This window comes from Trachypithecus francoisi, unplaced genomic scaffold, assembly GCF_009764315.1.
Source record: "Trachypithecus francoisi isolate TF-2019V2 unplaced genomic scaffold, Tfra_2.0 Lachesis_group6, whole genome shotgun sequence".
Taxonomy (NCBI): Eukaryota; Metazoa; Chordata; class Mammalia; order Primates; family Cercopithecidae; genus Trachypithecus; species Trachypithecus francoisi.
The window spans coordinates 86,772,102-86,913,055 of record NW_022681471.1 but is presented as its reverse complement, the minus strand read 5'-3'; the positions used below and the strand labels follow the sequence as shown (position 1 = coordinate 86,913,055).

The following is a 140,954-nucleotide window of genomic DNA, read 5'->3' as shown; positions in this document are numbered from 1 at the left end:
TTTTTTTGTTTTGTCTCAAAAACAAAAGCAATATTAAAAAAATAAAGTTAGATTGTGGTGATGTTCATACAACTCTGCGAATATATTAAAAACTGCTGAACTGTATACTTCAAATGTGTGGGTTTTATTGTATGTGAATTGCATCTCAGTAAAGCTGTTTTTTAAAAATAGATCACAGATTTAAATGTCTAACATAAAATTTTAAAACTTTAAAAATAAAACACAGGAGAACGTCTTTGGGAGCTAGGGCTTGTGAAGAGTTCTTAGACACAGCAACAAAAGCAGGATCCAAAAAAATGTTTTTAAATCAATAAACTAGACTTCAAAATTAAACGTGTTTGCTCTAACAAAGACCTTGTTAAGAGGAAAAAAAGACAAACTGCAGCCTGGGAGGAAATATTTGCAAACCACATATCTGACAAAGAACTCATACCCAGAGAATGTAAGGAACTCTCAAAACTCAAGTTTTTTTTGTTTTTTTGTTTTGTTTTGTTTTGTTTTTTAAGCAATCCATTTGAAAAATGAGCAAAGAATGTGAAGAGACATTTCACCATAAAGGACATGTAGATGACAAATAAGCACATGGCAAGATGTTCTACATCATTAGCTATCAGGAAATGCAGCCTCCCCTGGGCCTTAGTCATTTCTTGCTCTTCTTGGGAAAAGGCAAAGACAGAGACCTATGAGTCAGAGCTGGGGGCAGGAAGTTGGATGGAAAGGAGAGAAGATGTAAATGCAGACATAAGAGACACAGTCCATCTCACATCTTGGAGCTGGAAACAGGCTGACTATGTCTCTCCTATCTCCCAGAAGCACCAGCCTGAAAATGCACACCCATAAGCCAGGTTAAGAGGTTGCCAGCGGAAGCCAGGGAGACCCACCTGGTTAGAGCCCCAACCTCTATATTGGTGACATTGTACAGAGCAGGGGTTGGCAAACCTTTTCTGTAAAAGGCCAGATAGTAAATACTTTAGGATGTCCATACCATGTGGTCTCTTTGGCAACTACTCAACTCTGCCCTTATAGCATGAAAGCAGTAACAGACAATATGTAAATGATGAGTAAGACTTGTGTCCCAAGAAAATTTTATTAATGGACACTAAAATGCAAATTTCATATAATTTTGATGTGTCACAAAATATTCTCTTTTTACTTTTCTCAAGTCCTTTAAAGATGTAAATAGTATTCTTAGTTTGCAGGCTATAGGAAGCTGTAAAGGGTCAGCAAACAAGGGGCTATAATTTGCTGACCCCTGATGTAGAGCTTAGATGAGGAGGTTCACTATTATGCATACCACTGTCACCCAACACTTGATTTAGAATGCAGTGACCTCCCTTAAATCCATAAATTCAGCCAGGTGAGGTGGCTCATGCCTGTAATCCCAGCATCCTAGAAGGCCAAGGTGGGCAGATCACTTGAGGTCACGAGTTCGAGACCAGCCTGGCCAACATGGTGAACTCCTGTGTCTATTAAAAATACAAAAATTAGCTGGGCGGCGTGGTAGTGTGTGCCCATAGTCCCAGCTACTCCAGAGGCTGAAGCAGAAGAATTACTTGAACCTGGGAGGCGGAGGTTGCCGTGAGCAGAGATCACACCACTGCACTCCAGCCTGGGCAACAAAGTGAGACTCTGTCTCAAAAAGAAAAAAAAAAAAAAAATCTATAAATTCTACGTCTAGGAATTTATCACAAGGAAATAATCATGGCTCTGCACAAAAATTTGACAGCAAAGACTGTTATCCCATCCTGGTTATAACAATGAAAATATCTGGACACATTCAAACATCCAGTGACAGAGGAGTGGCTCAAAAATCTGAGGCCATCCAAAGAATGGAATGCTATGCAGCCATGTCAACAATTATCCTGCGGTCTGGAAAGAAAGCCAATGTGATCAAATATTAAGGAGTAAATCCAGGCTGAGTGCGGTGGCTCACACCTGCAATCCCAGCACCCTGGGAGGCCAAGTTGGGTGAACTGAGTGAGCTCAGGAGTTCGAGACAGCCTGGGCAACATGGTGAAACCCCATTTCTACAAAAAATTAGCTGGTCACGGTGGCTCACGCCTGTAGTCCCAGCTATTCAGGAAGCTTAGGCGGGAGGATCGCTTGAGCCCAGTGGCGGAGGTTGCAGTGAGCCAAGATCACACCACTGCACTCTAGACTAGGCAAGAGAGCAAGACTCTGCCTCTAAACAAATTTTAAAAATTCAAAATAAAACAATTGGCGAACCTAAGTGCAAGGTATATGAGTGTTCACTGTCAACTTTTCTGTAGGTTTGAAATGTAAAAATAAAGTTGGAAATATATTTTTAAGTAAAAAATGCTTTTTTGTGAAATGTAAGTTAATAAACTTACATAGACTCATCTCCAGCCCATCAGAACTGTGTTCTCTGTTAAATAAATATAAGTGTCTTCTTTTCTCTCTTTTCACAGGAAAGTGGTAGGTATAGATTAACTAGATAATATTTGTCTACCTAATATCTATTCCAATCACACTCAATGTAATTTAAACTATATGTAACATGAGATTTACAGACAAAAAAAATTAGTCTCAATGTTTTCATTTTACAATTATCTCATTCTAAGGGCAAAGAAAAGCTTAACTTTGCCAAGTGTGCTGACTCATGCCTATAATCCTGGCATTTTGGGAGGCCGAGGCGGGCAAATCACTCAAGCCTAGGAGTTTCAGACCAGCCTGGGCAACATAGTGAGACTTTGTCTCTACAAAAATTTTTTAAAAACTTAGATGGGCATGGTGGTGTATGCCAGTAGTCCCAGCTACTTGGGAGGCTGAGGTGGGAGGATCACTTGAGCCTGGGAGGTTGAGGCTGCAGTGAGTCATGGTCATACCACTGCACTCCAGCCTAGGGGACAAAGACTCTGTCAAAAAAAAAAAAAGAAGAAGAAAGAAAAGGAAGGAAGGAAAAGAAAAAAGAAAAGAAAGAAAGAAAGAAAGAAGAGAGAGAAAGAAAGAAAAGAAAAAGAAAGAAAGAAAGAAGAAAGAAAGGAAAGAAAGAAAGGGAAAGAGAAAGAAAAGAAAAGAAAAGAAAGGCTTAACTTGCTTGGGTTTTCAGCATTTGAAAAAAAAACTTGCTTTTACATATGAAACACAAATTATCTGGGAAGACTTCCTTGGTAGGGGTGGGTGCTCTAAGCTCTATAGATTGAAATAGCATTTGGGGATTCATCCCATGGTCTGGATTCTTCTCCAGGCAAAGGCCCATTCTTGCTGGGTTATAAGTTCTTGTTTGAAAATCTAACCTGAATTTAAGGCATTTCAGTGACAGACTGGATTAGAAAATGTGGCACATATACACCATGGAATAACTATGCAGCCATAAAAAAGGATGAGTTCGTGTCCTTTGTAGGGACATGGATGCAGCTGGAAACCATCATTTTCAGCAAACTATCACAAGAACAGAAAACCAAACACTGCATGTTCTCACTCATAGGTGGGAACTGAACAATGAGATCACTTGGACACAGGAAGGGTAACATCACACATCGGGCCTATTGTTGGGAGGGGGGAGGGGGGAGGGATAGCATTAGGAGATATACCTAATGAGTTAATGGTGCAGCACACCAACATGGCACATGTATACATATGTAACAAACCTGCACGTTGTGCGCATGTACCCTAGAACTTAAAGTATAATTAAAAAAAAAAAATCTAACCTGAAAAACAAATTCACTCAGTCACTCTAGTGCATAAGAATAAATTCACAAAAACCTTACCATTTAAATAAAAACATGGGAACTATGCCTAACTACAAGATGGCCAATATTCTGCAGAGGACTTCAGCCACCCTCTCCATTTGCCTATCAACGAGGTGATTAGATATAGTGCGTTGTCAATTTCCGCTTGAGCCTCAGTTATAGGTTGCGGATACACAGCTGGAGTTATCAAAGATGAATTTTAGAAAATCTGTCTCTGTTTAAAACCTTTTAAGTGCTCATACTCAGTCCCATTGCCAGGAGTGAAACCCAAAGCTCCCGTATGACAAATCAATACCCAAGCCGACAGATCACACGGGATCTTCCTTATAGACCAGAACCATAGTCAATTCTTAGGTCCTTTTAAATATTAAACTCTTCACTTCCTCTCCTCTTCCTTCACTACCCCCACCTGTGCGTCGCGCCTAACTTAGAACCGCCAAATCCCATTAAATCCCACCCTCACCAGCGACGCACGGTCTCCATAGGCTCCACGCGCCGCTTTTGCAGTCCCCCATTGGCCGGTTTAGTGCCAGATGGCCTGCTCCCACGCCCTAGTCATCTTTGATCTCCTCGGATTCCGTGAAGCCCCGCCCTTCTCTTCTCCCCTTTGGCCCGTCTTCTTCCACTCAGGCCCGCCCCTCCCCAGCTGGCTATTTGGTTGGCCAGCGCGCTTGCCACTTACGTCATTCACCCGCGCCACCCGGAAGCCGCGGTTCCTACCAACCGTTCTTACTGCTGGCGGCCCTGAGGTAAAGGCCGCGCTTGGGTGTCCCTGGGTGGCCGGGTCCCCGAGTTGGGAGGGGCGGAAGGCTGAACCCCCAGCTTGAGCCGGACAAGTCGATTCCCAGCGTTGAGAGGGTAGAGATGAACTGTGTGTGAGGCCAAACTGGAGCGGTCAACATGGTCTTCCCCCTCCCCACTCCCCAGGAGCCCATCATGGCGACGCCCCCTAAGCGGCGGGCGGTGGAGGCCACCGGGGAGAAAGTACTGCGCTACGAGACCTTCATCAGTGACGTGCTGCAGCGTGACTTGCGGTGAGTGACAGTGCGGGGGGCGGGGCGTTTGGAACATTCCACGTGGTGGGTGGGGCGTTCAGAGTTAGGGCCAACCTTTGGATTGGTGGGCGAGGCGTTCAGAGTCCGGCCCCGCGCTCCTTGGAGCGTGAAGTGGGGATGATATCCCGGGTGCAGTTTGGCTGGGACGTGGCATTCATAGCAGGGGGCGTGTCAGCGCATGCGCGGCCGCCGATGTTTGACGGATTAGGGCTTGTTTTCTGGAACCACAGTTCTTAGGTTCGAATCCTGGCTCGGCCATTCTTCATCCTTGTGAATACGTCATACCTCGCCTTTCTGTGCCCTATAAACTTTTCTGTGAAATGGGGAGTTTTCCGGAACCTTCCCCATGCAGTGGTTTTGAGTTTTTCATATGTCCCATCTTTGTAAATAATTTAGTAGCATGGATGCCTGAAACATAGTAGAGGTTCAATAAGTATGAAGAAATATTATTGCAATTTTTGTTAATCTAAGCAAGAAGTAAGGTGTTCAGAACTAGGACTATGAGCGTCCTAAAAGGGATGGAGGATTTTTCTAGGGTGAGGATGGGACATTATGATTGGAGTTCAGTATTGGGAGTGTAGTAATAGTAATAATAGCTGATACGTATATAGAGAGTTTACCATTTGGTAGGCATTATTCTAGATGCTTTGAGTAAATGCTCATTTAATCCTAACGACTCTACAAGGTAATACTGTCATCTGTATTTTATAAATGGGGAAACCGAGTCCCAAACAGGTTACTTACTTGCCAAAGTCACACATCTATAAAGGACAGAGCCCAGATCCAAACCCAGGCAGTCTGACCCAGAGCCCAAAATTAACTTGTACACTAAAAAGCCTTTTCAGCTTTTTAGTCTCAGAGGGTCATGATATGAGGTATACTAGGAGGAATGGGGCTGCCTATTGGTCACCATTGTACTTTCATCCCATCAGAAAGGTGCTGGACCATCGAGATAAGGTATATGAGCAGCTGGCCAAATACCTTCAACTGAGAAATGTCATTGAGCGACTCCAGGTAAAGACTATGGGGTTGGGCATCATTTTTTTGGTGTGTGTGGGCAAGGGAGGGAAATGGGAAGAGAGACTCCAGAGCCAAACCTGTCACCTGACCTAAGAGTTCACCACTGACCCCTACCTCTTTTTCCCTGGCCCCACAGGAAGCTAAGCACTCGGAGTTATATATGCAGGTGGATTTGGGCTGTAACTTCTTCGTTGACACAGTGGTGTGAGTATCTACCCGCCCCTCTGAGCCCACAGGGTTCAGCTTACCCCTTCCCTCATGCAACATATTTTTTTTGAGTATCTTCTATGTACCAGGCACTATACAAGGTTTTATATCCCAGTAGGATATAAGCTAGGTGCTGGGGATGTGACAGTGAATAAAATAGGACAAAATCCCTGCCTTCCCAGAGCCTCATTTGGGGAAGGGTGGGGAGCAAAACATAAACTCTGCTAAACAGTGATAAGGACTTCCCCCGCACTTCCTCTAACCTCTCTTTTCTCAGCCCAGATACTTCACGCATCTATGTGGCCCTGGGATATGGTTTTTTCCTGGAGTTGACACTGGCAGAAGCTCTCAAGTTCATTGATCGTAAGAGCTCTCTCCTCACAGAGTAAGTCCATTCCATGAGGATAGTGTGTAAAAACACCACCATTTCCAACACTCTTCTCCCTTTCCCCATGGCTGCCTAGAATGATACTTAAGGACTCATCTCCCTTCCTCCTCAGAGCTGGGGCTGAAGAAATGTGGTTGCAAAGCCCATGTATAGCATATAATAAGCATTCAAAAAATGATCTTTGTATCGTTCATTCATGCAGACATTTATTGGGAATCTTCTGTATGCCAGGCACTGTGCTTAGCAGTGGAATGCAGCAGTGAACAAGACAGAAAAGTTCCTTGAAGGCTTACAATCTAGAAGGACTATACTGTTATACATAAATACAATTATGACCAGATCCATGAGGTCTCAGCCTGTTAGAATTGGTAACAAGAAAACTAGTTACCTGTGATTTCACTTCCTGCTAATTTTACTATTCATTCACTGTGTTCCTGCCACACTGACCTTCACATGCTTCTTTCAGCACCCCAAGAATGATCCCACCCCAGGGCAATTGCCGTAGCTGTTCTCTCTGCCTGCACTGCCCTTTTCCCCAGTACCTACATGGCTTCCTTTCTCCTCACTCATCTCGCTTAAATGTCACTTCCTCGATGAGGCCCTCTGTAACCTAACTTTAAAATCATAGCCCCTGGCATGCTTGATTCTCCTCCGTCTACTTTTTTTCCCTAACACTTATCACCCCCTAATATTTACTATGTAATTTCTTGCTTTCTCATATTGTCTCCTCCAATTAGAATGTAAGTTTTACAAAGGGGGAGATTTGGTTTATACCCCAGGTGACTAGAGTAGTACAAACATATAGTAGACACTCTGTTTTTGTTTTTAAGAGATGGTGTCTCGCTGTGTTGCCCAGGCTGGAAAGCAGTGACTGTTTACAGCTGCGATCATAGCATACTACGTCCTCAAACTCCTGGGCTCAAGCAATCCCCTTGCTTCAGCCTGCCAAGTAACTGGGACTATAGGCGCACCGCTCTGCCTGGCTTTATGTTTGTTGAAATAATTTGAAAGGGTATGCTGGATGCAAATTAAAGTGGTTATTGAAGCAGATATGTGTTGGTGGTGATGGGGAGAGAAAGTGTGGGCTCCAGTTGAGTTTAAGGCAGGAGTGTCCAATCTTTTGGCTTCCGTGGGCCACATTGGGAGAAGATTTGTCTTGGGCCATACATAAAATACACTAATGCTAATGATAGCTGATGAGCTAAAAAAAAAAAAAAAGTTGCAAAAAAATCACATAGTGTTTTAAGAAGTTTATGAATTTGTGTTGGGCTGCATTCACAGCCATCCTGGACCGCATGTGGCCCACTGGTTGAGGGTTGGACAAGCTTGATTTATGGTTTTGTGCAGGGAAGGGCAGTTAGGAGCATAGATGAGAGATTTGAAATGTAGCTAGGGAAGGCCTCCCAGAGGAAGGGACATTTGAATCATTTGACTGAGTGAAGAAGCCATGGGGCTATCTGGGGAAGAGCATTCCTGGCAAGAGGAATAGTGTGCCTGGCATGCTAGAGAAACTACCAAGAGAGGTGACCTTGGTTTCAATGGAATGAGCATGGGGGCACTGAGAAATACACTTAGATTAACAACATCTCACAAGTGTGAATACAATTGATCTAAACTTCTTTGTTGGTTACATTTATGTCTTCCTACATTCATTTTTTCCAGAGTTGCCTCCCTTAGGGTTTCAGTAATTTTTTCTTTTCAAACCTTTCCAGTCATGGGAAGGACTAGCAGGTGTTAGTGGACCCAAAGAACCTCAGACCTGCTGAGATTTCTGATTCTTGGTGTTCAGACAAATTAGCATATAGTTTAATTAAATGGCCTGCTTTCATGGTCAACACAATTCTGAACTGATGGTCATTTAGACCAAGTCCAGTTTGTTTGTTTTTGAGAAGGAATTTTGCTCTTGTCGCCCAGGCTGGAGTGCAATGGTGCGATCTTGGCTCACTGCAACCTCTGCCTCCTGGGCTTAAGGGATTCTCCTGCCTCAGCCTCCCAACTTGCTGGGACTACAGGCACCCACCACCACTCCCGGCTAATTTTTGTATTTTTAGTAGAGACAGGGTTTTGCCTTGTTGGCCAGGCTGGTCTCAAACTCCGACCTCAGGTGATCCGCCCACCTCAGTCTCCCAAAGTGCTGGGATTGCAGGTGTGAGCTACCATGCCCAGCTAAAGTCCAGTTTGTATAAGAAGGCTTTCCTTGTTATGTCACAGGATTTCTGAGCCTATCAAATAGATTTTAATTTTTTTGAGACTCCACGTACTTCCCCAAAATGAAGTATTTAAATTGTCAGTGCCTGCCTCCCTTGCCTGGTCTTTTTGATATACTGACCTGGTCTATTAGTGTGATGAAAAATATGGTTGACTCTTACTGCTTTATTGTAATTAGTAGGACTGTCTAGAAGTTTGATTTTTCTAAGAGGTGAAGATTTGAGTCTATGTAGCTGGCTCTCCTCTTTAAAATATTTGGTTACATGGGATATACTTTGAACTAACTTTCTGGTCATTCCATGTGATCAAAAGTGTCAGTTCTTCCTGTTCTTAGTATATTTCTTTGTTTGGGAAGTAGAAAGGATGAAATCTCTGTATATTCTTTCCTGGTGACACAGAAAGGAGTACACATCCATATCTCATGAATAGACATGTAATTATAGAAGAAACAGCATAAAGGCTGGGCACGGTGGCTCACGCCTATAATCCCAGCACTTTGGGAGGCTGAGGCGGGCGGATCACGAGGTCAGGAGTTCAAGACCAGCCTGACCAAGGTGGTGAAACCCTGTCCCTACTAAAATACAAAAAATTAGCCAGGAGCGATGGCAGATGCGTGTAATCCTAGCTACTCGGGAGGCTGAGGTAGGAGAATCACTTGAACTCAGAGGGTGGAGGTTGCAGTGAGCTGAGATCACGCCAGTGCACTCCAGCCTGGGCGACAGAGTGAGACTCCGTCTCAAAAAAATAAAAGAAGAAGAAACAGCATAACTATATGACTATTCACAGTGCCTTACATACTAAATCAGTAGTAATTTGCTTCTCCACATAGCAAATAAAAATCAGTAGTGATAAACATCCGTTTTGTGTTACAGCTAGCATTTGGTGAACTCTATTTTTCTCCCTTTTAAAGTGTTGAACTCATAGGTTTTCATAAGCTAAGCTGATACCATTAACTAATTTTGTTCTCTTTTTTGATGTTCAAAGTGTCCCTTAGGAGCTGATCAGGTTCATTCTTCCGTTCTTTAAGCATTACCCCCAGAATATTCTTGAAAGTATTCTTGCTCTCTGGCAACAACACCCATACTTCATGTATTTCCTGTCCCTAAACATACACTCAACCAACTTCAGGTTCCTTTGAATGGAGTAATCACTTATTAATTCAGCATACGTTGGGTGCCTGCTCTGTGCCCCCACATTGTTCTGGTCCCTGGGGATAGAGCAGGAAACAAAAAAGACCAAAATCTGCCCTCATACGGCTGACATTCTAGTCAGGGGAGACAAACAATAAATGAATGATGTAGAATGTCAGATGTTGACAGTGCTATGGAGAAAGCATATCATGGAGATCAGAAGCATTACCTGCAATGGAACAGTCGTGATTTTAAGAAGAATGGCTGACTGGATGTGAAGTGTGAGAGAGAGAGGAGTCCAGATTTTTGGCTGAGCAGCTGGAAGGATGGAATTGCCATTATCTGAGATGGAGAAGATAGGGGAGGAGTAGATTTGGAGGGGAAGGTCAGGAGTTTAGTCTGGAACCTGTTAAGTATGAGGTACTTATTAAACACTGAAGTGGAGTTTTAGAAGATGTCATTAAAACTCCTAGTCAAGTTAAAGAGAGTTCTGGGCTAGAAATAAAAACGTGGGAGATATTGGTATATACATGGGTTCATACTACTTGTTTTTCCAATTTAACATCCTGTCTTATTGCTCTCTACTTTTCCAACAGTATTTAGTTTCATTTACCCCTCAAACTGACTCCTACATTGACAGCACAATAAAATCCACATTCCTTATCATTATATCAACACCCTGCCTGATCTAATCTCCTCCTACACCTCTTGGACCTTGTCTTACGCCACTTTCCCTCACCACTCACTTAATTTCTAACGCTCTGACCTCACTGCCTCTCAACAAACCTCTTTGTTGCCTCTTGGCCTTTTTGTGGAAAAGACTTTCCTACTGCTTAACCATTAGGCATTCTTCGGTTCCTTCTCATTCTTCATTCTTCAGAAAGGCCTTCCTTGACCCTTTATATCATTTAGGATTCTTTTGGGTGAGATCTGATCCAAACTGGCTTAGAGAAAAGGAGTCAACTGACTGGTTCATGTAATTCAACCTCCTTCCTCTGCCACAACCTTCCCTTGGCTCCCATCTCACTTAAGGTCAAAGCCAGGGTCCTTACCATGGCCTTGTAAGCTTCACACAGTCTGCCTCCCTCATTACCTCTCTGACCTCACCTCTTACGTTCCCCCTTCACTTATTCTCCTTCAGCCAGAGTGGCCTCTTGGCTACACCTCAAACATGCCAGGCACACACCCACCTCAGTGCCTTTGTGTTTGCTGCCCCTTGTGTGTGGAACACATCCTCCATATAGCCACCCTACTCAAAATTCACTGTCTTTAAGTCTCTTTACTCAAGTGCTTCTCAGTGAAGCCATCCCTGAGCCCTTTATTTAAAATTGCAGCCCCCCAATCCCGTACTCCTTATTCTCTTATTTTAAAATTTTTTTATTGTAGTTAGAACCATCTGACACATCTTTTATTCCATCAGTTTTTTTGTCTGTCTCTCTTTACAAGAATTTGAAGTCCATCAGGCCAGGAGTTTTGTTTGTTGTGTTTGCTGCTATCTCCCCAGTGCCTAAAATCGCCTGGCATACAGTAGGCATTTAATAATCTTTGAATCAGTGAAAACCAGATGGTGGCTTGGCACTTCTGCATAGGAGTGAGCCAGGTGGAAATCATCCGAGATATAAGTAGATCTTGAAGTGATAAGGAAGGGTCCTCCTCATACTCATAAGTGGGGCCCATTTTGCCCTTTGTTTCTTTTCTCTAGGCTCAGCAACAGCCTCACCAAGGACTCCATGAATATCAAAGCCCATATCCACATGTTGCTAGAGGTGAGAGCAGCTCACCCCACTACCAGACTCTGTGTTTAGGGTGGTGACCTGAAGAAGGGAGAGAGCGAAAGAAGAGAAGGACCATCTTTCCCTTTAAAGTGGAGTCAAGGGAGGGAGGTCAGAGCAAGCCTGGGGGCGTAACCCAGACTCAATCTTTGTTCAGTCTCTTCTGTCCTCTTTTTCAGGGGCTTAGAGAACTACAAGGCCTGCAGAATTTCCCAGAGAAGCCTCACCATTGACTTCTTCCCCCCATCCTCAGACATTAAAGAGCCTGAATGCCTTTGAGTCACATGGCCCTTCTTTTTCCCCATAAACCCTGCTGGTTGCCACGGGGGCCTGTTCCTAGGGCACAAAGTTACTGAGAGACCCAGAGATCCAGTCTCTCTGTGGAACCTCTAAGATGCCCCAACAGTCCTGCCTCCAGCCTGTTGCCTGGCAGCATTTGCCAGTTGACTTTGTGCACTGCCCTCTCTCCTGTCATTTTGGCAACCTGGGCCCCCACCTCACCCTTCCATTCCTTTTCCTTGACACCACCCTTTGAATTGCCATAGAGAATGGGCCAATTCATGGTGGAGGTTTGTTCGTTCCAAAAGGGAATGAGGGCCCTAAGGTTTATCCTTTCACACACCCAGTCGTTACCCTAAATCCGTCTCAGCCCTACCTTCCTAGCCCCTGCTATTGTAAGTGGTTCCAGCTTCCAATAGGCACGGAGCTGGATCCCGCTCTCCCTAGTCCGGCCCCTATTCTAGGTTGAGTCCAGCCTCCGCCAATCAACGCAGAGCCAGGTTCCTCCCCTTTTTAACTCTGGCCACAGTTCAACCCTGCCCCCTGAAGGCATTTCGCTTCTGCCACTCAATGCTCCTTCGTGTGCCTGACAGCCATCCTGCCCTACCTCCGCTGTGTTCTAAATTCGTCTTCTACCCAGCTCTATGGTCTTCTCTAACCATAGAATTGCCCTGCCCGCCTACGCGGAGCCCAGCCCGACCCACTCCCGCCGGCTGCTACGCCCATTTCTATACAAGTCCTGCTTCCGCTGAGCAGCGTGGCGTGCGGCACCACCCCCTTGGTGTTTTGGCAGGGGTCTAGGAGTCCGTCATCCGCCAATCAGAGAAAAACAGGGCTACCCACCCCCGTCCTTGGAGGCTGTCTTCCATCAATCCCATGTAAGCCAATCAGTGTGAGGCAGCCCCCCGCCCCCTACACACACGCCCCGAACCTCGGCAGTTGCTCACAGTCCGTCAGTCCTTGAGCCAATCGGCATAGAGCACCGGGAAGGCCGAACGCGCCTCCTCGGGACTCCAGGGACCGTGAGCGTTCCATAATTTCCCCTTAGGCCAATCACGGCACAGCTCTGTGGGGAAGGGCCCGTCCCCCAACCCCCCGAGGCCTTGCGGCCGATTAATAGCGCTTTGGCCAATCAGCGAGCGGCGGGACACTGGGCTCCTCCTCCCCGGGCCCACGTGAGCTGTAGGGAAACGCAGGGGCGGCTTCTAGGTGCTGCCGCCGCCGCCACCGCCACCGCCACCGCCACCGCCGCCTCGGAACCCAGGCCTGGGGGGCGGTGGGGCCGCGTATGGAGCCCCCGCCCCCCGGAGCTGCTAACATTGCCAACGCCACCGCCACGCTACACACAGGTGAGCTCTGGGCCTGGAGGGTGGAGGGCCCGGTCCGTGACCCCACGTATCCTTCCCGCCCCCGCGCAAAGGATGTGGCTTGGCCGGTGGCCTGCTGGTGTTCGACTCCCCACCGCCACCACCACGGCTGGTGGACCTGCGTGTGGCATTGCTCAAGCCCTTCGTCCCTTGTAGTGGATCTGACCGTGGCCTAACCTCCCCCTCCCGTTGTGTAATGGATCGGTCTGCGTGCTTATGTTTTTCCCCACGCCAACTTAGGGTGGACTCGTCCATAGGCTTTCCCCCTACCCCCACCCGCCCCCCACCCACCCCCACTTATAGGGAGCCAGCCTGTGACAGTGTTCAGCCCCCTTAATAGTAGGTGTATCTGAGTGTTTGGATTTCTCCTAGCCTCAACTTTCAGAAGACCCGTCCGTGGCCTTGTTTATTCCACCCCTCCTGTACATTGTAGCGAAATCAATCCGTGGCGCCGCACCCCTCCGCATCCCTCTTTAACAGTGAGTCTACCTGAGTTTGTATTCCTGCCTCCTCCATTCCCCCAATGCATCAGTCCATGGCTTTTTTCAGAACCACCTCCCCCCGCCCCCACCACCACCACCATTTTATAGTGGATCAGTCTTCATGTTTGGATTCACGTCCCTGTAGCTATCAGTCCATTGCCCTATCTGCCCTCTCTTTTTCGTAGATTGTCACTCTAGCCCTTGGGGTTCTCTCTTATTTTTAATAGTGGGTCAGTTTAGTGCTTTATATCTCCCTATTTTCAGTAGCTCAGTCCATAGCCTTTTCCCTCTCTGCTTTGAATCAGTCTGTGTGATGGCTTTTCTCTCCCTTCACTGTGGTGCAGGAGTCTGTAAGGTTTTCTGCTCCCCTTCCCCTCAGGTGATGAGCCTCATCACCCCTCCCTTTGCAGTGGATCTGTTGATTGGCCTTCCTTCCCCACACCCCTGTATGCTTGCACAGTCCCCCGCATACCCTCCCGTGAGTCCAGGGCTTTGTAATTGGGGGAAGGTCGGCCGTGTACTTTCAATTTCCTTCTTTTTTTTCCCCTTCCCAGAAGAGAACGTGCTGATCCTCTTTTCCTTGTGTAGCAGTGTATGGCCTTGCCTGTCCCTCACCTCTTAATAGTGGGTCAGCCTGATCACACTAGTAACCACAAAGACGTTCTGCCTCACTACAATAAGTGAATACATTAGCACCAGTGATGATAGTAATGCCAGTAGGAGCTAGCGTTTATTGAGCACCTGCTGTGTATCAGGCAGAGTGTTTCATATGAATGAGTTCCTTTAATCCTCACCACAACCCCATGAGATAGGTAGTGAGCGAGCTGGGCCATAGGGAGGTTAAATTCCTTACTCAAAGGTGGCCCAGGAAGTACTCAGGACACAGGATAATTTTTGAGGCTCCCCTCTTAGACCCCATCCCACCCCACGTGAGGCCTCAGTCCTTAAAAACCAAATTAGTTCCCACCTCCAAGCTTTTGTTCTTGCTGTTCCCTCTGCCTGCAGAGTGGTCTTCATTCCCCACCTTCTCTCAGCACCCACCCACCCCCCAATCCCAGCAGCTGTGTGACCTTCGATGTGTGATTTAACCACTTCCTCTCTGTGCCTTTTTCTTCATTTGTGAAATGGGGGATCAGAACTAGAATCCCCTCCAGTGTAAATAAATATTACCTGTGAATTAAAGGTGAAACAAGTAACCTTTCTAGCATTACCGCCTATACCTTCCCACCCCCTTACTGTGCTCCAACCACACTGGCTCCACCACACAGCTCCTCAAACATAGCAGGCATGGGCCAGCCTCAGGGCCTTTGCATTGGCTGTTCTTTGTGCCTTGAACACCACCCCCAGATCTCTGCATGGTTCCTTTCAGCACTCTGTTCAAATACCAACCCCCAAAGGATGTTTACCACACTGTGGTGTGTGGAATGCAGTATAAAAAGATACATGTATCAAAGATGTTTCTAAGAATGCCAGTTTATATATGAGTAAGGATTTTCCTCCTTTTCAAAAGGATGTGTTCACAAGACTGAGGTATGTAATATGCTCTGCAAAGTTACACGTATAAAAGCTGTTTCTAAGAGTGCTAGTTGTATATGTGAATAAGGACTGTGTTGTTGCATTGAAAGAATGTGTTCACAAAACTGTGGTGTGTACTGGGCACGGGTGTGCACCTATAGTCCCAACTACTCTGGAGGCCGAGGTGGGAGGATCGCTTGAGCCCAGGAGTTCCAGGCCAGCCTGGGCAATATAGCGAGATCCCTGTCTCTGAATAAAAACCAAAAAATAACCACTGTGGTGTGTGTAATACACTCTTCTAAAGGCACAGGCATAAAAGATTTTTCTAAGAGTGATTTGATTTTGTTGTACCTGGGTAGTGTTATTTCAGTAAAGATTGATTGTCACACCATGGTGCTTGGAATATACTATACGAAGGCACATGTATAAAGAAGAAGTTCCTAACATGCTACTTGTAAAAACAAAAAAAGTCAACCCCTCCCTGGCCATCTGAAGCTGCACACCCAGCAGGGCTCAAGCCAGGTCCCTGCTTTGTCTCGTTGCCCTTTATCACTGTCTGACACACTGTGTGGGTTGTTGTCTCTCTCCACATTAGAATGTGAGTCCCATGAGGACTCAGTTTTTGTCTCCTCATTCACTACTCTGTCTCCAGCAACTGAAAATGAACCAGGTAAACAGCAGATGCTCACTAAGAATTTATCCCATGAATAAATGGGAAAAAGATAATTTCAGACACCAGCATAGGGGTCAGATGGGGAAGAAGAAGGGATATGAGAGCTAGTTAGTTGGGACTGTTCATGCAACCAACCTTTACTGAGCCCCTCGTGAGTACCAGGCACTCTTCTAGGTGCTGGAATATGGCAAGGAACGAAACAGGCCGAAATATCTGTGCTTGTGGAGCAGACATTTATTAAAGTTGGGGAGGCCGGGTGCAGTGGTTCACGCCTGTAATCCTAGCACTTTGGGAGGCCGAGGTGGGCGGATTGCCTGGGCTCAGGAGTTCGAGACCAGCCTGGGCATCACGGTGAAACCCCGTCTCTACTAAAATACAAAAAATTAGCTGGGCATGGTGGCGTGTGCCTGTTATCCCAGTTACTTGGGAGGCTGAGGCAGGAGAATTGCTTGAACCCAGGAGGCAGAGGTTGCAGTGAGCCAAGATTGCACCACTGCACTCCAGCCTGGGTGACAGAGTGAGACTCTGTCTCAAAAAAAAAAAAAAAAAAAACAAAGTTGGGGAGACAGACTATGTGAACAAAATAAATAAGTTAATTAGCATAGTAGACAAATGCTGAGAAGAAATAATGAAATAGGGCAGGTAGGAATCGAGTATTGGGGAGTGGTTGAAATCTTAGGCACAGGGAAGATGACTCTTGAATTAGGGCCTCACGGTGAAGAGGGAGGGAGCCTTAATGTCTAGGGGAAGAGCATAGCAGGCAGAAGGAAGTGCCAGTGCAAAGGCCCTGAGGTGCGATGGTGCCTGCCATGTTCAAGGAACATCAAGGTGGCCAATGTGGCTGGAGCAGAGTGCGGGGAGGGGCAGAAGGTGAGGTCACACAGGTGACTGGAGCCAGATAGTGCAGGTCGAGGTGATACATAAGATAGGATTGCAGGGGCAGGGGGAGAAGGATGACACACTAGCTAATAGCTAATAGCTGTGGAGTATCTACCACACATCAGAGGCACTTTTTTGTTCAAACACCAACCCCCAAAGGATGTTTACCACACAGTGGTGCCTGGAATGCAGTACAAAAAGATACATGTATCAAAGACGTTTCTAAGAATGCCAGTTTACATATGAATAAGGATTTTCCTCCTTTTCAAAAGGATGTGTTCACAAGACTGAGGTATGTAATATGCTCTGTGAAGGCACAGGTATGAAAGCTGTTTCTAAGAGTGCTAGTTGTATATGTGAATAAGGACTGTATTGTTGCATTGAAAGAATGTGTTCACAAAACTGTGGTGTGTAACTGGGCACAGAGGCTGAGGTGGGAGGATTACTTGAGCCCAGGAGTTCCAGGCCAGCCTGGGCAACATAGTGAGATCCCTGTCTCTGAAAAAAATAAATAAATAAAAATAACCACTGTGGTGTGTATAATACACTCTCCTAAAGGCACAGGCGTAAAAGATGTTTCTAAGAGTGATTTGATTTTGTTGTACCTGGGTAGTGTTATTTCAGTAAAGATTCATTGTTACACTATGGTGCTTGGAATATGCTATACAAAGGCACATGTATAAAAAAGAAGTCCTAACAATGGTACTTGTAAAAAAAAAAAAAAAAAAAGTCAATCCCTCCTTAAGTCTTTTACAGAAGTATTTTACAGAATTGACACATTTAATCCTCACAGAAGCCTTGGAGGGTACGTGTACTTTTGAGAATATTTGACTTTGAGAGTAAAATATCCATCCCCATTTTACAGATGAGGAAACAGGCACAGAGAGGCTGAGTAACTTGCCCAAGGTAACCTTGAGCCAGAATGGCCAGAACAGGGGCAGAGGAACATAAGGCTGAAGACCCAGAAAGAACAGATTTGCAAGAGCAGGCAGGTTATTTGGCACCTTTGATCACGCAGAGGAAGAATGAATTCTTCCTGGAACGCGATGATTGTGTCATTGAGTCCATGAAGTGAGGGAAGAGCTCCCCTGAGGGGAGAGCAGCCCGTGCTTACCCTCAGAGGTTGGAACTGTCTCGGAACGGTAGATAGTTCAGGGTGGCTACCTCAGAGCCTTTGTACACGCCGTTCACTCCGCCTGGAGGCCCTCCCCCACAGAGGGCAGCCTGGCTTGCTACCTCCCCTCCTTCAGGCCAGGTGTCCCTTCCTTGGGGAGGAACTCCTTGCACACCCTGTGTAAAACAGCATTCCTGTCACTCTCTAGGATCTTACCCTTCTTTGTTTCTCTTCATGGAGAACTGGTGGTGTAAGGTGGCTAGGATTGCTCACTAGAGCCATACCACTTATGTTTTGAATTCCGGCTCTGCCGACTTCCAGCTGTGTGACTTGGGCAGGTTACTTCTCTGTACCTCCATTGCCTCATGTGGAAAATGGAGGAAATGATAATCCCCACCCTTTAATGGTGGTTTGAGGATTCAGTGAGTTAAATGATTCAAAGAGTGTGCAGCACATGGTAAGCATCGTATGCCTGGCTTGCATTTTCAAATTATTAAAATGTATTCATAGCATACCCGTAGGTGTCTGACAGGCCTCTGAAACTGACTATCTCCAAAACTGGCGTGACCCCCCTCAAAACTTACTCTCTTGCCAGGCTCCCACCTCAGCTGACCACAATGCTGTCCTTGTGGGTAATTAGGCCACAAACCTAGACTCACCCTGGACCCTTCTCTCACCTCCCCCAGGCATGCTATCTGTCAGCAAGTCCTATTCTGTGTTCAGGCTTTCTCCAGAACCCAGCCACCTCTCGCCAGCCCCACTGCTACCACCATCGTCTACCGCAGTGGCCTCTTCAGCCCCGATAGTCTATTCTCCTCACAACCGCCAGGGGGATCCTGTTAAAATCTCAGTCACAGCCTGTCATCCCTCTGTTCACAACCCTCTCGTGGCTCCTGTCTCACTCAACGTCCTGACAACGCCCGAAAAAGCCTGGCTCAGTCTGGCCCCCGTCACTCTGTTCACCTCTCCCGCTGCCTCCCTGCTCTCCCCCCAACCCATGCCGGCCTCCTCTCCCCATGTCACCTACCAGTCTCCAGCCTTGGGCCCTTCACACTGGCTGCCGCTTCCACCTGGCTCGCTGCTCTCAGATACTCACGAGCCCAGTTCCTTCACTCCTTCAGGTCTCTGCCCAGTTGTCCCCTCCTTGGTGACTACTCTCCCCTGACTCTCCATGTGAAAGTAACAACTCTCCCCTGCCTGATTTCTTTTCCCATAACCCTTCCCACCATTCAACGCACTCTTGTACATGTTTGCCTTGTTTCTCACCTGCCTTCCCTGCTAAGATGTGAGCTCCTCTGGAGCAGGGATTGTTGTCTGTTTCGTTCTCGGCTGTATCCGCAGCACCTGGCCCACTCACCAAAAGCTTGCTAAGTGAAGGAAATGGAAAGAAGTAAACATATCCAAGCAAGGCAGATTGCTAGAACTCTTATGAGGGGTCAAATGGGAGAAATGACAAAATACAAAGCCGTATGTGCTATTGAATCTGGAAGCCCACCGTGACCTTTCACTCAGCTGATAGGTTCTGTTGCAGCTGAAAGAGGAACTGGTAAAATTGCCTGTCTTTGCCACCAGGAGTCACTCTGAACTCTTTGGGCTTTTGAAACAAGCCTGCCTGCAAAACAAATTCAGTGAGGTCTCTGGTGACAGGACTCTCTAATCGGACACTTCATGGCTTTGTGACTTGTATAATTGAACAGGAAGCTCATGTTTATTTCCAGTTTGCTCTCAGGAAAGAAAGCACTAATGGGGTGACAGGGAGGATCCTGTTCTTTAAGGGACATGCTAAGAGGGAGCAGTTGGTGTGAGGGGCCATTTAGTCTAATGGTGAAATGCTTAGCCAACTGGAACCTGACTGCCTGGCTCCAAATGCTGGCTCTGCCACTTGTGGACTGTGGAAGGTACGTAGACATTTGTGCCTCCACTGCTTCATTTATAAATTAATGACAGTAAGACTACCTGCTTCTCAGAGGCGTAATAAGGGATAAATGAGTCAAAGCCCATAAAAAAAATATAACAGTACAGGTGTATATGCCCTTACCCAAAACCCCTGGTGCCAGAGGCGTTTCAGAATTTCTATTTCTTCAGATTTCAGAAAGGTAACATGATGCATATACGATGTTACATAACACCCCTTAGTAAGCTCTGCAATCGGCTGTGTTCATATTTATGCAGCAAAATGTATGAACACTCTCACACTAAGTGAGAATCAATAAAGACCAGAAAGGGCCTTGTTTCATTTCAAATCAGGTTTTGCTGCCAAAAGAGGTATAAGAAGCTTTCTGCTTTTAGAGCATTTTGGATTTTGGAATAGCAGATAAGGACTATGAACAAATCAGAAACTAATATTTAGAGCTTATCATATACCTCAGGCATATAATATTTAATCTATACAATATCTCTATGAACTAGGTATTGTTATCCCCATTTTAGCAATGGGCATATCATTATCCCTGTTTTACATATGAAAAATTGAGGTACAAAGAGGTTAAAGAATATCAGCCAAGCGTGTGCCTCATGCCTATAATCCTAGCACTTTAGGAGGCCAGGGAGAGAGGATTGCTTGAGCCTGGGAGTTCAAGAACAGCCTGGGCAATGTAGTGAGACCCCATTTCTAAAAAAAAGAAAAAGAATATGCACAGAGTCACACAGCTAATAAGTGGCAGAACCAGGATTCAAACACTGGCAGTCTGGCCCTAGTGCCCGGGCAGTTGTCCAGCAGGTCATATTGCCTCTGCTTAGAACAGTGCCTGATGTGTATTAAGCTCTCAATAGATGTTAATTATTGCTGTCATCGAGAAAGAGAACATTCAGGGCCGAACGTGGTGTCTCGCGCCTGTAATCCCAGCACTTTGGAAGGCCAAGGTGGGAGGTGGGTGGATCACTTGAGGTCAGGAGTTCAAGACCAGCCTGGCCAACATGGTGAAACCATGTCTCTACTAAAAATACAATAATTAGCCGGGCGTGGTGGTGGGTACCTGTAATCCCAGCTATGCGGGAAGCTGAGGCACGAGAATCACTTGAACCTGGGAGGCAGAGGTTGCAGTGAGTCAAGATTGTGCCACTACGCTGCACTCCAGCCTGGGCAACAGAGAGAGACTCCATCTCAAAAAAAAAAAAAAAAGAACAAGAGAACATTCAGGGATAGTAACAGGACAGAGAGATCAGGCGTTCAGTTTTAGGACGGCTTCATAAAGGAAAGGACCTTCAAGGTGGACTTGAAAGATGAGAAGACTGCTAGGCAGAAGAAGAAGCCCCACGTGGAGTGAGCAGCCTTTGCAAGGCTCTGGCAAAAAAAACCTGAAAAACTTAACATTTATATGGTAGAAGATACAGATAATGCTCAAATAGGGGGATGGAACTAATTTTCTATTCTTGCTGTAATAAGTTATCACAAATTTAGCTGCTTAAAACACATATTTGTGGCTGGGTGCAGTGGCTCACGCCTGTAATCCCAGCACTTTGGGAGGCCAAGGCGGGTGGATCACAAGGTTGGGAGTTCGAGACCATCCTGCCTAACACGGTGAAACCCCGTCTCTACTAAAAATACAAAAAAATTAGCCAGGCGTGATGACGGGCGCCTGTAGTCCCAGCTACTCGGGAGGCTGAGGCAGGAGAATGGCGTGAACCTGGGAGGCGGAGCTTGCAGTGAGCCGAAATGGCATCACTGCACTCCAGCCTGGGCGACAGAGCGAGACTCTGTCTCAAAAAAAAAAAAAAAAAATTTTTTTTTTAAATAATGAGTTATATTTATACCTGTTATACCTGTTGACCTGAGGAGAATTTTGAGAGTCCACAGAAAAAAAAAATTGTTATAGGTCAGAAGTCCCACACTGGTCTCAGTGGGCTGAAATCAAGGTATTGACAGGGTTGTGTTCCTTCTGGAGGCTCTAGGGGAAAATCCATTTCCTGCTCATTCAAGTTGTTGGCAGAATCCAATTCCTTGAGGTCGTAGGACTGAAGTCCCTGTTTCTTTAGTGTCTGTCAGCTGATGGCCATTCCCAGCTTTAAGAGGCTGCCCACAATCCTTGGCTCTGAGCCCCCTTCCTTCATCTTCAAAGCCAACAATGGCAGGTTGAGTCCCTCTCACATTTTGAATCTCCCCTGCCTCTTCTGTCATCACATCTCTGAGGTACATTTCTTTCTTCATCATCTGCTTTTCAGAGCTCATATGATTAGATTGAATTTAATCAAATAATCCAGAAATAATCTCCCTGTCTTAAGGTTTGTAACCTTAATTTCATCTGCAAAGTTCTTTTCTGCTATGTAGTATAAATAACATACAGGTTCCAAGGATTAGGATGTGGAGCAGGGGTGGCATCATTTGGCCTACCACAGTCTGCCCTCTGATCGCCACAGATTCACATTTGTCCCACATGCAAAATACATTCACACCATCCTAAGATACCCACGAGTTGTATCCCATCACAGGGAGCATCCCAAGCTAGACTGGAGAGCTAGAAGTTAGTCTGGGAATGTTTAGGGAATGATGGTAGGGTTTGAGGACAGAGATGGAGAAAAGATGACAAAAAAAGGAATCCTCCTCCCGTTGACCTCTGCCCCTCCTATGTCCACGGCCTCTCAACTCAGCTGTTTGCTCTCCAGGTACCCCTGGATGGCGTGAGCACTCCCCCAGCGATGGACCCATCTGTGACGCTGTGGCAGTTTCTGCTGCAGCTGCTGAGAGAGCAAGGCAATGGCCACATCATCTCCTGGACTTCACGGGATGGTGGTGAATTCAAGCTGGTGGATGCAGAGGAGGTGGCCCGGCTGTGGGGGCTACGCAAGAACAAGACCAACATGAATTACGACAAGCTCAGCCGGGCCTTGCGGTACTACTATGACAAGGTACAGTCTCTCAGACCAGGGCTGGGACCCCCCCTAACATTTATATCAGAGATTTTATTTTGTTTTAATTGCCATAGCTATGACTTTGAAAACAATGTTAAAATTTATCAGTTTTTAACCCATCCATTGGCACCGTCAGGCCAGTATTGGGCCCCTAAGCACTATCTCACCTACTTTCTTGTCTTACTGCTTTGGCAAAAACCATCATTGCATTATTGATACTGACTCCTACTCCCACTCTGAGATTCCCCAAAGTGATTCTGCCCTGCCATGCATATTTCATTTTCGTGTCATATTCGTATAGCCAACATTTTGAAAACATGGTTAATAATGGCTGGTCCTCATTCTGTCCTCTGGAAGCCCTAGACCAGTGCTGGGCTTCCCTAGTTATTTCATAGTCTTCTCTTATTCCAGAATATTTCATATTCCTAGAATCAAAACCTCCCTGACGGTATTATACCAACTTTTGCTTACTTTGTCCTCTGGGACCCCAACATTTTTAACCAATTATTTTCTTCTCTTATTCCTTAAGCTAAAACCTCTGCAACTACATGTTTAGTACCAACTTCCACACCCTATCTTCTTAAATTCCCAGAGCAGCACTGGTCTACCCCAATACCCCAATATTTATATCAATTGTTTTCATTATCTTATTCCTACAGCTAAAATTTAAAATTTCCCCCATTCTGCCCTCTCAGACCCCCAGGCCACTGCTGGGTTTCCCCTCCCCCCAATATTTATACAAGTTATTTCATTTTCTTTTTTTTTTTTTTTTTTTTTGAGACGGAGTCTTGCTCTGTCGCCCAGGCTGGAGTGCAGTGGCCAGATCTCAGCTCACTGCAAGCTCCGCCTCCCGGGTTTACTCCATTCTCCCGCCTCAGCCTCCCGAGCAGCTGAGACTACAGGCACCCACCACCTCGCCCGGCTAGTTTTTTGTATTTTTTAGTAGATACGGGGTTTCACCGTGTTCGCCAGGATGGTCTCGATCTCCTGACCTCATGATCCGCCCGTCTCGGCCTCCCAAAGTGCTGGGATTACAGGCTTGAGCCACCGCACCCGGCTAAGTTATTTCATTTTCTTATTCCTTCTGCTGAAACTTCCCAAACAATATTCATGAATATCCCTTTTTGTTCCTCTTTTGAGAAACACAGGCCCACCCTGTGACATATCTGACCAGCACTAAGACTTCCACAGAATGCCCTAGTGCTCCCACACTCCTCTTGCCCGTGCCCTCCAGAACAGCCCTGGACCTATGCTGCACACCCTTCATAGTTTATGGCATTTATTCCATTTTCATATTTTATTCCTTGAGCTCAACCCTCCAGAACAATATTAGTAATGAGGCTCCCTCACTCTGCCCTCTGGGAACACTAGGTCATCTCTGAGACCCACCAGACCTGAAAAACCCCAAACATGCTCTGTGACCCACCAAGCCAGCCTTGATATAGGCCCTCTCCCAATATTTATACCAGTATTTTTAATATTCTTGTCTAATTGCTGTTAGTTACTTCATTTTCTTACCGCTTTAGCTTCAACCTCCACAGTGGTATTAATAATGAGGCCTCCTCACCCTCTCCTCTGCAGTGACCTTGCCCTGTTCCACTTCTGTGTCATTAGCTTCAAATAATCCTCTGTATTAATAATTCATCACCCCATCCATCTATATTAATTTACTTTCTTCCAACATTTATACCAGTTACTTCATTTTCTTGTCTTATTGCATTTGCTAGTCTCCAAAACTGTCCTGACAGTCACCCATAAGGCCTGGCCCTGTGAACCCCTGCTTCTTGGAGCCAAGAAGACTTGCTCCCACACCTACTACCTTCCCTTCACGGGCCCCATTGTGAAGAGGAGCCACAGTGTGGAGGGGGTGGGAAAATCAGATAGATGGACCTGGAGAGTGACAGAGGGAGGCTTGGAAAGGGGTGGATGGGAAGGGGCTTAAAGAAAGAATTGTTGTGGAGAGAAGAGAGAAAGGGGAGGAACTGGGGAGGGATATAGATAAGGGGAATCTAGGGGGAGAGCAAATGGGCTGATAGGCTGAGAGGGGAACTTACAGAGGAGAGACAGGAAAGCCAGAGAGGGGCAAGTGGGAAGAGGGCCACTAGGATAAGAGAAACACCACTCCACCCCCACATACACACACCCTGCCTCCAGCCTGCCCCTTTCCTCTAAGGCCCTCTGTTCCTCTCCTCCCTTTCTAGAACATCATCCGCAAGGTGAGCGGCCAGAAGTTCGTCTACAAGTTTGTGTCCTATCCTGAGGTCGCAGGGTGCTCCACTGAGGACTGCCCGCCCCAGCCAGAGGTGTCTGTTACCTCCGCCATGCCAAATGTGGCCCCTGCTGCTGTACATGCCACCCCAGGGGACACTGCCTCTGGAAAGCCAGGCACACCCAAGGGTGCAGGAATGGCAGGCCCGGGTGGTTTGGCACGCAGCAGCCGGAACGAGTACATGCGCTCGGGCCTCTATTCCACCTTCACCATCCAGTCTCTGCAGCCACAGCCACCCCCTCATCCTCGGCCTGCTGTGGTGCTCCCCAATGCAGCTCCTGCAGGAGCAGCAGCACCCCCCTCGGGGAGCAGGAGCACCAGTCCAAGCCCCTTGGAGGCCTGCCTGGAGGCTGAGGAGGCTGGCTTGCCTCTGCAGGTAAGGACTGGAATATAGAAATTCAGTAAGAGGAGGCAGTAAAGAGGAGGGATGTGTAATCCCCGGATGATGAGGGAGGCTGGTAGAAGAGACATAGTGCTCCTGTTAAAGGAGATAATGGTGGAAGGAAGAACCAGACATCCTCTTAGAAGGAGGGGTGGGGCAGAGAGCTACACAAATCCTGAGACAGAAAGGGGAGAATACTGTGCTACAGTTAGTAGCTGCCGAACATGTAGGTGCCTGAAATATATTTGTTTAATGCACTAGTTCTCACACTCTAGCGCTCATCAGAATCACCTGTAGGGCTTGTTAAACCACAGATTGCCGGGCACACCCCCAGAGTTTCTGAATATGTGGGGCTGGGGAGGAGCCCAATAATTTGTATTTTTAACTTGTTACCAAATGAGGCAGATGTTGCTGGTTCAGAGGAAGGTAAGTTTTTGAGAACTAATGTTTTAATGAATGAGGATGGTATCCCTCAGATTCCTACCTGCTTCAGGTTGTCTTACCCCAAGTCGCCTGTCCCGTAGGAGGACTTGCCCCAGAGGAAGCCCTACTTCCTTGATGAAGTCCTATGTCCTGTTGGAGAACCTGCTCTGATGTGTAGTCTTGCCCCCAGTACCGAGTGCCACTTTCCCGGGGAAATCACTTGGTACTGGGGGTACCCACAGGAGAATCCTTTGGCCCCAACAATCCTTACCCTCTTTGTACCTGCTCCTCTCCCAGGTCATCCTGACCCCGCCCGAGGCCCCAAACCTGAAATCGGAAGAGCTGAATGTGGAGCCAGGTTTGGGCCGGGCTTTGCCCCCAGAAGTGAAAGTGGAAGGGCCCAAGGAAGAGTTGGAAGTTGCCGGGGAGAGAGGGTTTGTGCCGGAAACTACCAAGGCCGAGCCAGAAGTCCCTCCACAGGAGGGCGTGCCAGCCCGGCTGCCCGCGGTTGTTATGGACACCGCAGGGCAGGCAGGCGGCCACGCGGCTTCCAGCCCTGAGATCTCCCAGCCGCAGAAGGGCCGGAAGCCCCGGGACCTAGAGCTTCCACTCAGCCCGAGCCTGCTAGGTGGGCCAGGACCCGAACGGACCCCAGGATCGGGAACTGGCTCCGGCCTCCAGGCACCTGGGCCGGCGCTAACTCCGTCCCTACTTCCTACGCATACATTGGTGAGTGCCTGCGGAGGGGTGGGATGGGTGGATGCCAACCCCAATGGGACTGGCATGTGGCGGGTGACTAACAGGAATCAGAGGAGGGCGAATGTGGTTGTCCCTGAAGAGGGTGGAGCCTTCGAGTGTGATTGACTGGGCTGACGCTGGACTGGAGGGATAGGGTTTGATTAGTGAAGGGCAGGACTGGGGACTTTTGTGGGTGGGACCGAGGGGCTTTCTGTGGTACTGTTTCTGGGTTGGGGTGTGGCTTAAGGAACCTGAGCAGGGCTTTTTGGTCTGGGGTTTGCATATGGGATTTCACGGGTGGGACATGAGTTAGAAGTTGACCCTGAGCTGCTGGGATGGTGACTTGAGAGGTTTGAGAGCAGCATTTGGATAGGGTCTTGTGGGTGGTCTTGACCAATGAGGTCTCAGTAACTGAGGGTGGGCTCTCGGGAATAGGGAGTGGGGGGTGTCTATGGAGTTTGAGAGATGGTAGGCGTAGCCTCCATAGTTACCATCTAGGTGTGTGCACTTTGGGGAGTGACCTTGGGAGTGTGAGTGGGAAATCTTTGGTGGGGCTAGGCCCAAGTCCCTTCCAGCATCCCACATCTACTCTCTACTCACTTGAGCTCCGACCACCCTCTCCCCACAGACCCCGGTGCTGCTGACACCCAGCTCGCTGCCTCCCAGCATTCACTTCTGGAGCACCCTGAGTCCCATTGCGCCCCGTAGCCCGGCCAAGCTCTCCTTCCAGGTAGGATCCTCTTTCCCCATTTTGGACAGGGTGAGAGACCCAAGAATGGCCCCCATCTGTGACCTCTCCCTCTTTTTACCCCCAGTTTCCGTCCAGTGGCAGCGCCCAGGTGCACATCCCTTCCATCAGCGTGGATGGCCTCTCGACCCCCGTGGTGCTCTCCCCAGGGCCCCAGAAGCCATGACTACTACCACCACCACCACTACCACCACCACCACCACCCCTTTTGGGGTCACTCCATCCATGCTGTCTCCAGCCAGCCATCTCAAGGAGAAACATAGTTCAACTGAAAGACTCATGCTCTGATTGTGGTGGGGTGGGGATCCTTGGGAAGAATTACTCCCAAGAGTAATTCTCATTATCTCCTCCACAGAAAACACACAGCTTCCACAACGTCTCTGTTTTCTGTCAGTCCCCCAGTGGCCGCCATTACACGTCTCCTACATCAATGGTAGGGGCGGTTTATTTATTTATTTTTTGAAGGCCACTGGGAGGAGCCTGACCTAACCTTTTAGGGTGGTTAGGACATCTCTCCCACCTCCCCACTTTTTTCCCCAAGACAAGACAATCGGGGTCTGGCTTGAGAACGACCTTTCTTTCTTTATTTCTCAGCCTGCCCTTGGGGAGATGAGGGAGCCCTGTCTCCATTTTCAAATGTGAGTAGAAGAGTTAGTTTGTTTTGTTTTATTATTCCTGGCCATACTCAGGGGTCCAGGAAGAATTTGTACCATTTAATGGGTTGGGAGTCTTGGCCAAGGAAGAATCACACCCTTGGAATAGAAATTTCCACCTCCCCAGCCTTTCTCTCAGACAGCTTATCCTTTTTCAACCAACTTTGGCCAGGGAGGAATGTCCCTTTTGTTCTTCTTCCCCCTGAAAAGCCATTCCTTTATCTGCCAACCTCCCTGGGGTCCTGCCTGTTTCCTCCCAATGGAGGGTTTTTTTGGGGGGTGGTCCCCGTCTGGGGGGCCCCTCCAGCCAGTTCTCCAGGTCTCCCTGTCTCTCCCCCGCTGCCATTTTGATAGTATAATCTATTTTTAAATGGGGCTTTTCAATAGGGGAGAGGGAGTCATCTCTTCCTATATTTGGTGGGGTGGGTGGGAAGGAAGGGATTTGGGGGGGAATCTTCCTGCCGCCTCCCCCCTCCAAGTGTTTATTTTTGATACCAAACGTGTATTTTCAGTTCCCTCCCTCCCAGCCCCCCAATTTCCTGCGGGCGGGTACAAAGGACCCTTTCAATGTCCCTGGAGTTGGGAGGGAGGAATGGGGGACATAAAGCCTGTCCTGTCTCTATTCTAGGCAAAAGAGAGTGGGTTCAAAAGACTCCTGGGCTCACGTGTTAGCGCTGGCCCAGCCCAGGCCTCGGGACCTGGGGGTTGGTGATTTGGGGGACGGTGCTACACTCGTCTCCACTGTTTGTTTTACTTCCCCAAAATGGACCTTTTTTTTTTCTAAAGAGTCCCAGAGAATGGGGAATTGTTCCTGTAAATATATATTTTTCAAAGTGATGCTGGAGGCTGCTGGCACTTTTTCTCTGATGTAAGGACTAGCTGAGTGTGACAAGCATGACTGTGTGGAGGGTGTGAGGCAGAGGTTGATCGTGAGAGAAATGGTGTGATGGCGTGTGTGAGAAACAGTAGTAGGGACTGCATATTGGTAACTATGTGTGTGTCAGAGATGTGGAAAGCTGTGATTGTGTGTGAGAGAGTACAGAAGTTGTGACCACAGACTTTTGATGGTGTGTCTGTGGGAAATCGCGGCCGTGTTTCAGAAAATAACTGATCCTGGACGAGTAGTCAAGGTACTGTACAAGAACCTGTGATGGTATGCACAAAATAATATCTACGAGAAGAGAGTGGAGACTGCAGCCCCATCAGTATTTGATGGTGAGCAAGACAGACTGAGTGACCAAAACCACATGTGAGAGACTACGTGGGCATGAAACTACAGTAAAGGTTGTCAGGGATTGTGGCAAAGATTGTGTAGGTGACAAACCTCATTATAGGCGACTCAACGTTTGAGAAATAGACAATGTACAAAACTACTTGAGGCTGTAGTGTCAGCTAAAGCCATAAGACTGTATGGGTGCGAACTTGATTGTACGAGAGAGAATGGCTATGAGACCAAACCAGCGACTGAGACCAAAGATACAAGAAGGTGCAACTGTGTGTACGAAAGCAGGCGTGAGAGACTGTAGCAAAGACTGAGAAACAAAATGAATGGCTGTGACTGGGAGAGTGTGACAGGCCGTGAGTGTGTGTGTGTACACCTGAAACTAGTGGCAAATCGATTTACCGTTACTGCCACATTCTGTCCCACAGGTTCAGGAACTGTGAGGAAGTGGGAGAGAAAATGACAGTGAGCCGGACGGAGCCACTGACATGGTGTGAGAGACCGCGTCACTGGGCGTGCCAGGAAGAGGGGCAAGGCTGTTGATGAGAGACTTGCAGTAGCGGTAACTGGGAGTCAGCAACTGTGGGAGAGGAACTTGACAACTGAGTGATGTCAGAGCATCAGGGGGTTTGTGAAACAGTTCATAAGCAACCATAAATCCGGGGCCATGCAAAAGAGCTGAGCAAATGAGACACGGCGAGTGACCACGTGGCGGTGTGAGAAACTTGTAAAGCTGTGCACGTGTGTCCATGTTGAGCTTCCCATATGAAGAAAATGACGGTGTGCACGACCGAGACAGGGCATGGGTGACTGTGGGTGACTTATCAAGGGCCTAGTGGTGACTGTGAAATAGTGACTGAGTATATCAGAAGCTGACTGAGGGACAGTGATGACTCAGACAGTGGCTGAGAAACTGATTATACCATTGGTAAAACCCTTTGCAAGAGACTATGAAAGGCTGTAAATCAAGGACTGAGGGTGCTGGAAGCTGACTGAGAAGAAACGTGAGACTAGGTGACGATGGTGTCTGAGATACTGTGTGATTGTGTATGCGTGTGAATGTCTTCGTGGGAGAGGCTGTAATCGGGGATCGTGGGTGTGTGAAAAAGTGGCTTGAGTGAGAAAGGGGTAGGAGAGGTGGTGATTTTTGTGCATGTGTGGGAAACTTCTTGAGATACTAGTTAGTGGTGACTATAAATCAGTGACTATTTGTGTATGTGAGAAAGTAACAGGCCAAATGAGTGGCTAAACATTTTATGAGATTGTGTGACTGTGCATGCGTATGTAAGGAACTGACTGGTGAGAGAAAATATTGGCAATATTGACTGAATGAGACAGGCTGTTAAACATGATTGTGTGTGTGAAACTTAGTAGGAGACTGTAGTAAGGCTGGAATCCATGACACAGAAAATGACTGTATGAGTGACAGAATGTCTGAGAGGCTGTGTGATTAAGAGAATATAGTAGAGGTTGTAAATCCAGGCTGGGTGTGGTGGCTCACGCTTGTAATTCCAGCACTTTGGGAGGCCGAGGTGGGAGGATCACTTGAGACCAGGAGCTTGAAACCAGCCTGGGCCACATGATGAGACCCCATCTCTACTAAAACCTTAAAAAATTAGCATAACATAGTATTGTGCACCTGTAATCCCAGCTACGTGGGAGGCTGACGTGGGAGGACCACTTGAGGCTAGGAGTTTGAGTTTGAGACCAACCTGGGCAACATAGCAGGACCCTGCCGCTACTAAAATGAAAAACAGAAATTACCCAGGTATAGTGGTGCACGCCTGTAGTCCCAGCTACTGAGGACACTGAGGTGGGAGGATCACTTGAGCCCAGGACTTTGAGTTCGAGACCAGCCTGGACAATGTGGCAAAACTCTGTCTCTCCAAATAATTTTAAAAATTAGCCAGGTGTGGCGTGTGCCTGTAGTCCCAGCTACTCGGGAGGCTAAGGTGGAAGGATGGCTTGAGCCCAGGAGGTTGAGGCTGCAGTCTGCGATGACGCCACTGCACTCCAGCCTGGGTAACAGAACCAGACCCTGTCTCAAAAAGAAAAGAAAAGAAAAAAACAGAACTGTGTAGATAGGTTTAAAAAAGAGAGAGAGAAAATAACAGACCAAATGAGACTGTGTGAGAGGCCACAGGTCAAATGTTCCAGGCCCTGGAGAAAAATCCCTCTTCTGTTTTTCCTCTTCCTCCACAGGCCCCTCCTGCTCAGTCCCCTGGGCCGGCTTCTCCTACTTCTCAAAAACTTGAAATACTGGGGTTCCCCAGGGCAAAGCCCTGGGACTCCTTTCTCTCTTCTCATATATCCCCTCTAGGTCATCTTATCCCGGTCTTCTTATCCTGGGATCCCCATCTTCTCCCACTTGAAATACAACTTACCCTCCATGGAATGCCCACATTTTTACCTCCAAGTCAGACTGTCCTTCTGGCACTTACCAGAATCTCTAAAGTTTTGTTTATTTCATTGATTGATTCATTTAGCAGATGTTTATTGAGCATCTACTGTTTGCTGGTACCTATCTAATGTCCTGCAGACCCAGCAGTTAACAAGCCAGACAAAAATCCCTGCCCTTGTGGAACTGATATTTAGGGAGTGAGAATAACAAGAAGCAGGCAAATACATAGTAGCAGGTAGGGATGTAATAATTAAATAAGACAAGACTCTCACTCTTTGTTTAAGAAATCTGCAGTCATTTTATTGCCTAAACGTGTGGGAGAAGATAGAGTGCCGACAGTCCTCTTCCACAGGGAGTCCTATGAGTATTTATACAGTTTAAAAACAAAGGAAATATTGATAATATTATCACCAGGGCAACAGGTGGTTAAATAAAGCAGCCAGCCAGAATTTCAGATTTCTTTTCTTTTCTTTTTTTTTTTTTTTTTTGAGACAGAGACTCACTCTGTCGCCCAGGCTGGAGTGCTGTGGCACAATCTCAGCTCACTGCAGCCTCCGCCTCCTGGGAGGCTTGAGAATCACTTGAGTTCAAGTGATTCTCCTGCCTCAGTCTCCCAAGTAGCTGAGATTACAGGCGGCCGCCACCACGCCTGGCTAATTTTTGTATTTTTAGTAGAGACGGGGTTTTACCGTGTTGGCCAGGCTGGTCTCGAACTCCTGACATCAGGTGATCCACCTGCCTTGATCTCCCAAAATGTTGGGATTACAGGCATGAGCCACCACGCCCAGCCAATTTCAGCTTTCTTGGAGAGTTTGTTTTCACAGGATAACACAGCAATGATTGTCTTGAAGTCTTAGAATCTTAACAAGACTCCTTTGTTCAAAGCACATTTTCAAGGATAGGCTTATGTTATCAGAGAACAGAGTACATCTGTAATGGATACAGATATTAACACATACCTTACTGCCCATAAAACAAGTGTTCCTGAAGAACTTCTGTTTTAACAGCTGACCAAATTATTACATTTGAATTTGCAGAATGGTATCTCTCCCTGCCTCCCTGAGAGCAGAGGAAATTAGGCATTGCCTTCCTATCTTTCTTATGCTTCTTTTTGTTAATTAAAAGCAAAATAAAATTTTAAAACAGGCCCTGGAGTTTCATTAGGGTTATAAAAAAAAAAAAAAGAAGAAGAAGAAGGGCTGGTGTGATGGCTCATGCCTATAATCCCAGCACTTTGGGAGGCTGAGGGTTGGGAGAAAATCTTGAAGCCAGGCATTTGAGACCAGCCTGGGCAACACAACGAGATCCCATCTATACAGAAAATAAAAACATTAGTTGTGTACTGGTGTGTGCCTGTAGTCCCCGCTACTTGGGGACACTAAGGTAGGAAAATCACTTGAGACCACTGTACTCTAGCCCAGGTGACAGCAAGACTCTTGTCTCTTTAAAAAAAAAAAAAAAAGTTTGAAAGCTACTGGGCTAGAGAGTGACAGGGATGCCAGACAAGGGTATGGGGAAGGCCTCTGTGAGGAGGAGGAACATTTATTATCCATCTTCTCGAGGGCCAGGATTTTTGTCCTGTTCTCTGCTCTAATGCTGAGAACCGCATCTGGCATCCAGTAGGTGCTCAATAAATGTTGAATGAATTTATCAAACACAGAGCACCTACTATATGCCAGGCACTGTTCTAAGGACTTTCCAAAAGCTTAACTCCTGACCAGGCACTGTGACTCATGCCTGTAATCCTAGCACTTTGGGAGGCCGAGGCAGGTGGATAACCTGAGGTCAGGAGTTCGAGACCAGCCTGGCCAACATGGTGAAACCCTGTCTCCACTAAAAATACAAAAATCAGCTGGACGTGGTGGTGAACGCCTGTAATCCCAGCTACTTAGGAGGCTGAGGCAGGAGAATTGGTTGAAATTGGGAGGCAGAGGTTGCAGTGAGCCGAGATCATGACACTGCACACCAGCCTGGGCGACAGAGTGAGACTCCATCTTGAAAAAACAAACAAAAGCTTAACTCACAATCTCTGCGACACACCCTACCTATGTTGTAGGTGCTGTCTGTGAGCACATTTTACAGAGGAGAAACAGGCTCCAGAAGGAGGGTGTTTTCTGCCCGAGAGTTCTCTGATGGAACATGGCCCCGCTTGCTCCCTCCTAATCACCCCAGACCCTGGTGCTGTCCCCAGCTGGGCCCATGGGGCAATGGATAGCCCCTATTCCCTCCTGAATCCCTCCCCAGGCTCCTGCCACTTCCCTTTCTCACTTCCCTTGTGCTGACCACCCCCACCACAAGCTGACCACAGGGAACCTCTCAGGAAACGAGGGCCGAGGTTAAGGCTGGAGGTTAAGGCAGGGTGGAAGATGGAGCAATTGCCTCGATGCCTCCTCCACCCCCATGAGCGGGGACACACTGAGCATGGCACACTCAGTTCACCCTGGTTCAACACCCCCACGAGGTTGACCCTGTCATTAGGTTAGAGATTATGCATTTTCCACATAGGGAAACTGAGGCTCAGGGATGTTAAGTGACTCACCCAAGGTCACACGGCTAGGAAGTTGCTGCACGCTCTATGTCCTAGGAGCTTCCGTTGAACACTGAGAGGTTGCTGGGAGGAGCGTGAGGTGCTGGGGATACAGCAACAAGCAAAACAAGACCAAGAGTAAGACAGGAAATGGGGAGGGGAGAGTAGAGGAGGAGGCAGAGGGGACAGGGTGGGGTCAAAGCACGATGCCCTCCCAGTTCCTCCTGCCTCTAGGTTCCTCTTTCCTTGCTGACTCCAGGAGCAGATCAACCCAGATAAAGCGTGACCTCCTCTCTGGTAGAGGTGCAGGGGGCAGTACTCAACATGATCACAGAGGGAGCGCAGGCCCCTTGCTTGCTGCTGCCGCCGCTGCTGCTGCTGCTCACCCTGCCAGCCACAGGTGAGGGGGTGAGGGCCCAGCTGGCCCCAGGGGTGTCCAGGTCCACCACATCCCTGACTGAGCCCCACCCACCCATCCCCTGGCCCTGTTACAGGCTCAGACCCCGTGCTCTGCTTCACCCAGTATGAAGAATCCTCCAGCAAGTGCAAGGGCCTCCTGGGGGGTGGTGTCAGCGTGAAAGACTGCTGTCTCAACACTGCCTATGCCTACCAGGAACGTAATGGCGGGCTCTGTCAGCCTTGCAGGTTAGGGGGAGTTTGGGGCGGGGAATGCAGGGAGGGAAGGACTGTCTGTGGGGGTCACCCAAAACGGGGTACTTTCTTTCTCTAGGACTTCCAAGGGTGGCCCTGAGGCCCTGATCGTGACCATACCTCAGGGTTTCTCAACCTTGTTACTATTGACATTTGGGGCTGGAAATTCTTGGTTGGGGGAGGGGATTGCTTACCTGCATATCGTGGGATGTTTTGTAACATCCTTAGCCTTCCACTAGATGCCAGTAGCAATTCTCCCCACCAGCTGTGACAACCAAACATGTCAGCAGACATTGCCAAATGTCCCCTGGGGGTCAAAATCACCCCTAATTGAGAACCACTGATACAGCTCACACATACTGAGCACCTCCTGCACACTGGAAGCATTGCAGGGGGCGTGCAGCTTGGTATTTTCCTTTGATGACAGCTCATGTTTATTGAGTGCTTACTGTATACCGACACACTGTGGGGGCAGGAGAGTTTGGGGAATTCTGAGGGCAGCTCTAGGCCCCTAATGATGATGACAGATCACATTCATTGAGCACTTCCTGTATACCAGCTGCATGGCAGGGTTGGGAGATGAGCTTGAGGATTTCTGAGGGTAGCTCTAGTCTCCTGATCATGATTTCCAGCTTGCATGGATGGAGCCCTTACTGTATGCCAGACCTGTTTTCTACTTGCTTACTATATATCCCAGATACACCGTGGGAATGGGAGCTTGGGGATTTTTGAGGGCAGTTCTGGGCCCCAAGTCATGTCAACAGTTCACATCTATTTGGCATGAACAGCATACCTAGGGCTACGAAGTGGGTTGGGGATAGATCTAGGGTATTTCTGAGGAGGCCTCTGAGGCCATAGGGATGATGGCTCAGATTTATTAAGCACTCTCTATTTATCTGCTACTGTGTAGTGTGGTCACCTGGTGGGTTTCTGACATCTGCCCTTGGTTCCTAGTCCTTACCTTTGCTTACTGCAGGCCTAGTGTTGGCCTTGCCGGCCTTCCAGTGGTAACTCCAGATGCCTGATTTTGAAGGTAAATGACATTATCAAGCACTTACTGTATATCCACTGCTTCCCATTCAGTATCCCAATATCCCTAAAAGGTAGGGACTTATCAATCCATCGCACACACACTTGCCTAGCAACCCCTCATGCCTGCCCACACTCTGGAGTCCCACATGCCATCCTTGTCAGCTCATGCCAGGATGGGATATGTGTGCTCTTCTCCACAGGTCCCCACGATGGTCCCTGTGGTCCACATGGGCCCCCTGTTCGGTGACATGCTCTGAGGGCTCCCAGCTGCGGTACCGGCGCTGTGTGGGCTGGAACGGGCAGTGCTCTGAGAAGGTAGCACTTGGGACCCTGGAGTGGCAGCTCCAGGCCTGTGAGGACCAGCAGTGCTGTCCTGGTGAGGAGAATGCGCAAGGCGGGCACTCCCTGTCACCCAGCACTGGTGGGAACGATCAGTACAGAGGTCCTCAGAGTGGGCCCATCCCCGGTGTTTGTAAGGACCTAAGGAGGAGAGTGGCAGGAGGTGAGGTCGGAGAGGTGAGGAGGGCCCGTTGCCTGGGGGCCATGGAGAGGACGTTGGCTTTTCGTCTGAGTGATTCAGACTGTGGGCAAGGGAGGAACGTGATCTGACTGGGCTTGGGAGGAGAACAGACTGTGCATGGTGGGGGTGAGAGGGGAAGCAGAGAGACCCATATAAAGGCTTCTGCGGCAGGCCTCGTGAGCGGGGACGGTGGGCCCAGTGTGGTGGCAGAGGATATAAGGACAGGATTAGCTCATGTGGGGCACTCGAGGAAGCAAAGAGCCCTGAATCACACCCCACCTCCATCCCATTACCCTCTCTTCTCTCCCACAGAGATGGGAGGCTGGTCTGACTGGGGGCCCTGGGAGCCTTGCTCTGTCACCTGCTCCAAAGGGATGCGGACCCGCAGACGAGCCTGTGATCACCCTGCCCCCAAGTGTGGGGGCCACTGCCCGGGAGAGGCACAGGAATCAGAGGCCTGTGACACCCAGCAGGTCTGCCCCAGTGAGTGAGGGAAGCCACAGGATGCTGATGGGTGCGCCCAGTGTGGGTCTGCAGGGTTACAGCAGGGAACTGCCAGGGTGAGAGGACTTTAGCACGCATGACCACACCTGCATCCCTCCACCTCCCACCCCACCACAGCACATGGGGCCTGGGCCGCCTGGGGTCCCTGGACCCCCTGCTCAGGATCCTGCCACGGTGGACCCCACGAACCTAAGGAGACACGAAGCCGCACGTGTTCTGCACCTAAGCCTTCCCAGAAGCCTCCTGGGAAGCCCTGCGCGGGGCTAGCCTATGAGCAGCGGAGGTGCACCGGCCTGCCGCCTTGCCCAGGTACGCCAGGATGAGGCCGCTGATGTGGTTGGCGGGGCTCTTGATTGAGGGCATAGATGCTCTGCCATTTCTAGAGTTCCTAGGACATGTGACCACGCAGCCCTTCATTTGGGGACAGTCTGCTTCAAGGGTCTAGGAGCTGAGAGGAAGGATTGAGGAGGCCTTTTTCCTCACTCCCTTTCCTCCTCCAACAGTGGCTGGGGGCTGGGGGCCTTGGGGCCCTGTGAGCCCCTGCCCTGTGACCTGTGGCCTGGGCCAGACCATGGAACGACGGACGTGCGATCACCCTGTGCCCCAGCATGGAGGCCCCTCCTGTGCTGGTGATGCCACCCGGACCCACATCTGCAACACGGCCGTGCCCTGCCCTGGTCAGTATCTCAGGGTTCACGATTTGCATGCCTAAGCCCCCCATGCCCTTCTCTGCTGCCCAGTTCCTGCTGCTGAGGCCTTGTTCCTGTCTCTGATTCCTCCTTTCCTGGCCCTGATACCTTATTTCCACCCCGATCCCCCGTTCGCACATCTGATCACCTCTACTCCCTCCTACCGCCCTCATTTCTTCCTCTGAACCCCTTGCTGATTCCCTGCTTTGTTCCAATCTCCTGTTGCCCTGTCTCTGCAGTGGATGGAGAGTGGGACTTGTGGGGGCAGTGGAGCACGTGTGTCCGCCGGAACATGAAGTCCATCAGCTGTGAAGAAATCCCGGGCCAGCAGTCACGCTGGAGGACCTGCAGGGGCCGCAAGTTTGACGGACATCGATGTGTCGGGCACCAACAGGATATTCGGCACTGCTACAGCATCCAGCACTGCCCCTGTGAGTGTCCCCCAGACTGTGCTCTGACGGTGGGGTGGCCCATGCAGGATAAGGGGTTTCCAGCTCTCTGCTGTGGACCTCACGTCTCTGCAGCCTCCCTCTCACCTTCCACCAAGACCTCCAGTTCTGACTCTGTGACCCCTACCCCTCATTGCAGTGAAAGGATCATGGTCAGAGTGGAGTACTTGGGGACTGTGCATGCCCCCCTGTGGACCTAATCCTACCCGTGCCCGCCAGCGCCTCTGCACACCCTTGCTCCCCAAGTACCCGTGAGTGAGAGGGCAAAGTATGCCTGGGAGGGGGTCATGATATTACAGGCGGGAGAGTCAGCTACCCCTGGAAACCAGGGCTTCCACTGCTGAATCTAAGGTATCTGCCTTGCCGAGTGCCACCTCCCAGCTGCAGGAAGTGGGGAGAAACTAAAGAAGATGAGAAAGAAGCTCTTGGGGAAGAATTCATAGCCTCTGTGCCCCTCAGTCACTCATTCAGTCACTCATCCACTCTCCCATTCACTTAGTCCTTCATGTGTCATTGACTCCGACCTTCAGTTACTCATGCTTTTAGCTGCCGCCACTCAGGCCTCCATTCACTACCTGGCTCCCACAGTCACTCATGCATCCATCCACTTTGTCAGCATCTCACTGCCCTAAGGCACTCCAAGGCTTTTTCAGCAACAGTTGCAGATACACACAGCCCAGATCCTGTGGATCCTCCAAGGGACCCAGCTGAGCAGGCCCCTGACAGGAGGCATATGAGGAACAGCTGGTGCATGCAACAGGGGCTGCCACCTCAACCTAGGTCCAGGAAGCTGATTGGGCCTCCCAGGGCAGGTAGTGGTTGAGAAAGGCGTTCCTGGCATCAAGACTGTGAACGGAGTCTTGGAGCTAGGTGATTAGCTGCCATAAGTGTTTCCAGGTGCCAGAAGGGCCCAGGTGTTAAATGTTCATCCATTTAACATCCAGGTGCCAGAGGGTTAAAATGTTCATTCCATTTCTTCCTTCCACATACATCAAGCTACTAGATTAAGTGGACTATTCCCAGCTCATGGAAGGCTGCCATCTGGGAAGAGATCTCCCAGCTGGGGGTTTAGAGTGGGGCCTGAAGATAAATTAGAGGTGTTGAATGGAGGCACAAAGGACTTGAGTGAGTGAGAGACTGAGAGGAGGAAGAAGCAATTGAGAAAACGGATGGGAGCGAATGGAGGGCTTGCCTAGTGGGAGAAACAACCCAGGTAAAGACCTTTCTGGACATGGACTGAGCTTGAATAAAGTGGAGGAGAAAGACAGAGAGAGATTAGCTTGGGGCAGGGATTTGGGCCCAACGATAAGGCCTTGAATGTCAGGACAAGGCATTGGGTTTTTTCCTGGAGGCAGTGGAAAGAGATAATAAAGGGTATATATTTTGGAGGTAAGAGAAAGTAGCTCATGCCAACAAGTAACATTCACCAGCATTTATTGAGCACTTGCTGTGTGCAAGGCACTGCTCTGAGCACTTTACCTGAATTAACTCATTTATCCTCACTCGGCCCCGTGAGGTGAGTATTAATATTACTATTCCTACCATTCTCATTTGCAGATGAGGGAAACTGAGGCACAGGGAAGCTAAAGAAATTGCCTAATATCCCGTAGCTAAAAAGTAATGTTGGGAGGCCAGGCACAGTGGCTCACGCCTATAATCCCAGCAACACTTTGGGAGGCTGAGGCAAAAGCATCACTTGAGCCCAGGAGATTGAGGCTGCAGTGAGCTATGATTGTGCCACTGCACTGCAGCCTGGGCAACAGAGTGAGACCCTGTCTCAAAAAAAAAAGAAAACAGAAAAAACAAAAGGTAGCGTTCGGCACATAGCAGGCACTCAATAAGACTTGAATGCATTCTTGCCTTCCCTGAGCTTCTCCCTTCCATTCCTGTCCACCCCTAATGCCTCAGCCCACCGTTTCCATGGTCGAAGGTCAGGGCGAGAAGAACGTGACCTTCTGGGGGAGACCACTGCCACGGTGTGAGGAGCTACAGGGGCAGAAGCTGGTGGTGGAGGAGAAACGACCATGTCTACACGTGCCTGCTTGCAAAGACCCTGAGGAAGAGAAACTCTAACACCTCTCTCCTCCACTCTGAGCACCCTGACCTTCCAAACCTCAATAAACTAACCTCTTCGAGCTCGTCTACGATTCCTTAAAGGAGGAAAAACAACCCATCCCCTTCCCCAAAAGTAGGGTGATAGCATCCCACAGGGCAAAGGGCACAGTACGGGCCAAGACACAGCAGCCTGTTGCGGAAAACAGTATCTTCCACTGTGGTCGCAGGTTGGCAGGAGTGAAAACGAGTGTGCAGCCCCAGCCTCTCCCCGCCGCTGCCATAACCCCAGTGTCTGGGCCCTGCGCAGCCCCCCTTAGTGCTCCAGGGCCGCCGGGCACGTTCCTCTGCAGAGCGCCGCGTTACGGGTTCCCTGATTGGCTACTTGTCTTGGCAGGCACTTCTTGATTGGCAGGCGTGCTTGTTCGTTGTCTCCCCGCCTCCTGGACCTCGCTAGATTCCCACCAGCTGGAGCCTCGGAGGAGCCTCCGCTGGCCGACTCCGACTCCGCGTCGGTGGAGGATGAACGGCAGAGGCGTGGCCGAGGCTGGCACCCTGCCGCCCGAGCACCTGCACCCACCCACTCCCGACAGCCTAGCTCCAATGCAGCAATTACCAGCGACAAATAGCTCGGCGAGGCGGGGGGCGGGCGGAGGAAGTGCCTGTGTTGCGCTCTGAGCTGAGGAGGGGGCAAAGAAGTTAGAGTCAGTGTCTGCCCGGAGGAGCCCCCAAGACAAATCCAGACACTTTCCTCTGGTATTTGTTCATTCACTCAACACTATTAGCGCCTGCTGTATACTAAAGCTAAGTCTGAGCATCTAGGGTGGAGGAGGGCTGGTAGAAAGAGGACACCTGAGTGAGGGAACGGACTCAGAAGGTATTCCTTTCGTGTGAATATCTATTCAACACTTAACGCCTACTGTATACTAACAATAGTGCTGGACATCACGGGGAATAGAAAAGAAGACGAATCAGAGCGTTACGTGTCTCCGCAGTAAAGGGAACAAAGCCAGACACCAGTGCTCTTAGCATTTGCTCATTCATTTACCACTTACTGAATGCCAGGCCCCTTGTGAAGAGACGCATCATAAGAATCATAATAATCATGGTAATAGCTGCTACTTAGAAAGTACTTACTGTGTGCTTAGTAGTGTCTTAAGGCTTTCCATAGCATGAACTTATTTCGCCCACAGCAGACCCATGTGGGTCAGTATTATTATCCCCATTTTACAAAGGAAACACGCACAGAAAGGTAGTAGGCTGGACATTTTTGAAGCATCATGGATTGTGGTGAGGTCTTAAATATCAAGAGTGCTGTGGGTGGAGGGGACCCCTCTGTGTGGGAAGGTTTCGGGTGGGAGGTTTGTGGCATGCACACCCAGAGTATATCGGTACACTTACTTGACTTCTCTGGGTCGTTTTCCCCTTATTCAAATGGACCAATCAATGAGTTGAAGTGAAGTTGAAGTTGATGAGTACTTACTGGTCATCTCGGGAAGACTGAGCCAAAGTGAGGGGTTCTGGTTGCTACTACAGGGTATGAGAGAGGTATACATTTACAATAAAGTGGGAATTCAGCTGTGTGTGTGAGAGAGAGAGATGCAGACCTTTGGGGCTGTGCAAGAATTAAGGATGTATTGATATGTGGCATGTGTGTAAGGTTACAACTGTGTGTATGCCATAACAATGCAGAAGTCATGCGTGTATGCACATACACATGAAGGTGCCATGGATATCTATGTGTGAGTTACAAACATGGGTACAATACTGAATGTGAACATATGTTAGGGGTGTGTGTTTGAGAGTCATTGCTCACCAATGTACAGCAAAATCATTCTTGGGGCCCCTTTTGTACGCCTGTTCCTGCTGAAGAAGATGGAGACAGTTTGGGGGAGCCTTACCTTTGCCTTAGTGAACTGAGGCATTCCTGAGGTGATTCCTCATTCCTTTACAAAACAATCTACAAAAAATTAATTTCTGGAAATTGAGCCAACTGGAAAAAGGAAATGGTGCTAGGGCCACAAGTACTAGGAACCTAGGAATGGGGACCCTAGGAAGAGGCGCAGCCTGGAGATAGTTTCCTGAGGAACCTGAATTCCGACCTAAAGGAGCCAGAAGGATCTGTAGACCTGCAGCTGTTCCTGTCTCCAAAGAGGGCACCGCGCCCTGCACAGCTTGTTTGCTTCCGTTACTGGGCAAAAAACCAGGGAGCACATACTTCAAGACATTGGAAAATATCTGATTTGCGGGGAGATCCCCATCTGGGGAACACTGGGATTTGGAATGCCAGAGAAGGAATCCTGAAGGGAGGAGGAAAGAGTGGCCAAATCAAAGGCCTGGAGGTGGGACTGAAGCTGGCTGGGTTGGAGGAGGGAGTAGAGGATGGTTTGGGAAATGTTTGACTTGGGTACTGTGGAAGCCTAGGAGAGGAGGGGATGGAATCTGAGACCTGGAAGTGAGGGGTTCCTGCAGACAGTGGCCAAAGGTAGCCCTCGAGAAAGGGAAGGAGAGGGCATTCCTGGCAGAAGTTACAGCACATGCAAAGGTATGGAGGTTGCCCCCTTCCTACCCCTCTCCTTAGAGGTGGGTTAGAGATGTACCCTTTTTTACAGATGAAGAAACCAAATCTCAGAAAGATTAAGTCACTTTCCCAAGTGTATGGTGGAGGCCCCACTTGAACCCAGGCACTGTGTCTGCAGACCCCACACTATTACTGACTTGTTTAAACCAGCCAATGATTTAATGAATAAAGGATGAACAAATGAATAAGTGGATGATTCACCTGAAAATTCTGCAGGCAAAAGAGACTCCATATCTATTTACTTCTTGCCTATCTTCTGCCACCTCTCCTAGTCCGCCATCACTGCTCACTATGGTCAAGGTCCTACCCAATCTGGCCCCTGCTACCACAACCCCCTTCAGCTCGTTCCAGCCACATTGGCACTGGATGTTTTCTCTTCCTGGCACATTCTTAAAAGAAAAAAATGTATTGATCATAAAGTGAACATGACCCTTTGGGAATTAATTGGAGTTCTTGTATTCCCTCATCTATAAAATAGAAATTATATTATCCACCCCATTGGATTGTTGTGAGGGTTGGATGAAATGATGCATGTAAACAGCTTAGTTAAGAGTTGGGTACGAACAGTGCACAAATGATTATGATTTAGTGATTTTATTGTAGTCAGAATCATAAAGATTTGACAGGTTCCCATATCCCACCTCTGCTTGGACTACCTCATTTGCTCATATGCAAACATTATTTGGTACCTACTGTGTGTGCACCATGGGATGGGCCTGCCTCTGTGGAAAGTTCTTGGGTGCAGGGGGAGACAGCCATAGGCACTGATGACATCAGGTGGTTATCATGGGTTTTGGCTGTGTCCAGAGCAAAGGGATGGTGGCGTATATACCAAGTGTGTTCTGGTGTGGGGGTGGACATGCACCAGGGCTGGGGCTGCAGAGAATGTCTGTGTTGCAGATCTAGGTTTCTCCATGATCATCGGTGGGAATGTGTTTTGTTTGCGAGCGTATTCTCATATGAGTTTCCCTGGGTCTCTGTGTGTCAGTGTGTTGCCTGTGTATGTGTGTGTATGGGTGTATGCAGGCGTGTATGTAATATGCCCATATGTGTTACCCTGGACTTGTATGTCTGTGTGTATACCTAGACTGGCGTGTGTTCTCTGTCTGTACATGCCCTTGTATGTTTCCTCACTTTTGTGTGTGTTTATATGTGTGTCATTTCTTGTGTGCCTCCAGGCCCTCCTTGCCACCTTGGGCAAGGGTGTGTACACCGCCCAAGTGTCCACCTCCGCTTGTCTGATGCTGTCTACGACGCCCCCGCTCTCTGCCTAGCTGAGCCTGTGTGGACGTGGGAGACTAATCTCCCCGCGGGCACTGCGTGTGACCTCACCTCCCTCTGTGAGGGGGTTATTTCTCTACTTTCGTGTCTCTGAGTGTGCTTCCATTGCCCCCCTCCCCCCAAAAAATGCCTTCTGAGTTGAATATCAACACTACAAACCGAGTATCTGCAGAGGGCCCTGTGTATGAGTGCGAGTGGGTGTTAGGACCAGGATGAGGCGGAGTGGGGGTGCCTACCTGATGACCGACCCCGACCCTCTAGACAAGCACCCAACCCCCATTCCCCAAATTGCGCATCCCCTATCAGAGAGGGGGAGGGGAAACAGGATGCGGCGAGGCGCGTGCGCATTGCCAGCTTCAGCACCGCGGACAGCGCCTTCGCCCCCGCCTGGCGGCGAGCGCCACCGCCGCCTCAGCACTGAATGCGCGCTGACGTCACTCGCCGATCCCCCGCAAACTCCCCTTCCCGGCCACCTTGGTCGCGTCCGCGCCGCCGCCGGCCCAGCCGGACCGCACCACGCGAGGCGCGAGATAGGGGGGCACGGGCGCGACCATCCGCGCTGCGGCGCCGGCGACTCAGCGCTGCCTCAGTCTGCGGTGGGCAGCGGAGGAGTCGTGTCGTGCTTGAGAGCGCAGCTGTGCTCCTGGGCACCGCGCAGTCCGCCCCCGCGGCTCCTGGCCAGACCACCCCTAGGACCCCCTGCCCCAAGCCGCAGCCATGAACTACCTGCGGCGCCGCCTGTCGGACAGCAACTTTATGGCCAATCTGCCGAATGGGTACATGACAGACCTGCAGCGTCCGCAGCCACCCCCGCCGCCGCCCGGTGCCCACAGCCCCGGAGCCACGCCCGGTCCCGGGACCGCCACTGCTGAGAGGTCCTCCGGGGTCGCCCCCGCGGCCTCTCCGGCCGCCCCTAGCCCCGGGTCCTCGGGGGGCGGTGGCTTCTTCTCGTCGCTGTCCAACGCGGTCAAGCAGACCACGGCGGCAGCAGCTGCCACCTTCAGCGAGCAGGTGGGCGGCGGCTCTGGGGGCGCAGGCCGCGGGGGCGCCGCCTCCAGGGTGCTGCTGGTCATCGACGAGCCGCACACCGACTGGTAAGCCACTGCCGTGGACGTCTCCCGTGGGCCTAGGTCCCCCAGATCGTTCCTCTGCAAATGAGCAATTATCGAGCGCCGCTTCTGTGCCTGGCACCTGCCCTCTCACCTAAATCTTTTTCCTTAAATTATTAAGCTGGATGCTTCCTCTGTACCCCGCCCTTGTCGCCCCCCCTTCGCCCCTTAAACCTTGATGGATCCAGGGAGCAATTATCGGGCACCTGCTGTGTACCTGTTCCCTACTCCGCCTCCCCCAAAAGTCTTTGGCTTCAATATATCCTATGAGCCTTGGAAAACCGAACGTGTCCTGCCTATCCTTCCCAACCCTTGCCCCATAGGCCTTGTCCTCTAATGGCTCTTGTGAGCACTTATCTAGTACCTGCAGTATGCCTCATCCAAGAGCCCTTCCCCAAGGCCTTTGATTTCAATGAGCTTTGTGAGCATTCCTTGAGAGCCTGATACTGTCCTGTTGTCCTCAACCCTTGCCCTAAGGCCTTCTCTAATGGGTCTTGTGAGCATGTGTCCAGTCTATGCTATGTGTCCCACCCCAGCTCCGTCCTTAAAGCCCTTTTAAACTCTTTAGTAAACATTGAGTACCTGCTGTGTATCCCACCCCAGCTTTTCTCCAAAAGCTTTGCCTTTCATGGATCCTGTGAGTTTTGATTGGATGCCTTCTCTGTGCCCCAACTCCAAGCTCTCTCCCTGAGGGCCTTTTCTCCAAAGGATCTAGGAAGCATTTGTTAAGTGCCTGACACATGCCCCACCTCCAAACCCCTTCTCAAACAAATCATTTTCCTCCAGTGAGTTCCATGAGCGGTTTTGTGTGTGACTCATCTTCAGACTGTCTCCTCAAAGACCTTTCCCTACGGTGTGTCTAGAAAACATTTATTGAGTGCCTCTTGTATCCCCCGTTCTCCAGCTACTTCTTCAAAGACCTTTCCTTTGGTGGATCCATCTAGCATTTATCAACTGCCTGCAGTGTGAGCCTTCTCTAAAAGTTCTTTCCTCCAGTGTATTCAGCAAGCATGCATTGAGTGGTGCCTGCTGTATACCCCACCCTCAAACCCTTTCTCCAATACCCTTTCCTCCAGTGGCTTCAGTCTGCATGTATTGAGCACTTTCTGCATGACACAATCTGAGACCCCTCCATAAAGGCCTGTGCCTCCAGTTAATACAGTGCTCAGATATCTGACACTTGCAGTGTGTACCATTCCAGTCACTCTTTCCAAAGACCTTTTCTTTTAATCACTCCTTGGAGTATTTATGGAGCACCTACTGTGTACCTGATTGTGTGCCTTCTTCACAAAAGCCTTTTCTCTTATGGATGAAGAATGAAGCTCCCATAGATCAACTTTCTGCACTCCTATTTCCCCTCCCCAGAGGGCTTTTCCTTCAAGCATGCAGTGAGCATTGATCAGGTGATTATATGTCCATCCCCAGCCCCACTCCCCAAAGGCCTTTTCTTCTAGTGGATCCAGTGAGTATTTATTCCTTGTCTACCATGTGCTCCATTCTAATCATCCTCCCCCAAAGACCTTTTCCTTCAATGGCTCCCCTGAGCATTTATGGAGTGCCTTCTGTGTGTTCTGTATATTCACACCTCCTCCCCAGAATTGTTTTCTTAACAGTAGATCCAGTGAGCACATATGCAGGACCTGTTGTTTTGGGGAGTATGTCCTTCTTCCTTACCCCTAGGAGAGCCTGCTCCAATCACAAGGCCTCTCCCAAGGTCCTTTCCTGTGATAAATCCAGAGCTGAGTTTATAATTTATAATGATCACCGCTTTCCCACTCCCTTCAGTACCCCTAGGATTCCCTCTACCAACTTTAATTCCATACCCCCAAAGGGCTTTTAGTCTATTTAAGTAACACTTATTTAAGTAAAAACTTTTACTTAATAGTTTTATTATTTACTTAATTTACTACATTTACTAAATAAATTTAGTAAATTTACTAAATTTACTGTTTACTTAATAGTTTTTAAGTAACACTTACTGAGCACTTACCGTGTAAGTCACTTTCAACTTCCTGTTTCCAAGTCTTTAGAAATCCCTGCCCCTGCCTCAAGAGCTCTCTCTCCAGGGGTCTACTTCAGCCTAACTGTATTGAGTACCAGCTGTTTACTGGTCAGATTACCTCTCCCCCAGGAGCCTTTACCCAGTAGCTTTTCTCTCTATTCAGAGCAATTTATTCATTCTACCGATATTTATTGAATCCTTTCCATGAAAGTGTGGGAGGCATTTATTATGCACCATAATATACTAGGAATAACCCTTCTTCGGCTCCCCTTCCTTCTTTTTTTTTCTAAATGCAGGCGTACTTGAAATCCTCAATTGCCAGCTTGCCTTGCTATACCTTTTCCTCCATGCAACCCCACAATCATTTAATGAGTATTTATCATATACTACTAAGAACCCTGCCTTAAATGCCTCTTATCCCCTTCTTGCAGTTCTAATTTCCCTTCAACAATCTCCATCCTGCCTTCTACACAACACAATCCTGAAAGCTCGCAATGTGTGCTGTTTTCCATTTATTCTAGCTAGGCCTCTTCCTCCACTTAGTAGCCATCTCCCCAGCTGCCTTTTTCTCCCCGAATTAGTCCAGAAAACACTTATTAATCTCTTACTCTGTTATTTTCAAACAGCCACATTATCATCCTTGCAGCAGGCTTCTCTGATTTTTTCTCTATCAATCTGTAAAGCATTTATGGAGCACGTGCTGTAATTCCTTCACCAATGTCCACTCACCAACGTGTTATCTTCCTGGTTAAGTTTGCTCCATTGAAGTCAGCAAACATCAATGAGACCTCTGCTGGATGTAGGTAACCACCCTTCTTTAGACTTCCCGTCTCCACTCCAGCCTTCCACACAGGTCCTTTGTGGCTGCTTCCTTCTTTCCGTCAAGCATTTATTATCTATGGAATACTGACAAGTTCCTTCCCCTTTCCATAATCACAAATCCAATGTTTTCCATTTTTTCTTTGTCCAGAAAACATTTATTGAGCACCTGCTGAATTCAGTGAACGATCCATCCCTTCCCCTTCTGCATCTCAGAAGCCCCCCTTTATCCCAGTATCCCTTCCAGTCTTTTCTTCCAGGCAATCTAACAAATATTTATTTAGTGTCTACTATATGTGGGGTGGAGTGGACAAAGGGAGAGAGCCTATATATGTACGCCAGGCTCAGTATGGGGAACAGAGACCTGTTTCACCAACTTGCAGACACTCAGAACCACACAAGCTTCAGGGATTTCAGCCCCGAATAAAGGAGGAGTTGTGCAAACGCTGTGATGGAATGTACACCCAAATACAGTCTGACGTCTTTCCCACCAAACCTCACCACCCTCATTCCTTACTGGGTCTCAATTCCTCTGTGGTTTAAAGTTGAAAACTCTAAGTTGAGACTCATCTCCCCCATTTTGTGGATAATTTTGTCCTGTGTTTTTCTTCCTCTTTTTTTTTTTTTTTGAAACAGAGTCTTGCTCTGTCACCCAGGCTGGAGTGTACTGGCGCGATCTCAGCTCACTGCAACCTCCGCCTCCCGGGTTCAAGCGAGCCTCCTGAGTAGCTGGGACTACAGGTGCATGCCACCATGCCTGGCTAATTTTTGTATTTTTAGTAGAGATGGGGTTTCACCATGTTGGTCAGGCTGGTCTCGAACTCCTGATCTCGTGATCCACCTGCCTCAGCCTCCCAGAGTGCTGGGATTACAGGCGTGAGCCACTGTGCCCGGCTGTCCAGTGTTTCTCAAACTATGGGTTACCTATTGGCTTATGACCAACATTTCACTTTCTTCATGAAGTAGGATAAATAAAAATAGAGAATAACAGCATATTGCACATAGTAAATGGAGTTGTTGTTTAGCAAAACATATAATGTTATTCCATTAAAATATACAATCTATAATGTATATTATATATGACATACAGTATATAATACATGTGTTATATAACAGCTTTACAGTACATAATACATCTACATGTATATGTTCTTCTTCATGAAATGAAATAAAATAGCGTAGAAAAATCAGAATGCATTACCCATAGTAAAGATAATTATCTATTGAAACTTTAATTCCAATTATGCATATGTATTTATATACATTCTAAATACATGTACACATAATATGTAATATACAACATTTTATATGTTACATAATATATAAGACATTCTATATCCTCATATTTGCTGTACAACATATGTGTCTTATATAATATATATTACATATATAGGATGGGTTATTATGCAAATACATATATAGTGGGTTATATAAGCTTTATTTCTTACTGTGGCTTCTTTTCTCAGATAGATTTCCCTGGAAGCAGACCCCGAGACTCTGAGATTTGCGTGCAGGAGATTTACTGGGGAGAGTGCTTGGGAATAACACCTGTGGGGGAGGTGGCGAGGGAAGCAGGATTGTGCAGAGGGAAAAGTTGAGCTGTGATGCAACCACAACAGAGGCCTCAGCCAATCATCTGGGGAGCTCTGGCACTGGAATGACCCTTCAGAGTTGTCCCAGTTGAAGCAGGGTGGCCAGGCTTTGAATTCCTACGTCAGTCATTGGCTGTAGGCTGCCCCCTGGAAGGAGGCATAATCTTGGATGAGGCAAATCCTTGTTGCAGAGGCCAGTGCCCAGTAAGGGACACCTGTGAGCCATCAGCAGCAGATAATTCCAGAAGCTGGGGATAGATGCAAAGGCCTGGAGCAAGGAGGTAAGGATCTGGGGAGAGCATATAGTCCACACCTTGCACTGCTCTGATCCACTTCCTTCTTATAGTAATTTCACCCCATTGGGGAACGGCATTTCCAGAATTCTAATCGGTCTTGTTTTCTCAGGGACACTTGAAAGAGCACAGTAGTGAGATGAGCCATAGTCTCTGCTGCTGCAGTTGATTTCAATGTCATAAATGATATTCATCCTCTCCTTCCTCTATTGCACATTCTAGATTCCCCACCCCACCCCCACCCCCCCGCCTCAGCTAACACCTCTCTTGGTCTGGGTGGCTCCCATCCTGCAGAGATCCCTGAGCCTTTAGTCCCCATGCCCTTCTCAGGCTGTAGCTGCTGTACAAACAACCACATTGCCCATTTACTATCAAAGTTGAGCAAGGAGTACCAACAGATGCCCAAGCAGATCCCCTGGGTGCCAAACATACTCCTCCCTGCCTCCACTGCATACCAGCAGCTCTACCTCCTCCTGAGGAGTAAGGTCGGTCATGTCCCCTGCCAAGACAATGACTCCTCTTTATGTCCCTCGGCATGAGAAACCCGAAGTGCCCTGAGGGCAATCATAGCTTACAGTTTAATGGGATTCTTGCTGTGTCCCCTGGTAGCAGTGTTCCCCCTTGGAGAACCAGGACCTCTAACCTTGCAGAGCCCTGAGGGAACAGGAAGCACAATTTCAAAAGTGGATCACTGGGATTGCTGGTAAGCTGGGTCACTCCTTCCTGACCTCTGTGTCCCCACACCCGTGTATTCTACCTGTTAGGAACACAGCACCTACAATGGCCATTAATTTAGGGTTGACACGGTTTTGGAGGATAGTGCCCGTTCTTGCATGGTCTCACCTCCAACCTGGGGTCTTAGCTGTGGCTGCACCAAATTGGTCCATCATTCCGTCAGGCCAGCAGCTCCTGGGTGGCGTGGTGTGTCATACCATCAGTTAATTCCATGGTCATGGGTCCACTTTTGCACCTCCTTTGCTTTGCATTCCTTTACTTTGCTATAAAGTGTGTCCTTTGGTTTGATACAGTGTTATGCGGGGTCTCGTGCTGGTGGATCAAATGTTATGTAAGCCCTTAGACAGTGAGCTGGCTGAGGTCCTGCAGTAAGAAAAGGCAAACTCAAATATGGAATATTACAGTCAAAATCGATTACTGCTCTTTGCAGGATGGAAGGGGCCCAATGTAATCAGCTTGCCACGAAGTGGTTTGTTGGCCTTCTAGAGGGATGGTGGCATGTCAGGGATTCAGTATTAGTCTCTGTTGCTGGCAGGTTGGACATTCAGCAGTAACACTGCTGCCCCCACACATAGCTTCTTTCTCTGCTGCTATTGCCACTTATTCATGTGCCCATCTGCTAGCACTGAGGTGGCTGATTAGAGCCTGGCTGACATCATCGGGCTGACTCATGCTGTCTACCTGTTGCCTAGTGTTACTTCCATGGCGCCATGGCAGATGCTGTCTGATGGCAGATGCTGTCTGGTGGGTGTTAACACACGATCCAAAGATCCTCACTCCTCTTTTTTTTTTTTTTTTTTTTTGGAGACGGAGTCACGCTCTGTCGCCCAGGCTGGTACAGTGGCGCAATCTCGGCTCAGTGCAACCTCCACCTCCCGGGTTGAAGCGATTCCCCTACCTCAGCCTCCCGAGTAGCTGGGATTACAGGTGTGCGTCACCACGTCTGGCTAATTTTTGTGTTTTTAGTAGAGATGGGATTTCACCATGTTGGCTAAGCTGGTCTTGAACTCCTGACCTCAGGTGATCTGCCCACCTCGGCCTCCCAAAGTGCTGGGATTACAGGCGTGAGCCACCACGCCCAGTCTCACTCCTCACTTCTTACCCACTCCTAGGTGTCTGCCCACATTTCTGTATCCCAGACCTCTTTGTCTGGATCTTCCAATCTTTTTCTTTCCAGGCCCCTGACCAACCAACCAAACCATTTACCACTGCCCATAAGTGGATATATGTATTCTAATCTTGAGGCACTTCTCTTTCTGCACAAAGGAGATGAGCAGGTGCACAGCCTGAAGCTCTGCCCACTGGGAGCTCTGCCACTGTCTTTCAAGGCCATTCCAGATGGGTTACAGTGCAACCACTGCCCATTTTTGGCTTCCACCCATATACTAAGACAACCCATTTGTGAACCAAGCTTAGACCTTTCCCTCTTTCATCAACTAGTTTTAAGGAGTCCCCTTAGTGAGATAGGCACTAGCACAACAGTTGTGGAAGACATGGGGATCAGGGTTATTTGCCTGCTCATGCACCTCGCTTGGTCCTGCTTGGGCTCAATCCTGACTGCCAGGCCCACCTGACTTTATTATTTGGCAGGCCTAGCAGGACCCAGCTCATAATGGGAACTTCTGGATGCACAATCATTTGGTGCCTGGTCAAGCATTCTGTCTCTATCAGGGCCCAGCACCTCAATGGGATGTCTTTCTCAAAAGGTGTAAAATTCTCTGCTGCAGATGGCATGGCTTTGCTCCAGAACCCCAAGGGCCTCCCACTCAGGCTTCCCATAAGCTCCTCACTGCATCTTTCCCCACTACTGACACCTCCAGCATCATAAGATCTGCCAGATCATCTGGCCTAAATGGCAGGACTGCTTGTACCACAGCCTGGACCTGCTGCAGAGCCCTTTTCTGCTCTGGCCCTCACACAAAGCTGGTGGCTTTACATGTTGCCTGGAATATGGGTCAGAGCAGCATTTGTGCATGGGGGATATGCTGCCTCCAGAACGGGATATGCTGCCTCCAGAACGGGAAGAGGCCTGCTAGGTATTGTGCTTTCCTCTTCATGGTGGAAGGTGCATGATTCAATGCTTTGCCCTATTCTTTGGAGGGGCCGTCCTGATTTACTGACCTGGACCACTGGATTCCTAAAAATTTTACTAATGCAGCAGTCCCCTGAGTCTCTGTGGGGTTTATCCCCCACCCCCTGGAGTGAATGTGTCCTACCAGGGCAATATGCTAACCCTCTCTTGTTCATCTCACACAATCAGTATGGTGCAATCGGTGTGGTGGTCCAGTGTGCTATTCCATGGGATGTCCAGATAGTCCAGGTTTCTTTGAACTATATTATGACACCAGGTGAGAGAGATAGCATAGCCCTATGAAAGACCACTTACGAATATTATCATCAGTCTCATGTGAGTGTGAACTGTTTCTGATCCTTTTTCCTAATCAGAATAGAAAAGAATTCATTTGCCAAGTCAGTGGCTACCTGCTGTACCTGAGGTCTTATTAATCTGCTCTGACAATGACGGCATGTCCAGTATGGCAGGTACAAGCAAGGGTACTACTTGATTGTGCTTGCAGTAGTCTGCAAGCATTCTCCAGGACCCATTTGACCTCTCCAGGGGCCAGACCACTCAATTCGATGGAGATAAGATGAGACCAACACCCCTGCACCCTTTAGATCTTTCAATGTGGCATTGATTTCCATAATCACCCATGGGATGCATACAATATTGTTTGTGGTTTAGTGTTTTGTTCAGGGCGTGGGGGTGTGCACCATTTTAGAAGCTTCTATTTGGACTTCCCTACTGAAATAGCTCTTACCCCACAGGCTGAGGAGCCCATGTAGGGGTTCTGACAACTACAAAGTATGCCATTGCAATTACACATTTGTGAACTGAGGAAGTGACCACTGGATGGGTCTCTGGACCCCCCAGACCCACTGTAAGCAGGACCTGGGCCAGAACTCATTTATCACCTTACCACTACTGTGCTTCTCAGCGTGACTGGTACCACCCTCACCAGCATATTTCTTATTGATTTTGTAAGTTGAGTGTATCCTCCAGGCCTTAATCAGCTGGTGGGTTTTCCAGACTTCAGTAGTATATCTACTCCAACATGTCTGCTTCTTTGAGCCCTTTAATCCTTCCCTGTGCAATCTGCCATGGAAGTTTTGCTTCACTTAGTGTGGGCCATTGTTTACTCCAGGTTTCCAAATACCAGTGTGTTAGTAACACTTCCTAGAGTCCTCGCCAGGTTTTAAGTTCCATATCCTGGGAGAGCGCGCCAACTTCCTGTTCTACCTCCTTCTCCCATTGTCCTCAGGATCTAGTCTCATTCATACCTTCTCAGCCCCTGCCAATACATACTAGCCAGATTCTTTAGGTTCTTCTACAGATCATTTATCTCCTTCCTTTGCAAGCCTAGAACCTGTCCAGTCAGGTTTCACTAGGATTTCACCCTAATTTTTGGTCTGGTTTCCAGGAGGGGAGGTGGAAGGTAAATTCTGAGGGGGCAGGCATTATCTTACAAAGCGCCTGCATCATCTGAGGCCTCTGCATTATCTTTAAGCAGAAGGTCTATATTCTGACTCAGGGGAGCAGTCTACTTCAGCAGGCCCAGTGGATGCAGGTGAGTCTGTAAGTTCAAGGTGTTTAACTGCATCTGCCCAAATATCCCCATCTCAGAGTCCTCCTCCTGTCCTATTAGGGACATGAGCATGGCCTAGGAGATGTGCTGGGCCTGAGAAGTCAACTTTCTCTGAAGCTCCGCCACCACGTAGAATTGAATTCTGAGCCTGGCCCTCCCTTCTGTCTGCCCTCTGACTGCAGGAGATGAGGGTTTCCTTAAATGGAGTCACGGAGGTGCTCTGGCTTTCACATTTTGCCTTGAATTCACCCTGAGCACATCAGGTCTTTCTTCAGCTACTCAATGGCATTTAGGGAATAGTCACCAAAGTCTGGTTACCATTTCCCTGACATCACTCATGTTCCAGGAGTATTTCACCAGCCAGTACATTCCCTTCCACCAGAATCCCATTACAGCCCACCATCAGGAAAAGTCACTGCTGCTCCAAAACCCTGGGGGCCTGCACTGTATTCTCCCACCTGGGAGAAGAAATTCCACACAGCTTCTTTTCCTACTACTGACACCTCCAGTGTCATAGGATCTGCCAGATCATATGGCCTAAGTCACATCCTGCTTGCACCACAGCCCGGACCTGCTGCATAGCACTTTGCATTGCTACAGCATATCGGAGGCTATCTATGCCCCCACCTCCCACTACTGACAGATCCTCACTGCCATCTGGCTGCTGGGTAACCCAATGCCAGAACTGCATTAGACCACCCTTGTAGTTTGACTTCCATGGCCCACTGTCTTAGGTTGGGTTCCCTGGAAAAAGACTTTGAGGTGGAGATTTGCATGCAGGAGGCTTACTGGAGTGTGCCATTGGGATCAACGCTTGTGAGGAGGGTTGGGTTGAGCAGAGGGAGAGGCTGGCTCAAGATGTAGTTGCCTCAGGGGACTCCACTGATCTTAGGGGGAGCCCTTGGGGATGGGAGGGTCCTTCAGAGTCAGCCCGGTTGAGGCAAGGAGGCTGGCCTTTCTTTCCCCTCATAGACCAGACCATGGGGATGCCCTCATGAAGTAGGTATAACCTTGGCCAAGGCAGTTCCCTGTGACAAGACAATCCCCAGTGGGGACACAGCCATGAGCCGTCAGCAGCTGCCATTCAAGGTACATTGTCCCTGAAGAGGAGGCCTGAGCAGACCACCACAGTATCCAACTACACTTATGGTCGGAAAAGTTTTAGAAACAGTGATACACCCTCATCATCCCCACTCATCAGTTTATAGATGAAAAATGTGCAGGGCTGAGAGAGATTCTCTCCTAACACTTCTGAGGGAATAGTGTCAGCGATGGTGTGTGTGTGTGTGTGTGTCAGAGAGAGAGCGAGGAAAAAGAAGTAGCTGTACCTGGGGTCTCTTGCATATGTCACTCAAGTCACCAGGGTCCATTTGTGCTGTGTGTGTGTGTGTGTGTGTGTGTGTGTCCAAGACCCTGATTGTATGCGTGTCAGTGACCAATAGCCCTGAAAGTCTCTCCCCCTCATCCCCCTTCCATGAGAAACCTGATTGGGGATGAGCTTCCATCCCTGGAGCAGGCTGTTGGCTAGAAATCCTGAGCCTGGGGGAGGAGGCCACCGGAAACCAAGCCCAGCTGGGGACAGGCCCGGGGAAAATGACATAGCAGTTCGTGATGTTTCTACTGCTGCTCCCACTCCCCCTCCCTCCTGTTGCTCCCTCTCCTCCTCAGTTGCATTCCTCCCTGCCCCCCATCATTGCCAGCTACACTGGCTTCTCCTAGAGCCACCCAGCCCGCACCACTCAATCCACTCCTCCTTGTCGGATGCAGCTGCCCACCCATAGCCATTGTGTTTCTCACAGCACACAACCACACATGGTGATTGTGCTCCTCCTTGTGAAAGGGCCAGAGAGTGGAGAGATGCTTCAGGCCACACAGCCAGACACCAGCACTGAGATATACACAGGGACTAAAAAATACACAAAAACAGGCACGCTTCAGAGAAATGTAGTTTCTTTCTTTCTTTCTTTTTTGCCTAGGTCTTGCTCTGTTGCCCAAGCTGGAGTGCAGTGGTGCAATCACGGCACACTGTAGCCTCGACCTCCTGGGCTCAAGCCATTCTCCTGCCTCAGCCTCCCCAGTAGCTGGGACTACAGGCGTGCACCGCTATGCCTGGCTAGTTTTTGTTTTTCGTTTTTTGGGGTTTTTTTTGACATGGAGTCTTGTTCTTGTTGCCCAGGCTGGAGTATAGTAGTGCCATTTTGGCTCACTGCAACTTCATCTCCCGGGTTCAAGTGACTCTCCTGCCTCAGCCTCCCAAGTAGCTGGGAATACAGGCATGCACCACTACACTGGGCTAATTTTGTATTTTTAGTAGAGAAGAGGTTTCACCATGTCGGTCAGGCTGGTCTCGAACTCCTCAGGTAATCCACCCGCCTCGGCCTGTCAAAGTTCTGGAATTACAGGTGTGAGCCACAGTCGTTGGCTTTTATTTTTTTCCCTCAAATTTTTTTTTATAGAGATGGGGGTCTCTCTATGTTGTCCAGGGTGGTCTCCAACCCCTGGCCTGAAGCAATCCTCCTGCCTCCAGCCTCCCAAAGTGCTGGGATTACAGGCCTAAGCCACCGTACCTGGCCAGATATGTTTTCTAAGGTTCTTTGCCGTTTACTGGTCTCCATGCAATTTCAAAGTATGTTCTAATTTACGTAGTACTGCAAATTTTGTGAAGTTTTTTTAAAAAACATGTACAATGGTAATGTGATGAGCAGACTATATTTTGGGAAATACCTGCTCTCTGCAGTTTAAGGCCACATTTTACAGTTTGCAATGTCCTTTAACATTTTTGCAACTCTGTGAGGATTACAACATACTTTATTCACAAAGCACTCTTGAGTTTTTCAAAATATTTCAATAATTATAAGGCACTTTGTGGTTTCTTTAGTAGTATTGAAGGGGCAAAAGGGTAAAGGGCCGTGTTTTGTCTTCCCTTCCGAGAGTTCGTCATTGACAGATGTGTTCTGTTTTTCCTCTCCAGGGCAAAATACTTCAAAGGGAAAAAGATCCATGGAGAAATTGACATTAAAGTAGAACAGGTAAGTTGGGACATTTGGACCTGGGGGTCAGTTGTCCATACTGCAAACTGAGTGGCCATTTTTGTGTGATGTAGGTGAATCACCAATTTTTTTCTCCTTCCCAGGCCGAATTCTCTGATCTCAACCTTGTGGCCCATGCCAATGGTGGATTCTCTGTGGACATGGAAGTTCTTCGGAATGGGGTGAAGGTCATGCGGTGAGTATAAAAAGGGTACCTTGGTGTTACGAGCGAGGCATAAGAACTTTCCCCCTTAGAGCTGGGGGAAAGTTCCTACCTCCCCACCCATCCTTCTGTGGGCAAGAACTTAGGCATGGAATGTGGGGAGCCAACTTTTCTTCAGAAAAAGAGCCAGGGATCCCAGCATGCCACAAGCCAGGCTTTTAAAAAAAAATAAATATATATATATATATATATATATATGTATATATTTCAGACAAGGTCTTGCTCTGTCTCCCAGGCTGGAGTGCACTGACGCAATCATGGCTCACTGCAGCTACAACTTCTCAGGCTCAAGTGATCTTCCCACCTCAGCCTCCCAAGTAGCTGAGACTACAGGTGCACACCACCATGCCTGGCTAATTTTTATGTTTTTTGTAGAGATGGGGATCTCACCATGTTGCCCAGGTTTGTCTCAAACTTCTGGGCTCAAACAATCCACCTGCTTTGGCCTCTCAAAATGCTGGGATTACAGGCATGAGCCGTCACACCCAGCCTTCAATTATTAATTAAATAAACATTTGCTAGATATCTGCTACATGCCAGCTGCTGCTCTCAGGACTTCATATTCAACAAATATTTATTGTACATCTACTGTGTGTCAGGAGCTATTCTACATGCTGAAAGACCAAAAAAAAAAAAAAAAAAAGAACCCGGGCCTTATGAAACTTACATTCTACTGTGAGATATACACGATACACAAATAATAAGAAAATGTAAAAGTGCTAAGAAAAAAATATAGCAGTGACCAGATGTGGTGGCTCACGCCTGTAATCCCAGCACTTTGGGAGGCCAAGGTGGATGGATCTCTTGAGCCCAGGAGTTCAAGACTAGCCTGGCCAACATGGTGAAACACTTTTCTACTAAAAATACAAAAATTAGCCGGGCGTGGTGGCAGGTGTCTGTAATCCCAGCTACTTGGGAGACTGAGGCAGGGAAATCACTTGAATCTGAGAGGCAGAGGTTGCAGTGAGCCATGATTGCTCCAGCCTGGACAACAGAGCAACACTCCGTCTCAAAAAAATAATTAATTAATTAAAAAGAAAGAAAGAAAAAAGAAAAAAATATTTAGCACTAAAGCAGATGTAGCAATTGTTGGATGATGGTGGGGTCTGCAGTTGGGATAGGGTGTCCTGGTTGCAGGAGAGACATTTGAGGAAAAACTTGATGGAGGTGAAGGAGTGATCCATGCAGGTATCTAGGGGCAAGTGCTTTAGACAGACAGAACATCCTTGGTAAAGGTCCTGAGGTTAGAATTTATTCCGGGCAGAACACTGAAGACAGCTTGCAGTCTGAGAGATGGTGACCAGGAAGTTGTCAGAGCTGTGTGGGTAAGCTGCAAGCTGACCTTGCTGAGAAGGGAACAGGTAGGAGAGGCTTAAAGGGGATAACCAGGTGGGCAGAGGGTAGAAAGGGTGCACTAGGCAGAGGGAACAGCTTGCATGTGTGTGCAGAGGTGAGAAACCACTTTGCAATTTCTGGGAGCTATGGAGATGTAGAAACTTGGTCTTTGTTTCGAGAGTGATAGGGAGCTACTGGGGGAACTCTCAACTCTCCAACCCCTGCCACACTAGGTCTCTGAAGCCGGATTTTGTGCTGATCCGCCAGCATGCCTTCAGCATGGCACGCAACGGAGACTACCGCAGTTTGGTCATTGGGCTGCAATATGCTGGAATCCCCAGTGTTAACTCCTTGCATTCTGTCTACAACTTCTGTGACAAGCCCTGGGTGGTAAGTAACAGGAAGGGTGCCACTGGCAGAGGGAATAGCTCATGCATGCATGTGGGAACTCAAAACCACTCTGCGATTTGGGAGAAGTGAGGGTGTTCAGAAGCTTACAGATTCCCGGTGAAGGACTCACTGACCCAGCTCTCCTGGTTCTCATAGTTTGCCCAGATGGTTCGACTGCATAAGAAACTGGGGACAGAAGAATTCCCTCTAATTGATCAGACCTTCTACCCTAATCACAAAGAAATGGTGAGTCTGGGGAAAATAGAGTGGGCAGGAGGGAAGAGTCATAACTACTGCAATAATATTAAATATTGGTATATTATCAGCAGTGTGATATCAAGAGTGTGGCTGCTGTGTGCACGTGGAGTCATGAAGTTGCTTTGCGATAGGGTCTACCATGAGTTTCCTTATGGTTACAAGGAAAACTAAATCATAATACATTCCAGTATTTATCAGATCCTGTTACTCATGTTATCTATTTTTGCCAGTATTAAAAACCGATTTCTAATGTGAATTGATAGAATTAATGTAATGAATCAGAATATATTACATATAGAAATCAGGTCATTATTACTAACATTATCAAATATTCCTTCTGATAGAAATTTTACCTATATTAAATTAGGATTGCCAATAACATTTATCAATAGTAATGTTATAAATTAAATTGTTGACAAGGCACGGTGGCTTATGCCTGTAATCCCAGCACTTTGAGAGGCTAAGGTGAGCAGATCACGAGATCAGGAGTTCAAGACCAGCCTGGTTAACATAGTGAAACCCCGTCTCTACTAAAAATACAAAAATTAGCCGGGCATGATGGTGCATGCCTGTAGTCCCAAGTACTCGGGAGGCTGAGGCAGGAGAATCACTTGAACCCAGGAGTTGGAGGTTGCAGTGAGCCGAGATCACACCACTGTACTCCAGCTTGGGCAACAGAGTGACACTTCGTCTCAATAAATAAACTAATTAATAGAAATTGAACTTTTGGTTACTATTATAAAATATAATCACTGGCCTGGCACGGTGGCTCACACCTGTAATCCCAACACTTTGGGAGGCCGAAGCGGGCAGACTGCCTGAGGTCGGGAGTTTGAGACCAGCCTGACCAACATGGAGAAGCCCTGTCTCTACTAAAAAAATACAAAATTAGCCGGGCATGGTGGTGCATGCCTTTAATCCCAGCTACTTGGGAAGTTGAGGCAGGGGAATCGCTGGAACCCGGGAGGCAGAGGTTGCGGTGAGCCAATATCGCACCATTACACTCCAGCTTGGGCAACAAGAGCAAAACTCCATCTCAAAAAAAAAAAAAATATATATATATAAAATCACTAATATTACAAATTATCACTAATACTATAAATTATTTTTACTGTTGTAAATTACGAGTACCTATGTTATGAATTAAATTGTAGTTTCTAGTAGAAATTGGATAATCATTATTAATAGCATCAAAGATTATTGCTGTTATTACAAATGATTATTGATATACATATTGTGCTCTAATATAAATTATAAGCACCTGTTTTGAATTATATAAGCATGGCATACGCAGTGGAGACTACCACAGTTGGGTCATTGGGCTACAATATGCCAGAATAAAATATGCTGAACATTTGAATAATAGAAATTGAATTATCATTGCTAATATCATCAAATATAACAATTAATATTATAGTGCATTATGGTGTTACAAATTAAGTCTATTAGTATAAATGATTAGTACCTATGTTGTAAACTATTATAATTATTTTTAAAAAATTTAAACCCAAAGTGGGAGGATCTCTTGAGCCCAGGAGTTTGAGACCAGCCTGGGCAATGTAGTGAGACCCCATTTCCACAAAAAAAATTTAAAAATCAGCCTGGCGTGGTGATATGCACCTGTAGTCCCAGCTACTTGGGAGGCTGAGATGGGAAGATTGCTTGAGCCCTGGAGGTTGAGGCTGCAATGAGCCATGAGAGCACCACTGCACCCCAGCCTGGGCAACAGAGTGAGACCCTGTCTCAAAACATTAAATAAATAAGTAATAAAATTAAACCATTAGTACAAACAGTGTAAAAATTGGTACAGATATAACTATTACCAGTGTTACAAATTAAGATTACTAATATAACCCATGAGTACCTGTGTTTTGAATTATCTTGTAGTTCCTAATAGAAATCATTACTAATATGGTTAACATTCTAACTGCTATTATAAAAAACACTAATATTAAAATTTTGATTACTAATATAAATTATGAGTACCACAGTTATGAATCAAATTATAGTTACAAATAGAAATTAAATAATTGTTACTAGTGCAATCAAATTGTATAAGTAATTTTGTCAATTTTTACCAATATTACAAATTATGTTTACTCATATAAATGATCACCAATTTTATGACTAAAATTACAATTAAATATCAATATTGACCCAACATTATCAACTTGATTAAATAAACATTGCTACTAATATTAGCAATTCTTACCAGTATTACAAATTATGGTCACTGATATACATCAACAGTGTTATAAGTTAAGTTTACTTACAGATAAAGATTGAATCATTAGTTTTTGTTTTTGTTTTTGTTTTTTGAGGAGGAGTCTCACTCTGTCGCCAGGCTGGAGTGCAGTGGCATGATCTCGGCTCACTGCAGCCTCCGCCTCCCAGGTTCAGGTGATTCTCCTGCCTCAGCCTCCCGAGTAGCCTCCCGGGACTACAGGCGTGCGCCACCACGCCCAGTTAATTTTTGTATTTTTAGTAGAAACGGGGTTTCACCATGTTGGCCAGCATGGTCTCAGTCTGCCCGCCTCGGCATCCCAAAGTGCTGGGATTACAGGCATGAGCCACCATGCCCGGCCTAAATCATTAGTTTTAAGGAAACCCAATTGTTTATCATTATTATTATTCTACATTCTTTGAGAGACATTACAGCAGAATGTGATTAAGAGCATGGACTCTGTAGCCAGAATTTCTGTATGAGAATCTTACCTCCACAACTTATTAGCTGCTTCACACAGGAAAAGTTACTTAAACACCCTGTACCTCAGTTTATTCATCTGCAAAATGTGGGTAATAATAGTTCCTGCCTCATATAGTTGGTGTGAGAATGAAATTACTTAGTAAATGTAAGGTGTCTAGAACAATGCATCTGGCATATATTAACTGCTACCTAAGTGTTGACAAATTTCTCCTTCTATTCTTAGTTGGTTGAGTATTTTTGTCGTGAAAGGATGTTGGACATTGTCAAATGCTTCTTCTGTGTTTATTGACATGATTGTGTGAATTTTGTCCTTTATTCTAAGAATATGGTATTGATTTTCATGCAAGTTGATAGGTTCATAAGTTTGTTTATGATGTGTCTAGGTGTAGACATTTGCATTCCTAGGCTAAATCTCACTTGGCCTTGGTATAAATCCTTTTTGTATGTTGTGGGATTCAGTTTGTGATTATTTTGTTAGGGATTATTGTGTCTATATTCATAAGAGACATTGCTCTGTAGTTTTCTTATGATGTCTTTGTCTGGTTTTGGTATCAGGATAACACTGGTCTCATAGAATGGGTTGGACAGTGTTCCTTCTTCTTCTATTTTTGGGAAGATTTTGTAAAGATTGGCATTAATTTTTTTTTTTTTTTTTTGAGACAGGGTCTTGCTGTGTTGCTCAGGCTGGTCTTGAACTCCTGGCTCAAGTGATCCTCCTGCTTTGGCCTACCAAAGTGCTAGGATTACAGGCGTGAACCACCATGCCTGGTCAGCATTAATTCTTTTTAAATGTTTAGTAGAATTCACCAGTGAAGACATCTAGTCCTGGGTATGTCTTTGTAGGAAGTTTTACTTACTCCTAAATCAATCTCTTCACTTGTTATAGGTCTATTCAGATTTTCCATTTCTTACCAAGTCAGTTTTTGTATTTTGTGTCTTTCTAGGAATTTGTCCATTTCATCTAGGTTTTCTAACTTATTGGCACATAATTTTTCACAGTACTCTCTTATAATACTTTTTATTTCTGTAAGGACAGTAGTATGTCCACTCTTTCATTCCTGATTTTAGTAATTAGAGTTTTCTGCCCTTTTTTTTTTTCTTAGTCTAAAGGTTTATCAATTTTATTGATGTTTTCAAAGAACCAAATTTTTGTTTTATTAGTTTCTCTATTTTTAAAATTCTTTATGTTATTTATTTCCACTCTTACTATTTTTTTCCTTGTGCTTGCTTTGGACTTAGTCTGCTCTTTTCTTTCTAATTTCCTAGAAAAAAAAAATGGAAGATTAGGTTATTGATTTTGATACCTTTGTTCTTTTTAGATATAGGCAGTTACAACTATGAATTCTCCTTTAAGCACCACTTTAATTGCATCCCTTACATTTTGATATGTTGTGTGTTCATTTTCATTCATCTCAAAGTATCTTCTAATTTCCCTTGTGATTTTTTATTTGACCTATTGGTTATTTAGGAGTGTGTTACTTTCCACATATTTGTAAATTTTTCTAATTTTTTCTGTTTTTGATGTCTAGTTTCATTCTGTTGTGGTCAAAGAACATATTTTGTATAATTTCAGTCCTTTTCAATTTGCTGAGATTTGTTTTCTGACTTAACATATGGTCTGTCCTGAAGAATGTTCCATGTGCACTGAAGAAGAATGTGTATTCTGCCATTGTAGGGTGAAGTGTTCTATAGATGTCTATGAGGTCTAATTGGTTTATAGCATTTTTCTTTTTTTTTTTTTTTTTGAGACGGAGTCTGGCTCTGTCGCCCAGGCTGGAGTGCAGTGGCCGGATCTCAGCTCACTGCAAGCTCTGCCTCCTGGGCTTACGCCATTCTCCTGCCTCAGCCTCCCGAGTATCTGGGACTACAGGTGCCCGCCACCTCGCCCAGCTAGTTTTTTTGTATTTTTTAGTAGAGACGGGGTTTCACCGTGTTAGCCAGGATGGTCTCGATCTCCTGACCTTGTGATCCGCCCGTCTCGGCCTCCCAAAGTGCTGGGATTACAGGCTTGAGCCACTGCGCCCGGCCTGGTTTATAGCATTTTTCAAATCTTCCTTATTGGCTGGGCACAGTAGCTCACGCCTGTAATTCCAGCACCTTGGGAGTCTGAGGCGGGTGGATTGCTTGAGTGCAGGAGTTCAAGACCATCCTGGGCTACATGGCAAAACCCCATCTCTACAAAAAATACACACGCACACACAAAAAGCCACATGGTGGCACACGCCTGTAGTCCCAGCTACTCAGGAGGCTGAGGTGGGAGGATCACTTGAGCCCAGAAAGTGGAGGTTGCAGTGAGCTGAGATTGCACTGCTGAACTCCAGCCTGGGTGACAGAGTGAGACCACATCCCCAAAAATAAATAAATAAATAAAATAAACTTCTTTGTTGGATCCCTGTCTAGTTGTTTTATCCATTTCTTTAAGTGGGGTATTGAAGTCTCCAGCTATAATTGTTGAATTGTCTATTTCTGTCTCCAATTCTACCTGTTTTTATTTTATATATTTTGTGCTGTGTTGTTAGGTGCATATGTTTATTATTGTTAAATCTTCTTGATGGATTGACCCTTTTATGATTATAAAATGTTTTTATCTCAAGTAACAATTGCTGTTTTAAATTCTATTTTACCTCATATTAGTATAGCTATTCCAGCTCTCTTTTGGCTACTGCTTGCATGGTGAATCTTTTTCCATCCATTTACTTTCAACTTATTTGGGTCTTTGAATCTAAAATGTGCCTCTTATAGACAGCATATAATTAAGTCATGTTTTTCATCCACTGTGCCTATTACCCTTTACCATTTGCCCTAAGAATACTCTCTGATGGCACTTGTGGCTGCAGTGTTTACCCCGAGATAACTTTGCCACAAACTATCTCGTTTTTATTATTATTTTCACATCACTCTAATATATTGACTTGGAAACAAAAGGCATCATTCTATTTATAGCATTCTGTTTGTAGGAATGGTATTTCCATTTACAAAATACAATAATTCTCAATCGCTGAAAATGCTGAAATTCCTGCAAATGATGTTAACATCATTCTTGAACAGTTGTTGGCTGAAGATTCATTTGATGAATCTGATTTTTCCAAAATAGATGATTCTGATGATTCAGATGATTCTGATGTTAGTTCTGCTTAGAAATAACTCCCAAGAAGAGTTTTCATATTTTGTTTTGACACTGAAAATCAGTTAGCTTTGCTTCAGCCTCAAAGAGCATGTTTATATAAAATCAAGTGAGCACAGGCATCAAGTTGCACGTTTTTTTTTTTTTCCCCTAAACTGGAAAAGGGTTAATTGCAGTGTTTAATTAACTTATGTTATTGTAATTACTGATAAGGTAGAGTTTATGTTTGCAATTTTGCTATTTGTTTTCTATCTTATTTTTTATTTCTGTATTCCTCTGGTAATGCTTCTTTTATGTTAAACAGATATTTTCTAGTGTACCATTTTTATTTTTCTGTTGTTTCTTCCCTATGTCTTTTATTTTTTTTTATTTAAAAAATTTTTATATGTTTTTTGATACAGGGTCTTGCTCTGTCACCCAGGCCAGAGTGCCATGGTAGGAACATGGCTCATTACAGCCTCAGCCTCCTGGGCTCAAGCTACCCTCCTGCCTCAGCCTCCTGAATAGCTGGGACCACAGGCACATGCCACCATGCCCAGCTAGTTTTTAATCAATTAATTTATGTATTTATTTTTATTTTATTTTATTTATTTATTTATTTATTTATTTATTTATTTTGAGACAGAGTCTCACTCTGTCACCCAGGCTGGATTACAGTGGCGCAATCTCGGCTCACTGCAACTGCACCTCCCAGGTTCAAGCAGTTCTCTTGCCTCAGCCTCCTGAGTAGCTGGGACTATATGCCTGCCACCATGCCCAGCTAATTTTTTTGTATTTTTAGTGGAGGCGGGGTTTCACCATGTTGGCCAGGCTGGTCTCAAACTCCTGACCTTGTGATCCGCCCGCCTTGGCCTCCCAAAGTGCTGGGATTACAGGCATGTGCCACTGTGCCTGGTCAATTTTTAAATTTTTTGTAGAGACAGGATCTTGCCATGTTGCCCATGCTGGTCTCAAACTCCTGAGCTTACGTTATCCACCCACCTTGGCCTCCCAAAGTGTTGTGACTATAGGCATGAGCCACTACACTTAGCCTGTTTTTTTTTTTTTTTTTTTTGCTTAGTCGTTTCCCTGGGAATTACAATTAACATCATTATTTATATTTCTCCAGTTAGAATTAATACCAAATTAAGCTCAGTAATACAAAGAAATTGCCTCTATCTAACTTTATTCCTTCATCCCTCCTTTGTGCTATCATTGTCAAACAAATTACGTCTTTACACATGTGTGCCCATGAACATAGTTATAGTTATTGCTTTATGCAGTTGTCTTTTAAATCAGATAGGAGGAAAAAGGTGTTACATGCAAAAAATGCGTTTATACTGTCTTTTATATTTACCTATGTAGTTAACTTTACAGGTGCTATTTATTTCTATATGTAGATTTACAATACTAGCTAGTATAATTTTATTTCACCCTGAAGGACTCCCTTTAGCATTTCTTGTAGAAGTGTGCTAGTGATGAATTATCTCAGTTTATCTGTGAATGTCTTAATTTCTCCTTCATTTTTGAAAGATAATTTTGCTGGATGTAGAATTCTTGTTTGGCAGTCTTTTTCTTTCAGTACTTTGAATATGTTGTCCTACTGCCTTCTGACTTCAAGATTTCTAATGAGAAATTAGCTGCTAATCCTATTGAGGATTCCTTGTATATGATGAGTTACTTCTCTCTTACTTTCAAGATTCTCTCTGTCTTTAGCTTTTATAAGTTTATGATGTGTCTCTGTGCCCATATCTTTGAATTTCTTAGTTGGAGTTCGTTGCACTTCTTGAATGCATAGATTAATGCTTTAAATCAAACTGGGGGGATTTTTAGCTACATTATTCCTTCGAATAGTCTTTCTTGCACCTTTTTTTCTCTCTTTCCCCTCTCCTTTTGGGACTCCCATTATGTGGGTGTTTATATGCTTGATGGTGTTCCCCAGACCTCTAGGACTGTGTTCATTTCATTTACTTTTCTTCTTTCTCTTCCTCAGATTGGATCATCTCACTTGACCTGTCTTCAAATTCACTGATTCTTTACTCTGCCAGCTCAAAGCTACTGTTGATCCCCTCTAGTGAATTTTTCATTTCAGTTATTATGCTTTTTATCTCCAGAATGTCTTTTTTTTTTTTTTTTGAGCTGGAGTTTCGCTCTTGTCACCCAGGCTAGAGTGCAATGGCGTGATCTCAGCTCACTGCAACCTCCACATCCCAAGTTCAAGCAATTCTTGTGCCTCAGCCTCCCAAGTAGCTGGGAATACAGGCACACACCACCACGCCTGGATAATTTTTGTATTTTTAGTACAGAGGGAGTTTCACCATATTGGCCAGGCTGGTCTCGAACTCCTGACCTCAGGTGATCCACCTGCCTTGGTCTCCCAAAGTGCTGGGATTACAGGCGTGAGCCACCACACCCGGCCCAGAATTTCTTTTTTGTGTAATTTCTCTTTATTGATACTCTCTACGTATTAGGATATCATTTTATCCTTTCCTTTAGTCCTTTAAACATAGTTTCCTTTAGTTCTTTGAAAATATTAAAAATCACTGATTTACAGTTTTTGCCTATTAAGTCTAACATCTGGGTTTCCTCAGGGACAGTGTTTGACTGCTTTTTTCCCTGTATTTGGATCACACTTAATTTTGTCTCTTTGCATCTCTCATAAATTTTTGTTGAAAACTGAACATTTAAATAATATAATGTGACAACTCTGGAATCAGATTGTCTCTCCTCCTCAGGATTTGTTTTTATTGCTTTGTTTTGTTTTGCTTTTAGTGACTTTCCTGAACTAATTCTGTAAAGCCTGTGTTCTTTGTCATGTGTGGCTACCCAAGTCTCTGCTCCATTAGCTTAGTGGTCAGCTAATGATTGGACAGATATTTCTTAAATCACCTGAAACCAGTAAGTCTCCCAGACTTTGCTGATGGGCTCTGTGTGCATGTTGGGGTGTGCCTTTAATGCAAAGGCAGGCTGTTTACAACTTTGCCTTATCCTTCATTTCCTGCTTGTGCAGAGTTTTGAGGTCAGCCAGAGATCCTAGGTATACATACAGCCTTATGCGTATTTGTGGTTTTCTACATTCCCAGGCATATGTCAGAGCTTTTTAAAGCCTAATAATGGACCGATAATGGACATATCATTACCTAGATTTTCCTTTTACATTTTCTTGATAAGCTTGTTGTTTTTTCCTAATTGTTATCACTGCTGTGTTAAACAGTTGCTGCTAATTGTTTCTGAAAAGCACCCTCAGAGAAAGCTGTTTATACCAAATGAGCCCCATGAGTGGAGTATTCAGGATAGTGCCAGACAGATCAAATAAAGACAGTTCTCTGGAAATGAGGTTTTGGAGGAACTCCAACCCTGTTCTGCCTCCTCCAGTGGTTGCTGGTCTGCTAGTTTTCACCGGAATTGCAGGGCTGTTGGTTTTCAAGGCTTTTGTGGAGGTGAGGAGAAGGGATGGGTACAGGAGAAGTTCAAATGCCACAAAGTTTCCTGTTGTTACCAAGATTCAGTCATTTTCTTGAAAAAACGCTTTCTGATTATAAACTTGGTCAGTTTCCAGAGTTCTGATAAGTTTGTTTTGACAATTTTTGCCAATGTTCTCATTGCTTTTAAGGAGGAGAGGATTTTTATAGACTCTTCAATTTCTGCTGACATCACCTCCAGGCATATCTTGTTCTTTCCCAGACCCAGCCCTAAGATAATAGTATTTCAAAGCCAAGATCTGGGAACTAGATTTACTCATTGCTACTGGAATGTTCTTGCTTCAAGGCCCTCTCATTGTGCAAAGCTAGGACATTTCACTTCTAAATTTCACATATATGTGTATATATAAAATTGTTATGTGTGTGTGAGTAGAAGAATCAAACGGTTTTTTTCTTCTGCTCTCACAATACAATGTGTGGAGGTTTTTACATGCACACACACCAAGCAAGCAATTAATTCTGCAGCAAATTAATATACCAGCTGGATGTCCTGCAATTCAATTCTGACACTGTCTACCTGGAGTATAGCATCAGATCACACAGGTTAAGGATGCAGTCCCACAAAACTAAGCCCTGCTTCTAATGCTGATGGCAAGCCCCAGGTTATTTTACCTTTGCTTCTGACCAACTAGCTATAAATCGGGGTCCACAACCCCTTCCTCAGGTTCAGTTAGGTTGCTAGTGTGACTCATGGAACTCAGGGAAACACTTATTTACATGATCGGTTTACTGTAAAGAGTATTACATTACAAAGGATACAGATGAAGAGATGCGGAGGACAAAGCATGTTGGACAGAGCACAGACCTTCCATGCCCCACTCTTCAGGAACCCCAAATGTTCGGCTATCCAGAAGGTCTCCACACTCCATCCTCTTCAGCCCTTAATGGAGACTTCATTGCATAGGCACGATTTGTAACTGTATAGAAATGTGGGAGAGGGGCGGAGCAAGATGGCCGAATAGGAACAGCTCCAGTCTCCAACTCCCAGCGCGAGTAACACAGAAGACCGGTGATTTCTGCATTTTCAACTGAGGTACTGGGGTCATCTCTCTAGGGAGTGCCGGACAATCGGTGCTGGTCAGCTGCTGCAGCCTGACCAGCGTGAGCTGAAGCAGGGCGAGGCATCGCCTCACCTGGAAGCGCAAGGGGGAAGGAAATCCGTTTTCCTAGCCAGGGGAACTGAGACACATACACCTGGAAAATCGCGTACTCCCACCCCAATACTGCGCTTTAAGGAAACAGGCACACCAGGAGAATATATCCCACACCTGGCCGGGAGGGTCCCACGCCCACGGAGCCTCCCTCACTGCTAACACAGCCGTCTGCGGCGATCTATCCGCAAGGCAGCAGCGAGCTGGGAGGGGCGCCCGCCATTGCTGAGGCTTAAGTAGGTAAACAAAGCCGCTGGGAAGCTCGAACTGGGTGGAGCTCACAGCAGCTCAAGAAACCTGCCTGTCTCTGTAGACTCCACCTCTGGGGACAGCCCACAGCTGAGGTCCAATAGGGAAAGCAGCGGGGGCGGTGCAGAGGCGAACGACTCTGTCTGACAGCTTTGGGAGAGCCGTGGATCTCCCAACGCGGAGGTTGAGATCAGAACGGACAGACTGCCTGCTCAGGTGGGTCCCTGACCCCTGAGTAGCCTAGCTGGGAGACATCCCCCACTAGGGCAGTCTGACACCCCACCTCACAGGGTGGGTCATCCCTGAGAGGAAACTTCCAAAGGAAGAATCAGACAGGTACACTCGCTGCTCAGCAATATTCTATCTTTGGCAACCTCTGCTGCTGATACCCAGGCAAACAGGGTCTGGAGTGGACCTCAAGCAATCTCCAACAGACCAACAGACAGTCCTTCTGACTGTCAGACGGAAAACTATCAAACAGGAAGGACACCTATACCAAAACCCCATCAGTACGTCACCATCATCAAAGACCAGAGACAGATAAAACCACAAAGATGGGGAAAAAGCAGGGCAGAAAAGCTGGAAATTCAAAAATAAGAGCGCATCTCCCCCTGCAAAGGAGCGCAGCCCATCGCCAGCAACGGATCAAAGCTGGTCAGAGAATGACTTTGACGAGATGAGAGAAGAAGGCTTCAGTCCATCAAACTTCTCAGAGCTAAAGGAGGAATACGTACCCAGCGCAAAGAAACTAAAAATCTTGAAAAAAAGTGGAAGAATGACAGCTAGACTAATTAATGCAGAGAAGATCATAAACGATGACAGAGATGAAAACCATGACACGAGAAATACGTGACAAATGCACAAGCTTCAGTAACCGACTCGATCAACTGGAAGAAAGAGTATCAGCGATTGAGGATCAAATGAATGAAATGAAGCGAGAAGAAACCAAAGAAAAAGAAGAAAAAGAAATGAACAAAGCCTGCAAGAAGTATGGGATTATGTAAAAGACCAAATCTACGTCTGATTGGGGTGCCTGAAAGTGAGGGGAAAATGGAACCAAGTTGGAAAACACTCTTCAGGATATCATCCAGGAGAACTTCCCCAACCTAGTAGGGCAGGCCAACATTCAAATTCAGGAAATACAGAGAACGCCACAAAGATACTCCTCCAGAAGAGCAACTCCAAGACACATAATTGCCAGATTCACCAAAGTTGAAATGAAGGAAAAAATCTTAAGGGCAGCCAGAGAGAAGGTCGGGTTACCCACAAAGGGAAGCCCATCAGACTACAGCAGATCTCTCGGCAGAAACTCTACAAGCCAGAGAGAGTGGGGGCCAATATTCAACGTTCTTAAAGAAAAGAATTTCAACCCAGAATTTCATATCCAGCCAACTAAGTTTCATCAGTGAAGGAGAAATAAAATCCTTTACAGATAAGCAAATGCTTAGAGATTTTGTCACCACCAGGCCTGCCTTACAAGAGACCCTGAAGGAAGCCCTAAACATGGAAAGGAACAACCGGTACCAGCCATTGCAAAAACATGCCAAAATGTAAAGACCATCGAGGCTAGGAAGAAACTGCATCAACTAATGAGCAAAATAACCAGTTAATATCATAATGACAGGATCAAGTTCACACATAACAATATTAACCTTAAATGTAAATGGACTAAATGCTCCAATTAAAGACACAGACTGGCAAACTGGATAAAGAGTCAAGACCCATCAGTCTGCTGTATTCAGGAGACCCATCTCACATGCAGAGACATACATAGGCTCAAAATAAAGGGATGGAGAAAGATCTACCAAGCAAATGGAGAACAAAAAAAAGCAGGGGTTGCAATCCTAGTCTCTGATAAAACAGACTTTAAACCATCAAAGATCAAAAGAGACAAAGAAGGCCCTTACATAATGGTAAAGGGATCAATTCAACAGGAAGAGCTAACTCTCCTAAATATATATGCACCCAATACAGGAGCACCCAGATTCATAAAGCAAGTCCTTAGAGACCTACAAAGAGACTTAGACTCCATACAATAATAATGGGAGATTTCAACACTCCACTGTCAACATTAGACAGATCAACGAGACAGAAAGTTAACAAGGGATACCAGGAATTGAACTCATCTCTGCACCAAGCGGACCTAATAGACATCTATAAACTCTCCACCCCAAATCAACAGAATACATTCTTCTCAGCACCACATCGCACTTATTCCAAATTGACCACATAATTGGAAGTAAAGCACTCCTCAGCAAATGTACAAGAACAGAAATTATAACAAACTGTCTCTCAGACCACAGTGCAATCAAACTAGAACTCAGGACTAAGAAACTCAATCAAAACCGCTCAACTACATGGAAACTGAATAACCTGCTCCTGAATGACTACTGGGTACATAACGAAATGAAAGCAGAAATAAGATGTTCTTTGAAACCAACGAGAACAAAGATACAACATACCAGAATCTCTGGGACACATTTAAGCAGTGTGTAGAGGGAATTTATAGCACTAAATGCCCACAAGAAAGCAGGAAAGATCTAAAATTGACACTTTAACATCACAATTAAAAGAACTAGAGAGGCAAGAGCAAACACATTCAAAAGCTAGCAGAAGGCAAGAAATAACTAAGATCAGAGCAAACTGAAGGAGATAGAGTCACAAAAAACCCTCCAAAAATCAATGAATCCAGGAGTTGGTTTTTTGAAAAGATCAACAAAATTGACAGACTGCTAGCAAGACTAATAAAGAAGAAGAAAGAGGATCAAATAGACGCAATAAAAAATGATAAAGGGGATATCACCACCGACCCCACAGAAATACAAACAACCATCAGAGAATACTATAAATGCCTCTACGCAAATCGACTAGAAAATCTAGAAGAAATGGATAATTTCCTGGACACTTACCCTCCCCAAGACTGAACCAGGAAGAAGTTGAATCCCTGAATAGACCAATAACAGGCTCTGAAATTGAGGCAACAATTAATAGCCTACCCACGAAAAAAAGTCCAGGACCAGATGGATTCACAGCTGAATTCTACCAGAGGTACAAGGAGGAGCTGGTACCATTCCTTCTGAAACTATCCAATCAATAGAAAAAGAGGGAATCCTCCCTAACTCATTTTATGAGGCCAACATCATCCTGATACCAAAGCCTGGCAGAGACACAACAAAAAAGAGAATTTTAGACCAATATCCCTGATGAACATCGATGCAAAAATTCTCAATAAAATACTGGCAAACCGAATTCAGCAGCACATCAAAAAGCTTATCCACCATGATCAAGTGGGCTTCATCCCTGGGATGCAAGGCTGGTTCAACATTCGCAAATCAATAAACGTAATCCAGCATATAAACAGAACCAAAGACAAGAACCACATGATTATCTCAATAGATGCAGAAAAGGCTTTTGACAAAATCAACAGCCCTTATGCTAAAAACGCTCAATAAATTCGGTATTGATGGAACGTACCTCAAAATAATAAGAGCTATTTACGACAAACCCACAGCTAATATCATACTGAATGGGCAAAAACTGGAAAAATTCCCTTTGAAAACTGGCACAAGACAGGGATGCCCTCTCTCACCACTCCTATTCAACATAGTGTTGGAAGTTCTGGCTAGGCAATCAGGCAAGAGAAAGAAATCAAGGGTATCCAGTTAGGAAAAGAAGAAGTCAAATTGTCCCTGTTTGCAGATGACATGATTGTATTTTAGAAAAACCCATTGTCTCAGCCCAAAATCTCCTTAAGCTGATAAGCAACTTCAGCAAAGTCTCAGGATACAAAATTAATGTGCAAAAATCACAAGCATTCTTATACACCAGTAACAGACAAGCAGAGAGCCAAGTCAGAATGAACTTCCATTCACAATTGCTTCAAAGAGAATAAAATACCTAGGAATCCAGCTTACAAGGGATGTAAAGGACCTCTTCAAGGAGAACTACAAACCACTGCTCAGTGAAATCAAAGAGGACAACAAACAAATGGAAGAACATACCATGCTCATGGATAGGAAGAATCAATATCGTGAAAATGGCCATACTGCCCAAGGTTATTTATAGATTCAATGCCATCCCCATCAAGCTACCAATGAGTTTCTTCACAGAATTGGAAAAAACTGCTTTAAAGTTCATATGGAACCAAAAAAGAGCCCCCATTGCCAAGACAATCCTAGTCAAAAGGACAAAGCTGGAGGCGTCACGCTACCTGACTTCAAACTATACTACAAGGCTACAGTAACCAAAACAGCATGGTACTGGTACCACAACAGAGAATAGACCATGGAACAGAACAGAGTCCTCAGAAATAATACCACACATCTACAGCCATCTGATCTTTGACAAACCTGACAAAAACAAGAAATGGGGAAAGGATTCCCTATTTAATAAATGGTGCTGGGAAAATTGGCTAGCCACAAGTAGAAAGCTGAAACTGGATCCTTTCCTTACCCCTTATACGAAAATTAATTCAAGATGGATTAGAGACTTAAATGTTAGACCTAATACCATAAAAACCCTAGAAGAAAATCTAGGTAGTACCATTCAGGACATAGGCATGGGCAAGGACTTCATGTCTAAAACACCAAAAGCAACGGCAGCAAAAGCCAAATTGACAAATGGGATCTCATTAAACTAAAGAGCTTTTGCACAGCAAAAGAAACTACCATCAGAGTGAACAGGCAACCTACAGAATGGGAGAAAATTTTTGCAACCTACTCATCTGACAAAGGGCTAATATCCAGAATCTACAAAGAACTCAAACAAATATACAAGAAAAAAACAAACACCCCATCAAAAAGGGGGAAGGATATGAACAGACATTTCTCAAAAGAAGACATCCATACAGCCAACAGACACATGAAAAATGCTCGTCATCACTCGCCATCAGAGAAATGCAAATCAAAACCACAATGAGATACCATCTCACACCAGTTAGAATGGCAATCATTAAGAAGTCAGGAAACATAGATGTTGGAGAGGATGTGGAGAAATAGGAACACTTTTACACTGTTGGTGGGATTGTAAACTAGTTCAACCATTATGGAAAACAGTATGGCGATTCCTCAAGGATCTAGAACTAGATGTACCATATGACCCAGCCATCCCACTACTGGGTATATACCCAAAGGATTATAAATTACTCTACTACAAGACACATGCACACGTATGTTTATTGCGGCACTATTCACAATAGCAAAGACTTGGAATCAACCCAAATGTCCATCTGTGACAGACTGGATTAAGAAAATGTGGCACATATACACCATGGAATACTATGCAGCCATCAAAAAGGATGAGTTTGCGTCCTTTGTAGGGACATGGATGCAGCTGGAAACCATCATTCTTAGCAAACTATCACAAGAAGAGAAAACCAAACACCGCATGTTCTCACTCATAGGTGGGAACTGAACAATGAGATCACTTGGACTCGGGAAGGGGACATCACACACTGGGGCCTATCATGGGGAGGGGAGGAGGGAGGGATTGCATTGGGGAGTTATACATGATATAAACGTTATGCACATGTACCCTAGAACTTAAAGTATAATAAAAATAAAAAAGAAAAAAAAAAAAAAAAAAAAAAAGAATGTTATGGGACTTCCGGGCGGGCTCACGCCTGTATCCCAGCACTTTGGGGGCCGAGCAGGCGGATAACACCTGAGGTCGGGAGTTCTAGACCAACCTGACCAACATGGAGAAATTTCTCTACTAAATATAAAAATTAGCCGGTGCGGTGGTGCGTGCCTGAATCCCAGCTACTCAAGAGGCTGAGGCAGGAGAATTGCTTGAAGCCAGGAGCAGAGGTTGCAGTGAGTCAGACTGCACCATTGAACTCAGCCTGGGCAACAAGAGAGAAACTCTGTCTCAAAAAAAAAGGAAAGAAAAAAAGCAAGAAGGAAAGAAGGAGGGAGGGAGGGAGGGAGGAAGGAAGGAAGGAAAGAGAGAGAGGAGAGAGAGAGAGAGAAAGAAAGAGAAAGAAAGAAAGAAGAGAGAGAAAAGAGAGAGAGAAAGAAAGAAAGAAAGAAAAAAGAGAAAGAAAGAAAGAAAGAAAGAAAGAAAGAAGAAGAAAGAAAGAAAGAAGAAAAAATGTGATGGGGCAAAATGGGTGTGATCTTGTACTAACAGACTGAGTGAGAAAACTCCGTCTCAAAAAAAAAAAAGGAAAGAAAGGAAGGAAGGAAAGAAGGAGGGAGGGAGGGAGGAACGAAAGGAGGAAGGAAGGAAGGAAGGAAGAAAAAATGTGATGGGGCAAATGGGTGTGATCTTGTACTAACAGACTGAGTGGGGAAACCCAGCAAGGCCTGTCTGTTCAGAGCCTTAGACTCCTCTGAAACATCCCTTCCTTCTGGGTATTGGGCAGGACCCCTTCTGAAGGGAGGTCTTTTTTTTTTTTTTTTTTTGAGACATCTCACTCTGTCGCCCAGCTGGAGTGTGGTGGTGTGATCTCGGCTCACTGCAGCCCCCACCTCCCAGGTTTAAGCAATTCTCTTGCCTCAACCTCCCAAGTAGCTGGGACTACAGGTGTGCGCCACCATACCCGGCGAATTTTTTTTTGTATTTTTAGTAGAAACGGGGTTTCACCATGTTAGCCAGTCTGGTCTCAAACTTCTGGCCTCAGGTGATCCACTTGCCTTGGCCTCCCAGAGTGCTGGGATTACAGATGTGAGCCACCACACCCAGCCTTTTTTTTTTTTTTTGACTCTATCACCCAGGCTGGAGTGCAGTGGCATGATCTTGGCTCACTGCAGCCTCCATCTCCTGGGCTCAAGCAACCTTCCCACCTCTGCCTCCTGAGTAGCTGGGGCCACAGGTGCGTGCCACCACACCTAGTTAATTCTTTTGTTTTTTATAGAGATGGAGTTTCACCATGTTGCTCAGGCTACTCTCAAACTCCTGAGCTGAAGCAATCTACCTGCCTTGGCCTCCTAAAGTGCTGGGATTACAGGCATGAGCCACCATGCCTGGTAATGCTGATTTAATTGTATATTTTTAAATGTAAGACATTAGCATGGTTCTAAAAGTCAAAATATAAAAAAGCATCCACAGATAAAATAGAAAACCTAGATGAAAGTAAATAATTTCCTGGGGAAACACAGTTTACCAAAATCAACCCCAGTAGAGGTTAACAAACCAATTTCCATAAAAGAAATAGAGAAAGTTATTAAGGAACTGCCCCATAAAAAAGCATGAGGCCCAGATGATTTCACAGGGAATTCCACTGAAATGCTAGAGACCAGTTAATCCCATGGCCACATAAATTGTTCCACAGAATGGAAAATGAAGACAAACTTCCGTATTACCTTTCTAAAGCAATTATAACATTAATAGCACAAACAAAAGCATAGACCGGTGCAGTGGCTCACAGCTATAATTACAGCATGTTGGGAGGCCAGGCAGGTGGATCACTTGAGATCAGGAGTTTGAGACCAGCCTGACCAACATGGTGAAACCCCCTCTCTACTAAAAATATAAAAATTAGCTGGGCGTAGTGGTGTGCGCCTGTAGTCCCAGCTACTCTGGAGGCTGAGGCAGGAGAATAACTTGAACCCAGGAGGCAGAGGTTGAGTGAGGTGAGATTGTGCCACTGCACTCCAGCCTGGGTGATAGAGTGAGACTTTGTCTCAAAAAAAAAAAAAAAAGCATAGACCATTTTTACTATAAATATCAATGCAAAAATCCTAAATAAAATATCAGCAAACAAATTCAAAACCACATTAAGGGTGAGCACGGTGGCTTACATCGTAATCCCAACACTTTGGGAGGCCAAGGCAGGAGGATCACTTGAGCCCAGGAGTTCAAGACCAGCCTGGTCAACATGGTGAAACCCCATCTCTGCTAAACACACACACACACACACAAAATTAGCCAGATGTGGTGGTGCGCCCTTGTAGTCCCAGCTACTCGGGAGGCTGAGGTGGGAGGATCACTTTGCCCAGGAGTTTGAGGCTGCAGTGAGCTATGATCCCACCACTGTACTCCAGCCTGGGTGACAGAGCGAGACCTTATCTCAAAAAATAAAAATAAAAAAGAATGCAGTAACAGCAGCATGTGAAATCAACATGCGGAAATCAGTAGTTTTTATATACACAAATAACCAGATAGAAGACATAATAGAAGAGAAAACATATACAATAACACCAAAAAAGAAACCATAAAATATTTTGGGATAAGATCAACAAGGGATGTGCAAAGTGATATGAGGAAAAGTTTAAAACACTCCTGAAAGGCACAAAGGTAGATTTAGGCAGATGGAAAGGCATTTCTTGTTCTTGGATAGAATGAATCAACATCATGAAAATGGCAGTTCACCTTCTCAGGTCCTTATTTAATTTATACATTTAATGTGAGTCCCAAAAATATACCTACAAACTTATATCTAGAGCTAGATGAGTTGATAGTAAAGTTCATATGGAAAAGCAACCATGCAAGAAAAACTAGGAAAACCTGAAAAAGAAAAGTAATAATAAGGACTCATACTCGCAGCCCACAGGGAGTCTGATGCCTCTGCCACCAGACGTTTTATGGATATTTATTATTTATTTATTTGAGACAAAATCTTGCTGTGTTGCCCAGGCCGGAGTGCAGTGGCATGATCGTAGCTCACTGCAGCCCCAACCTCCTGGGTTCCAGCAATCCTTCCACCTCAGCCTCCTGAGTAGCTATAATTACAGGTGCATGTATAGCTAATTTTTTTTTTTTTTTTTTTTTGGTTATTTTGTAGAGGTACGGTCTTGCTATGTTGCCTCGGTTGGTCTCAAACTCCTGGCCTAAAGCAATCTTCCTGCCTTGGCCTCCCAAAACTCTGGGATTACAGGCGTGAGCCACCATGCCCAGCCTGAAGCTTTTATAATTTAAATAGTGTGATGCTAACCCATGAATAGACAGGCTGACAGATTAAAGGAAGAAAAACAAAAGTCCAGTTATAGATCCACATACATATGGAACTTTAGTGTATGATCAAAGTAGTGATTCCAGTCAATAGAACAAAGAGAGACTTTTCAGTAAAGTTTCACTTTTGCCATCTAAATTCTTCATTCATCTGAAATTCATTTTCATGTACAGTGTAAAGGAGGTAGGGATTGAGTTCATCTTTTTCCTTATAGGTAAGACTTTGTCCCCCACCAAGCTTGTATGCCACCTCTGTCACATATATACTAACTTTTTTCTTTTTTTGAAACAGGGTCTCTGTCTGTTGCCCAGCTGGAGTGCAGTGACGCGATCTGGGCTCACTGCAGCCTCCACCTCCTGGGTTCAAGCAATTCCCCCACCTCAGCCTCCCGAGTAGCTGGGATTACAGAGGCATCCCACCACGCCCAGCTAATTTTTGCATTTTTAGTAGAGACGGGGTTTCACCATGTTGGCCAGGCTGGTCTCGAACTCCTAACTTCAGGTGATCCGCCCGCCTCAGCCTCCCAAAGTGCTGGGATTACAAGCGTGAGCCACTGCGCCCGACCTATACTAACGTTTCATATCTTTGCCCTGCATGTTCAGAACTCTCTTCTGTTCCATTGGCCACTTTCTGTAAACCTTTACCAAAGCCATACTACCTTAACAGCAACTTTTCTCATTAATTCCTGGTGCCTGGTAGGACAGCAGCACCTCCTGACCGTTTTGTGACTATGTAGTAGAACTATATTCTACTCTTGTCAGGGACAGAGAGAACAGGACTTCAGATGCCAGGAAGAAGACAGAGTCAAGGGTGGATAACAGAGGGCAGGCGGCAGAGGCATTAGACTCCCTGCAGGCCAGCTTGCCACCGGGTTTTCCCCTTTTGTTCCCCAGCTCGCTGTGTAGCATGGAGGGAATTTGTAGGAGCGGTACTTGGAAGCCTTGGTGGGAAGGTTGCCCAGCCTCCATCATGTGGTGGGAGACACGTGCTGGGGACTCTGGGACCAATGCCTTATCTATTCCCATGCAGGTCGCAGACTGCCAGGAACCCTCTGAAGGCTGCTCAGCTCAGCTGTGTCTAAGTAGTCACCACTGGGGTTGGGGAGACATAAGAAGACTTGTTAAGCAGTTTAACTTCCCTTCACCCCACCTTCCCTCTCCTGGTCACGTCTACCTGGTCACGCAGACCTGGGGAAGGGCTGCTGTCCCAATGGGGAATAGCCCTCCCTTGCCACCGCCACTCAAGTGATATATGGTGCAGCAAGTATTTGTGGAGGGCTCACTATGTGACAGGTGGAGTCCAACCCCAAGGCCTTCTCTGGGCCCAGGAGTCACAGTCCCTGTGGAGTAAAGAAAGAAAAAGGGGCCCTGAGGTGTGAATGACCAGGGTCAGGTATGTGGGAGTTGTGTGAAGGAGAGAGGGCAGGATTGAGTGAGGAATTGAAGGAGGGTGCAGGGGGGATATGTCACTGGGATGGGGAGTTTCTTTTGGGGGCCAATTTTATTGAGATATAGCAAATTCAGCAAAGGGTACATATCCTAAGTGTATAGCCCTTTGAGTGTTCACAAAGTGAACATACTCTTGTCACCTGCACCCAGATCAAGAAACAGAATGTGACCAGAACTCCAGCACGGCTAGAAGTTGGTGGCTGTTGGTGGGGCAGAGTGGCTCATGCCTATAACTCCAGCCTTTTGGGAGGCCAAGGCCGGAGGATCGCTTGAACCCAGGAGTTCGAGACCAGCCTAGGCAACATGGTGAAACCCCATCTCTACTAAAAATAGAAAAATTAGCCAGGCGTGGTGGCATGTGCCCGGAGTTCCAGCTACTTGGGAGGCTAGGCTGGGAGGATCACTTGAGCCAGGGAGGTCGAGGCTGCAGTGAGCCATGATCACCCTACTGCACTCAGCCTGGGCAACAGAGGGAGGCCCTGTCTCAAAAAAATTAAAAAGTTGGTGGTCTTCAAGGGGCTTGGGGCAGTGGTTGGGGGAGGTTGATGGGCTTAGGGAGGTTTATAAGTTTAAGGAAGGTGAAGAGTCCTGACTTCCATGGCTACTCACCATGGCTGAGTAAAAGTGTGGGTCCAAGGCAGGAAGCTGTCACATGTGAAGATTCAATAGTAGACCTCGGATCACCAGGGAAGGCACTCAAGTTTGTGGGTTCATGTTCTTCTTGCCAGTGCTTAGAGAAGCACGTGTCCCCACAGAGATTGTGCGAGGTTGGGGTTCAGGTATGCAGCTCTGCCCAGGGAAGGGGAGACAGGGAAGCCCCTGGAGGTGGCTGAGTCACTGCACTGCTTTACATGCTTCTCATAGCTTCTGCTCCTAGAAGAGTAGGGCAGTGCGGGCCAGGGAACAATAAAAGAGAATCACAAACAGAAAGGGAACCACGAGGAATGGGAACAGGAGCTGGAGCAGGGCTTGATAGTAGGGAACACGCAGGCGAGTCTGAGGGCCCACACCTGTAATCCCAGCACTTTGGGAGGCTGCAGTGGGAGGATCGCTTGAGCCTAGGAGTTCCAGACCAGCCTGGGCAACACGGTGAAACGCTGTCTCTACAAAAAATTAGCTGGGCATGGTGGCATGTGCCTGTAGTCCCAGGTACTTGGGTGGCTGAGGTGGGAAGATCGCTTGAGCCCAGGAGGTTGAGGTTGTAGTGAACTATGATTGCACCACTGCACTCCAGCTGGGGCAACAGAGTGAGACTCTGTCTCAAAATAAATAAATAAATAAATAAATAAATAAATAAATAAAATAAAATAAAATAAAATAAAACTTTTTTACAAAAGAGTAGGGAATATGTAGAAGGAGTAAAGGATAGGAAGTAGGTAACGGGGACAAGGAGCAGGGAATAGGAAGAAGTAGGGGAGCAAGAAGCAGGAAGAACAGGGGCGAGTCAGAACACAAAGGGGACGCCTGTGGCTGCGGGAGTCCCTGAGGGACTGACTCAAGGCCCCATCGCATCCTTTCCTGTAGAAAGTCAGGAAGCCCTTTCTGGGCTCCTCCCTGAGCCCCTTCCAAGGATGCACCCCTCTATCTCGCAGAGTGCAGATTTCTATCCCTCAAAGGGCCTGGAGGGACAGAGGCCATGCCCCGAGGACCAGTGTAGCATGACCATATGTCCCTTGGCTAGGACATGCTATGATCCCCAAGTCTCAAAGACTCAGAACACTATGGACTGGGGACAGAATTTGCTGTAGCGGGCTGAAGTTGGGAACATAGTATTGTGGGGCGGGGGTTCTTCGTGGGGAGAATGCCCCAGGGATGGGGACTTTTTGTTCCAGGGTGGTGCAGAGGGAGACCTGAGGGTGAGGAGTCCACACAGGGTGGGGACAGGTTGGCTGGCCTGCCATTAGGAATCCCTAAAAGGGAACCTCTCCTCATGGTGTTGCCACTGTTGTTGTGGGTGGGCGTGTAGATGGATCTAACCACATTGCTCTTTATTATCAGGCGCTTCTATGAGCCACAGGTTCAGGACTCCACTAGGAACCTGGATTGTCTGTGAGGGAGAAAAGAGAGAGGGACACTGGGACTGAGGAGCATTATGGCGTAAAGAGCTGGGATCTCTGGGATCTTAGTATCGCATCAGTAGCTTTTGAGTCTCAGAGACCTACCCCATTCCTTCAGGCAGAGCAGGGTCAGGAGCTTGCATTTTGGTGAGGAGGCTGGTGTTGGGGAGAGATGGACATTAAATATTGGTACTAATCATACACATTATTTCAATATTGTATATTATTGTGCCTAATATCAAACATTGTTTGCAATATTATAAGTAATCACTAGTAAAGTTAAAAGTTATAGTTATCATAACTACTCCTAGTAACTAGTGCTTGTAAGTGCTATATACCCAGCACTGTTCCAAGTACTTCACATATACAACCTCGTTTAATATGGACATTGTCTCTATAAGTTCGGCCTTCTTTTTATCCCTGTCTTACAGATGCAGGAACTGAGGCTCAGAGAGGTAAGATGATTGATTCAAGGACACAGAGCTAAGACATGGCAGGGGCAGGATTTGAATGCAGACATCTGGTTCCAGGGTTCCTGCTTTTTTCTTTTTTTGAGATGGAGTCGAGCTCTGTTGCCCAGGCTGGAGTGCAGTGGCGCGATCTCAGCTCACTGCAAGCTCTGCCTCCTGAGTTCACGCCATTCTCCTGCCTCAGCCTCCCGAGTAGCTGGAACTACAGGTGCCCACCACCACACCCCACTAATTTTTTTTTTTATTTTTTTGTATTTTTAGTAGAGATGGGGTTTCACCTTGTTAGCCAGGGTGGTCTCGATCTCCTGACCTTGTGATCCACCCGCCTTGGCCTCCCAAAGTGCTGGGATTACAGGTGTGAGCCAGCCACCATGCCAGGCCTTTTTTTTTCTTTCTTTCTTTCTTTTTTTTTTTTTTTTTTTTGAGACAGAGTCTTGCTCTATCCCCCAGGCTGGAGTGCAGTAGCATGATCTCAGCTCACTGCAGCTTCCGCCTCCTGGGTTCAAGCAATTCTTGTTCCTCAGCCTCCCAAGTAACTGGGACCATAGGCATGTGCCACCACAGCTGGCTAATTTTTATATATTTAGGAGAGATGGAAACCATGTTGGCCAGGCTGGGCTTGAACTCCTGACCTCATGATCTGCCCGCCTCGGCCTCCCAAAGTACTGGTATTACAGGCATCAGCCACTGTGCTAGGCCCATTTCCTGTGTTTTGACCCCCCCCGAAAAGTATCCAAGGGGCAAAGACACCCCGTAAATATCCTCCAACCCCACCACAAGCCTCTGAAAGATTCTGGGCCAGGACTGTGGCGCCCATGTTTAAGGGGGAAGGACTGAGGCTCAGGTGAGAGAAGGACTGGCCCCCCAGGCTCCCCACTGAGCTGGGTCCCATGCTGCATACCAAACATGGCTGTGACCCCTACAAGCTTCCTCTCAGCTGTCACGGAGTCTGTCCCAAACAGAGATCCACCCACAGACACCCCGAATGCTGGGGATGGAGGATGCTCATTTGGCCCATTTTAATAGATGTTCTACAAGAGCAATGGGGAATGTAATGAGCCCAGGGCTACGGATCCTGCCAGGAGCTCATGCCAGGTCTCTGGGGGAGGTCACCTCGTCTGCTCTTCTAGACTCTGTGTCCCCTGAGGCACCAGTCCTCCCTGTCCGTGCTGCATTGCACTTGGCGAAGGGCTGACCTGCAAGGCAGACAAGTCGGCAGAACGAACTCCACAGTGGGTTCCATCCTTCCCCTGCTACTTCACCTTCCCCTCAGGGCTTGGAAGAGGTGAGGACTTAGGAAATGGGCCCTGAGGCTAGGGAGCAGCTTAAGAGTGCAGGTAGCTGACACTAAGTTTTGGTGAATTGCCAGGAGCTGTCAGACTCTTGCAGGCAGCTGAGGGAACATTGACAAGGTCACCAGGGATGAACCAGGGCCCGGGCCCTTCCCTTACAGTTGTGCCCATCAGCAAAGGCTGCGGTTGGCCCCCTTCAGTAGACAAGGTTCAGACCCTCCAAGGGCGTAACCAAGGTATGGATGTTAATACAGAAATTGTTGCTGCGTGTGCATTCCCTGCTCAAGTGGCTAAGTACTGTGTGTTCAAAATCTGCCCATTCCCATCTGGGACATAATTTGGGCCGTGGGGTAACCTCCCAGGAGTGTAAAAGGTTCTGGGACAGGACCACAGAAGATCCAGGGGGCTGTGCTTGGTAACCTAGGATGCCCTGGAGGAGACCTGGGTTCTATCGGTAAGAGCAGTGGGTACTATGATGAGAGGGAATTTGGGGGTCCTTTTCTTTACCGAAGGAGATATATTGGGGCCCTTTTCAAGCAGGTTCAGGTCAGGGGGACACAGGTGCTCCATTGAATGTTTGCACCAGTCTGGAATTCTAGTTCCCAAGGGCCTCACTTGAGTCAAGACCTTTGGAGTATGAGAGGCAGGAGCCAGGGACTGGACCCCGCTGTGGGAGTAGGAAGGCCTCGGAGAGGAGTATTTGGAGGGTCTCTCACTCAGTTTTTCTAGAGGAAGGATGATCCAGAAAGGTGAGGGTCGAGTCTAGAGACCCTAGTTTGGGTGAGGGGACAGTTGGGTTGAGGGAGGTGTGTGCAGGGTATGGGCCAGCATATCTGACTGGTCTTGATTTTGAACCCTACCTGCATTTCATTGCTGTCAGTATTTCCTTCCAAGTTGGTTAGAGGAGTGAGGGGAGAAGTAGGGGAGGGAGGAGGGCAGAGCTTGGGGATTTTTAGCTCATATCTTCTCTCCATCCCACCTCTCCTCTGCCCCAAACAGCCCCTTCCAAGGAATGTCCTGCAGCCGTGGCTGGGGAGCCAGGGTCACCCCTTCTTCCCAAGTCCCCAGCTGGGTTACTGTGGGACTCTGGGTGCCCTGGGTCCCCTTTCAGGCTCATGATACAAAACCTGAGGGTGGGGACAGTAACACCCACATGTTTGGATGGGGCATCCTCACTGGACAACATCAGGACTGTGCTTGAGGCAATGAGAGCCATTTGCCAATTGGTAGGGCATTTGTCAATGACTTTGTCAGCTGGCAAGATGTGTGAATGGGGAATTCCCAATAAGGCAGTGATTTGTCAGCTGTGGGAGAATTTATAACTAGAAAGCCCTGGGCAAATAGCAATTGGAAATCAGTATAGGAAAATGTTTTAAAGTATTGACTGGAGAAATTATTCAAAGGTTACGGTTGATAATGCAGGTTCAGTGACCATTACTGCTGTTGCAGATCATCAGTGCTAATGCCAATGTCGAGATTACCACCAGTACGTCAGAATTTAAGTAAAATATAAAAACCCAATATTTGGCATCCCCCATCCCCACTGGTCCCAGGGTGCTCACACAGGTCATCAGCAACACGGGTTTGTTCCCAGGCACTACACGGAAACAGTGTCTGCTGGGTGGTAACTCTTTATTTCATTGTCTAGAAGAAAGATGGGAGTGGGAACAGGGTGGACACTGCGCAGGCTTCAGCTTCCACTCCGGCAGGATTCAGGCTATCCGGGTCCGCAGGGACTGCCAGGTGCACAGCCCTGGCTCCCGAGGCAGGCAGGCAAGGTGACGGGACTGGAAGCCCTTTTCAGAGCCTTGGAGGAGCTGGTCCGTCCACAAGCAATGAGTGCCACTCTGCAGTTTGCAGGGGATGGATAAACAGGGAAACACCTGGAAGGGAGGAGGAGACATCTCTGAGGGTTTCTCCCTGCCTCCCCAATGGAGCAGAACTCCTCTCCTCAGCTTTCAACACTGAGCCGCTGGGGAGGCTTGCTCTCACCCCACCTAAGTACATACCCCAGGACAGCCCCTCCCATTGAGGGAAATGTCACTGGGTCCTGCAAGGTAACAGTAAGCCAGTAAATCAGTGTCCTGGAATGGTGGCTGGGGAATAGGCCCTGGGGGTCAGTCAGGCAGGTCACCTGGGGAATCATCCCAAAGGACAGGGGAAAACTGACAGTAGTAAGGGGCCCCACCCGGTTGGCGGCTAAGGAGTTTAAGCACAGGAGTAGCCAGTGGGGCTCCAAGATAGTCACTGGGCTCAGAGGCCATCAGGAGCCATCAGGGAATGGGCTTAGACTAGCCAGGAGGTCAATGTAACACCCTCTGGTGTCTGGAATAGTCAGAGCTGCAGAGCAACAAGCAGATGTGCTGAGGAAGGGTCAGTGGGATTAGGGAACAGCACTTTGGGTTCTTGGAGAACATTCTGGGGAACCAAGAAACAATCCCAGGGGCTCAGGAATGGAGAGTGGGATTACAGAATAGTAACAGTAACAAGGGAGAGTTAGAGGGACCAGGGACAGGCGATCACACGGTATTGGACACAGGGCAAGGGAGCAGCCAGAATTTGTAAGGGAGCAGTCTCGGGCTTGGGGAATAGCAAGAGAGATCAGGGACAGCCCTTAGGGTTTGGGAGCAGCCACAGGGACACAGAATAGCCAGAGGGAGCAAGAAACAAGCCCACGATTTAGGGAAGGGCCCCGGAAGGATCTCCCGTTGGAGGTCAGGGTCCAGGTACTCACTGTGCATTCCTCACAGCCAACAGTGTAGGTCTTGGTGAAGCCCCGGCGCTGAGCTAAGCTCAGACTGTTCCAGGGAGCCACGAAACTGCAGGTGGTGATGTGCAAGAGTCCGTCCTGCAGTTTTCCTAAGGAGAAAGCGGGGGAACCGACAAGCAGCTTGTGATTGGCTGAGCCGCCAGGCTGGCAAAGGCCCGGCCTTCTGATAGGCTGAAATTGGGATGGTACCCATTTCCAGTGGGACCATTCGCATCAGAGCCTCGCCCCCTGGCGGTTGCTAGGCCGCGCCCCAGGGACTGGTTGGCGTGGCACAGGGCGCGGGGACGGTGCCTCACCAGCAATGAGAAACTCCTCGCTGCGGTTGTGGGACCTGTGGAAGTATCCGCAGACACTCTCCATGGCGGGGGTGTAGACGAACCGGATGTCAGCGGCATCCCCTAAGGCCTGGAACCCTTTATACATCTGTTGATGGATGAGGGGAAGTGTCTCTTTTACTGACATAATCCTCCCACTCCAGGTTCTTCCCTGAAGTCACATAGCATCCCAAGATCACAGCCAACTTTCTTGCACCAACCAGTGGCCAGAAGTTTCTGTTTTGATCAGGAGGAAGATGTTAGAAAATGCTGGGAAAGGGGCGGGAGCAGGGGATACCTTGGTCATCTTGATCTCATAACGCTGGTATAAGGTGGTCTGGTTGACTTCTGGTGTCCCCACGAACTTGGCCCTGATGACTGCAGGAGAGGAGGGAAATATGAGTCAAATGGACTGCATGAGCCAATAAAAATAAGATCATCATCATCATAATACCAGCAAAGTGCATATATAAATAGGGGTTATTGGATGCCAGACAGCACACGAAGTGATTTACACATTTGTGTATTGATTCATCTGTGTGTTGAGTGTCTCTCTTCACCAGGCACTGCTTAAGCCATTTTCATATATTCATTTGTTCATTTACTCCTCAAATATTTGGGAGCGCCCAGACATTCCCACTGGCCCATGCTATATTCAGTGTTGAGCCCAATCTCTCTCCCAGACTGCAAGATCCCGTTGCAGTGGTTCCTGTATCCATCACCATTGTCCTGAATATGGTCTTCCTTACTGTGCTATAACAACTATCACTGAATATTTTTCTCTTTAACAGGAGATCAGGAGTACTAAGGGGCAGGGGTTAAAATTTTAAATAAGATGGCCAGGGTACGGGAGGCTGAGGCAGGAGAATGGTGTGAACCCGGAGGCGGAGCTTGCAGTGAGCTGAGATCCGGCCACTGCACTCCAGCCTGGGCGACAGAGCAAGACTCCGTCTCAAAAAAAAAAAAAAAGAAAGAAAAAAAGATGGCCAGGGAAGGCCATCCTGAGAAGGTGACATTTGAGGCAGCCACCCAGGTGGATACCTGGGGGGAAAGTGTATCAGGCAGAGGGAGCAGCCAGCACACAGGTCCTGTGGTGGGCTTGGGCACGGAGTACTCAAGGAAGTGTGAGGATGCCAGTGTGGCTAAAGCAGAGGAGAGCAGGGCGAGTGGAATCATTCTAGAGGTAAGTGCCATCGTGAGCCCCACCGGACTGAGAGGGAACCAAGGCAGAGTGTGTGGGCTGAGTGGGGTGAGGACTCACCGAGGTCGGAATTGCAGAAGGCCGTCTGTGGGTGGGGTGGGACACAGGTGCAGGCCCTGCTGGGGGCTATCAGCCACAGCAACAACAGGATGCCGGAAGCCAGGGGCTCAAAGGGGGCCATGGTGGGTTCTGTGGGGAAGAGGGATGTCAGGCAGGCCCCAGCCCAGCTGATCTGCTGACCTGGGCAGGTCATCCACCCCATCCTGCCCCGGGGCAGCCAATGGGGGGGATTAGGGGACTGGATTTGGGCTTCAGGGGTTGCGAAGCTTGGGGATTTTAAGGGGATTGGGGAGCCCAGAGGAATTTAGGGTTTAGAGAGTTGGGAAGTTTAAATTATTGAGGGACTGAGTTGCGGGGTTATGGAGCTGTGGCACTTGGGGGAGAAGGGGGCTAAGAAGTTTGAGGAATGAGGGGATTGGGGAATTCTGAAGGTTGGGGAGTTTGGGGGTGTGAGGAATTTGGGATTGGGGGCTGGAGGAGTTTGGAGGAAGCAGAGTTTAGGGGTTGTGTATATTAAGAGATATAGGGGGCTGGGGGAATTTAGGGAGGTTGAGGAATTTGGAGGAGGTTGGGGATTTAGGGAGCTGGAGGAGTTTGGAGGTTGAAGGGGTTGGGGGAACTTAGGGGCTTAAGGCAATGGTGATACTTGAGGAATCTGAGGCAAAAGAAGTTTGGGAGCTGGGGAGCTGGGGAACTGGGATTGGGGAGACGGGGGAGTTTAGGGAGCCGCAGGGGTTAGCGGTGGGGATTTAGGGGGCGATGAGGGAAGTGCTGGATGAAGGGATTTGCGGGGAGATTTGGAAAGCATTTGTGATATTAGGGGGTTATGGGTTTGGGGGAGTTGGGGACGGATGTCAGGGGTTCTAGGGAGTTTGGAGCCTCGGGGTTGGGAAAGCGGTTCCAGCCTCCGACCCTCTTCCTCCTAGACTAGCCCAGGGTCCTGGTACCCGCAGGCCAAGCTGAGTAGACAGGCATCTAGCACGGGAGTGCACGGGCCTGGTGGCCAGCACCCAAGCTGCAGCCCAGCCCCGGTCCCTGCTGGGCCATCCCGGGCCCTGCTTACCTCTCGTGTCTCTCTGGGCACTGGATCTGCGGCGATGGCGGCAGGGCCTGAGCGCTAGAGGATAAATGTCCACGCTAGGGGCGGGGGTGGCAGCGGGTGCGGAAACCACAGGCCTCCAGGCTTCCTGGATGCATTACTCATCCACCCACCATCAGTGCAGAAGCCAAGGGGCGGGCCGACGAAAGGAGATACACCCTCCTCTCTCCCACCCGCCTCCTCTCCCTCTCCCAGGACCTCGCCTGGGCCAGTCCCCTCCCCCACCTCCACGTCAGTCACTATGCCTTCCAAGGCGCCTCAGCGGAGAGCTTAGAGGCCGCATTCCCCGCAGCCCAGTCCCCTAAAGTCTCCAGAATCTATCCAATCACCCACATCCCCCAAGCTCCCTATGGCTCAAACCCAAATTAGTTCAGCCCTTCAACATTTATTGTGCATCTACTGTGTGCCAAGCACACAAAAACCCTTGTTTTGTATGTCTGACATGCTGGTGAGGGGTGGCAGAGAGGAACAAATTAAATAGCAACAGTGGAGGGAGATAAGGCAGGTGAATGGGGAGGAACACAAAATGGGGAAACTGAGGCATGGAGCGGTTAAGTGACTTATCCAGGATCACAGAGTCAGTAAATGGCAGAACAAAGACTGGAACTCAGGTGGCCAGGAACCAAAACCGGGGTCTCAAAAAACACAGGCAAATAGCCGGCATTTATATAGCACCGACTGTATACCAGGCACTCAGCATAGTTTATCTCACTCAGAGCTCAAAACAAATCTCTGAGATGGGTACCAGTTATTATTCCCATTTTACAGATGAGGAAATATGGGATATAGAGGAACTGAAGAATTTTCCCAAGATCACAGGACATGGCCAGGATTCGAACTGAGGCTACCTGGCACCAGGATTGTAACTCAGGAGTGGCACCATCCTAGCAAGCAGGGAATGGTGCGGGTGAATGAATGAGCATTGGGAAGGGGTGGCCATGAATGATGGTGAAAGAAACGAGTGGGTCAGTAGAAAACTAATCCCCACCCCATCCTGCCCTGCCCCTTCCCCACGGACCTATACCCCTGGTGGGGTCTGGGGTGGGGCAATCCTTGCCCACCAGCTTTTTGACAGTGCAGGAATCTTCCCTGGGGTTCTGATTAACACCCGTAATTCGAGGAGGATAGATCAATAATAATAATTGTAGTGATGATGGCAGCCGCTTATTGAGCACTTTCTGTATACTACGTGCTAAAGTGTTTGTATAAATGATCTCATTCACTCGCCATACTCCCTTGCTAATTAAGTTTGATTAACTCAGGGATGTTAGCCTAATAACAAGAACACAACAAAAACTACCAGCAGCCCTTATGGAGTGCTTACTGTGTATCCAGCACTGTTCTGGGTGGGAGGAAGTTGAGGGATAAGAAATTGCCTAATGGGTACAATGTACACTGTTGGTTGATGGGAACACTAAAAGCCCAGACTTCACCACTATGTAATATATACATGTCACAAAACTGCAGCTGTACCCTCTAAATCTTTTTTTTTTTTTTTTTTTTTTTTTGACGGAGTCTCGCTCTGTCACCCAGGCTGGAGTGCAGTGGCACGATCTCAGCTCACTGCAACCTCTGGCTCTGGGGTTCAAGAGATTCTCCTGTCTCAGCCTCCTAAGTAGCTGGGATTACAGCCACACCACCACCACCCCCAGCTAATTTTTGTAGTTTTAGTAGAGACGGGGGTTTCACCATATTGGTCAGGCTGATCTCGAACTCCTGACCTCAGGTGATCCACCCGCCTCAGCCTCCCAAAGTGTTGGGATTACAGGTGTGAGCCACCACACCCAGCCTTCTAAATCTTTTTTTTTTTTTTTTTTTGAGACAGAGTTTTGATCTTGTTGCCCAGGCTGGAGTGCAATGGCAAGATCTCGGCTCACTGCAACCTCCACCTCCTGGGTTCAAGCAATTTCAAACAATTCTCCTGCCTCAGCGTCCTCAGTAGCTGGGATTACAGGCACACGCCACCACACCTGGCTAATTTTTGTATTTTTAGTAGAGACGGGGTTTCACCATGTTGGCCAGGCTGGTCTCAAACTCCTGACCTCAGGTGATCCGCCCACCTCAGCCTCCCAAAGTGCTGGGATTACAGGCGTGAGCCACCGCATCCAGCCTAAATCTATTTTTTAAGAAAGCACTTGGCCAAGCATGGTAGCTCACACCTGTAATCCCAGCACTTTGGGAGGCTGAGGCAGGCAGATCGCTTGAGCTCAGGAGTTCAAGACCAGTCTAGGCAACATGGTGAAATCCTGTATCTATTTAAAAAAAAAAAAAAAGCGCTGTTCTAAAGTCTTTTTACAGACATTATCTCATGTAGTCAATCCCGATTGCCTCTTTGTTCATTAATGTTAGTTAAGGAAGAGATGTTAAGTCAATAAAAACAACAGTACCCAACACTTCTTGAGGATCGAGGCTTACTATATGCTTGATACCATGTAGAGCATTTTTCCCAAAATAACTAACATTTCTCACAATATCCCTGTGAGTTAGATATAGCTCATGTTCTCATTATACAGATGAGGAAACTTAGACACAAAAGGGCTGAGTGACCTACCCAGGAATGAGAATGAAGAAATGGCTCTGTTGTTGGGGGTGGGGGTGGGGGGGACAAAAACAGGGAGGAAGGGAAGTAAACCAAAAAAATCTGTAGGAGCTGATTGTGAAAGTGGGACAGTGAGAGTGAATGAGACGGGGCTGAGTAACCTGGTGCCTCCGAGGGAGAAGTGAGGGCAGGGAAAGTCCTGCCTTGGCCCCTCACTGACTCTGGTTCTGACGCCAACTCTTTGAAACCTGAGTCAGCACAGAGTTTTGCCGACTGTTTACATGAGGAATCGTGTGGATCTGGTTATTGTGTGGTTTTGAAATGCAGAGTGGGGGGGGGTGTTCATGGAGGGGTGTGTGACCATGTGGGAAGCTGGATGGGTGTGGGGGACCATGGGGGTTCAGGGGGCATGTGCAAACTGGACACCTGACAATGCCCACAGCATACCAGGTGCTTGGGCCTCATTGTGCTCTTTGTGCAGATGGGGAAACTGAGGCTCAGAGAGGCGTGTCCTTCATGGCCTTAGGAAGAGAAAGGCCAAGATTCAGACCTAGGGCTTTCCAGGAGCTCCCAGAGTCAGAGTTCAAAGCACTCTGCACGCACACATGTATGGGCACACACACATATACAGAGCGTTGTGCTCAGGTTCAAGTCCAGAGGAAACAAAGACAGTTAAGGAAAAGAGGCACCTAGAAACCTCAGGGTTGTTGGGGGAGGTATGGGTGTGTACGCACAGCTCTCTGGTGTGTTGTGTGTCCATTGCTAAGAGTCGAGCGTGTGCCTGTGTGTTTTGTGTGTTGCTTCTGGGAGTTATCTACCAGCCTCGGCAAAGCAGGTCTGGGTTGCGTATGTAACTATGAGTGCATTATGCACTTCTGTGTGCTGTGTGCACCCCGGGTGGTACTGTATACATCCGCCTCAGCATCGTTTCCGTGGCCTGCTGCCCAGAGATGCCCCAAACCCCCATCCCAACATCGTGCCTCTCAGCCCACCTCATAATGACGCCACTCATTGGGAAATGAGGAAGGGGGGGTTGCAGAGGGAAGCCTGAAGTTCAAACGGTCACCCTGAGTCTGCGGGCTTCCTGTGCCTGTCGGGAACTGGGAACCACCACCGCCCCAGCAGCCCCTCCGGGAATGCCATCTCTCTACCTTGTCAGCGAGAGGGAGGGTCACCAGAGGGGCACTGTGCAGCTGTGCTGTGGGGGTGAGCGGGGGAGCGGGGAGCCTGGGGCCGTCCAACCTGGTTTCCTCTACCTCATCTGGGAGCGGGGGAGACTTGAGGTATCCCTCTCGCCTGAATGTGTGACTGTGTGTGTGTTGAGGTGGGGATGCCCTGGAATGTTTTCTGCAAACTGAGTTGTGGGTGTCTCTGGTTGTGTGTAGCCTCTCTGTATTGTATATGTGGCAAGGCATGTTGTGTGTGTGTCTAGATATACTTTTTGTGTGCCCAGGATGTGGCATGAGTCTGTTACGGGTCCCAGTCATGATGTGAGTATCTAGAAGTGCATACACCTCTGTGTGTTGTGTAGGGCTTATTTGCTGTGCATTTGCCTAGGGGTGTTGTATGTGCGCCTGTGTGTTGAGTACGTGCCCGGTTTTGTGGAGTGTGCCTGTGGAGTTGTGTGTGTCTCTTGATTGCACGGGTAATCTTTTGTGTTGTGTGTGTTCCCCTGACGGTGATGTGGGTTTGGGTGAGGGGAGGGAATCTGGGTGTGTCCCCAAAAGTATTGATAGTGTGCTTAAGGGTGTCGAGTGTGTGCTGCCCAGGAGTGCTGGCTGCTGACCCACGCTATGGGCACCTGGCTGGCTGAATGACTGTGTGGGTGTCTGTGCTGCCCCAGAGCTACATGTGCTTTGAGCCTGTGTTGGCCGTCAATCTCAATGTGCACTGGCATCTCTGGGTTTGGCGATGTACATCTGAGTTCCAAGGGCTCATGCTTCTCAATAGTTTATGTGTGCAGGTGAGGCTTACATACAAGGTTTGGCTGAGGGATTCAGTCACTATATGCTCATCCCCCCACCCCACACACACTTGCCTCACTATCATCCATCCACTGTAAAAACAAACTTTCTTTTTACCGGAACAGTCCCCCACGCTCATGCCATGCCTCTGCCTGGGAAAGCAGGGGCGGGACGTCTGGAACTTGGTGGTGGGGTGGAGGGAGGGACAGACAGACAGGGCTCTGGGTTCAATTCTGGGCCCGGAGGTGGAGACACTGTGTGACCCCCAGCTGCTGCCTGCCTGTCTCTGACCCATGTGTCCTGGGAAGTGGCTCATAATGCAGTTCCCACTGGTTGGGATCCCCTCAGTACCACCCACCCCTGGAGGTCACCCTTTCTGCCCTGACCATGTCTCCTCTGCCTTTTTCCCACCAGCTCAGCAGCACAACATACCCTGTGGTTGTGAAGATGGGGCACGCACACTCTGGGATGGGCAGGTGAGTCTCTGGCTGAGCTGCGCATAGGTAGATGTGTATTTGTGCAGTGCACACCAGTCATTCTGTGTGATCGTGTGTCCTGGGGTGTCATTATCTATCAAGTTGGTGCAAAAGTAATTGCAGGTTTTGCCAGTTCTTATGGTAAAAACCACAATTACTTTTGCACCAACCTAATAGATTTTTGTTTTCTCACATGCAGCTGACCTCATCGACCCCTTTTTCCTCCTGCATTCAGCCAATTTTGTGTGTATTTTGCTTCTGTCTCCAGCATTGTGTCTGTGTGTACATGTATGCCTGTGCTGAACACACAAGATGTTGTATGATCTTTTGTGTTCCAAAGTCTCGGGGTCCTGTGTGCTTTACATCCATCTGATTTTGTCTGTGTGTATGTGGAAAGTAGACCTGTAATTTGTTTGTGTCCAAGTTTCTGTATCTTTGCATGTTGTGTGTACAACTGATTTTGTGTCTGGATGCCTATATTAGTATATTGTATATACACAGTTTTTTCACAGCTTTAGTGAGGGATAATTCACACACCCTACAACTCAGCCATTTAAAGTAGACAATTCAATACTTTTGGGTATGATCAGTGTTCTACACACCCAACTTTGTGTCTGTGTGTACACGTACAAAACAGGAGACACATGATCATGCCTGATTGAGCGCCTTGGCATGTCCACCTAATTTTTGTGTACTCACCTCACCTGTGTGTCATGTGTACCTGCTCCTCCAGGCACCCCCACTCCCCACAGCTGCCCTATCCTGACCAGGCCCTGATCCTTGCCCTCGCGTCCACAGGTCAAAGTTGACAACCAGCATGACTTCCAGGACATCGCAAGTGTTGTGGCACTGACCAAGACGTATGCCACTGCCGAGCCCTTCATCGATGCCAAATATGATGTGCGTGTCCAGAAGATTGGACAGAACTACAAGGCCTACATGTGAGTGGAGAAGCCGAGGCCCTGGGAGGGGTCCCCTGCCTTGCCCCATGCAGCTGAGGCGCCCCTGAGCCTCTGTCCCCTTGTTCCCCAGGAGGACGTCAGTGTCAGGGAACTGGAAGACCAACACTGGCTCTGCGATGCTGGAGCAGATCGCCATGTCTGACAGGTGGGCAGCCCAAACTCAGGGTGTGAGGGGAAGGGTGGGTGGGAGCGCAGCAGCTCAGGTCAGAGACTGACAGGCTTCCCCGCCCTTTGTCTTGGCAGATACAAGCTGTGGGTGGACACATGCTCGGAGATTTTTGGGGGACTGGACATCTGCGCAGTGGAAGCGCTACATGGCAAGGACGGAAGGGATCACATCATTGAGGTGGGAGCACCCAGGGGTAGGTGGGGCAGAGGGAGGAACAGCTGCCAGTCAGCAGCAGTGCAAACGGAAGCACTCCATGGCACAGAGGTCCTCAGCCAACAGCAATGTGCTTGGTACACTGTAAGGTGCCTGGCAAACTTTCGAAGGGACCATCCCTTGCAATGGCAGAACACTTAGTAAACTCTAGACTGAACTTGCACATCCCTGGTGAATAGTAAAACCCTTATTAGATTGTTAAGTGCTCTGGGAATCGAGACATCTTGGTGAATGACAAGGCAGTTAGTGACCTTTATTCTGTGAACTGGACCAACAGCAAAGCATTTTGGAAGGACAAAGTGCCTAGAAAACCATGAAGCGGGGATCGGCAAACATTTTCGGTAAAGGAGCAGACGGTACATATTTTAGGCTTTGTGGGCCATGCAGCCTCTGCTGTAACTACTCAACTCTGCAAAAGCAGCCATAGATGATATGTTAAACAAAATAGGTGTGGCTGTGTTCCAAAAAGACTGTGTTTATGGACATTGACATTTAAATTTCATGCCATTTTCGCATGTTATAAAATCTTTCGAATTTTTTCAACTGTTACAAAATGTAAAAACCCATCCTTAGCTCATGGGTCACACAGAAGCAGGTGGTGGACCAGGTTGGGCTCGCGGGCCCTAATTTGCCCAGCCCTGCTCTGAAGCACCTTCTAAGCTGTAAGGTACCTTGGAACAGACAAACCTTCCTCACTGTGCACAATCAGTGCCTCAGACACTGGGGCTCAGTGGTGCCCATGCCCTCGGCCAACTGAAAGCACAGTGTTACTGCTGCCTCAGGTGCCAGGCCTGCCTCTCCCCTCAGGGATCCTTTCCTTCCCCCAGGTGGTGGGCTCCTCCATGCCGCTCATTGGTGACCACCAGGATGAAGACAAACAGCTCATCGTAGAGCTCGTGGTCAACAAGATGGCTCAGGCCCTGCCCCGGCAGCGACAGCGGGATGCCTCCCCTGGCAGGGGCTCCCACAGCCAGGTCAGGCCCCTGGCGCTGAGCTAGTGGCTTGAGCTAGTGTGGGGAGGCCGGCCCTGGGTCATGCTGTGCCATGAAGCTGACAATCTGTAGGCTCACAGCATCACCTTTGCACACATGTGGCTGTGATTGCCAATTGTTTAAAACATTGATAAGCAGCTGCTGCCCTGACTTCCCCGAGCACCTTCCTGCCCTGCCCCTGGGAACAGGTCCCCCACCCCACAACCCAGCGTACCCTCAGCTCAGCCACAAGTGGGGCAACACCCAGCGCACAGGGAACCTGTGTCATCATTGGCTGATGCTCCACTGGCTGGTAACTATTTTTAACCTCTCCTGCTCCATTCCTCTGCCGCAGACTCCGTCCCCAGGGGCCCTGCCCTTGGGCCGCCAGACCTCCCAGCAGCCCGCAGGGCCCCCGGCTCAGCAGCGACCCCCACCACAGGGTAAGTGAGAGGCTGGCGGTCCCAGCCCCCTCCCTCAGCCCGCCATCTCTTACCCACTCACTCTCACGTGTGCTCACTCTCTCTCTCTCTCTCTCTCTCTCTGTCCCCCAGGCGGCCCTCCACAGCCGGGCCCAGGCCCCCAGCGCCAGGGACCCCCATTGCAGCAGCGCCCGCCCCCGCAGGGCCAGCAGCACCTTTCAGGCCTTGGACCCCCAGCTGGCAGCCCCCTGCCCCAGCGCCTTCCAAGTCCCACCTCAGCGCCCCAGCAGCCCGCGTCCCAGGCAGCGCCGCTGACCCAGGGTCAAGGCCGCCAATCCCGGCCAGTGGCGGGAGGCCCTGGGGCGCCTCCAGCAGCCCGCCCACCCGCCTCTCCCTCTCCCCAGCGTCAGGCGGGCCCCCCACAGGCTACCCGTCAGACATCCGTCTCCGGCCCGGCTCCGCTAAAGGCCTCTGGGGCCCCACCGGGCGGGCAGCAGCGCCAGGGCCCGCCCCAGAAACCCCCAGGCCCAGCCGGCCCCACACGCCAGGCCAGCCAGGCGGGTCCCGTGCCCCGCACTGGGCCACCCACCACGCAGCAGCCTCGGCCCAGCGGCCCGGGCCCCGCTGGACGTCCCAAGCCACAGCTGGCCCAGAAACCCAGCCAGGACGTGCCGTCACCCGCCACCGCCGCTGCAGGGGGACCTCCGCACCCCCAGCTCAAGTAAGGGGACCCCTACAGCAGCCCCCGCCTTGCTGCTCACAAAGCGGGCCCCTGCCCCAGTAGAGTAGCCCTAGCTCCCTTGCTCCTCAGACCCAGGTCCTATGCAGGGGTCCCACGAACTCTCTCCAGCCTGAGCCAAGCCCTTCCCCCAAGCTTTCGCTCCTCCCGGCCCACCAGAGGCTCCACACCCCCACCCCAGGAATTTGGTGCTAGAATCCCATAGAAACTGCCCTCTGTTCGAATTCCTCCTCATAGGCCCTGGGAAAGTTTCCTCCTCCAAGGCCTCCCAGGCACCTGGCTGACCCACCATCTGCAACTTCCTGCCCAGCCCAGAGCCTTCCCTGCCAAACTGGCCCTCCCCCTCCCAACCCATCCCTAAAACTCCTGGCCTGAGTCCTAGTCCTCCTATCATCTCGCTCTTCCCACTCCACCCTCATACTTTTCCTCCTTCTCCACATCCTTCTGGCCCATCTCAGTCTCCCTGCGAATCATCAACCATCTGCCTCTTCTGGTCCATTCCAACTCCCACCCCAGCTCAGACGTCCTCCCGCCCCACCCAGTTGCTCTGCCTTAGGCTGACTTGCCCAATAGCCTGTCCTTGGTCCAAGCCCTTCCTATGCCCTCCTGGACACCTCACCCTTAGACTGGAAACCTCCCTGCTCATCTTCCCCTTTGTATCAAACTAGCCAAGAATTCAGAGAAGCTTCTGCCCAGGACTCTTCCCATGAATCCGACACTTCACCCTGGATCCAAGTCCTCCCAGCCTGTCCCAGATCTCGCCTCCCTGGCCCAGGACTCCACCCACTCCACCTGAGTCCTCCCAGCCTCGAGAACCTGTTAGGGTCCAGGCCCATGGTGGCGGGTGGGGAGGTCAGAGGCACAGCCCCAGAATCAGAGGGGCAGGGCTGGGGCCGGGCCTGGGGTAACTTTGTGTTTCTCTCACCTTCCTCCCCTTCCTCTTCCCCCTTCCTCCCACGCCTCCACCTTGTCTCTCTCTAGCAAATCCCAGTCTCTGACCAATGCCTTCAACCTTCCAGAGCCAGCCCCGCCCAGGCCCAGCCTTAGCCAGGACGAGGTGAAAGCTGAGACCATCCGCAGCCTGAGGAAGTCTTTCGCCAGCCTCTTCTCCGACTGATACCCCACTCTGAGAACCCCAAAATCCCTGGGCAACCCTTCTCTGGGCCCTGAATCCATTTCTCACTTTTGGAGTCTCCACATCCCTTGAGAACCCATCTCCCGGTTCTCCAAGATTCCACCTCTCATTCCTCAAGATCCCTGAGTACCTTGAGAAACCTGACTCCTCCTGGCCGTAAATCCAGTTCTCACATGTGGAATCCCCAAGTCCTTTTAGAACCCCACTCCTGGTCACTTCAAGATCTACTTCTGTTTTAGGACCTCCAGATTCCTGAAGACCTCCGACCCTGGTTTCCCCAGAGGGCGTTTTCCTTCCTGGAAGTGCCCAAATACCAGGCAACCCATTGCAAAATCCCTTCCTGGAGCGCTGAAGTTCCTGGAAAGCCCTATTTTTGGTCCCAAATCTCTCCAGCACACCTATTTCCCATCACAATTTTCCAAATCCTCGAGAAACCCCTACTGTTGAGCCCCTTCCCATGGATCTTCCATCCCTCTGAAGATCCACATCTTCAAATGCCACCCAACACCAGCCCCCTCAACCTCATTCAATACCTTGGGAGCTCCTCCCACTTCCAGGACCCCTCGATTCCCCCAGGGACCCCCTACCCAGTTTCCTGCCTCTGACAGCTGTCTTTAAATATGCAAACTCCACCCATCTTCCCAGAATCCTTTGCACACGGAAGGCCAGTGGTCTCCGCTTCCCCACCTTTGCCGTGATGTCTGTGTCTGTGACTGATGTGGCCTCCTCTTGTGCCGTGCTTGGCATATGTGGTCCTCGTTCATCGTGCCGCCTGTGGTGATGCGTGCAGTGACGCTGTTTATGTGGTCCGCACCTCCCCCTGACCTCCACTCCTTGCCTGGACTCATCCCACCCCTCAGCGGCTCTGAACCCCAAGAGAAGAGTCGGGAAACAAAATAAACAAGCAAAGGCCCAGCAGAATTCTGTGCTTCTTGGTGAAGAAAGAGGGGAGTCCTTGAATGGCGGGGGAGACACAAAAGGGACCCCCAAAATCCACATGGGGTGCTGGGAACCCCAAAATCCAGTGGAAGGCACATCGGGCACAAATACCAGAGAGGTTCTGAGTGGAATCCCTGCCACAAATCCCAGCCATTGGAGATGGAGGAGCTCCCAAAATTTAGAAGTATCCCCAAAGCCAAGAGGAAACCAAATGATGGAGGCAGGGGGCTCAGTCTTTGGGGGGACCCCAATTCCAGAAGAACTGGAAAAGCACATGGGGACCCCCCTCATCTCCCAGGGTGGGGAATGGGGGATCCTGAGGCAGCATCAGGGCAGAGACGAACATTGATTGGCTGGTGGGCTAGGCTCCTTGGCGTGGAGGGCTGAGACTGGCTCCCCGGTGGCTTGGGCGGGGCCTAAGGCACAAGGCGGGCTGCGCTGAGTAGGCAGGCAGGCAACTCATCAGCCTGGGTGCGGTGCAAGGAGGGTTCCGAAGCACTCCGCTCAATCTTGGGGAGTGACCGTTGCAGCAGCTCAATTGTGGCCAGGATCTGAGGGCAGGTGGGGGTGAGGAGGGGTGTCCAGAGCCCTGTGGGCATCCCAACAGCCCCAGACCCCAGCTCATGGGGAAAAACACACATACACACACACACACACACACACACAACCTCTGAGCTTTCACATTCACATCTGCCTCCACCTCAGTCTTCCTCCATCCCAGAGTCACCCACCCAAGGTGTCCAGCCCTCCTACCCAGCCCACCTGGGGGAAGAGGGGCCGTTCCTCCCGCTGGAACTTGAGGCAGTCAGACAGCAGGCGCCGCATGGCCTTGGGGCAGTTGCTAGAGATTTTGCTGAGGTCCGGGGACAAATAGCCACGGCCCACCATAAAGATAATCTGGGGGCAGAGAGGGGCAGGAAAGGGGTGATCTGGGGTCAGGGGCTGGGAGGCCCAAGGAATTTTGTATTGAGGGGCTTGGGAGGTTCATTTTTAGCGAACTGGGGTACTGTCAGTATCGGGGCCCAGAGGATTCTCCATCGCTGAGGACTTGGGAGGATTCTCTGCTTTCAGAACAGAGGGATTCAAATTTGGGGTTCAGGATTGTAGGTATCTGGGGCTCAGAGGATTATAGGCCCACGAGTTTCTAGGAGGCTTAGGGACCTGGAAAGTACTGAGTCTCAGGGAAACATGGAGTTCTGGGTCTGGGGGAGCTTGTACTTCTGTGCGGGTCTGAGGCCTAGAGGGTTCTAGGTACCCCGGCCCTGGGGCCTGCTAGATACCCCAAGGCCTAGGTGACTGTGGGTGCCTGTGACTATTCCAGAAGCACAAAGGGGCTCTGTTTCTGGGGAGAAATGGGATGCTGGGAGAAATGAGATCTGGGGGATTTTGAGTACCCAGAGCAGAGGACTACAGGCGTTTAGGGATACAGAGGGCTTTGGGGTATGTGGGGGCCTCGGGGGATTCTAGGTATAGAGATTCGGGGTATTCTGGACTTCGAGGATTTTTGTCCCAGAGGGCTGTGGATGTGAGAAGAGCGAAGCCGGGGTAGGGGAGACCCAGAGAATTCATTGTAGGTGTCTGGAGCCCAAGGGATTCTGGGAGTCTTTATCCCACAAAATTTTAGGTTTCTGGGGAAAGGGTGGCATTCATCAGTGCAAAGGAGGGGATGTGGGGTATGGATGCCTGAGGGGATCCCTCAGCCCAGGGAACTGTGGGTAAGGTGTGGGGCTCACCTGGTCACGGCAGCCAATGTGGCTGTAAGGCAGTGAGCCAGTCATGAGCTCGTAGAGCACAACCCCGTAGGCATAGACATCTGACTGGAAGCTGTAGGGGTTCGGGTCCTGCATACGGATCACCTCAGCTGCCTACAACAGGCCAGACCAGGCAGAGAGACCACAGAGGTCAGCAAATGGCCGGTCCACAGTCCCAGATCCCACTGGCCACACAGGATACAACTCAGAGCCACCCACACGAGGTGGGACATGAGGAGTCCAGACACCCACACCTGGCACAGGCATCCCCGTTCCCATTCAGCCCCACACACCCCAATCCTGGAGCCTACATCCCCACATACCCCTCATCCAGCCTGGCCCAACTCACCATCCACAGCACAGAGCCTGAGGGCTGCTCCAAGGGCTGGGCCCCGCTCCATCGAGTCTTCACTGTGGCCAAGCCAAAGTCACCGATCTTCACCGTGAGCCCCTCATGTAGGAAGATGTCCGCCAGGGTCAAGGACCACTACAGGGACTCCTAATAGCCATGCCTCTCACCCTGCCTGGGAGGTTACTATTGGTGCCCTTATACCACTCACCCCTCTGATCCTGACCAGGAGCCCCTTAATATCACACCAACTATCTACAACCTTGACATGGGCAGGGAACGCCTGCTAGTGCCCCCAACACTCAGCCCCGCTGTTGACTCCTGAACAGGAAGCCCCTTGGAGGGCACCCGAACTCACTATGCCTCTGATGCTGACCATAATGCCCTCCACAACTGCCACACATCAGACTCTAACCAGAGTTCCCAAGAACAGTACCTGAACCAGCCACACCTCTGACTTCAGACTAACAGGCTGCCATTAAAGCCCCCTGGCTGGCCACAGTTCTGCCACCTGGCAAGGAGCTCTGGGACACATGCCCCTCCTTTGTAATTCCCAGAACCCCCACAAGAGGCATCCTTCTAAGCCCTTGCACCCCCACCTCAACCCCAGTCCAGGGACAGATAGATACTGTTAGACTTGAGATCTCGGTGGATGATGTTCTTGGCATGGAGGTAGCTGTGGGGGTGGAGGCAGGTGGTGGATTGGCTGGGGGTTACCTCATTTCCCCCACCCTTTCCCCCCACCCCTCCCCAGGCTGGGAGACTCACTCCATGCCCTGGGCAGTCTGCCGGGCCACGTCGATGAGCTGGACCATGTCGAAGCGTGTGTCGGCCACATGCAGGTGATGGTAGAGGCTGGAGCCTTCACACCACTGTGTGATGATGGCAAATCCCGGCCGGGTCATGAAGCCCATAAACAGCAAGATGTTGACATGTCGCGTCTTCCTGCAGGCAGGGAGGGCAATGTCAGAGGTGGGGAGGAAAAATAGTGACTGTCACTTACTGTGACTTACTGTCACATCAGGAGTGGCACTGTTCTTTACCTTCTTCGGTCATTCATTTTCACCCTATCTTTTGGGGTACTCAGGACCACAGCATTGCCAGATTTCATGAATTTGTGAGATGTGTTTACTGGCTATGATTCTCTGCTGTGGGCTTATATGCGGAGCTCCCCCATCCAGGTCTCCCAACAAAAGCAGGAGGGAGGAATTGCTGCCCCTCCCCCTCCCTGCCTACAGCAGCATTTCTTTTTTTTTTTTTTTTTGAGACGGAGTCTCGCTCTGTCACCCAGGCTGGAGTGCAGTGGCCAGATCTCAGCTCACTGCAAGCTCCGCCTCCCGGGTTTACGCCATTCTCCTGCCTCAGCCTCCCGAGTAGCTGGGACTACAGGCGCCCACCACCTCGCCCGGCTAGTTTTTTGTATTTTTGTTAGTAGAGACGGGGTTTCACCGTGTTAGCCAGGATGGTCTCGATCTCCTGACCTCGTGATCCGCCCGCCTCGGCCTCCCAAAGTGCTGGGATTACAGACTTGAGCCACCGCACCCGGCCCTACAGCAGCATTTCTAATCATTAACATCCCCCACCCCTCTGACTCTGACCATTACCTGGGTCTGTGACCATCTCACAGATGAGAAGGTAGAATGCCAACCTTCCTCATTGATGTATCAATATAATATGGATAGATGCAGGATTAAAATATCGGTGATATGTGATGATTAGAGCCTGTTCAGCACCATGAGAAGCTTAGAGGTAAAGAACTTGGAGTCTGGACTCATGTTCAAATCTAGGCCTCACCAGGTACTCACTGTACAACCTTGGGAAGGACATTTCACCTCTCTGGGCCTCAGGTTCCTCAAATGTAAAACTGATCATTGTATTAGCTACCTTATTCTCTGTAACATAATTGTGCCCATTTGACAGAGAGGAAAAGCCCATGCCGGCATCCCCCAGGTTGGCAGAAGCTATCCAGTACTACCTGTAGTATATAGGTATACAGTACTATACTACATAGTAACTATAGCAGCAAAAAGGAGACACCTGGCTTTCTTAGCATGACTAGATGAATACTGTATTGATTACATATTATAGCAATTATAAAAATTAAGCAATGATTAGATTATGGTGATGATAATATTGTTTAAATCAAGGCATTAGAATTAATGAATAACAAGAACCAACACTATAAATAGAACATTACCGTTGTAGTCCAAGCAGGGGGGAAGGAAAGATGCAAGCCTTCCTGGCAATGCGGTAACGAGAATGGTGGCCCACACCCAGACCCAGTTCGCAGCGGCAAATGAGAAGACTCACATTTGGGAGGCAGAGCCATTCATTAATAACCCAAACAACTGCATGATCACAGGTCCTCTAAACATACCCATTTCCCAGAGGGGAAAGGGACACCCTTCAGAAAGAAACAACTTCTGATGATGGTTTAACAACACAAACACAGGCGATGTCCAGGAAGCACTCCAAGCATGGCCTTTTCCCAGAGAGGTGCCAAGGCTGGGCCTGCCACTCCCATCCATGCAAATGTGCCACCTCACCTGAGCACCTGCATCTCATTCTTGAAAGCTTGGGCCTGCTCAGCGGTGGGCTGGGACACCTTGAGCACCTTCACAGCCACATCGCCATGCCACCGCCCTCGAAACACGGTGCCAAACGAGCCCGTCCCGATCCTCTTCAGCAGCTGCACCTCACTGGGTGGTACCTCCCAGTAATAGCCTGAGTCCCGGTACCCCAGGTTCTTCTGTGGGCCAGATGGGTGGCATCTAAGAGGCCTGCCCACATCCCTCATCCCACATCACTCAGCCTTGGTGCTCCCAAAAGGATCGCCCTCAAGCATACCACTTTCTTCTTGTCATCGGCCAAGGACTTCCGCTCACGCTGCTCTGCTGGTGACTTGGAATGTGGGGATTTCCTCCCCGAGGACACGCTGGCTGGGCTGGGGCTCCCCCGGGGGGTTCCATCACCACCTCCTCTACTACTGGCAGCTGCAGTTGCAGAAAGGATGTGAGCGGAGGCAAGTGGGGCAGCGGGGGTCAGGGTGCAGGCACGGGGGACTCACCATCATGCTGAAACTCTGGCCAGTGAGCTAGAAGAAGAGGGACAGGCGTCAAAAAGAGGGCATGAAGGCCAACAGGAATGGCTCTCCCCTCTGCCCAGTGATCCCTGGCATTGTTCCCCACAGCACCAACCTGGATGAGGTTGGAGTCCATGGGGGCCGTGGTGCTGACCATATGGACGTTGGGAGTGGATGTGGAGCGGATGCGCTGCAGGGGGGCATTGGCCGGGGCAGGGAAGGGGAAGTGCTCCAGGTCACAGTGCTGAGTGTGGGGCCTGCCAGGTGAAAGGCTGTGAAATCACTGCCAGGAATCAGAGAACCAAGAAAGCCCCCACCCCACCCCCAGCCATAAACATGCATTTAGCTCACACAGAGCGAATGTCCACTGGCAGTACTATTATTCATTGCTTCAAGAAACATTTATTGAGTGCCTGCTGTGTGCCAGATACCATTCTAGGTGGTGGAGATAAAACTGTAAAACAAAATAACAGTTCTTGCCCTCGTGGGGCTGAAATAAAAAACAAATATATAATATGCCTGATGGTGATAGGTGCAATAAAGAAAAATAGTAAAGCAAAATAAGGAGACACAAAGTGTTCCTAGAAAGTGTCAGGAAAGGCTTCTCTGAGGAGGAGGTGACATTGGAGTAAACGCCTACAGGCAGGATAGCAAGCCACACAGATAGTGGGGAAAGGGGAATGTATCATATTTTATAATTATATATTATAATTACATGTACTCTTCAAATGTTATATAATACATATCTATATTAAAATAGCAATGTTTTAAAGTATACATATACCATATTCTATGTTATATATACGTGTTATACATATAATATATGCTAAACATATTGTAAAGTTACAAAAATATGTTAATGTTCCCTTCACTATCCTGAAATGAAACTCAAAGGTAATTAATGCATATACACTCATAATTTAAAATAATATAATACCCTAACTTTATTTTATGTATTATATAAACATGTATGATGTTCTACATTATATAACATTATGTAATACAACATGATACAATAACATAAATACACCATAAAATATGCACATTATAAAATATATATTAGAGCAATAATATACTTTAATATAGCTATAGTTTTGTATAATATTAACATAAAGAAGCAATAAAAGGGAAGTAATTTATGATAAAATAAATATATTTCAAAATGGAAAGGCTTGAGTATAGTTATACTAGAAGAATTAGCAATGTAGTTAGATGCTTATAAATATATTATAATTAATAATAAAAAGAACTGATTATGTACACTATACCAGATCCTGTTCTAGGCACTGAACATGTCTTAACTCATTTAATCCTCAGCAGAACCTTATATGGTAAAAAGTATCATAATCCCCTCTTTTTTTTTTTTTTTTTTTTTGAGACGGAGTCTCGCTCTGTCGCCCAGGCTGGAGTGCAGTGGCGCGATCTCGGCTCACTGCAAGCTCCGCCTCCCGGGTTTACGCCATTCTCCTGCCTCAGCCTCCCGAGTAGCTGGGACTACAGGCACCCGCCATCTCGCCCGGCTAGTTTTTGTATTTTTTAGTAGAGACGGGGTTTCACCGTGTAGACCAGGATGGTCTCTATCTCCTGACCTCGTGATCCACCCGTCTCGGCCTCCCAAAGTGCTGGGATTACAGGCTTGAGCCACCGCGCCCGGCCTATAATCCCCTCTTTACAGATGAGAAAACTGAGGCCCAGAGAAATCAGGTGACTTGCCCAAGGTCCCAGTTTCATGCCCTTACTCACACTTGTAGGTGCTCAATAAATGTTTGTCAAGTAAACAAATGAATAAAGTATGGCTTGTGGTCTACAAGAGTCCCCAGATCTTTTTCTCCCCCAGTAGCCCTTCAGCTAAGGCACCCCTACCTGGGACCCTGGGGGGTTAGCAACTCATTCAGGGGGCGGTTCGAGGGAGCCTCATGTTGTCTGGAGCCTCCGGACAAATCCTGGACACTGTGGTAGAACCTTGAGGGCATGAAGGGTATAAAGTAAGGGGATACAGGTCAGCTGTCTGTAAGGGCCTTGGGGCTGGGTCTCTGTGCTCCCCATCCCCCCACCCACCCCAGGCTGGGCTCACTGTTGGCGGTTGGTACTCATGTCAACACAGACTGTGGGGACCTTGGAGGAACAATGCTGGTGGAACTTGTAGCCACAGGTTTGGCAACGGAAGCCATGGAACAGAAACTTAAGGCAAAAGTCACAGAACGCCAGGCTGAAGAAGGTCTTCCGTACCTGAAGCCGCAGAGCAGGGAAGTTTGAGACCTGGTCAAGGACACTCCCCACCATGATCCGCCCCCACCGTCCACCCTGCACTCACAAAATTGTGCATGGTCAGCGGGACATCTTCAAGGACCTCGACAATGAGCTCCTCGCCATCCAGGGGAGCAATGGCTGTGTCCCAGGCAGTGACTGTCTTTCGTCTGCAGGGGGCATGGAAAGGAATGAATGGGAGGGTGGGCAGGGGCCATGGTGAGGCAGGGAACCCCCACAAGTCCCTCCAAGCCTGCTACCCACAGGGTCATGTCTGGCAAGTTTAATTCTCATCATAGCAACTCTAGGAATCAGTCATTATCCTTGCCCCCACTTTACAGATGGGAAACAGGCTCAGAAGGATAAAATGACTGGCCCTGGGCCACAAGCGTAATGAGCTGCAGGACGGTGTGAAGAGTCCATGCTCTGAAACGGAAGGGGAGAAGCAAATGAAACTAAACAACTACATCTTAGAAGCACTAAGCCAGTCCCCGAAAAGGGGGCTGAGGAGGCACTGAAACAACAAATAAAGTGCAGTGTGTGAACTGCATAAAAAATTAAGGAACCCCACGAGAGAGGAATAAATAAGGTCAGCAAGACCCAACTCAGCAGACAAAGAATGGGGAAAATGAGGAGGAAGAGAGCTGATGAAGTCATGACATCGTGAAAGGACAAAATAGATGAAATCTGGGAGGAAGTGATGGACCAGGGTGAGGACTTGGGGGCCAGGGGAGAATGAGTTGGCTGACCTTACAGGCCAATGAACCAATGAAGTAACAAAACAAAAGATGGATGAACTCATAGATTACTTGAACTACAGTAGTCCTCCCTTATCTGTGGTTTCACTCTCCATGGTTTCAGTTACCTGTGGTCAACCGGGTGGGAAAGTATTAAATTGAAAATTGCAGAAATAAACAATTCATAAGTTTTAAATTGCGTGCATTCTGAGCAGCATGATGAAATCCTGCACCATCCCACCCAGGATGTGAATCATCCCTTTATCTAGAAGATTCACACTGTTTATGCTACCACCCATCACTTAGTAGCCTGCTCAGTTATCAAACAACTGACTCAATATCATAGTGGCTGTCTTCAAGTGATCGCCATTTTACTTAATAATGGCCCCAAAGCACAGGAGTAGTGTTGGTGGCAATTTGGACATGCCAAAGAGAAGCTGTAAAGTGCTTCCTTTAGGCAAAAAGGTAAAAGTTCTTGACTTGAAAGCAAAGAAAATCATATGCTGAGGTTGTTGAGATCTACTGTAAGAAAGAATCTTCCATCTTTGGAACTGTGAAGAAGGAAAAATAAATTCATGCTAGTTTTGACGTCATACCTCATATTGCAAAAGTGATGGCCGGAGTACATGATACATGCTTAGTTAAGACGGAAAAGGCATTACATTTATGGGTAGAAGACAAGAATAGAAACATGTTCCGGCTGATAGCAATTGGGTTCGGTACTATCTGTGGTTTCAAGCATCCACTGGGGGTCTTGGAACACGTACCCTGCAGATAAGGGGGGACTAAAGACTAAGGTAAGACTAATGGAAGACTCTGTGATAAAGAACAGAAGGAATCAAATGACTGAGGAGGGGATGGGAGGTGGGGCACCCAGTGGGTGGGCGTGGGGCTGCCACACTCACCCCTTGATGAGTCGGTAGACCACACAGCAGTCCTGATTTAGACCCCGCACCTTCAGGGCCTTGTCTAGAGAGTCGTAGACACTCATGCCATCCCGGACAGTCACCTGTGTGTATGTGCAGATGTAGGGGTCCTCATTGCCCAACAGAGGGCACAGTTGATGTTCCCATCCTTTTGCAAAGGCCTCCCCCAACCGTTGTCACCCTTTTGATCCCAGAGTTACAACTGGGTCCATCCACAGCCCTTGCCATTTCGCTTCCATGACTCACCACCGTGCGTTGCTTGTTGGGCAGGTACACTTTGACGGTGCCCACTGCCCGGGACGGCTCGGCCCCATTGGCAGGGGGGCCCCGTGGTGGCTCCATGGAGCCTTAGACTTTGTCAAGATGGGCTGAGGTGGGGCTGGGCAGGTGCCATGGGGCTCCTACAAGAAGGCAGACAGAATTCAGAGGTCCAATAATGATAGTCTGGAAGCAAAGTGGCAGGGGACAAAATAAAATTCAAAGTCCAGGCTCCTGTCGCCCCCTGCAGCCTAATTTTCACATGACAGCCCAAGAGATCCTGCTCACATCTGAAGTCCTTCCAGTTCCTCCTCTGCTGAGACCCTCCTGTTGCTTTTCTCACTCATGAGTGCCAAGGTCTCAGCTTCACTGCACAGGGTTGGAGGGGAGAGAACAGGGAAGGGGGACGGAGCATACTGTCCTGGAGGGTACAGGAGCACAGAAGACTCTGTGCTGGGGACCAATGGGGAAGTCAATACACACTGCACTGAGCTGTCAGGTACATAAGAAGCACGAACAGAATGTCCTGGTTGTTTTTTTTGTTTTTTTCTTTGACAGAGTTTCCCTCTTGTTGCCCAGGTTGGAGTGCGATGGCACGGTCTCAGCTCACTGCAACCTCCACCTCCCAGGTTCAAACCATTCTCCCGCCTCAGCCTCCTTAGTAGCTGGAACTACAGGCGCATGCCACCATGCCTGGCTAATTTTTTGTATTTTTAGTTGAGATGGGGTTTCACCATGTTGGCCAGGTTGGTCTCAAACTCCTGACCTCAGGTGATCCACCCACCTCAGCCTCCCAAAGTGTCCTGGCTTTTTAACAGAGAACGGGGGAAGTGCCAGATACTCTGGTGAGGGAGGAGTCGCAGGCAGGGTGATAGGAAAGAGAGGATCATGAGCTATTGCCCTTAGTTTGGGGAAGATGGAGGTTGCACCAAACATATCCTTAAAGGGCACTGTGGACATCCCTAAACCCTGGGGTGTAATGTTGATGTTAGGACCACAGACACCGTGTTAGGTGGCTAATGGAAGTCCCAAGACTCTATGATGAGGAGTTCATGGGTGGGGTCACTACATACTATGCGGAAGGGAGATGTAACAGGCGTCACTAGGGACTGTAATGGGGAGAAGGGTGGAAATGGAAATAACCAGACATTAAGCCGAACTGGGGAGGTGATGGTGGATCACCAGACACTGTCATAGCAAAAGGAGAAGAAAGGTATGGTGTTGCGGGGAGAAAAATGGAGGTAAAGAGGGAGCTCCAAAACTCTCCTTGACAACCAGTGAGGGGGTCACAGGCACATTACTGGTGTAAACTGAATGGGGGATCATGGAAGGTGGTTACAGAGGCGAGAATCCTGATATTCTCCCCCCCGGGGGGTCAGACACTGACCCAGAATAAGGAAACCGGGGAGTGAACCGCGTTTCCACACACTCCCCGCAGTTGGTAAGGAAAGGTCACTGGACACCGTAGGGGGTTTAAGACGGAATCCCGGCACCAGTCGGTAGGGTCCCGCCTACCAAAGGGCTTCCGGCTCTGCGCAGGCGCACCACCACTAGCAGCGGGCGAAACCATCACCGGCAGTCTTGCCCGCCTATTCCAGTTACCCACCCCACCCCCGCTGTCGACGATGGTCTCGCCCCGGGTCAAACCACTCCTCCGGTTCCGGGCGGGGGACGCCGGGGCCCGGGCGCAGCCATCCTGGAGCTGAGCTTTCGGTCCGGGCGCCCTGCCCGTGCCCGGCAGCCGCTCCAGAAACCGAGCCCTCCCGGGTCCGCCCTCACCTGTCACGCCGCTACAGCCGCCGCCGCCTCCATCTTGGGCCTGTCTTCTTGTTTCCTCACAGAGTCCGCCTCCGCCGTCTCTCGGACTCTCGTTATTGGCTCTGCGGGACTCATCCTTCCACTCTTATTGGATTAGGGTCACGTCTGTCAAGGCAAGACCAACGGAATGTGAGTCGTGTTCCGGATTAGGAGGGGCAGCCTGAAACGTCAAGATCTGGGGCCAGCGCAAGTCCTGACTCGCGCAGGCGCAGTTGGGGCAAGACCTGCGTGCCTAGGGCTTTAACCTCAATAGTGGCATAGACGAATAAAGCAGGACTTTTTAAGGTCATTTGGGGCTGACCTTAGGGCTCTGGCATCTGGACGGAGAAATTCTTAAGTACCCTTTTTGAGCCAGTGCCCTAAGCACCCTTTTATGATTTTCCTGTGTCTCAGTTTTACCATCTTTGAAATGGGTTGGAATCAGAACAAATGATCGGCGATGTTCACCAGCTCTAGGAGACTGTAGTTCATAGCCTTTGAGGACAGCGGGTCTCTGGTGTGGTGGGGGCTGGGGGGCTGGCCCTAGGAGGGGCGGCCTTCTGTCTGGGAGGCTTCCTTTAGGAATAGGGTTGATTAGGATTTTGAAAAACTAGTCACAGGTGGCCAGGTGAAGAGGGAAGTGCGGACTTGGAACAGAGCACGATGCCAGTCAATGTGTGGAGGTATTGTGGGGTAAACACAAATTTTTAAAAATCGAATTTTCCCTGGTGTCAAAAGAGCCGTCTCTCTTAGAGCATTTCCTTTAGAAAATTTGTAACTGTAAAATTTTTTCTGTCCCTTTGAGATGTATGTAAGTCTTTGAAATGCTAGATCTCTTGCCAGTTTTACAACCCCGGAATGTTTTTCTTAAGAGCCTTGTAGGCGGGCGCGGTGGCTCAGCCTGTAATCCCAGCACTTTGGGAGGCCGAGACGGGCGGATCACGAGGTCAGGAGATCGAGACCCTCCTGGCTAACACGGTGAAACCCCGTCTCTACTAAAAATACAAAAAACTAGCCGGGTGTGGTGGTGGGCACCTGTAATCCCAGCTACTCAGGAGGCTGAGGCAGGAGAATGGCGTAAACCCGGGAGGCGGAGCTTGCAGTGAGCTGAGATCTGGCCACTGCACTCCAGCTCTGGGCGACAGAGCGAGACTCCGTCTGGCGGGGGGGGGGGGGGGGAAGAGCCTTGTAGCCATCTCTTTGAAATGTAAACATCAATGAAAATAGCACCCCTGTCTTTCCCTGTCTTCATGAGAATTTGATCTGCGTACCTGGCTTCAAGTTATTACCTGCTTGTCATAGAGATACGAGTTTTCGTTTTTCTTTGGATAAAGGCAATTAACTAACACAGATAGCCACACCAATTACCAGGTGAATTTGGGATGAAGTATGTGTACCAAATGGTGCTGTCAAGTTTCTTACTTGAGCATAAGTTATTGTTTGAGAATATGTTTGTAATGGGCTGTATCTGCCTGTTACATAAACGGATGAGATTTCTTTTGTCTTTGAAACCTCTTTAGCCGATTGTTTGTGATGTGCATCACAGTCTGGTGTAATGCTTATTCAGTAATAAAACTTTCCATTCTTGCCGGTGTGGTGACTGATGCCTGTAATCCCAGCACTTTGGGGGGCCAAGGCAGGCGGATTACTTGAGGCCAGGAGTTCAAGACCAGCCTGGCCAACATGGCGAAACCCTGTCTCTACTAAAAATGCAAAAAAAAAAAAAATCAGTTGGGTAACTCAGCCTCCTGAGTAGCTGGGACCACAGGCGCCCACCAAATCCCGTTTTAGTAGAGACGGGATTTCACTATGTTGGCCAGGCTGGTCTCAAACTCCTGACCTTAAGTGATCTGCCCACCTCAGCCTCCCAAAGTGCTGGGATTACAGGCTTGAGCCACCACACCTGGCCCCAACTTCACTTTTCTATTTGAATCTTCACCATTTAATGCTAAAAAAATTTTTTTAGAGAGACAGGATCTCACTATGTTGCCCAGGCTGGTGTCAAGCTCCTGGTCTCGTTCTCCCAACACTCTAGGATTATAAGCGTGAGCCACCATGCCCAACTCAATGGCTAAAATTAAAAAGACTGACAATACTACGTATTGATGAGAATGTAGAGCAATTGGAACTTTCATACATTGCTATTGGGAATGTAAAGTGGCACAAGCACTTTAGAAACAGTTTGGCAGTTTCATATAAAATTAAACATAGACCTGCCATGCAATTCAGCAATCTCACTCCTAGGTATTTACTCTAGAGAAATGAAAACACGTGTCCAATGATGTGCTGGTAAATGTTTAACAACCAACTCTCCAGGAAGAAAATAGCTCTAATTTGTACTGTCCCCGTGGCTTATTTCAGGCTACTGATGTGACAGTCGCTGAACCAGATTTAAAAGAGATGCACAAAATCTGCTCTGGTGAGCCAGCTACAACATGCTACTATTACAGTATGTCTGCACAAAAACTTGTATGCAAATGTTCAGATTAGCTTTTTCATAATAGCAAAAAACTGGAAACAGCCCAGGTGTCCAGAAACAGAACTGACAAAGAAATACAACAACGGGGTTATGGAATACTACCCAGCAATGAAAGGGAACAAATTACTGACATATAGGAAGAGCATAGATGAATCTTGTAGACATGGGCCAAATGAAAAAAGCCAGACACAAAGGAGAAATACTGTATCCACCTGTATGAAATCTAAACCAGGCAAAACTAATCTATAGTGAAGGAAATAATCACATTAGATGTTGTTTTGAGGGAGAATGACTGGGAAGTACATTAAAGAACTTTTGCAGGTGATTGGAATGCTCTGTATGCATTTGTCAGAACTCATTGAACTCTATTTTTATTATTATCTTTTTTATTTTTGAGACAGAGTCTGGCTCTGTCACCTAGACTGGAGTGCAGTGGCACAATCATGGCTCACTGCAGCCTTGACTTCCTGGGCTTAAGTAATTCTCCCACCTCGGCCTCCCAAGTAGCTGGGATTACAGGCACGCACCACCACATTCAGCTAATTTTTAAAATTTTCTGTAGAGATGGAGTCTCACTATGTTGCCCAGGCTGGTCTTGAACTCCTGGGCTCAAGTGATCCTCCCACCTCGGCCTCCCAAAGTGCTGGGATTACAAGCATGAGCCACCTTGCCTGGCCTCATTGAACTCTATACTGAAAATGGATCTATTTTGCTTTATGTGTAATATACCAGAATAAGAACTGTGTGGCAAAAGGAAAAAAAAAGAAGGCCTCAAACATAATTCTAAACATTTGTGTTTGTACAAATTCTTATTGGTTGGGGAAATTATTTTGAAAAAATTCTTTTTTTCTGAAATGAAATCCCTAGGCCCTGAATCTCCATCTCCCACTGCAGGAACCCTGGCAACACCTCAGTGCCAGTGGGGTCAGGAACAACTCCCGTTTGGAGCTCAGTGAGGGGTTTTGTGGAGGGGAATAGGGGAGTGCATTTTATATTTCAATTCACTTAAATTGTTTAAAAACTTTAATTCCTAGGCAGTATTTGAAGACAGACTTCTGGCTCCATCGTTCAACGTTTACAAAAAGATGAGAAAAATGCCAGCAAAAGCTCATTGCTTTTGCAGGATAGGGGGAAGGAGGGGAAGGGTAGGGGACACAGCGCACTCAAAGGCAATGCTTTCTCCCCCAAGAACTCATAGACTCCCACCCATCTCAACGGGCACTTCAGCCAAGTACCTTACAGGTACCTGACGCTTTAAAGCATGAAGGCCTTTAAAGTGATTTAGGTTTGGTTTTGTTTTGCGATAGGGTCTCGCTCTGTCACCCAGGCTGGAGTGCAGTGGTGCAATCACAGCTCACTGCAGCCTCAACCTCCTGGGCTCAAGCGATCCTCCCAGAAAGCTCGGACCACAGACGCATGTCACAGCGCCTGGCCTTCTTGATTTTTTATCATTATCATCACCACCATATTTAAACCATTAGAAGTACCATGTATTAAAACAAAAATTAAAACCCAAACTAGCTGATTATAGTTCTCTGACATCCCCTTTGTAATTATCCATCTGGAAAAAATGTAAAGCTATCAAAGTACTTGTTGGTTTTTATTGTTGTTCACTTTAAAGTCTCAGAAACATGCCTGAAAAATTTTTTAAATCTCAAGTGTTCGCCGACTGCCGTTGTAGTGCTACTTTTATAGCTAAAGACATGAAGGTTCAGGCTGCCCTCACCGTAGGGGAAAAGGAGAGAGTGCTTCGTTAGATAAAAAGTGTTTAACAAGGGTGTGGCCACGGGCACCTCCTTAAGGAATCCCAGATCCACCCAGCAGTCCTGCCTGCCTGGAGACCTCCTCTAAAACGTGCCACTCTCATTTCCCAAAGCCGCCGACCGCGCCGGCCCCTGCTGCGGCCTGGAGAGCGCCATCTCTGGGACCCCATCCCACCGCCGCCCTCTCAGCTGTTCATTTCCGGGGAGATGACCGTGCATGCACATTTCTCTGAGGCCGGAAACACAGGTTTGACTCAGGGCCCTCAACCACCAGCTCCTCTCTGCCAACCCAGGGAGCCTCTCTCCGCTCCAGGCCCCCCAACAGGCAGCGAGATCTGCCAATGGCAGTACAGTGGAAGGCGGGCCTTGGGATACCCCAGGCATTGATAGGCTCTACTTCACCACGGAGCCACTGACAGACCAATAGCTATGAACAGGGGGTGGCCAATGGGAGGTGTGTCGGCCTGAGACCGGCTACAAACCAGGAACTTAGTGTTGCTTTTAAATTAGTGATGAGGCAACAGTAATTGTTCTATCGAAATCCTTAATAAAAGTAGAATGTGGAAGTTTCCACTTCTGTACATTCCTGGAAGGGATTTTGAATATACAACCCTGGAGGGGAGAGGTGTAGGAAATTTACAACTAAGTGAATTTAACCATGACTTTTTAACTGTTCTTATTAAAAAGTCTTTCTTAGCAAAATTCATTGAGTAGTAATTTCAATGTGCTATCCCTATGAAAAACACACCATTTAACCGACAGAGTTCTTTTTTTGGAGACGGAGTCTCACTCCGTTGCCCAGGCTGGAGTGCGGTGGGGAGATCTCTGCTCACTGCAACTTCCACCTCCCGGGTTCAAGCGATTCTCCTGTGCCAGCCTCCTGAGTAGCTGGGACTACAGGCGTCCGCCGCCACGTCCGGTTAATATTTTGTATTTTAGTAGAGACAGGGTTTCACCGTGTTGCCCAGGCTGGTCTTGAACTCCTGAGCTCAAGCAATACGCCCGCCTCGGCCTCACAAAGTGCTAGGATTACAGGCGTGAGCCACCACTCCTGGCTTGTTTAATTTTTTTTTTAAGTTCATTATATGTTATATAGGGTACCTCCATATTTTCATAAAATTAAACAAAAGTGCAGGCTGACTTGGGAGGCCAAGGCGGGTGGATCACGAGGTCAGGAGATCCAAACTATCCTGGCTAACACAGGTGAAACCCCATCTCTATTAAAAATACAAAAAAATTAGCCGGGTGTGGTGGCGGACGCCTGTAGTCCCAGCTACTCGGGAGGCTGAGGCAGGAGAATGGCGTGAACTCGGGAGGCGGAGTTTGCAGTGAGCCAAGATAGCGCCATTGCACTCCAGCCTGGGCGACAGAGCGAGACTCCGTTAAAAAAAAAAAAAAAAAAAAGTGCCGGCTGATATATTTTCCATTTCCAAACCCAAGGATCAGGATGAGTGGAAAAACATGATTAAACCAAATAACAGTCGTATAATTTTATTATTAAAGATTTACTCTGATGAGGACATTCTGTGCTAAGTATGATTATTTCTCAAATAGGAAAATAGTTAAGCAAAGAGATCAGTATGAACCCATAAACAAACACTGAGCAGTGGAGGCCACCTTTAAGATGCCATGGACAGTGACAGACACCTCTCTTCCTCCCTGGTAGCTCCCTTGGTAGGGATTGCAATTCAGTATGGTCAGCAATTGTTTTTAAAGTGTAATCAATTAAACAAATAAACAAAAAGCAATTTCCACCAAGCAAGTAATTCTGAAATGTCTACTTTTGGTTTCGATCAGAAATGCACTTTGTAAAAATTTTCTCAAGGTTTACACATTTATTCCAAGCACATATACACTGACCCACCATGGGTTTCACCACCCATCGTAGGTGAAAAAAAAAAGTGTAATATCTGTTGGTTTACATCATCCATATTTAATAAATTTTGATTCAATTTATAAAATAATTGTAAATGAAATTTCGAATATACTCCAAATAATTTTCATTTTTTCTGGACAAGTGAACCACATGTTGTCTTTGCTGTGTCATTATTGATATAATATACATATGTAGTCCTCTCTGTATATAGTATAAAATAACTTGCAATAGTTTTTGTCACCCATGGAAATGTTGCCTACCATCATGTGGTATGAGAAAATCAATTCTGAAGTTACCCAGAATGCCTTAATACTTGACCACTTACCTAGTTAGAGTGTATGAATATCCCCAGGTCCTGCTATGTATTAATAACTGTGCAACCTTGGACAAGCTGTTTCTCCTCTTGGTGTCTCAGTTTCATCTTTAGTATTTTTTTAACTTTAAGTCAACTGATTATATGCTTTAACATCTTTAGTATTTTCTAAAAGTATTTTCACCATAGGGTTCTTATAAGATTCTGTGAACTAATCTGCATCAAACTTTACAGAATGCTGATGCGTAGTGACTGTGTAGTACTTATTAGCTGTTCCTGTTATCACTGTCATCACCATTGAAACTATTAAAGTATCAAAGCAAATATCTATGTCCCTTGGCAGTACTTGTTGAATGACCCAAGTTCAAGGACACTGATAAGATTACACAAGAATAAACACTCCAAGAATCCAAAATGAAGGCTAGTTTCATTTCAGAAGGTTCAGTCACAGCATTGACAGATGTTTTAGCAATCCTGGTGGCCTGCAGGTACCCAGGTCAGCCAGTGCTGGTCAGTAGTGTTTGTTATGGACTAAATTGTGTTTCCCCAAAAATTATATGTTGAAGCCTTAACCCCAGTGTGACTGTATTTTGAGATAGGGCCTTTAAAAGAGGAAATTAAGATTAAATGAGTTCATAATGGTGGGGTCCTAATCCAATAGGATTGGTGTTCTTATAAGAAGAGGAAGGCCGGGTGTGGTGGCTCACACCTGTAATCCCAGCACTATGGGAGGCCAAGACAGGAGAATCACTTGAAACTGGGAGGCGGAGGTTGCAGTGAGCCAAGATCGCGCTATTGCACTCCAGCCTGGTCGACAAGAGCAAAACTCAAAAAAAAAAAGAAGAGGAAGAGGTGGGGTGTAGTGACTCATGCCTGTAATCCCAGCACCTTAGGCAGTGAGGTGGGAGAACCCCTTGAGGCCAGGAATTGAAGACCAACCTGGGCAACGTAGTGAGGTCCTATCTCTACAAAAAAAAAATTTTTTTTAATTAGCTGGGCATTGGGGTGTGCACCTCTGGTCCCTGCTTCCCAGGAGGCTGAGGTGGGAGGATCACTTGAGCCCAAGACTTTGAGGTTACAGTGAGCTATGATCGCACTACTGCACTTCAGCCTGGGTGACAGAGTGAGAACTTGAACCCCCGCCCCCCTCCCAAAAAAAAGAAGAGAAAGACACAGCAGGGGCACAAGTGCACAGAAAAAAAGGCCATGTGAGGACACAGCAAGAAGGTGGCCATCTGTAAGCCAAGGAGCAAGGGCTCAGGAGGAACAAAAACTGCTGACACCTTGATCTTGAACTTCCAGCTTTAGAATTAGAAGAAAATAAATTTCTGTTGTTTAAGCCATTCAGTCTGTGGTATTTAGTTATAGTAGCCTTAGCAAGCTAATACAATGTTGTTCACATCAACTAAATCCTTGTCGACTTTTTTTTAGCTTACTTGCTCTATCAGCTTTTGAAAGAGGGGAATTGAAACCTATTTCTCCCTGCAATTCTGTTGGCTTTGCTTCATGTAATTTGAAGCTCTGTTTTAGGTACATAAGTGTCTTATTTTTTATTTTTATTTTTTATTTTTTTGAGACTGAGTCTCACTCTGTCACCCAGGCTGGAGTGCAGTGGCGTGATATTGGCTCACTGCAACCTCTGCCTCCTGGATTCAAGCGATTCTCCTGCCTCAGCCTCCCAAGTAGCTGGGACTACAGGTATGTGCCACCACACCTGGCTAATTTTTGTATTTTTAGTACAGACGGGGTTTCACCATGTTGGCCAGGCTGGTCTCGAACTCCTGACCTCAGGTGATCCACCTGTCTTGGCCTCCCAAAGTGCTGGGATTACAGGTGTGAGCCACCATGCCTGGCCAGGTACATAAGTGTTTAGCATTGTTATGTTCTCTTGATTAATTGACTGCTTTATCATTATGAAATAGCCTTCTTTTCCATATTTTTTGCTCTGGAATCTAAATTGTGTGATCTTTATATAGCTACCCCAGCTTTCTTTCCACTGATGTTAATACAGTGTATTTTTCCCAATGGCACACACCTGTAGTCCCAGCTACTCAGGAGGCTGAGGTGGGAAGATCGATTGAGCCCAGGAGGTCAAGGCTGCAGTGGGTGTGATCATACCACTGTACTCCAGCCTGGGCAACAGAGCAAGACCCTGTCCCCACCCCCACCTTCCCATCGAGAAAAAAAAAAAAAGAACACAGAGAAATTAGTGTATCCTTTTGCCAAATTCCCCCCATAATAACATATTGCAAAACTATAGTACAATATTATGACAAAAAAATTTCTTCGATTCAAGGAGTCTACCAGGTTTACCTCAATTCCTCCTCCCTGTGCTATGGCCTGGAAACTCTATCCCTTATCACAGCAGTGAGCTGGGACAGTCATAGGGCTCACCTTGTTTATTTCCCATTTCTCAGGGGCCACAGTCCTTCATTGCCTGATATCCAGTGTCTTTAAAACCTTTGTTTCACTTATATAGTCTGGGATTTTTTGGCTGTTTCAGATGGGAAGTTACATTTGGTCCCTGTTACTTGATTTTGGCTAGAAGCAGAAGTGCCTGTTCCTTTTCTTAATGACTCTGCACAATCCACAAAACCAATACCTTGGGTGCTTTTCTCAAAGTAATGATATAATTCTGGCCAAAGTTTCTTTCTTTCTTTCTTTTTGAGACACGGTCTCACTCTGGTCCCCCAGACTGGAGGGCAGTGGCACGATCATGGCTCGCTGCAGCCTCAAACTTCTGGGCTCAAGTGACCCTCCCACCTCAGCCTCCTGAGTAGCTGGGATTACAAGGCACGTGCCACCCCCCACCACGATTCCTTTTTTTTGGGGGTAGAGACAGGTCTCCCTATGTTGCCCAGGCTGATCTCAAACTCCTGGGCTCAAGCGATCCTCCTACCTCAGCCTCCAAAAAGTGTTGGGATTATAGGTGTGAGCCATTGCATCTGGCCCCAAAGCCTCTTTTTTTTTTTTTTTGACACAGAGTCTTGCTCTGTCGGCCAGGCTGGAGTGCAGTGGCATGATCTTGGCTCACTGCGACCTCTATCTCCTGCGCAGCTGGGACTACAGGTGCGTGCCACCAGGCCCGGATAAATTTTGTATTTTTAGTAAAGATGGGATTCACCATGTTGGCCAGGCTGGTCTCAAACTCCTGACCTCAAATAATCCGCCCTCCTCACCCTCCCAAAGTGCTGGGATTACAAGCATGAGCCACTGTGCCTGGCCCCAAAGTCTCTTTAAAAGCTGCTGTTTACCCCAAAACTTTTGGCTTCTTTCACACTGGCAGGAGAAGTTTCTCTACATGGAGCATCTTTTCTCTTGAGAAGGACTGTCTGTCAACCCTGGGTTAATTAATTCTGGGCTAGCAGTTAAATGCTTGGTATAGAAATAGTCTACAGGAAGCCTCTCTGAACCTATTCTGGTTCAGGGGGCTGCCTGATAAAAGAAACAGTCTAGATACACAGTGTACTGCAGCACAATATTTCTGTCAGTCACCTCTTTTTATTTAGTTATTATTTATTTTTGAGATGGAGTCTCATGCTATTCCCCAGACTGGAGTGCAGTGGCACGATCTTGCCTCACTGCAACCTCTGCCTCCCTGGTTCAAGCGATTCTCCTGCCTCAGCCTCCTGATTAGCTGGGATTACAGGTGAGCACCACCACACCTGGCTAATTTTGGTATTTTTAGGGGAGACGGGGTTTCACTATGTTGGTCAGGCTGGTCTCAAACTCCTGACCTCGTGATCCACCCACCTCGGCCTCCCAAAGTGCTGGGATTACAGGCATGAGCCACCGCACCTGGCACCAGTCACCTCTTTTATATGAAACATAAATACCTTTAGGCATAGAAAGAATATTCTCTGAGCCCTCTGGAAAAAAAAAAAAAGTACTATGCTATAGAATTTCATCGTCAACTTTAATACTTAATGAAATGTTACCAATATATTTATGGGGAACAGGTGCGTCTAGTACATTTGTCTTGTTATTTATGGTAGAGAATGAAGGCACCTTAACCATGTTATGGACTCAATGTTTGTGTCCTCCAAAAACTCATATGTGGGAAACTCTAACCCCTGGTGTGGCTATTGGAGATAGGGCCTCTAAAGAAGCAATTAAGTTTTAATGAGGTCATAAGAGTGGGATGCTGATCTGAGGGACTGGTGTCCTCATAAAAAAAGACACCAAGACCTCGTCCCCTCTCATGCCCAAAGAAAAGGTCACCAGAGCACACAGCAAGATGGCGGCCACCTACAAACCCAGACAAGTGGCCTCAGAATAAATCCACCTTGCCTGTACCTGCCTCCAGAACTATGAGAAAATAAATGTCTGTTGTTTAAGCCCTCCCAGTCTCTGTGTATTTTGTCATGGCAGCCCAAGCAAGTAATACACCATATTTCTTGTTCAACGATGGGATCTTCTTTAAGGTGGCTCACACCTGTAAACCCAGCACTGTGGGAGGCCAAGGCAGGAGGACTGCTTGAGCCCAGGAGTTCAAGACCAGCCTGGGCAACAAAGTGAAACCCCATCTCTACAAGGAATGAAAAAATTAGCTGGGCATGGTGGCACACACCTGTAGTCCTAGCTACTTGGGAGGCTGAGGCCTGAGGATTGCTTCAGCATGGGAGGTTGAGGCCGCAGTGAGCTATGATCAGGCCACTGCACCCCAGCCTGGTGAAAGAGCAAGACCCTGTCAAAAAAAAAAAAAAAAAAAAAAAAAAAAAAAAAAACCTGATCTGGGAACGTTTCTTTCCTCTAGATTACACAACATTTTTGTCTCAGATTCAAGTTCTTAATAACTCCATGATCAAAGATGATGTTAGCCAGGGGCATGGAAGGAAATATTCAAATGTCTTTTACGTTCTCTTGGGAAATCACTAAAAAACAAGTTATTGATATCCGCAAATGCACTCACCTGACAACCTTTAACATTTTATAGGCAATGCCCAATTTTCAAGTCTAAATTTTTTTTTTTTTTTTTTTTTTAGACGGAGTTTCGCTCTTATCACCCAGGCTGGAGTACAGTGGCGTGATCTCGGCTCACTGCAACCTTCACCTCCCAGGTTCAAGTGATTCTCCTGCCTCAGCCTCCCAAGTAGCTGAGATTACAGGCACCCACCACCACGCCCGGCTAATTTTTGTATTTTTGTAGAGACGGGGTTTCACCATGTTGGCCAGACTGGTCTTGAACTCCTGACCTCAGGTGATCCATCCACCTCAGTCTCCCAAAGTGCTGGGATTACAGGCATGAGCCACCACCCCTGGCCTAAGTCTAAATATTATTCTATCTCATGAGCACTCTTTTTCAATACAGAAGGAAAAAGAGATGTCTTACGACGTAAATGTAAAGTGGGGTGTTTGAAGTTAGGATCAGTCCAGGCAAAAGCTGACAAAGTTGAGGTTCAGCAAATATGGACAATAAGATCCTCTTTTCTCCCTCCCTGGTCCCAAGGATGAGGAGGCTGAACTTGGTAGGGACAGAATGAGGGGTCCTAGATCTGTCTTTCACAGCAGGCCTACACTCTCTCCTCTAAATCTGTGTTTACTCTTTTATTCCCAATCTTATTCCTGAAACAATGTCATTTGTATTATAATATTAGAATGATTTTGATTGATAATAAAAACGTGGTACTGAAGCTATTAAGAATGCCATAGAAGGGTGAGTTTCACTTAAACTTTCCTGTTTAAAAAGTGGAGCTCCCATGAGAAATGACATCTTTCTTTTTTTTTTTTTTTTTTTTTTTGAGACGAAGTCTGGCTCTGTTGCCCAGGCTGGAGTACAGTGGCTCGATCTCAGCTCACTGCAACCTCTACCTCCTGGGTTCAAGTAATTCTCCTGCCTCTGCCTCCCAACTGGCTGGGACTACAGGCGCCTGCCACCACTCCCAGCTAATTTTTGTATTTTTAGTAGAGAGGAGATTTCATCATGTTGGCCAGGCTGGTCTCGAACTCCTGATCTCAGGTGATCTACCCACCTCGGCCTCCCAAAGTGCTGGGATTACAGGTGTGAGCCACCGTGCCCGGCCTAGAAATGACACTTCCTAATTCTGAAGAGCAATATTGGCAATATTAGGCCCTTGGACATTTAAGATTCTTCTTGTCATAACCCATCATCACCTAATACTTTATTGTGACTATCTCCCTATGTTTCTCTTTCACTTTCTCATTTTCCTGATGCAAGTTATTTTCTATCATAACGTTTTTAAAGCTCTGAAAACTAGTAATTGCTAAACCTAGAAGGCTTGACAGTACCAAGTGTTTCCTAAAGTGCACCCCTCTGGTAGCACTATTAAAATATTTCGGCCAGGTGCGGTGGTGTAATCCCAGCACTTTGGGAGGCCGAGGCGGGCGGATCATCTGAGGTCAGGAGTTCAAGACAGCCTAGCCAACATAGTGAGACCCCATCTCTACTTAAAAATATATATATTTGGCCGGGCGCGGTGGCTCAAGCCTGTAATCCCAGCACTTTGGGAGGCCGAGGCGGGTGGATCACGAGGTCAGGAGATCGAGACCCTCCTGGCTAACACGGTGAAACCCCGTCTCTACTAAAAATACAAAAAACTAGCCGGGCGCGGTGGCGGGCGCCTGTAGTCCCAGCTACTCGGAGGCTGAGGCGGGAGAATGGCGGGAACCCGGGAGGCGGAGCTTGCAGTGAGCCAAGATCGCGCCACTGCACTCCAGCCTGGGCGACACAGCGAGACTCTGCTCTCAAAAAAAAAAAAAAAATATATATATATATATATATTATATGTGTGTGTGTGTATATATATGTATATATTACACATATATATATATAATATATATATTAGCCGGGCATGGTGGCAGGCATCTGTAATCCCAGTTACTGAGGAGGCTGAGGCAGGAGAATCACTTGAACCCAGGAGGGCAGAGGATGCAGTGAGCCGAGACTGCGCCACTGGCACTCCGGCCTGGGCAACAAGAGTGAAACGCCATCTCAAAAAAAAAAAAAAAAAACTCAATGGAGATTTACTCTTTTTTGTTTTGTTTTATTTTCTTCTTTTTTTGTTTTTTTGTTTGTTTGTTTGTTTGTTTGAGGCAGAATCTTGCTCTGTCGCCCAGGCTAGAGTGAAGTGGCGCAACCTCAGCTCACTGCAACCTCCGCCTCCCAGGTTCCAGCAATTCTCCTGCCTCAGCCTCCTAAGTAGCTGGGACTACAGGCACGCCCCGGTTAATTTTTGTATTTTTATTTTTATTTTTATTTTTATTTTGAGACGGAGTCTCGCTCTGTCGCCCAGGCTGGAGTGCAGTGGTGCGATCTCGGCTCACTGCAAGCTCCGCCTCCCGGGTTCACACCATTCTCCCACCTCAACCTCCGAGTAGCTGGGACTACAGGCGCCCGCCACCTCGCCCAGCTAGTTTTTTGTATTTTTAGTAGAGACGGGGTTTCACCATGTTAGCCAGGATGGTCTTGATCTCCTGACCTCGTGATCCATCCGCCTCAGCCTCCCAAAGTGCCGGGATTACAGGCTTGAGCCATCATGGCTGGCCATGAGATTTAGTCATTTATATTGCACTAAAATATTCTGTTTCAAAAGATGCAAATATTTTACTCTGATATCGAATGTTTCTGTTCAGATTATTTAAAATTGTACAAACTATAAGAAACAAGAAAGGCTAAGATGATGAAAACCATTTTTATCCTCAATATGAGGTTAGATTTTTTCTTTTTTCTTTTTTTAAATTGAGAAAAGGGTTTCATTATGTTGCCCAGGCTGGTCCCTAATTCCTGAACTCAAGGATACTCCTGTTTCAGCCTCCCATGTAGCTGAGATTACAGGAGCGTGCCACTGTGCCTGGCTCTTTTTTTTTTTTCTTTTTTCTTTTTTTAGAGACGGAGTCTCACTGTCACCCAGGCTGGAGTGCAGTGGCGCGATCTTGGCTCACTGCAACCTCCACCTCCCAGGCTCAAGCGATTCTTGTGCCTTAGCCTCCCGAGTAGCTGGGACTACAGGCAGGCACCACCACACACGGCTAATTTTTTTTTGTATTTTTAGTAGAGACGGGGTTTCACCATGTTAGCCAGGATGGTCTTGATCTCCTGACCTCGTGATCCATCCGCCTCAGCCTCCCAAAGTGCCGGGATTACAGGCTTGAGCCATCATGGCTGGCCATGAGATTTAGTCATTTATATTGCACTAAAATATTCTGTTTCAAAAGATGCAAATATTTTACTCTGATATCGAATGTTCTGTTCAGATTAATTTAAAATTGTACAAACTATAAGAAACAAGAAAGGCTAAGATGATGAAAACCATTTTTATCCTCAATATGAGGTTAGATTTTTTTCTTTTTTTCTTTTTTTAAATTGAGAAAAGGGTTTCATTATGTTGCCCAGGCTGGTCCCTAATTCCTGAACTCAAGGGATACTCCTGTTTCAGCCTCCCATGTAGCTGAGATTACAGGAGCGTGCCACTGTGCCTGGCTCTTTTTTTTTTTTTCTTTTTTCTTTTTTTAGAGACGGAGTCTCACTGTCACCCAGGCTGGAGTGCAGTGGCGCGATCTTGGCTCACTGCAACCTCCACCTCCCAGGCTCAAGCGATTCTTGTGCCTTAGCCTCCCGAGTAGCTGGGACTACAGGCAGGCACCACCACACACGGCTAATTTTTTTTTGTATTTTTAGTAGAGACGGAGTTTCACCATATTGGCCAGGCTGGTCTCGAACTCCTGACCTCAGGTGATCCACCTGCCTCGGCCTCCCAAAGTGCTGGGATTACAGGCGTGAGCCACCACGCCCGGCCCGTGCCTGGCTCTTATTATGAGGTTCTAATTCAGATACAATTCTCAATTTCTAGAGCAATATTTTATTTTTACAACTATTGGGCAGGTTTGCATGTTTTATCCAACAGTCTGAGTGACTTTGTATTTGTACAAACTAATAGAAAACCAAGCTGAGTTAAATAATTTTCTCCATTTGTATCTTCATTCAAAATGTACACATTTCACAGTAGGCCGAAGCTTTGCAACTTGAGGTGCAATCTAGAGATATAATACTAACTTTATATTATATACATAAGTTTGTTGAAACCATGTACTTCTTTTTGAGACAGGATCTTGCTCTGTCACCCAGGCTGGAGTGTAGTAGCATGATCACGGCTCACTGCAGCCTCAAACTGCTAGGCTCAAGGGATCCTCCCAACTCAGCCTCTGGAGTAGCTGGGACTACAGGCGTGCACAACCAGGCAAAATTAATTTTTAAATTTTCTGTACAGACGGGGTCTCACTATGTTGCTCAGGCTGGTCTCAAATTCCTGGGCTCAAGTGATCCTCCGGCCTCAGCATCCCCAAGAGCTGGGATTTCAGGCGTGAGCCACCACGCCCAGCTCTGAAACCACGTACCTTAAAGCCAAAGACTCATCCATCTAATCAGGTAGTCACAATGTTTATCATTTCCTTTAAAACCGTACAGCATAGGCAGCAAGATAAAAAGGAGATATTGCAGGTTGGTTTCTCTTTTTTTTTTTCGAGACGGAGTCTTGCTCTGTCACCCAGGCTAGAGTGCAGTGGCATGATCTCAGCTCACTGCAACCTCTGCCTCCTGGGTTCAAGCGATTCTCCTGCCTCAGCCTCCCAAATAGCTGAGATTACAGGCCCTCAACACCACACATGGCTAATTTTGTATTTTTAGTAGAGATGGGGTTTCACCCTGTTGGCCAGGCTGGCCTCGAGCTCCTGACCGCAAGTGATCCACCCGCCTTGGCCTTCCAAAGTGCTGGGAGTTTGGTTTCTCTAACCAGCCGGCTCTGCAATGGAGTTGAGCGCACAGACTGTTCACTAGCGAGCATTCTTGCTATCAATGCATGTGAAGGAAAGCGGAAGAGGTAGGATTGGACAGAGGGACAATACAGCTATGATACAGTCCCTAGCACAGCCTTGGATGATCCTTCAGGAAAGCTCTGGAGCTAGGTCCATCAGAGATTTCTTGAGCTGGCTGAAGGTGACCAGGCCTTCGTATCCCCTCATTGATCAGTTATGGATGTGGGCTGCCCTGGGAAGGGTATGCCCTTGCACAAGGAGGCTTTCTGCAGCTAAGGCCACTCCTGAAGGGACTGGCAACTAAGAGCTATCTGCTCACAGCACTGCCAGTGCTGGGAAAACAAGCCCCTGCTTGAAGTGGGATCCAGGAGGCACATCAGAGTGTCTACCTCAGGTAGGTTGGTCTTAATTGACACCTGAGGACAACAAGTCATTCTAATTGGGAGTTCCTAACCATGGACAGTGAACTAACATTTGATCAGAAAGGTCTCACTGTAGGCTGGGCGCAGTGGCTCATGCCTGTAATCCCAGCACTTTGGGAGGCCCAGGCGAGTGGATCACTTGAGGCCAGGAGTTCGAGACCAGCCTGGCCAATATGGTGAAACCCCGTCTCTACTAAAAATACAAAAAGTAGCCAGGCGTGGTGGCTCATGCTTGTAATCCTGGCTACTCGGGAGGCTGAGGCAGCAGAATTACTCGAACCTGGGAGGCGGAGGTTGCAGTGACTCGAGATCATGCCACTGCACTCCAGCCTATGTGACAGAGTGAGACTCAGTCTCCAAAAAAAAAGAAAGGTCTCACTGTGGAAGGCTACTAATGGTTGTTGATCTACCATGCAACACTGGAGGCTTTGATAATTTGTAAAATGAGCATTTTAAATGTCTTTTCATTTGCAACATTAGTGCTTGTTATTAGCTTGTGGATGTTAGAAATGGGCTCCCACAGGTGCACCAACTAAAATATTTAGAGAAATCCTGCACGGGCGTGACCCACATAATAAAGAGATGCCTCCTTAGGCTTGGTTGGACATGTGTTTGCATCTCTGGCTGACAGAGAGTGTGTATCTTTAAAGTTAATAGATATCACCAAGCTGTTTCCAATGACAATACACCTATTGACAGTTCCATCAGACTTTTACATGTTTTGGCAATTTTTTTTTTTTTTTTTTTTTTTTTTTTTTTTTTTTGAGACAGAGTCTGGCTCTGTTGCCAAGCTGGAGTGCAGTGGTGTGATCTTGGCTCACTGCAACCTCTGACTCCCTGGTTCACCTGCCTCAGCCTCCCGAGTAGCTGGGATTACAGGCACGTGCCACCACGCCCAGCTAATTTTTGTATTTTTAGTAGAGATGGGGTTTTACTATGTTGGCCGGGATGGTCTCAATCTCCTGACCTCTTGATCCACCTGCCTCGGCCTCCCAAAGTGCTAGGATTACAGGCGTGAGCCACCCGCTCCCAGTCATGTTTGACAATCTTATTGTGGTTTTAATGTGCAATTTCCTTGTTTCTAACGAGACAGAGCCCTTTTTCACATGTTTAGATGTCATCTGAACTTCCTTCATTGTGAGTTGCCGATAGTTATTCTTTTCCATTGCGTTTCTTCTTTTTATATTCATTTACAAAAACTCCATTATTTACTAAAGGCTTTACAGTTAGTTTTGCCTTTCTTTCTCTTTCTTTCTTTCTTTCTTCTTTCTTTCTTTCTTTCTTTCCTTCTTTCCTTCTTTCTCTCCTTCTTTCTTTCTCTCTCTCTCTCTCTTTTTTTTTTTTTGTTTTCTGAGATACTGTCTCACTCTGTCACCCAGGCTGGAGTGCAGTGGTGCGGTCATGGTTCACTGCAACCTCTGCCTTACAGGTTCAAGCGATTCTGGTGCCTCAGCCTCCTGAGTAGCTGGGACTACAGGTGTGTGCCACTAGGCCCAGCTAATTTTTAAATTTTCAGTAGAGATGAGGTCTCATCACTATGTTGCCCAGGCTAGTCTTGAACTCCTGAGCTCAAGTGATTCCCCCATCTCAGCCTCCCTAAGTGCTGGGATTACAGGCATGAGCCACCATGCTGGGCCTAGTTCTGCCTTTCATGTTCAGATCTATAATATCCTGTGAGGTGATGTTTGGTGGATAGTGTGCAATAGGGAACAAATTTTAGTGTTTTTTTTTTTCCCTATAGATATGCAATTGGGCTCAGAATCTTTTTTTCTTTTTTCTTTTTTTTGAGACGGAGTCTCACTCTGTCGCCCAGGCTGGAGTGCAGTGGCGCGATCTCGGCTCACTGCAAGCTCCGCCTCCCGGGTTCATGGCATTCTCCTGCCTCAGCCTCCCGAGTAGCTGGGACTACAGGCGCCCACCACCATGCCCGGCTAATTTTGTTTTGTATTTTTTAGTAAAGACGGGGTTTCACAGTGTTAGCCAGGATGGCCTCGATCTCCTGACCTCATGATCTGCCCGCCTCGGCCTCCCAAAGTGCTGGTATTACAGGCGTGAGCCACCGCGCTCGGCCTTTTTTTTTTTTTTTTTTTTCTTTTTAGACAAGATCTCATTCTGTCACCCAGGCTGGAGTGCAGTAGTGCAATCATAGCTCACTATAACCTTGAACAACTGGGCTCAAGTGACCCTCCCACCTCAGGATCCTGAGTAGCTGAGACTACAGGTACACGCCACCACACCCAGGTAATTTTCTTATTGTTTGTAGAGACAGAGTTTTGCCATGTTGCCAAGGCTGGTCTTGAGCTCCTGGCCTCAAACAATCCTCCTGCCCCAGCCTCCCAAAGCACTGGGATTCCAGGCATGAGCCACCTCACCCAGCTGAGAACCATTGTTTTGAAAGGTCTGCCCTTCCCCATTGCTCTGTAATAACACCTTGATCACAGACCAAGGGTCCATGCGGGGCATGCTGCTGTGCCTTCCATCCAGCTTCATTTATCTGCTTGTCTATCCCTGCAGCAGTACCACACTGTGCTAAGTTATATATGCTTTGACATCTGGTGGAACAAGTTCTTTCAAACTTGCTTTTCTTTAAGAAGAACATCTATGCAATGTTCTTTTTTTTTTTTTTTTTTTTTTTGACAGTCTCGCTCTATCGCCCAGGCTGGAGTGCAGTAGCATGATCTTGGCTCACTGCAACCTCCACCTCCCGGGTTCAAGCAATTATCCTGCCTCAGCCTCCCAAATAGCTGGGACTATAGGCACCCGCCACCATGCCCAGCTAATTTTTTTTTTTGTATTTTTGTATTTGTATTATTTTGTATTTGTAGAGATGGGGTTTCACTATGTTGGCCAGGCTGGTCTTGAACTCCTGACCTCGTGATCCACCCACCTCAGCCTCCCAAAGTGCTGGGATTACAGGCGTGAACCACAGCACCTGGCCCATCTATGCAATATTCCAAGCCCACCCCTAGCAGGTCCTGAAGTAAGAATCCAAATAGAAGCCACACACCACATATATTAATATTTACAAGTTATTAATAAAACTAAAAATTTCCATCCCTTCCCTGGAACCCCAAGCAACCACCAATTATTTATTTATTTATTTATTTATTTATTTATTTATTATAGAGATGGAGTCTCACTATGTTGCCCAGGCTGGTCTTGAAGTCTTGGCCTCAAGTGATCCTCCCGCCTCAGCCTCCCAAAATGCTGGGATTACAGGCATGAGCCATCATGCCCAGCCTTCCACTGATCTTTTATTCCCTCATTAGTTTCACCTTTTCCAAAAATGTCATATACTTGGAATCACAGTATTTAACTTTTTAAACTGGCTTCTTTCACTTAACAATATTCATTTAAATATCATCTGAGTCTTTTCATGGCTTAATAGCTAATTTCTTCTTTTTATTTTAGAACATCTTAAATTTTTAATCCTTTATTTACAGGTTGCCTACATCACTTTTAATTAAGAAAACTAGCAGCTGAGTGCAATGGCTCACACCTGTAATCCCAGCAATTTGGGAGGCCAAGGTGGAAGGATTGCTTGAGCCCAGGAGTTCAAGACCACCTGGGCAACAGAGCGAGATCCTGTCTCTACAAAAAAATTAAAAATTAGCTGGGTGTGGTGGTTGCCTGCCTGTGGTCCCAGCTACTTGGGAAGCTGAGGTGAGAAGATCTCTTGAGCCCCGGAGGTTGAGGCTGCGGTGAACTGTGATCATACCCTGCACCCCAGTCTGGACGACACAGGGAGACTATCTCTAAACAAAAGCATACAGGGTAAAATTTTAGCAAGTGAGGAATCTGGATAGAAGATACACAGTTCTTTGTTCTATTCTCACAAGTTTTCTGTTTGAAATTATTTTAAAATAAGCGGATTATATTTATTTATTATTTATTTATTTATTTAGAGGCAGAGTCTCGCTTTGTCACCCACGCTGGAGTGCAATGGCATGATCTTGGCTCTCTGCAACCTCCGCCTCCCACGTTCAAACAATTCTCCTGTCTCAGCCTCCAAAATAGCTGGGATTATAGGCACATACCACCACGCCTGGCTAATTTTTGTATTTTTAATAGAGATGGGGTTTCACCATATTAGCCAGGGTGGTCTCGATCTCCTGACCTCATGATCCACCCACCTCAGCCTCCCAGAGTGCTGGGATTACAGGTGTGAGCCACCACGCCCAGCCTTATTTTATTTTATTTTATTTTATTTTATTTTATTTTATTTGAGACAAAGTCTCGCTCTGTCGCTCAGGCTGGAGTGCAGTGGTGCGATCTTGGCTCACTGCAACCTGTGCCATCTGGGTTCAAGAGATTGTGCCTCAGCCTCCCGAGTAGCTGGGACTACAGGTGCTTGCGACCACACCTGGCTAATTTTTGTATTTTTAGTAGAGATGGGGTTTCACCATGTTGGCCAGTCTGGTCTCAAACTCCTGACCTCAAGTGATCCACCCACCTTGGCCTCCCAAAGTGCTGGGATTACAAGCATGAGCCACCGTGCCTGGCACAAAATAAGCATTTTAAAATGCAAAATAAAATATGGTGGAAAAGAGAAGAAATCCCCTATCTTGGAGCTAAAGAATGCCTACAAACATACTTATTCTGTATGTCCACATATATGTACATAGGCCTTCCATGTCAGCAGGTTTGACTCAAGGGTTTCCTGGCCCTTCTTTGTACTCACAGTTTAGGGAAGCCTTCCGTGTCTGCAATGGGTTTGATGACTGGGCCCATCCACGGGTACTGAGGAAGGCAATGCCCAGAGGGCAGAGGCCAGTTAAGGTCCAGGGAGATGAGATCTCCCTGAAAAATAGTTGGAGGACTAAAGAATGAGTGGAGCTTAGCCAAGTGACAGCTGGGGTTGGAGTGATAGTAACAGTTCCAGTTTCCTAAGAAGAAGGACTTGTGATCTAGATGAGGTCCATTTTTCTTCAGAGGGTTGGGGAGTTCATGATATGAAAAGTACCCGAATCTCTAAATATTTGTGGAATAAATGGGTAAATGATCCTTTCATTCAAAATATACTTAATGACACAAAGTCATCAGACGGGGTCTTCTCCTCCTCCTTGAAATCAAGATAAAAATAACGGCACTTCATGGTGCACTCTTTTTCATTTCTTTCTGGAAAAGATATATGTACCCTCTGCACATAAGTGGGTGCTTCTACTTTTTGGCTACAAGGGTTAAAATGATCAGTTATATATAGGCTAAATAAATCACTTTCTTGTATATTATTTTAAACATAAGCACCCACTTATGTTCTAAAAATTCTTTTAATACAGATTTAAAAAAATTGCTCCAAGTGTTTTTTAGACATATATTTACTTCCTGTCTCTTGCTTTTTTTTTTTTTTTTTTTTTTTTTTTGAGACAGAGTCTTGCTCTGGAGTGCAGTGGCACAATCTCAGCTCACTGCAACCACCGCCTCCGGGTTCAAGCAATTTTCGTTCCTCAGCCTCCCGAGTAGCTCGGATTACAGGCGCCTGACACCATGCCCAGCTAAGTTTTGTATTTTTGTAGAGAGAGGGTTTCACCATGTTGGCCAGGCTGGTCTTGAACTCCTGACCTCAAATAATCCACCCACCTCGGCCTCCCAAAGTGCCGGGATTCAAGGCATGAGCCACCGCACCCAGCCGCTTTTTCAAACTATATTTTCTCTTTTTGAAAAGAGAATATTCAAAACAAAGGAAACACAATAATGGTGTAAAATCTGGGAAATTAAAGAATGGAGCGAAATAAGCCATAATCTCTTTAGTAATTTACCATTGTGATATATTCCTTTTTAATGTATTTTTTTCTGAAGCCTTTATATGTCTCTATATCTTTAAATACATTTTAAAATGAGAATAGGAATCTGAGGGGAGTAAAAGCTGTAATATAAAATACGTGCAGGCTCATTCACATGATGGAAATCTTTTCCAGAGCCACTGGGTATTCTTAGAAACTATTTGTACCACTGCCTAGACCAAAAGGAAGCGCAGACACTGTCAGTCGTTAGCTGACCGGCTGCAACTGGAACCTGAGAGCCCTTTGGCTGGAGTGTGGGAGGAGAGAAATTCTCGTTCCTGATTTGCTGACTGGTGTCTGCAGTGTCTTCTGTGTATGCCTGACTGTCACTCAGAATACAGGGCCCTCTGCTGGGCTATGTGGAAAATTCCATCCAGGGAATTTTCTGGAAGGAACCAAGCCATGGAGAATGTAGGGGAAATATTCCAAGAACCAAAGAAAACAACTAAGTACTCATTTGACTTGATACAAGTTGGAAACTGCTTGGCAGATACAATATTGAGGTTGTCAAATCAGAAAGCTCACCCCCCTACACACACGTCCACCCTCCTTTTTGTTACAAACATCTGAGATGTACTGATGTGTGAAGTTTATTTTTAAAAGTTAATGACTAAAATGGGCCAGGCATAGTGGCTCATGCCTGTAATCCCAGCACTTTGAGAGGCTGAGGTGGGTGGTGGTGCACACCTGTCATACCAGCTACTCCGGAGGTTGAGGTAAGAGAATTGCTTGAACTCTGGAGGTGGATGTTTCAGTGAGCTGAGATCGTGCCACTGCACTCCATCCTGCTCGACAGAGACTCTCTTAAAAAAAAAAAAAAAGAGTTAATGACTCAAATGGTACACTTTTATCATCACTCTGGAAAGAAAACTGTAATTTTTAATATTCATAAGTTTATTATCTTCAAATCTAAATGAACTTTTGTTTTTTGTTTGTTTTTATTATCATTATTATTATCATTATTATTATTATTTTGGGACAAGGCCGCGCTCTGTCACCTAGACTGGAGTGCAGTGGCGCTATCATAGCTCACTGCAGCCTTGAACTCATGGGCTCAAGCCGTCCTCTCACCTCAACATCCCCCCCCCACCACCAACTGGAGCCCTACCACCATCTCAGCTCCCCACCAGTAGCTGGGACTACAGGCATGCACCACCACACTTCGCTAACATATTTTATTATCTTGTAAAGACGAGGATCTCTCTATGTTGCCCAGTCCTGGTCCCAAACTCCTGGGCTCAAGTGATCTTCCATCCTCGGTCTCCCAAAGTGCTGGGATACAGGCATGAGCCATCGCACCCGGCCTGTTTTTTTTTTAAATATTAACTTTCTATCCACCTGGAGTAGTGTAAAATTGTTCTGTGATTCGGCAGTTTTCTTCTCAGAATCACTTGTCTCTAGCCACATGTTGAAGCAGAGAATGTCGTGAAACCATTGGTTTAGGTGCTGGGAACCCTTTGATTAGAACCTTTAGACGTTACTGGTTGGTGTTGGTGTGGTGTAGGCTCATTCTTTGCTCCTCATATAACCCAGTTAGTTAAGATATTAACAAAAGAGAAGAGGGTAATATCTAAATATAGACTTTTATATAATGAGATACTAATACATCCATTAAAACAATGAACTCACTTGGAAAGATGCCATTATTTTATTGCCAAGTGAATAAAAATAGCTTGCAGAGCAATAAGTACTCACTGATCTCATTTTCCTTAAATAATTATCTTGGTATAAGATCAGCAAAATGTACCAAAGCACATGCAAAGAATTAAAATTTTAGGGGGCCTAATTCATCAATTTTTTTTCATGACTTCCAATTTGTCAATTATAAAAATATTTTCCCTGGCTGGATGTAGTGGCTCACACCTGTAATCCTAGCACTTTGGGAGGCCGAGGCAGGTGGATTGTCTGAGCTCAGGAGTTTGAGACCAGCCTGGGCAACATGGTGAAACCCCGTCTCTACTAAAAATACCAAAAAAAAAAAAAAAAAATTAGCTGGGTGTGGTGGTGGGCACTTGTAGTCCCAGCTACTTGGGAGGCTGAGGCAGGAGATTGCTTGAACTCGAGAGGCCGAAGTTGCAGTGAGCTGAGCTTAAGCCACTGCACTCCAGCCTGGGCAACAGAGCAAGACTCTGTTTCCAAAAAAAAAAAAAAATTCCCTTGTTTTAACGTAATACTCCCAAGTTTGTTGATTGGTTTTATTTTGTTTTTTTTATTTTACATTTAAAGCTTCTAACCAGATGGAATTTACTTTGGCATGAGGAGTAAGATAGATATTGAATTTTCTTTTTTATTTCCCCACGTAACTACTAGGGGACCCTAGAAATAATTGAAAGTTATTTGACTTTCTCAGGAAAATAGCACTTTGAAGTTCTCAGTTAATGAAAGCTTTCAAAGGAAGAAAAATTTCAGAACCCTTTAAATATTACACTTAACTAGGCATGGTGGCTAGCACCTGGAATCTCAGCTACTCCAGAGGCTGAGGCAGGAGGATTGCTTGAACCTGGGAGGCAGAGGTTGCAATGAACCGAGACCGAGCCACTACACCAGCCTGGGCAACAGAGGGAGACTCTGTCCGTGAATTAGGCCATTCTTGCATTGCTATAAAGAAATACCCGAGACTGGGTAATTTATAAAGAAAACAGGCTTAATTGGCTCACAGTTTTGTACAGGACTGTACAGGAAGGAGCCTGGGGAGGCCTCAAGGAGCTTTTACTCATGGCGGAAGCCAAAGTGGGAACAGGTATCTTACATGGCAGAGTGAGAGCAAAGGGTGGGGAGGTGCCACACACTTTAAACAACCAAACATCTCGTGAAGTGAACCCACTCACTATCATGAGGACAGCACCAAGCCATGAAGGATCTGCCCCCCATGACCCAATCACCTCCCACCAGGCCCCACCTCAAACACTGGGGATTACAATTCAGCATGAGCTTTGGCAAGGACATATATTCAAACTATATCACCCCATCGCTAAAGAAAAAAATTTAAATAAATAAGTAAAAATAAATGTTTGCACTTTTTGTTTTGTTTTGTTTTTTGAAACAGAATTTCACTCTTGTTGCCCAGTCTGGAGTGCAGTGGCGCAATCTCGGCTCACTGCAACCTCCGCCTCCTGGGTTCAAGCAATTCTCCTGCCTCAGCCTCCCAAGTAGCTGGGATTACAGGCATGCGCCACCACCCCGGCTAATTTTCTATTTTAGTAGAGACGGGGTTTCACCATGTTGGTCAGGCTGGTCTCAAACTGCTGACCTCAAGTGATCCACCTGCCTCGGCCTCCAAAAGTGCTCGGATTACAGGTGTGTGCCACTGCGCCCAGCCTGTATCTGCACTTTTTAAGTAGTAAGATGTAGAGGAAGAAAATGCCATAGAACAGGCAATTAAGCTAATCAGTACAAAAACAGAACAATGCCAGGATATTTTGTGAATAGAGATAAGCCACACCACCTTGAGATTATGAAATATGAGTGGACATGGTGGCTCACGCCTGTAATCCCAGCACTTTGGGAGGCCGAGGTGGGCAGATCACCTGAGGTCAGGAGTTTGAGACCAGCCTGCCAACATGGTGAAACCCCGTCTCTACTAAAAATACAAAATTAGCCTGGCCTGGTGGCACATGCCTGTAATCCCAGGTACCCAGGAGGCTGAGGCAGGAGAATCACTTGAACCCAGGAGACAGAGGTTGTGGTGAGCCGAGATCACGCCATTGCACTCCGGCTTGGGCAACAAGAGAAAAACTCCGTCCTAAAAAAACAAAAAAAAAACAAAAAACCAAAAAACTGATATATGCTATTTTGGCATCAAAAACTCCAAGTTGGAAAGGCAGAGAAAGCCTTTCATTGCCTTCATCTTAAGTTTGTAAGAGAAGGGCCATTTAAAATAATTAATAATACAAGTAAATTTTGCTCTCTGGCTTTGAGCAAACAGAATGGAAGGGAAGTAACTGTAATATGTAGGGGTTTTTTTGTTTTTGTTTTTGTTTTTGTTTTTTTAGCTATTTATTGGGTAAAAGTGTTGGGTAAAAACATTACTGAATAGTTTTGAATCACTTTGATGATGAAACAAACTGTTCTCAGACACTTTAGCTGCATCTACTCGTATATTACATTGAATATACTAATCAAAAATAATTTATATATATATGATAAGGAAAATAATTCTTTTCCTGTAAATTAGTGTAGGGGCAGAAAGAGGGTGATCCCTTTCCTTACTCATCATAAGGGTCATGACTGACATCCCTATAACAAAGACTGGTTAACAAGAGAAAAGCATGACAAATGTATTTAATTATAGTTTTATGTGACACAGGAGGCTTCACATTGAAGACCTAAAGATATAAGGGAAACTATCTTTTTTTTTTGAGACAGAGTCTCGCTCATGTTGCCCAGGCTGCAGTGCAATGGCACAATCTCGGCTCACTGCAACCTCTGCCTCCTGGGTTCAAGCAATTCTCCTGCCTCAGCCTCCCAAGTAGCCAGGATTATAGGCACCCACCACCACACCCAGCTAATTTTTTTTTTTTGTAGGTTTAGTAGAGACAGGGTTTCACCATGTTGGCCAGGCTGGTCTCGAACTCCTGACCTCAGGTGATCCACCCACCTCAGCCTCCTAAAGTGCTGGGATTACACATGTGAACCATTGCACCCAGCCTTATCTCAACTTTTATATTGATTACATGTTGAAATGATAACATTATATGTTAAAATTATTTTTAAAAATCAGTAGTTTGCGGAAAGGCACTTTGAGATCTTGTAAACATCCTGTTCCTCATCAAATTTTCAATGCATTCATGTATTTATATCAGTATGGACTCGTGGTTCCCTATTTTATTCTATGAGTTATAGGTTATTTTTTATTTTAAAAAATTCTTTTCATCACATAAATTGGGATAGTGAAGAATGAAGTACTGCAGCAGATCTGAATAGCCATACAAGTGAGTATGTAAAATATATGTTAGTTACACCAGAGCATGAAGAGTGAAATTCTCATGAGCTAAACATTCACATGATGGAGTGTTACTCTAAGAAGTCCACCTAGCATTTCCAGTTGAGCACATCCTTCCTAGGTGAAATGATAGAAAGAATAACAAACCCTTGAGTGCTAGCTCTGTATCAGGTGCTGTCCTAAGCAATTCCACATATGAACTCACCTACATTTCACAGATAAGAAAACTGAGGCTCGGAGGAAGGCAGTAACTTAGCCAGGGCCACAGCACAAGTGTGGGCCAGAGCCAAGATTCGAACCCAGACAGTGTGGCTCCCACCACCATGTTCTTGCTTGTTGTTCTCTTCTGTGTCCAGAAGATTCCTTCCTGCCCCACCTTGTTCTCACCACTCTCTGGTTACTTCTCTGTAGCCATGGTCTAAACCAGTTACACAATCATCTTAGGTGAGCTGCCCATTTTTTTTTTTTTTTTTTTTTTTTTGAGGCGGAGTCTCACTCTGTCGCCCAGGCTGGAGTGCAGTGGCCGGATCTCAGCTCACTGCAAGCTCCGCCTCCCGGTTTACGCCATTCTCCTGCCTCAGCCTCCAGAGTAGCTGGGACTACAGGCGCCCGCCACCTCGCCCGGCTAGTTTTTTGTATTTTTTAGTAGAGACGGGGTTTCACCGTGTTAGCCAGGATGGTCTCGATCTCCTGACCTCGTGATCCGCCCGTCTCGGCCTCCCAAAGTGCTGGGATTACAGGCTTGAGCCACCGCGCCCGGCCTGTGAGCTGCACATTTTTAAAAATTAAACTTTGATTTTGAGATCAGTGTCAATTCCCATGCAATCGCAAGAATAATACAGAGAGATCCTATGTGCCCTTCACCCAGTTTCCTCCAATGGTGACACCTTCTAGAACAACAGCACAATATCACAACTGGGATGTGGCCATTGACACAACCCCGGGATGTCTCCTGTTGCCCTTTCACAACCACACCTGCTACCCTTGTGCCTGCCATCTATCCCCTCCAGGTTCCTAATCCCTGACACTAATCTGTTCTCTATCTCTAGAATGTTGTCATTTCACGACTGTTATAGAACTTGAGTTATATAATATGTGACCTGTTGGTTTTGACTTTTTTCACTCAGCATAGTTCCCTGGAGATTCATCCAAGTTGTTGCATGTATCAACATTTTGTACCTTTTTTTTTTTTCTTTTTTTGAAACAGGGTCTCACTCTGTCACTCAGGCTGGAGTGTAGTGGCTCGATCACAGCTCACTGCAACCTCCACCTCCCAGGCTCAAATGATCCTCCCACCTCAATCAACCTCCCAAATAGCTGGGATTGCAAGTGCAAACCACCACACCAGGGTAATTTTTGTATTTTTTGTAGAGATGGGGTTTTGCCATGTTGCCCAGGCTGGTCTCAAACTCCTGGGCTCAAGTGATCAACCCACCTCGGCCTCCCAGAGTGCTGAGATAACAGGCATGACCACTGCGCCCAGCCCATCTTGTTCCTTTTTCTTGTTGAATAGTATTCCACAGTATGGATGTACCATGGTTTGTTTAACCATCCGCCTATTGAAGAATGTCTGGGTTTTTTCCAGTCGTTCATTATTCTAACATAGCTGCTATGAACATTAATGTACAGGTTTTTATGTGAATATAGGTTTTCATTTCTCGAGGATGACTGCCCAAGAGTGCAATTGCTAGGTTATATGGTAATTGCATGTTTAATTTGTAAGAAACTGCCAGACTGTCTGGACCATTTTACATTCCCACCTGCCATGCATGAGTGATCTGGTTTCTCTGCATCCTGGCCAGCATCTGGCATTGTCACTGTATTTTTTTTTTTTAATTTTAGCCATTCTGATAAGTATGTATGACTGATAACTGATTGTGGTTTTAATTTGCATTTTCTTTTCTTTTTTTCTTTTTCTTTTTTCTCTTTTTTGAGACGGAGTCTCACTCTGTTGCCCAGGCTGGAGTGCAATGACGTGATCTCGGCTCACTACAACCTCTGCCTGTTGGGTTCAAGCAATTCTCCTGCCCCAGCTTCCCCAGTAGCTGGGACTACAGGTGTACACCACCATGCCGGGCTAATTTTTCTATTTTTAGTAGAGGCAGGGTTTCACCATGTTGGCCAGGCTGGTTTCGAACTCCTGAGCTCAGGTGATCTGCCCACCTCGGCCTCCCAAAGTGCTGGGATTACAGGCGTGAGCCACCACACCCAGCCTAATTTGCATTTTCTTAACGGCGAGTGATATTGAACATCTTTTCATGTGCATATTTGCCATCTGTACATCCCGTTCAGTGAAATGTCTCTTTGCATCTTTTGCCCATTTTCTAAAGGGATTGTTTGCTTCTTTACTGTTGGGTTTTGAGGGTTCTTTTTTATATTCTAGATATTAGCCTTTTGTCAAGTATGTTGTTTACAAATATTTTCTCACAGCT

General features: G+C 47.3%; 6 protein-coding genes across 11 annotated transcripts; 4 read left to right on the top strand and 2 right to left on the bottom strand.

The window, feature by feature from the left end:
• The first annotated feature begins 4,330 nt into the window (after nt 1-4,330).
• Nucleotides 4,331-11,772, top strand: UXT (ubiquitously expressed prefoldin like chaperone). 2 transcript variants are annotated; one of them, XM_033201868.1, is made up of 7 exons: nt 4,331-4,462; nt 4,641-4,747; nt 5,701-5,782; nt 5,925-5,992; nt 6,273-6,380; nt 11,424-11,487; nt 11,673-11,772. In XM_033201868.1, the coding sequence occupies exons 2-7, from the start codon at nt 4,650-4,652 to the stop codon at nt 11,724-11,726; spliced, it is 474 nt and encodes a 157-aa protein (XP_033057759.1). In that variant the 5' UTR covers nt 4,331-4,462; nt 4,641-4,649; the 3' UTR covers nt 11,727-11,772. The 2 variants fall into 2 exon arrangements, with proteins under 2 accessions (XP_033057759.1, XP_033057760.1); XM_033201869.1 differs by having other exon boundaries at nt 4,372-4,747.
• A 1,157-nt stretch (nt 11,773-12,929) lies between these two features.
• ELK1 (ETS transcription factor ELK1) lies at nt 12,930-28,700 on the top strand. 2 transcript variants are annotated; one of them, XM_033201865.1, is made up of 7 exons: nt 12,931-13,121; nt 13,512-13,618; nt 22,405-22,647; nt 24,852-25,295; nt 26,022-26,453; nt 27,091-27,192; nt 27,278-28,700. In XM_033201865.1, exons 1-7 carry the CDS (start codon nt 13,061-13,063, stop codon nt 27,374-27,376), a joined length of 1,488 nt encoding a protein of 495 aa, XP_033057756.1. In that variant the 5' UTR covers nt 12,931-13,060; the 3' UTR covers nt 27,377-28,700. The 2 variants fall into 2 exon arrangements, with proteins under 2 accessions (XP_033057757.1, XP_033057756.1); XM_033201866.1 differs by lacking the exon at nt 13,512-13,618 and having other exon boundaries at nt 12,930-13,121.
• Nucleotides 28,701-34,216: 5,516 nt separating this feature from the next.
• CFP (complement factor properdin) lies at nt 34,217-39,993 on the top strand. Its single transcript, XM_033201867.1, has 9 exons — nt 34,217-34,413; nt 34,508-34,658; nt 35,897-36,072; nt 36,529-36,699; nt 36,838-37,029; nt 37,224-37,397; nt 37,649-37,840; nt 37,998-38,109; nt 39,766-39,993. Exons 1-9 carry the CDS (start codon nt 34,338-34,340, stop codon nt 39,929-39,931), a joined length of 1,410 nt encoding a protein of 469 aa, XP_033057758.1. The 5' UTR covers nt 34,217-34,337; the 3' UTR covers nt 39,932-39,993.
• Nucleotides 39,994-44,259: 4,266 nt separating this feature from the next.
• Nucleotides 44,260-100,005, top strand: SYN1 (synapsin I). 4 transcript variants are annotated; one of them, XM_033201817.1, is made up of 14 exons: nt 44,260-44,866; nt 56,938-56,995; nt 57,100-57,191; nt 58,787-58,943; nt 59,100-59,189; nt 94,415-94,475; nt 95,273-95,417; nt 95,509-95,583; nt 95,682-95,784; nt 96,648-96,794; nt 97,147-97,234; nt 97,346-97,934; nt 98,621-98,796; nt 98,972-100,005. In XM_033201817.1, exons 1-14 carry the CDS (start codon nt 44,490-44,492, stop codon nt 99,067-99,069), a joined length of 2,256 nt encoding a protein of 751 aa, XP_033057708.1. In that variant the 5' UTR covers nt 44,260-44,489; the 3' UTR covers nt 99,070-100,005. The 4 variants fall into 4 exon arrangements, with proteins under 4 accessions (XP_033057708.1, XP_033057710.1, XP_033057711.1 ...); XM_033201819.1 differs by lacking the exon at nt 96,648-96,794; XM_033201820.1 differs by lacking the exon at nt 98,621-98,796.
• TIMP1 (TIMP metallopeptidase inhibitor 1) lies at nt 85,669-89,640 on the bottom strand. Its single transcript, XM_033201822.1, has 6 exons — nt 89,462-89,640; nt 88,399-88,527; nt 87,436-87,515; nt 87,120-87,246; nt 86,788-86,912; nt 85,669-85,936 (listed from the first exon to the last, which is right to left on the bottom strand). Exons 2-6 carry the CDS (start codon nt 88,517-88,519, stop codon nt 85,766-85,768), a joined length of 624 nt encoding a protein of 207 aa, XP_033057713.1. The 5' UTR covers nt 88,520-88,527; nt 89,462-89,640; the 3' UTR covers nt 85,669-85,765.
• ARAF (A-Raf proto-oncogene, serine/threonine kinase) lies at nt 99,998-111,303 on the bottom strand. The gene is made up of 16 exons (XM_033201823.1): nt 111,156-111,303; nt 109,365-109,519; nt 109,098-109,201; nt 107,523-107,625; nt 107,283-107,437; nt 107,072-107,170; nt 105,324-105,465; nt 105,200-105,220; nt 104,974-105,126; nt 104,673-104,875; nt 102,895-103,071; nt 102,756-102,802; nt 102,127-102,245; nt 101,760-101,891; nt 100,789-100,923; nt 99,998-100,577 (listed from the first exon to the last, which is right to left on the bottom strand). The coding sequence occupies exons 2-16, from the start codon at nt 109,458-109,460 to the stop codon at nt 100,443-100,445; spliced, it is 1,821 nt and encodes a 606-aa protein (XP_033057714.1). The 5' UTR covers nt 109,461-109,519; nt 111,156-111,303; the 3' UTR covers nt 99,998-100,442.
• Nucleotides 111,304-140,954: the final 29,651 nt, after the last annotated feature.

Coding starts and splice junctions, on each gene's coding strand:
- UXT (XM_033201869.1), top strand. CDS start 4,614: ATGGTCTTCCCCCTCCCCACTCCCCAGGAGCCCATCATGGCGACGCCC. Junction 6,381..11,423: donor AAGAGCTCTCTCCTCACAGA/GTAAGTCCATTC, acceptor TCTTTTCTCTAG/GCTCAGCAACAGCCTCACCA. Junction 11,488..11,672: donor ATATCCACATGTTGCTAGAG/GTGAGAGCAGCT, acceptor CCTCTTTTTCAG/GGGCTTAGAGAACTACAAGG.
- ELK1 (XM_033201865.1), top strand. CDS start 13,061: ATGGAGCCCCCGCCCCCCGGAGCTGCTAACATTGCCAACGCCACCGCC. Junction 13,122..13,511: donor CACCGCCACGCTACACACAG/GTGAGCTCTGGG, acceptor GATTTCTCCTAG/CCTCAACTTTCAGAAGACCC. Junction 13,619..22,404: donor CTCCGCATCCCTCTTTAACA/GTGAGTCTACCT, acceptor TTTGCTCTCCAG/GTACCCCTGGATGGCGTGAG.
- CFP (XM_033201867.1), top strand. CDS start 34,338: ATGATCACAGAGGGAGCGCAGGCCCCTTGCTTGCTGCTGCCGCCGCTG. Junction 34,659..35,896: donor GGGCTCTGTCAGCCTTGCAG/GTTAGGGGGAGT, acceptor TCTTCTCCACAG/GTCCCCACGATGGTCCCTGT. Junction 36,073..36,528: donor GGACCAGCAGTGCTGTCCTG/GTGAGGAGAATG, acceptor TCTCTCCCACAG/AGATGGGAGGCTGGTCTGAC.
- SYN1 (XM_033201817.1), top strand. CDS start 44,490: ATGAACTACCTGCGGCGCCGCCTGTCGGACAGCAACTTTATGGCCAAT. Junction 56,996..57,099: donor TTGACATTAAAGTAGAACAG/GTAAGTTGGGAC, acceptor TCTCCTTCCCAG/GCCGAATTCTCTGATCTCAA. Junction 94,476..95,272: donor CGCACACTCTGGGATGGGCA/GGTGAGTCTCTG, acceptor CCTCGCGTCCAC/AGGTCAAAGTTGACAACCAG.
- TIMP1 (XM_033201822.1), bottom strand. CDS start 88,519: ATGGCCCCCTTTGAGCCCCTGGCTTCCGGCATCCTGTTGTTGCTGTGG. Junction 87,247..87,435: donor ATGAGATCAAGATGACCAAG/GTATCCCCTGCT, acceptor ATCCATCAACAG/ATGTATAAAGGGTTCCAGGC. Junction 86,913..87,119: donor CGAGGAGTTTCTCATTGCTG/GTGAGGCACCGT, acceptor CTTTCTCCTTAG/GAAAACTGCAGGACGGACTC.
- ARAF (XM_033201823.1), bottom strand. CDS start 109,460: ATGGAGCCACCACGGGGCCCCCCTGCCAATGGGGCCGAGCCGTCCCGG. Junction 107,626..109,097: donor GTCTACCGACTCATCAAGGG/GTGAGTGTGGCA, acceptor TGCCCCCTGCAG/ACGAAAGACAGTCACTGCCT. Junction 107,438..107,522: donor CGCTGACCATGCACAATTTT/GTGAGTGCAGGG, acceptor CTGCGGCTTCAG/GTACGGAAGACCTTCTTCAG.